General features: G+C 46.6%; 1 protein-coding gene across 1 annotated transcript; it reads left to right on the top strand.

The window, feature by feature from the left end:
- Nucleotides 1-14,702: 14,702 nt before the first annotated feature.
- On the top strand, nucleotides 14,703-95,760 carry LOC138503229 (mucin-2-like). Its single transcript, XM_069622815.1, has 4 exons — nucleotides 14,703-14,836; nucleotides 59,020-59,099; nucleotides 62,117-62,878; nucleotides 87,986-95,760. The coding sequence occupies exons 2-4, from the start codon at nucleotides 59,033-59,035 to the stop codon at nucleotides 93,505-93,507; spliced, it is 6,351 nt and encodes a 2,116-aa protein (XP_069478916.1). The 5' UTR covers nucleotides 14,703-14,836; nucleotides 59,020-59,032; the 3' UTR covers nucleotides 93,508-95,760.
- The last annotated feature ends 48,419 nt before the right edge of the window (nucleotides 95,761-144,179 follow it).

Below are 144,179 nucleotides of genomic sequence, written 5' to 3' on the forward strand. Positions count from 1 at the left end.
ACATTGGTTGTTCATACACTGTTTTCTGTTCCAGCAGCAACAGTTTGTCACTGGCCGGTTGACAGTGCTTTAATGTCTTATGGTTGTTGGTGCTATACAAACTGTTATTAATGCTACATATGGTGATCCATTCTTGTATGAAATGTATATCATATTACAGTGATATTGTAACCATATTTTTCTTAGTGTACTGGAACAATACTATGTGATGCCACTTCATATTTTGTTAAGGGGTGAAAGGCTGTGTGCCATCACTTCCCGTGATGTCACTTGGGGGTGGGGATCAAATGACATTGCTTCCTGTTATGTCATCAGGGTTCAAGGATTATGTGATGTCACTTCGACTACTGTTAGGTTTTGACCTGCTACCTGTATGTGTGCTTGGGTCATGACTGGAGTGTTGATGTAGAATGTTTAGACTGGACCTTGCATGAGTGTTCTACTGTGTGTGAGTGTTCCTAGAAAAACAGTTGGGACCTGTATCTTAATGGACTACGGGGCCGGTGGATGTCTCTCCCTGCCTTTGTACTTTACCTAATTACCGTCATGTACTTACCTGTAGACTTAACCCAGTAAAGACTTATAAAACCCACGAACGGCTCCACCTGTATGTTTTGACTCCAAAGCATAAACTAAACAACTACCCCAGGCATTTTGGTGAAATGAAGTCCCTGCACGTAATTCTTGATAATTACTAACTTTGCCAGCCATGACACCCTAGTCCCTCACATCTGTACTGCAGGGCACCACAGCAGCTAATTGGCTTTACCTAGTGACGTGGAGAACGTTGGGAACAGAATGCAGTAGCAGAAGTTGATAAGCATCCTTCACCTTGAGTCTTGTCTTCTCCACTTGTCATAGCAGGCCTCGCTAATGCCAGCTTCTAAGGTTTCGACATGTGCTGTGGGTAATAAGCATGCCAGGAATTGTGAATCTCTGGCAAACCCAAGGCCTCTTATAGGACAGCCAAAAGGCCACCTCCCTGTGTCTGTAGACAGAAACATTTTGAAAGCTCCGGTGTGTAGCTGGGTGAACTGTGTGCTCCACCACAAGTGCACCAATGGGACTTCGCTATCAGTGTCCATCACATACAAACTGTGAATGCCAGATAGGGCCCTAGGAGCAGCAGAGGAAATGATCAGCTTCACAGCGCATTGATGCAGCACCTACAAGGCCCTGCTTGGCTCCTCCACAATGGGTGTCGAGGAAGCGCCTACCGCCTATTGTGTAGGAACCACCACTGCCGTTATTTCTTCCTTGATTAAACAAATTCAAACGGATATTAACAACTTCTGCTTGTGAATGATTGCCTCCTTAGCCTGGGGATTGTGTCATGCTCCTTAACACTGGGCTCTTAATGCCCTTATTAACCTGTTCTCTAGTTCAGTAGACTAGGGCATCCCCTGCAGGGATCAGTTTATAGCCCCATTGTCACAGATTTGAATCCTGACAGGTCCATTCAGCCATTCGTCCTTACAAGGTTGATAAAATGAGTAGAGTGATGATAAAAATCTGTATTCTGTCTAGATCACCAAGATTGGATATATAGAAAAAGCCACCGACCCATCCAACAAGGGTCATTTCAGGCCATTTACAGATTATTAGCGAGTTGGGTAGAGTAACACGTTAAGTGTTTTTCGCCATCTCACTGGAAGCTTGCAACCAGGCTGTGCCCCCGTGACAGCTAGTATTTGGGTGGTCGATTACATCATGAACGTGAGGAACGGGGAAGATATGTTCCTGCTTCTTGAACATGCATGGGGATTGGAGGGTAACTCCTTGGGTGGGTTGCATTCTTCTTCTCTGGAAGCATTGCTAGATGAAGTGTGAAGTCCCTCAGCAGTCAATACCATCACCAATGAAGGCTACCAGATACCTGGAGCCACTGGTCCACTTGAAGTTGGGCCTGCAAATCTGTATCCCTCAGCATGCAGAAAACACCGATGAACGCCCCAGTGGTTATCTCAGCACCATTGGCAATTGGATACTACTTCATTCTCTTAAATAAAGTGCTTATGAGATGTAGCTTTGCATGGTCACATTGGCACGGTCCACCAGCCAGTCCATTATTGGCTTTTTGAGCTGCCTTGGCTTGAAATGTCACTTACACAGACAGAGACGCCATGATTATTTGGAATGTCTGTTGGCCATGTCTCCTAAATTTCATGTTCTCCTCTCTAATCTGCCTTAAGCGTGTCCTTTTTCCTGCTTTATCTTTATAGTAGACTTTAGTCATATCCGCCTCCTTATGTATCCGCCTCCTTCTGCCAAACATGGGTCATTTCCAGGGGATGCTCTCCAGCCTGATCTCCACGCTCTGTCCTTGAACGCATTAAAGGATGTATCCCATTCGGATGTATGGCAGGTGTTGGACACTGCCCAGTGCTAGACTCCCTCTCACTGTGCACCACACACAGGCCCTCATTACGACCCTGGCGGAAATTAACTGACATGACCGCGTTGCGTAAATAGCGTTTCCGCCACTGCACGATGGAGGAAAGTGCGGCTAATTCTGACCCATCGGGCACGAGCATTACGCCATGGCGGAAGTGCAAAGTCCGCGATGGCGGAAATGACCCCAAAACGCCCCTTACCGCCGTCGTACATCGCCCTAGGTGCAATTCCGCCACCCATCTTAGCGGTCACCGTAATGAGCGGTCAGCGCAAAATACGGTCACCGTAAATATACGGAAACGGAAGTAAAAACATGGGGCCGGAACGGGAAACAGCACGCCGTACACCTATAAAATCAGAATCCCAACACAACCATTAAAAATCCGACCCTGAGACACTTCCCAACCTGTTAGCCACCCCAGTTAAAAAAATAAATATGGGAAAAGTTGCTAAAAAAGCGTGCGACCGCAAGCGGCAGGTCCACTTCTCCCACGAGGAACTCACCGTGCTCACAGAGACCCTCCAGGAGAACGCTGCCATCGTCTTCTCGACGCAAATGACCAGGACGGCACTTGCGAACAAGAAGGCCATATGGGCGCTGGTGGCACAGCGGGTAAGTGCGGTGGGGACCGCACCCCGCAACCCACAGCAATGCAGGAAGCGATGGGACGACTTGCGGATACGCGTCCGGAGCATACTTTCAGCCAACCGCAACATTGCCACAGCTACCGGGGGAGGATCTGATTCACCCATCAAGTTGACCCCCTGGGAAGAAATCTGTGCCTCCACCATTGGAATGGAGAGCATAGAGGGAGTCGAGGGATGGAGAAAGGAGTGCAGACATCAGAAGAATCAGGTAGGTGGCCCAAATAAAACTATGCCAAATCCACAATTACCAACCATGTGAAGTACCATGTGTCCCCATAGTGCAATAGAAACACATGTCCAGGAGAACGACCACATACATTGCCATGACAGCGCCCCTTAAAAGTCAGATTAAATAAATAAATATTTAAAAATCCCAAAAACACACTCTACATGTGCAGCATGCACACCCTAACTGCAGACTGCAAAATAACTGCATCCCCAATGCACACAAAAATGAGACCACCTCCAAGGCCCTGACCCAAATCACCCCCAGGTACCACCCCAATGCATGTGATACAATTGCCATTACAATTACCACAGACCCATGAATAACGCTCGCCCTCCTTTACTCCACCACAGGGTCCGATTCCAACGACGAGCTTCAGGACACCCCTACCAGCACACCTGCAAAGAGGGCCAAGACCAACGGCCAAAGACCCTCCACCTCAGCTGCACGGATCAAGACACGGCAGCCGCACAAATCGAGTGGCAGCACACTGGAGGGGACATCAACAGGCAGCCCAGCAGCCAGCATGTCCACAACAGCAGCACCACAGGTCCCCCCAATGGATGCCACAGAAGGCACTGCTTCTGGTGGCAGCAGCACCCTAGGTGACACTGCATTCATGCCAGCATGCTCCGACACAGAAAACGGTGCTGCCGAAGTAGGACACATCCATGACCTGTCTCAATCCCCCTGTTTGTATCATCCCGTACACCATGAGGAAACCACGCAGGGGCACCCACAAGATGACGACTGGCCAACCCCCACAAGGCCTGTTGCAAGGCAACATGAGGCATCCAGCCCCTCTGTGACACCACCGCAAATGGGCATGGCCCAGCAGAGGCAACAGTCCCTCGAGCAGATGATAGTGCAACAGCAGCAAATGGCCACGCTCCTCAAGGAGCATGCTGATGAATGTGGGGGTTCTAAGGCAGCCATTGAAACATCTACTGAGACACTTAGGGCAGAAATGGAGCGAAGTACAGAGACACTAAGGGCACAAATGGAGAGAAGTACCGAGAGCCTGAGGGGACAAATGGAGAGAAGTACCGAGAGCCTGAGGGGACAAATGGAGAGAAGCACCGAGAGCCTGAGGGGGGAACTGCATGCGACGTCCAAAGACGTATGTGGTGAACTTGCCGCTGTGCGCCGTGTGCTCACTGAGCTCTCACAAACCCTTAGGGACATGCATGGACGTGAGCAGGCAGAGACATCATCCGTTGCAAGTTCCGTCCAGGGCAGCCCCCAACGTAGATCTGGGAGGAACCGGCGCTCCACAGGCAGGGGTGCCCCTGATACCCGGAGAGGGGGCTTGCAATAGCGTCTGCCCACTGACAATGAGCGTCATTGGACACTGGTGTTCGGGGGGGGTTGGAGGGTGGAGGGGGTGTGTTGTGCTTCTTTGGGTGGCGGGTCGATTGGGTGTGTAATGTCATTTCACATCTGCAATACAATTCTTCATATTCATCCAATGAGATGTGTGGACATTGATCTCTGTGTACGAGGCCTATCTTGGCGTACAGTCCACATTGTGCATGTTCCAGACACACACAGTGCCACAAGTCCCGTGTCCATGTAACAGCCACCAGGCGTGAGTGCTAGAAGCATGCATCTATGAGATTCTGACGTAATTCACGGGCCTCCTGTGCCTCGCGGCCCCCTTGAGGTGCTGCCACATCCCCACCCTCATCATGACCATCTTCAGGTGCTAGCAGTTCTGCGTCGGGGGGCATGGCCACATTCCTACGTACGCACATGTTGTGTAGCATGACACATGCCATGACCATCTTTGCCACCTTCTCATGGCGGTACAGGAGTGCCCCGCCAGACCTGCTGAGGCAGCAGAAACGAGCCTTCAGTAGGCCGAATGCCTGTTCTATGACCACACGGGTACGTGAGTGGGCATGGTTGTAGTCCTCCTCATGCTGGTCCTGTGGGTTCCGGATTGGTGTAAGGAGCCATCTCTTCAGTGGATACCCGCCATCACCTGTATGTGGACAACAAAGGATGTTTGTGGAATGTCATTGCTACGTACGCATCCCCCCCCTTCCTGCCAGGTCATTCATGCATCACCTACCCCACATACTCATGCATCAAATGAGACTCACCGAGTAGCCAGGATCGGCGCCCTGCGTGTCGCTCCATGTAGCGTGGTATTCTAGAGTTCCGCAAGACCATGGAATCATGTGTTGATCCTGGAAATCGGGCAGAACAATGTGTAAAGATCCTGTTGGAGTCACACACCATTTGTACATTGATAGAATGATATTGTTTCCGATTGCGGTACTGGGCCTCCATGGCATGTGGGACAACCAATTCCACATGGGTGCAGTCGATGGCACCAATGCAACCCGGTATGCCGCCAAGTGCATGGAATCCCACTTTTGTGTTTGTAAGCTCCTGCTCCGAGCGTGGTAAAGTGATGTAGTCGTCTGAGTGCTTCAGGAGGGCATCAAGCACTTGGAATAGTGTCCGTGAGAATAGGGGCTGTGAAATGCCATGCAACTGTCCGACTGTGTGCTGGTAGGTGCCTGTGGCCAGGAAGTGGAGTACAGACACCACCTTCAGTAGGGGTGGGATGGCGGTTGGGCTATCTATCATGCTGACAAGGTCAGCGTGTGTCATGTCGACAATGGCGGTTATGGTGTCCCGGTCCAAACGGTAGAGGGTGTGGATCTGCTCAGCTGTGAGGTTGAACGGATTAGCTCGGAGGCGTGGGATTGCGGGCTGCCTGCGTGGTGGTAGTGGCTGTGCTGGTGGGGCTTGCTGGCCATGCCTTGCCCTCCTCCTCCTCCTCCTCCTCCTGCGTCTCCTCTGTGCGGCCGGTTGTTGTAGTAGTTGGCGTTCGTCTTCTTCTTGAAGTTGGAGTACTTGCAGTGCAATCAGGTCCCCCAGGCCCAACATCGCTAGTCCTGCCGGTAGCATTCTGGAGTGGGTGTGGTTGGGGGAGGGGGTTGGGTGTGCAATTTATGTGTTTTCAGGCTGTATAGCCTTCACCTGTGGTGATTCATTCCACCTGTGTCAGCTGCAATGCCTTTCGTGCGAGCACGTCCCGCACACGACGCTGCAATTCGACGCATGGCATCTTGCATTAGCATTCATGTTCTTAATCCCGATGGCTGTGGAATATTGGTTTATATGTTAATTCTGCTATGGTCCCATTGTTGCACATACTATATTTGCATTCGCGAGCAGACTTGTGAAGGGTCAGTGGAATGTAGTGCTCGATCAACTGTGGACCCTCATGCAGCACTGAACCGACGTTCACCGACGGCGGGGAGTCCCATCAGTGATTGAGGCCAGTTACCATTTTCACACACAGCCGCACTGCATAGATGTATTTGTGAATACAAGCGTTCACAGATGCCTTTTCAACGTGATGTTGCAAATTAGGAATTCGAAGGACAGCGCTTTCAGTTTTCAACTAGCGGCGTGGAGACGCCCACAGGTCTGACTGGAAATGTAACGTTCTATTGTTGAATGTCCTTGGGACAGGGCCCATGACGGGAATGCAATGATTGATATGATGTGAATGGGATGCGCTATAGCGTAGTGGACAATAAGGCAGGACGTTCCCAAATACATGTGACTTCACTACACAAGGAATCCGGGCAGGAGCACAGTGGATTTTGAAGGCTGCATTACGCACAGACTCAATGGAAATTTCGAATGTTATGTGAGTGAATATTCAGGCGTTTTCATAACGGGATGAGGGAATGATGAATGGATGCATGGAAAGATGATTTAATTGGGAGTCTGCCATGTACATGGCTATTTGGAATCTATCCCCTTCCCCTGCGCTATGTGATGCAAGGCTGCCATAGTGGGACCATCGTCTGTCTGCCCTTGTTGAACCCTCCCTGTCTCGACGCGCCGTCAATCAATTGTGTCTATGCACGTTGATGATCCCATCTGATGGATACTGTTCTGACAGGCGCATGCACACAGACACTCGTTTGAAATAGTGTATTCACCTCGATTTGTGTCGTAATGATTCGAAAGTGATTTTTGGGTGCAATTGATCTTTATGAGTGGGCTAGCATGCATATGGTTGTAGGTTTGGTGTGTTGAATGAAGTGAGTAATACATATGAAGTTCGGATGCCCATACTATCATTTTTTTCATTTGGGTGACAGGTATCTCCTCCCCTTCTGCCGCTGCCATCTGTACGCCACTCCTGCAGATGGCTTCTACAGTCGACACCTGCAGCTTCGAGTTAATCAGTGGAGCACCATTACGATCTTATGGGATGATCGCCAATGGCCCACATGCCCTTACGCAGTACTAGTGGCTAGGTGCAGCATACCTAGCTTCCAGCTGGACTAGTGCCTACTTCATGGGACGGCCCTGCGGTCCTAGGCGCTTCCATGTTGCCTTTTTGGACGTTGATGTAGCCCCTGTGTGCCATGAAGGTACAGGGCGTCACACATGGGGAAGCTGGTCATTTATTGCGGATGCAGCCCACAGTAATGCTGATCATTTGTGAGTTTATGTTCAAATGGCTGTATGGGCTTGGTGATTTTGATGTGCATTAAATTTATATTCAGATATTAACCGTGTAGCGTTATTCTTTGCTAGTAATGTGGCATATTCCGATTTGTGGCGCGATGTATTGTGAGGTGTTCTGCATTGGGTTCCGGCTTCTGGGTACAGTTGTGTGGTACGTGCTTATGCTGATGGTTGGTTTGACTACTGGCATGTGTACAGGGCTGGTGCAGTCTCCCTCAGGTTACTGCTTTGAATGTTGATTTACACTGGTGGCAAGCGATGGGGGTCTGTTGTTGTTTTTTGTCATGGAATTTTCAGTTCATTTTGGTGTACTTGCACCTTCAGATGCCTGTGCTGCATCAGTACGGCAATGGTGTGTTGCCAATTGTGGATGGCCACTCACAGGGCACTTGGGGCCCCTGCATGCATTTGTTCGTTGGCATGCATGGGTGACTTGTACATTTCACTGGTTGCATGGTGTGACTGCATTGCGCCTACGAGGAGTTGTGCAATGTGGCCAGGGAGTGGAGTACAGGCACTCAGTAGGGCCATTACGGTTGGTTCGCGATGCCATAGTTCTCGCCATGGCGGAATGGTACTTTCCGCCATGCTTGATGGCGTTAGGTGAATGTCCGCTGGGGTCAGCATTCGCGTACCGTTGCGCCATGGCGGATATTGCGGTTTTGCACGGCGCGCGTGCGCGTACTTGGTGCAGTTAGCGTTGGCGTTCACTACGGTGTCGCTAATCGCATCGTACTTTACGGTGACGGGTCATGATCGCAACGGGCGGTATTCGATGGCGGTATTACATTTCCGCCATCGTTTTTCGTATTCCGCCAGGGTCGTAATGAGGGCCACAGTGTCTTACCATGAACTGCAGAACGCAGGTTGAACACAGCTTGGAGCTCTGACAGAGATTATGCGTGAAGGGTTTAGATAGAAGTGCACACCTATAGTAAGTAAGATTAGTAAAGAGATTCGAGGATTATGTTGTATAAACTTTTAGGTGCGGGGGGGGAAACTGAGGTCATGGCACAAGACCCCGACAATAAACAGTAAACAGAAAGAGGATTCAACTTGGGAACCCTCCCGTCCCCTGCACACTTTCAAATGTTTGGATTAATCCAATACAGTTGTTTAAACTGCGTTATATGCATTGTACATACATTTGTTTCTAACACATATGGTCAGACACAGGAGTGTGAGATAAAAAAATATATATATCTTCATAGTCAAGCTGTATTATTTTCAGCAAGAATTATAGTTCAGACAAAGATCATTTACAGTGCATAGAAACAGTATCAATAGATAAAGCTCAAATTGAAGAAAAATGGAGTCCAAATTGATTAGCGACGCGTTTCGAGGAAGTTCTCCTCTTCTTCATAAGGCCACACTTGGACTCTTAATGTAAAAGGAAAGCATAAATTCAGTAAAGAAAATTTTGTAAGCACAATGCATAGACTGTTCATGTCATATTAAATGTATACAGTTAAAAAAAATAAATGGCATTAATTGTATTTAGAACATTAATCTGTCCCTAAAAAATAGGGAATTGAAACAATGTAACATGTTCTAATATGCATTGTAATTCATGCAACATTATAAGATTAACTAGGTTGCCCCTGCTCGAGAGAGGGGCTGAAGGTCTACTGAAGCATCTCTTCCTGCAAAATTAACTGTATAACGTCCATCATATTGTAATTTAGTAGAGTAATACCTCTAATGGGATCTATCACGTGGATGGTGAAACATAAGCTAAAGAAAATTAAATATGTAGGTAAAAAAACACACAGATAGTTCTTAGGCTATATCAATCTAATATGGAAGAAATACAAAAATCGTTACCTCTGTGAGTAGAAAGTGCCGGAAACAGAGAACCGGACGGAGCGGTGAAAATAGATAGACAGTCTTCGTACATCAGTTAGTTCCTTAAAACATGGCTAATTCCCAAAAAGATACCAGAAATCTAAAGAAAACAAAGCCTGATCAATGCCAAGCTCAATGTTCAAACGTAACAGTCATAGGTGTGAGATAAATAAAATCGAGTAACATACCTAACCAAAATATGGAGGGCGGAAAATAATCAATACAGAGGCCCACATAAGGATGTAGAACTTAAGTATCCCGCCGTCATGGTTGTTACTTAACAATTCAGGTGTGAAAGGTAATCCTCAATTCATTCTGGAGCTACTAAACTTAATCCTCTACAATAGCTATTTTAGACATCAGGACAAATACTTTTTACAAACATCGGGTACCTCGATGGGATCATCGATGGCGCCCGTGTACGCTAATACTTTTATGTTTCAGTTCGAAAGTCAGCATGTACTGGAACACCCCACATGGGCAGCATACATTTTAACCTGGAAGAGGTTTATTGATGACATTTTCTGCATTTGGTGTGGCACACGAGATGACTTGGACCAGTTTTTTGAATACCTCAATTTAGTGCATCCTAGGATTAAATTTACTATTGAGATTGGTAACCCTTATTTACATTTTCTTGACGTTAACTTAAGCATTGTTAACAATAAGATAGCTACGTCTATATACCACAAACCGACTGATGTAAACAATCTGCTTCACTATTCCAGCTTCCACCCGAGGGCGATGCTCCAAAGTCTACCATATAGTCAAATATTACGCCTGAAAAGAATAATTTCTGACCCAGAAATTCTAGATAAGGAATGCACAAATCTTGTTGGTAAATTTCAGAACAGAGGCTATCCACCAGAAATTTTGGAAATTGCCAAAGACAGAGCTTCAGAGATCCCTCGTACAGATTTACTGAAACCTAAATCTGAGGTTAAAGATACCCCACTTTTATACATATCAAAATTCTCAAGACAGAGTTTTCAGATCACAAAAAGTATAAAGAAACATTGGAATATTCTTCATAATGATCAAACTCTATTGGAATTGTTCCCCACACCACCAATGATGTGTTTTAAAAGGGGTAAAAATATAAGAGACAAGCTGGTGAAAGCTGAAAGAGTACCAAAGGAGAAACAACTTTTCCTAGCTACCAAAAAACTAGGCACCTTCCCCTGTTTAGGGTGTATACACTGTAATAACACAATCAAAGGTAATGTAGTGACTCACCCCAGGAATGGTCAAAAAATCAAATTAAGAGACTATTCTACGTGTCTGACATCAGGTGTCATATATATATATGTTGAAGTGCCCTTGTGGCAAAGTGTATGTAGGACAGACCAAAAGACCTGTTAAATCAAGACTGTCTGAACACAAGTCGAACATAAGATGTAATAACCAATACTCACCGGTAGCTCGCCATTTCAACATGCAAAAACATACAATTGCCCAACTAAAATACCAGGTGCTAGAAGTTGTTAAACGACCTACAAGAGGAGGTGACTATCAGTCACTCTTACTACAAAGAGAAGCTTATTGGATTGATAAGTTAAGCTCTTTACAGCCCTGGGGTCTAAATGAAGATTTCACATTGAACTGTTTTCTGTGATTTGAATTTGACAATAAGGAATGATTGATCTTCAACATAAAATTGAGAGTTACATTGCTATTCCTGTGTCTGACTGTGATCTAAGGCACTACTTTGTTGAGACTAGTAGATGGTTGCCATAAAAATAATTGTCTGTAAACACAGTGTAAAAATTGTTCTTATTCTTAATTTTCATTTTTTGTCATTCTGTTATACTTATCACATTTAATTTTGATCTTTTGTAAAATAAATGCATTTACCCCATTGAGATTGTTATATTGCACTATGTTGTCCATGTAATGAGAGAGAGATTTAAGGTTTTTTTTCCCTCTTCCTGCATAATGTGAATCCATGTGATCCACCTATTTTGGACTGAGAGGTTACACATGGTCATTAAATGACCCTAGCCAGATAATCTGAACATTATATTCATTTTTTCCGTGCTATTTTTTTCCCTTTTAAGATCCGAGCGTTTCGTTCGATTCAAGACCCTTTGTCATTGTTAATTTCGACTCTATTTCACATGGTACACTATTTTTCTCAACTTTCCTCTCCCCGTTCTACGATGTGCGGACTAGTATTTGTAATGTCCGATTTACATCGCACAATAGGTTTCTGTACTGTATGAATTTTTTCCTTTTAATTTATTTAGTTACGCACCTTTACGCTTCCCGATTTAAGTTACTTCTTGTCATTGAATGCCTAGAGATCTACACCTCCATTACAATATAACCTCGTTCCAAGATGGCCGACCTTGAGGCCCATTTACTTCTTAGTCCTTCTTCTTCACCTATTACTTCAGTCCTCTATTTATCTCCATGGTCACATGTAGTCTCCATGGTTTGTGAACAACAAGCCACTCGGCTGAACAGACTCTGTTCAGGATTGTCCCCCTATGCTCCAGGTAAGCGTGAATGCATGTGCATTTATCTATCTAGGGACCAGGGAAATAGTTCCTTAGTCTCATGATTCTTTTTTTTCTGTTTTCCTTACACTTTCTTTAGTTGATACTCTAACTGACCTATTACTGCCGGATTCTTCAGCTGTTGACCGGCCACACAATCTTGACATCAGTTGCACATCAGCTTTGAGAATTGTGCCATTTGCACATTCTTACCACGGTAATTCTTTACATTTTTTGCCTTGATTAAACACCATATTATGTTTCCATTACTTCATATCAGATTGCTAGGTATATTATACTAATCAGGACTTCATTCCTGTTCATCTTGGCTATTCGTATGACAGAATTCCCACATACTGAGGCACCTCTGTAGTGACGGCGGGATACTTAAGTTCTACATCCTTATGTGGGCCGCTGTATTGATTATTTTCCGCCCTCCATATTTTGGTTAGGTATGTTACTCGATTTTATTTATCTCACACCTATGACTGTTACGTTTGAACATTGAGCTTGGCATTGATCAGGCTTTGTTTTCTTTAGATTTCTGGTATCTTTTTGGGAATTAGCCATGTTTTAAGGAACTAACTGATGTACGAAGACTGTCTATCTATTTTCACCGCTCCGTCCGGTTCTCTGTTTCCGGCACTTTCTACTCACAGAGGTAACGATTTTTGTATTTCTTCCATATTAGATTGATATAGCCTAAGAACTATCTGTGTGTTTTTTTACCTACATATTTAATTTTCTTTAGCTTATGTTTCACCATCCACGTGATAGATCCCATTAGAGGTATTACTCTACTAAATTACAATATGATGGACGTTATACAGTTAATTTTGCAGGAAGAGATGCTTCAGTAGACCTTCAGCCCCTCTCTCGAGCAGGGGCAACCTAGTTAATCTTATAATGTTGCATGAATTACAATGCATATTAGAACATGTTACATTGTTTCAATTCCCTATTTTTTAGGGACAGATTAATGTTCTAAATACAATTAATGCCATTTATTTTTTTTAACTGTATACATTTAATATGACATGAACAGTCTATGCATTGTGCTTACAAAATTTTCTTTACAGAGATTATGCGTGGCCTAAATGCAATCCCGGTGGAAAGCACCAGGTTCCAGGCTACCCAGAGCAGAGGCTCAAACACAAGCAATCCCAGTTTTCTAAACAGTAGTTGTAAGCAGTTCTGCAGTTTTGGAATTCAGTCGCATAACGACACCCTAGGCTCTTTCACATTATGCTATTCCTCACCCAACACATGCACTGACTACCCCACTCGAGACATAGGCTGCTCTGCAAGCTCTACCTACCCCACCCCTATGCTCTCACTACCCAGTCGCATAAGGACACCCTAGGCTCTTTCACATCATGCTATTCCTCACCTACTCAACACATGCACTGATTACCCCACTCGAGATATAGGTTGCTTTGTTATCTCTGACTACCCCTGTCCTATGCTCTTGCTACCCCTGTTGCATAAGGACACCCTAGGCTCTTTCACATTATGCTATTCCTCACCCAACACATGCACTGACTAGCCCACTCGAGACACAGGCTGCTCTGCAAGCTCTAACTGACCCATCCCTATGCTCTCACTACCCCTGTGGCATAAGGACACCCTAGGCTCTTTCACATTATCTATTCATCACCCACCCAACACATGCACTGACTACCCCACTCGAGACATAGGGTGCTTTGTAAACTCTGACTACCCCAGTCATATGGGCTCACTACTTCTGTCGCATAAGGACACCCTAAGCTCTTCCACATTATGCTATTCCAACCCAACCCATGCACTGACTACCCCACTGGCGACATAGGCTGCTTTGTAAACCCTGGCTACTCCACTCCTATGCTCTCTCTCCCCCTGCCGCATAAGGACACCCTAGGCTCTTTCACATTATACTATTCCTCACCCACCCAACACATGCACTGACTACCCCACTCGAGACACAGGTTGCTTTGTTATCTCTGACTACCCCACTCCTATGCTCGCTCTCCCCCTGCCGCATAAAGACACCCTAGGCTGTTTCACATTATGCTATTCCTCACCCACCCAACACATGCACTGACTACCCCACTCGAGACACAGGTTGCTTTGTTATCTCTGACTACCCCACTCCTATGCTCTCTCTCCCCCTGCCGCATAAAGACACCCTTGGCTCTTTCACATTATGCTATTCCTCCCACAACCTATGCGCTGACTACCCCTTTTGAGACATAGCTGCGCTGCACTCCAGGCTTCCCTTGTCTCTGCGTGTTCTCGCCACCCTACACTAAGCGCTGACTACCCGCTTGAGTGATGGACAACTGCGCCATATGCTTTCCCTAGTCAACCCTGTACATAGAGGCTTTCTTCCATAGTCTATCCCCTCAGGCCTTGTGGTATAGCTAATGGCGAAGGCAGGGATTGGAACATTCCATTGATACCAGCGAGCTCGTCTCTCTATGCCTGCAGGTGCATGAACCTGTTAGACACCCCTAGAAAGGTTGAGTGACCACGCCCCGTGCGTTCGTTCCTCCCTCCACGCCCCAGGAGAAGTGTCATCTTTCCTCCAGTGCGTCTCCATTGGATGTCCAGCGCAGGGGCACCTTCCTGCAGCATGAGTAGCAGGGACACAGTGGAGGAGTTGTTCCTGCTCCAGCCCAGCGCATTAAAGCTGCAGAGGGCGCGTAGAGCAGTGTTCATTCAGACGAAGGAGCGGCCACGGGTAAGAACCAAATGGCAGGTCTTTGGGGCGGAGGGGGGTGCCTTGGGTAGCAAGGAGAACGTGTGCGCGGGGGTTGGGACAGGGGGATTTCACATGCTGTATTACAAGTGTGGGGACTGGATGTGTCGTAGTCAGGCAGGGACACATACAAACTGCAACTGACGGGTTTTGCTTGCATTGCATTTAAATTAGAACAAAAACACGACCTACTCCTGCCATTAGCTTCCCATGCCTGTTATTTACAGAGCAATATTCGATAGAAAAGGAAATTCACTAAGTACGAGCGCAATATGTTAAACTATCAGTATAATGTAGACCTGTTTTGCGCATAGCGACATATTCCAGTATTTACCGAAATGTAGAAAAGATGAGTGAATGGGCAGGGGCACAGCTCAAAGCTTCTGCCAAGGAAGCCACAAAGTCAGGCCAGCGCTTAGAGTCCGTGCAATGTAAATGCCATGTAAATATTGTAAACGACGTCGTCACCACACAACGCAGCAGAGCTCCGTATGCTGTCATCTGGCAATGCACCTGTCACCTGGGCCTGCTCGTGTACCTTTCATGGAGTCCTACACGAGGGAAATCGACAGAGAGTATAGAGAATGGTAAGAGTTAGAGAGGGGGGTGGGACAGAGAGAGCATATAGGGAGAGAGAGAGGGCGTGAAGGAGAGTGAGGTAGAGGGGGACAGAGAGATCACATAGAGAGGGAGTGCGAGAGCATATAGGGAGAGAGAGAGAGGGGGGAGAGAGAGCATATAGGGAGAGAGAGAGAGGAGGAGAGAGAGAGAGGCAGAGAAGAAGAGAGCGGGAGAGGGAGAGAAAGAGAGAATGTAGGGGGAAGAGGGGGGGTAGAGTGGGGGAGAGATAGTGCATATAGTGGTGTGAGTACCTGGGTATATAATAATCAGCGCCTGGCAAACGCGTAATTCTCATACACTAGCCAATGCTGTTGACTTTGCCAATTCTTGTTTCAACAGGGCTTCCTCTACATTTGCAAATCCAGGCCTTTCTTCATCAATGCTTGCCTCATAAATGTCCCTCCAGAAGAGCGGAAACACCTGCTTTGCTTTTTCTCAATGCACAATATTTGTATTTGTTACACAGCATTTTACAGCGTCCCACCTCACTGCAGACATTAATACCAGGCACAGTACTTGTAACCTTCGGCCAACAGCATATTATAAACTATTGCATCCAGTTGAAACTTGGGGCAGTTACAGGCAGGTGGGAAGGAAAAGGAGCAGATGTGTGCTATGGAGGTTACCCTAGAATGGCTTATGTCGTGGTACTAGGCGCACGTCTCATATGATGAAGGATACCAGGTGACAGAGGGTAGGTGAGTGGTGCACCCTGTCTCCGGATGACCCGGAAGCCCAGGCTGCCTTCTTTTATTCAGTGATGTGTTGAAAGTGCGATAGAGGATGGGGATACAGTATGGACCATAACATCCCTTTTCTTTTCCATCAAGCAAAAATCAACTAACTGCTTTCTGAAAAAAGGAAAAATGAAAAATGTTTTGCCTCATGAACAGGTATAGTCTCTGAGTATCACTGACGGTACCGGTGCAGCATACATGGAGTACCTCTCATGATGCCACAGTAACATTTGTGTGGGATTGACCTCCTCTGGGGTTACTACGTCTTCTGGCAGGGACTGTTCTGAAATTGTCTTCGGCTCCTCCTGGTGTGGTGCTTATTCCTCTTTGGTGAAACTCAGACACGCAGCAGGGCATCTCCTATCCTCCGCTGGGTCTGTCGGTTTGTTGAGGAACAGGACGTGATCATCCATACAAAGATGTGATGTTTTTACGTGTCTCTTGTTGCCCATGCGTGCATTGGATTAGAGGCGTTTGTAATGCACCTGCTGATTGTCGAGGACTTGTGGTGAGGTATGGATAACTTTAACACCTCTCTGAACATGATGATGGGCAGTGGAACATCTGTGGACGTGTGTGTGGTGAGTCTGTAGTTCCTCAGAAAACTATAGAGTTTCAGTTGCCTGGGGCGTCCTTGAGCTATGGAAATGCAGAGGGTTTTGTTGAGTGTCCTCATGAACCACTCTGCGTCCCCATTTGCCTGTGGTCAGTGGGCCGTGATGCAGTGGGGGTGGACATGCAGGTCTCCCAGGTATTTTTGAAAGTCTTTTCCAGACTGGGGGAGACCATGCTTGCCAAAATTGTTTTCCATGGATGGTAGTACTGTCTCTGAGGAGGTAGATGATACCATCTCCACCTTGGGATACCTGAAGTAGTTGTCAATAGCCCCCAATAGGTACACCTTCACTTGGACTGTGCAGAAATCGACGCTGATGGACTCCCAGTGAGATTGTTCTCAAGGAGCCGAACAGATGGGGTCTGTTGTCGGGGGGGGATTAGGGGTACCCGATGCTTGGTATGGGAGGCAGGAGGTTTGTTGTTGGGGGGGTAGGGGTACCCGATGCTTGGTATGGGAGGCAGGAGGTTATGACTTTGTCTACTTTCGAGTCTAGCGTTAGCAACCACACTCTGCCTCTGATTTGTGAGTTTTTGCCTACCATGCCTTGGTGCCCTTCGTGGATGAGAGTGACAACCCTGTCTTGGAGGCTATTCAGGTTGATGATTCATGCCCTTCTGAGGAGGAGGCCATCCAACATGTTGGAGAGTTAATGGCGGACTGCAGAATTTCGAGTCAGGAATCTTTGAGCAGCCTTCGTGCAGTTGTAGTTGTGTCGCAGGAATGAGTTCTAATCTCCCAACATCACTTTATTTTTCATGAGATCACAGCATGGGTCTAGGAGGGTGGCTTTTGCAATGTCAAATAGGCTGATAGCCTTAGGTTTCATTGTGTGTACCACCTGGAAGATGTGGTCTTCAGTTTCTATAGACAACAGCACTTCCGCTGCTGTAGCAGCCCATGGATGTCGTGAGAGAAAATCCATGGGGTTGTTTGCCCCGATCTGGTAGGCAATATCAAACTCGTGCTGCTGCAGGTGGAGGAACCTCCGTGCCAGCAGATGAGGCGTAGAATCCATAATGATTGGGATCCGCATCTTGTGGTTCATGTACGTGGTGAATTTTTGACCACACAGATATAAATAGAAATGGTGGCAGCACCAGAGAACTGTAATTGCTTCCTTCTCGATGTGCAAGTACATCTGCTTGGTGGGCGTGAGCACCCTGGATGCAAATGCATGGGTTTAACTTCCTTGGCTGAGGACTTTTTGACTAGCACTGCTCCGAACCCTACTGGGCTTGCATCTACAGAGTTCTGTCTGCAGTTCTGTGTTATAATAAGCCATCATGTTTATAGTGGACAGGGAGTCCTTGATGGCTTGGAATGCTTGTTGGAAATTGTTGTCCTACTGCCACTTTGCAGAGGTTTTGATCAATTCTCTCAAAGATTCCTTGAGTGTGGATAGGTTGTTGATAAAACAGCCACAGCATGTCACCATCCCCATTAAGCTTCTGACTTTGGTGAGCGTCGTAGGGAGCGATGCTGCTTTTATGTCCGCCACTTTGAGAGGGTCTGCTGATACTCCTCTACTGCTGAAAACGCAGCTAAAGGAAGATGGCTCCTCTTTAAGAAACTCACATTTCTCGCTATGTAGACTGAGTCCTGTGTTGTCCAAACAGTTCAAAACCATTGCCATGCGTGAAAGGTGTTCTGCCTTGTCAGCTGCGAATATGAGGATGTCATCCGTGACATTGAGGACTCCGGGGAGACCCTGCAGGACTGTTTGGACTGCATATTGAAAGACCTTGGCTATCGAGGAGATGCCAAAGTTCAGCTGCTTTTACCTATGTAAATAGAGGTGGGACAAAAACTGGTGATGTAGGGGGGGTCCTTGTGGAGTTTTAACTGGTGGTAGCTAGCACTGAGGTCCACTTTAGAGAACACTCGAGGCCCTGTCAGATCCACAATGATTTCTTCAAGTGTGGGAGTGACATGTCGTGCAATGTTGGGGAGACACATGTCGATGCTCACTCGCACCTTCCAAAGCTGTTTTGGCTTGTGGGTTATGACAATGGGGGAGACCCAGGGAGTGGGTCCCATTACTGCTTCAATGATATCTGCTTTCTCCAGTGCTTGTATTTCATTAGCCACTAGGTACCTCATGTGAAGCTGCATCCTTCTGTGCCATAGCGGTATGGGCAGTGGTCAAAGTGAGCGGGAGCGGTCGGGAGCGGTGCTCCTCTTCTTTTTTAAATGACCTTTTACAGCTCCTATACTTTTATTTTAAAAAGAAACCATTCTGGAATGGTTCCGTTTAAAAATAAAAGTGTAGGAAGAAGTTGAAACTTGCCCTTTCAGTGCACTGCAATGCGCGTTCCCTTAAACAGCAGGTGCAAGTGTTTGGTGGTGTGTATTGTGCGTGGGAGGGGACGTGATGATGGGGTTTGTGGGGAGTGGGTGCAAGCCAGCAGGGAACATAGTTCCACTACTTCTTTTCGTACACTTCGACCACTGGGTTTGGGGCTGAACTGATATGTCGATATGGGGCTTCACCAGCCGACCTTTAAAGCATCCAATGGCATGTAAAATGTTAGGGTATTTGGCAATTAGGGCCTGGATCTCAACTGGATATGGTTCAGTTCTTCAGTGGCCTCTCAACTCAGTAGACATTCCAGTCCAGTGTGGATGACAGGGATCTTTGACTCAACATCCCCTCTTGTGAGCTCCATCCGAAAACGCCTGATAACCGGCAGGCCTTTCTTGCTGTCATGGGCGTAGAGGAGAGCGTCTGCGGCTTTTATGGGGCAGATGAGGAGACATCGTCTTCAACATCAAGTGAGGCATGACATTGACCAACGCCGCTTTGTCAATGGTAACCGTGATGGCTTGTGGATCACGCACTGGGGCTGCTTTTTTTTCGCCAGCTGCCGCCTCAGTCTAAGGCTGAGATCATGTTCACTTTGCTGTTGCACTTTGTTGCGAGCTGGGTCGACACAGCTATCGTTGCTGCCTCTTCTTCATCATCTGATTCTGTCAAGGAGTAGTTCTCGGTTTAGTCCACTTGTCAAGCTTTGGCCTATTTCTTCTTCGGCTTGGGCCTCGCCTGTGCGGGGTGGTTCAGTGATGGGGGAGCCGATGAGCAGCACGCTTTGGCATAATGGTCCAGTTGGCCACAACTGCCACAGGTTGTGCCTTGAGCTGCGCAGTCTCTCCTTGCGTGGTGCAGCGCACCTCAACAGCCGCATTCCATTGGATGTGCATGAGCGCTACAGTGTGCGGCTGCTCGACTCTCTAGAGTGCCACCCCTGCTGGTAACGATCCAAAACAGTTGCAATGGTTGATGTGGGAGCAACCTTCAGTTTATTTAGTGTGAGTTCCATTTGTGCAACTCTGGCATGGGAAAGTTCTTGCAGACGCCCATACTCCAGTATTTGCAAAATAAGGATGCCTTTTTCACTGAGGACGATGTGTCTTGACATTTCAGAGGACATGGCATTAATGATTTGTTGACTGACTTTTTTGTTCTCACTGTCGAACTCGCAGGAGAGCACTGAGCGTCGCAGACGTGTGTGGTATGCATCCTACGCCTCTGATTTAGCGTGGCGTGTCATACAGAAGTTGAATGTTTCATAATCAGGCTGTGGCATGAAGTGGTTTGCCAATGCCTGCTTTGCTAAATCGTTGTTATCTGTGGTGCCAATGTTGGCAAGTGGGTTCAAAGTGTGTAGGAAATCATCTCCCACATTGAGTAGAAGATGGGACCACATCGTCTCTGGGGTTATGATATATTTACAGTCCATCATTATTTCGAATTTCTGCACCCTGATAGCCCATGTAGGGCCCACCGAGGAGGGGTCCACGCAGGGTCAATTGGGGTCATCAGTCCCACTCTAGCCCCATGCTGGCATGTTGTGGGGGCTGAACATGGCTCGTAACCTGGCAGGGGTAGCAGCACCAGTGGGCCGGAAGTGGCCTGATGGGCTGTTTCTGTTTGGCGTGGACATGATTTACGGCAGGGCCCTCACTGACCTGTTTGTTTAGGCACTCTGGGCACCAGTGATGAAGGTTTTGGGCTAGGGGGCCGAGGGGAAACACCCGGATAGCATCAAATGGAGATTGGGCCACATGGATTGCTTGCTGCCGGCGCCGTCCGTCATGGAGGGCCGGCACACAGATGCACGGTGACTGAGCGAGGCACGCAGTCTGCGTGCAGGATATCAGCACCCGCCAGTGCTGCTTCTCTGGGATGCACAGTTTGATCCCCTCCTCGTTGCCAGTGTCATGGGGTATTGGGGTAGCTCTAGAACTGCATACGGCATGGCTCTAAGCCCCCTCCTGATTGGTGGAGACCAGGAGACAGAGGGTAGGTGAGTGGTGCATCCTCTCTCAGTATTACCCTAAAGCTCAGCCTGCCACCTCTTATCCTTCACGTGTGCAGTGACACGTTGGAAGTGCCACAGGGGACGGGGATACAGTGAAGAATATAACATTGTACAAGGGGACCTATAATGTGCACATCACACTACAAGGCGATGTAGCGAGGAGAAGCACTGATCATTTTCCTCCTGCTCTTTGGAGACATCATGTGAGCCCAATGAGCACAGGGAGTGAAATGAGAGTGAGGGGACTCAACATCATTTCAATTCGTACACCCTCCAGGCAGTCAGAGGACTCAGCGTACTGAAGCTTAATTCGGGTTACAGCACAGCCTAAGAGGCTGCTACATCAGGTGAAGCGTTACCCCCTGCACACACTCACATGGCTTAGGGCACTGGAACTCCAATGGGGTTACAGCAGAGTTTTTACAGGACACTACATCAGCCAAAGTCTTACTCTCACCAGGCACGCACAGGGCTCAGGGTATTGGAGCTTAGCTGGGGTTACAGCAGTGTTTTTAGAAGATACTACCCCAGCCAAAGTCTTACTCCCATCAGGCACGCACAGGGCTCAGGGTATTGGAGCTTCGCTGGGGTTACAGCAGTGTTTTTAGAAGATACTACCCCAGCCAAAGTCTTACTCCCATCAGGCACGCACAGGGCTCAGGGTATTGAAGCTTAGCTGAGGTTACAGCAGTGTTTTTAGAAGATACTACCCCAGCCAAAGTCTTACTCCCATCAGGCACGCACAGGGCTCAGGGTATTGAAGCTTCGCTGGGATTACAGCAGTGTTTTTAGAAGATACTACCCCAGCCAAAGTCTTACTCCCATCAGGCACGCACAGGGCTCAGGGTATTGGAGCTTAGCTGGGGTTACAGCAGTGTTTTTAGAAGATACTACCCCAGCCAAAGTCTTACTCCCATCAGGCACGCACAGGGCTCAGGGTATTGAAGCTTCGCTGGGATTACAGCAGTGTTTTTAGAAGATACTACCCCAGCCAAAGACTTACTCCCATCAGGCACGCACTGAGCTCAGGGTATTGAAGCTTCGCTGGGATTACAGAAGTGTTTTATGAGGTTGCTACATCAGGCAAAGCCTCAAACCCTTCCCGGCCCTCACGGGGATCAGGGCTTTGGAGCTTCGCTCAGGTTACAGCAGAGTCCTAAGAGGCTGCTACATCAGGTGATGCCTTACTCCCTAAAGGCAATCACAGGGTTTAGGGCGCTGGAGCCTCAGTGTGCTTATAGAAGTGTTTTAAGCTACATGGGGAAAACCAGAAGATGGCTTTCTCAAGTCAATATCGGGGCAGCAACAGTCCCTCGCTGGGTGCAGCCCCTTATAGGTCATATTACAGACTTCACCGCTACCAGGTGTGTTTAGTCTTTCATCTGTGAACCACATGCATTACATTGTTTTGCGCCTCCATTTTTAAAATCAGTTTAATATTTCATCTGTGAACCACCTGTATTTTTTACATCTCTGTACCACTTATCGGATCTAATTCTATTCCTTTCTGGTTTTCATTTATTCCTCTGTGGCTTCTCCTACTAGGCCTCCTGGCGAGTTTAGCTAGAACTGTACGGTGCAGCCCATCCTCCTTCTTTCCTTGTACAAACCTTGGCCGGCTTATGGCTCTCTGCATTTGTCCCATATTCTCTAACTCCTACACTATCACCTATCCCCTCTCTCTCAAGAAGACTGATAGAAAAAAGCACAAAAAAGACATTTTGAGTGCAAATCCTGGACTTCCCATCGCAGACACCTATGTCAGTGCTTCCTCTAGAGAGGTTTTCACTGATATCCTCTTCTCTGTCCCCTCTCTAGATCTATGGAACCCCCATCTCATCTCAACTCTCTCTCCTTCCACATGCTCTATCATTAACAGTGGCACCAAGTGGGAACTCCTCTTGGCTAGCTTCTCATCCTCATGTTGCTTCGTTAATGTGTATCACACTGGCACTATCCAAGTTCAGGGTCCACAACCCAACCTCCTTCTCTTTGACCAAATCCTGCCTTGTCTCATTAACTTCCTGCCCTCTCCTACATCTTCCTCTTCTACTCTCTTTCCCACTCCCCTGACTGGTGTACCATGCCCCTGTACACCACCTCAGAAAACCTTCAAAGGCACAGACTTCCTCTGCCTGGCAAGTCTTAATGCCCGCTCAGCCAGCAAACACTCCACTGACATCTGTCTCCTTCTTTAAGACATTGACCTCGCCATTCTCGCTCTTACCGATACATGGTTCAATGCCAGCTCAGTCACTGCTTTTGACTCCATCTTCCCTGATGGTTTCAAGATCATCTCCAAGCCTCGACTTCACCGGAATGGCAGGTTGGTTGCCTTAATCTTTCCACAATGGGTTCCTGCTTCCATCATATCTATCAAGCTCTACTCTTCCCTTGAAAGCCTGGTTTGCAAATTGGTCATCTCTTCCATCTCCACCCTGACCATTTCTACCATTTACCAACCTCCAGGTGCCACCAGCCTGTTCCTCTCTGAATGGGCTGACTTCTGCTCTTCTTTACTTTCATCCATCTCCGTCCTCCTCCTCCTGGGTGACTTCAACATCCAACTGGACTCCCCAGGCTCGGCATCCATTCTCTTCACTGACCTCTGCACCTCGCTTTCCCTCTCTATTCTCCCTTCTGGGCCAACCCATTCAGCTGGACACGCTCTGGATGCCATTATACACTCTGACCTCGCTTTCTCCCCCCCCCTAGTCACCCCTCTCGCCTGGTCAGACCATTCTCTCCTCTCCTCCCACCTGAGTACTTTTGCCCCCTGAAAACTGCCCCAAAGGTCCCTCCAATGTTGTTTGCAAATATCTGCCCGATCAAACAAGTGTCTGCGGCTGTCTTCACTTTCACCTTCATCCCCCCTGAATACCCACCTCTGACTTTGCCCTCAGCAACCTTCTCCTTTCCATCAGCAATACTCTTGACATTCTTGCTCCAATCATGAGGATCCGATTGAAACCTACCTCTAAGCGTAACATCTGATATGGCACTGAACTTGCAGACCTGACACGTAAGGGCAGGGCAGCAGAAGAATGGAAATGAAAAACCACAGGCTCATCCTATGACAAACTGGCCTTCCACCTGCTCCAAAGGCAATATAGACTCTCCATCTGTGCCAGGAAAAGAGCCTACATACAGGCATGGGTTTCCAGTGCATCCAACAACACCACTAAACTTATCAACGTCTGCAGGGAACTAGTTAACCCCTCCTCAGTTTCCTCCTCCCCTTCTCCCTCCCAGGCTCTCTGCAATGCGCTGACCTCACACTTTGCCTCCAAAACCCAGGACATCCTGACCACCGTTGCTACACACCCTCACTACCCGTCCCACACCCCTTCACCTAAATCCCCCTCCCTTCTTCTTCATCTCCTTCTCCCCTGTCACACCTGAAGAAGTTACCAGAGTTGTCCACTCCATGAAGGCCTCTTCTAAGCAGGTTTCCCCATGCTCATCCGGGACCATCAAGGATAACACTGACTCTCATGCCCCTGCTCTCGCTGATTTTTGCAATCACTCTTTTTTTCACAGGATCTTTGCCATCCTCCATTAAGCACTCCCTTGTGCGCCTGCTCCTGACAAAACCTTCATCAGGCCCTACCTGCCCTGCCAACTACACCCTAGTTCCCTCACCCCCTTCCTTGCAAAACTGCTGGAGAAGTTGGTTTTGCCCCAACTCAACTCACACACCTAACTTGTTGGTGGTCACCATGACCATCAATCTGGATTCTGAGCATCCAGAGGCACGGAAATGGCTCTTCTGAACACCTGTGAAGAACTGCTTGCATCTCTGAACTCATACTCCCCAGCTGGCCTTATGCTTCTCGATCTCCCCTCTGCATTTGACACAGTCAACCATTCCATACTCATACAAAGGCTCCACAAGACCCTTGGTATCTCGAAATGTGCACTGGACTGTGTAACATCCTTCCTTACTGATTGCCCTTACCAAGTCATCCTGAGCCTCCTCTCCTACTTCCCTCTCCACCTGTGGTGTCCCCCAGGGTTCCTTCCTCTCCCCCTGGCTATTTAACATCTATCTTGCTTTGCTTATATGCCTCATCTCCTCCTTCTCTTTCATCTTGTAGTGTTACGCAGACAACACACCGCTCTTTTTCAAACTCTCTGCCAACCCTCTTTCACCCTCCATCATCATAAAACTGAGATCCAATCCCAGTGGGACCCCTGCTCCCTCCTTCTTCTCTTCACTCTGGCCTTCCTCTTCCGACTCTCCCCCTGTGCCCTCTTCTGAAGCAAGAAACCTTGGCATCATCTTCAACTCCGCTCTCTCCTTCCTCCATCACACTCAGGACATTGCCATGAAGTGCCACTTTCAGCTCTTTTTTCTCAAAGGAATTCTCCCTTTTCTCACTTTCCCTCAGAGGCTCACTGTGACCCAAACCCTGGTTCTCTCTGGGCTTGACTATTGCAATAGCCTCCTCCTGAATCTACCATATTCACCTCTGCGTCCCCTCCAGGTGATCCAGAAAAGGGCAGCAAGACTTATGTGCCTTAAGCCCAGGGACTGCATCTCTCCTGCACTGATTAAATTCAAATCCCTCTGCATCATCCACAAGGAGGTCTGGGCCTGGCAACCACACTATCTTCAGCTTTATCTTACTAAATACTCTCCCTCTAGACCACTACACTCCTCTGGCACCAACTCTCTGTGTGTAAAGCTTTTTGCTTAACAGAGGGTAGGTGGTCGTTCGCTTTCCTCTGCTGGCTCCCTCCTGTTGAACAGCCACCTCCTCCCTCTGCGCCTTCAGCAGAATCTTCTTAAATTCAGTAAAGCTCCTTACGACCTTCCTCTTTACCTCCTCCTTCCCTTCTTCTCTCCGCTGCTAATCCCACAGTTGCTGCGATTGGTATCCTGGGCCCTTATGCATCCTTGGGGCCCTGACTTCCTTCACTCAATTGGCCCAGCTTCTGTCTATCCACTAACACCCTCTGCTCTGGAGGCTCACACTTACACCTCTTGCGGCTATAGACCATAAAGGAATCAACATTCCTAGCACTTCATCTGGGCCACACCCATGAGCTCAGACTCCCCAGCACCTACCCCCCTGCCCTCTTCCTTGCTGCACTTGCATATTCTGAATACACACAAGGCATAGTAGGTTTGTCGTTTTTTTGTTTTCCCCCCACTGCTCTTAAATATTATGTTTTTAATGTATTTCCCACCCCTGCTCCCTCTCTTGCCCTGTGGGCACTTTGATACTTTATTTTCTTATTGTATAAGCGCCTAACAAGCAAACCAAAAAATTAAACAAAATAAAAAATACCATTGTACTTGTAATGCCCGATTCAGCCAGATTTTCTGCATCTGCTGCGTTTGATATTCATCAGTGGCAGTCTCTGGTGTTTACCAACATTTCTGCTGTTAAGCGTGCATGTTAAGCTGGTCCTACTCAGAACCCCAGAGATTTTCTCATTGCTCATCCAGCAGAAAAGAAAGTCAGCCAACTGTTGCATACTCCTCTCTGGACCTTTAGGCTTCCCTTCCTCCTTCTAATGCACTAACCCCAGTCTGCACTGTACATGCTGGATATAAACAGGGCCGTCACAAGTGGGGGGGGGGGGGCAAACTCTGCCAGGCCTGGCACTTACTATTCACACGGGGGACTCTGCTGGCTGCTCTCTGCTCCTGCAATGATTTTGTTGTTAGTTTCAAAGCCGTTTGGCTCCACAACAAACAGCAAAATAATGGGAGACCGCAGGACTCAAAAGTGATCTCTGTTGCCTCAGCTGACAACGTAGACATGATGAATGACAAGAGAGGACAGTGTGTTCACATTGCGCATCATGAACACACTGACTGATAGGAGAGGAGTCCTCTCCTGTCAAGCAGCATGTTTAGGTGTCGGAGTGGGAGGGCTGCCTGGTCCTCCCGTGGCTGCGCAGTTGCTTTTGAAGGGTGCATCTAGGTAAGGCAAGTGTTTTTTTTAATGTAATGTGTATATATGTATATTCAAATTAAATGTGTATGTATATGTGTCTGAATGTGTGCGTGCATGTTGGTGTGTATGATTGTGTCAATGCTGTGTGTGGTTTTATATATGCTTGCATGCGAGAAGTGGTGGGCGAATGCATGAGTGAACGTGTTGTAAGTGAGTGTGTGTGCTAGCTCTCATGCCTAAATTTAGCAGGCCTGTGAGCCACTTAACATAGAGGTGTGGGCATGGCATCAGAGGTGCACATAGGCTAACATTTTCTGGGGGGGACTAAATCTCCAAATGTTGGGAGAGGCACTAACTCCAGAGACTTTGTGGGAGGGGCAGGGGAAAACATATTTGTGTGGGGGCATCTAACATCTGTGCACATTCAAATGAGACTATTCTGGTGATGCTTCAATGTTACAAGCAGCTAACTCTCTCCTTCATTTCTGAATCAGCACATGGATTGTTGTGATAATGAGATGGCTCATGTAACCACTTCCCTTCTAAATCACTCCCCTGGCAGGCAAGTGCTAACCCCACATCACAATTTCAATTACCTAAAAATGAATGCATATGAATGCAGGTGCTAACAGTGGAAAGTTTTATGTTTGTAATTGCAGAGCCTTTGCTAACAGCAAAGCCCAGTGAAAGCCCAGGAGCTGATTAATGTCTGTGTCCTGTTCCATCTGGCCATGGCTCTGTCGGTCAGCCCGACAGGGACTGGATGACAGTTTCGAAAGCAGATAGTGAGTGGGGCCAGTGTCGGTCTCCCTACTGAGGGGTGGCATCTGGGCCTTTCAGCTTTTACAGTTGAAATAGGCCCCAAAGCAGCTGCCCCCATGTTGAAAGTCCCATGACACAGAAACCTACCTCTTTTGACTTCATTATTGATTTAAGCAATCCACAGGTGCCTTGGCCTATTTTTCTAATCTGTAAGGCAAGGGGTGTGCCCCCAAACATCAAAAAGAAATGGGTCCCCACCAGCCCTGACACATCTTTAGCCACCCCTGCTCCCACATCCCTCCCAAGTCTCTGAGCCCAACTAGGAAGCTGAATAGCTGTTTCACCTTCCCTTTGGCCACTAGTCATATCTTTCACCCCAATTCAGAGGTTGTTTACTGTCATAATGCTATGCTAATCTTTTGAGAGGTGGGCCATCTAAAAGCTGAGACCAGAAGTCAAGACTTTGGCTTCATCAAAGTGAGCCTATTGATATTGCATGGATAGAATATTGTCCTCCCTGGCCATAGGCTGGCACTGCCCATGCAGCCACATCAAGGCAAGAAAAACCAACATTTCGGGAGGGGTCTAGAGCCCGATCTATTCAATGGTGTTGCACCATAGCATGGCTTTCATTTTTTTTGGGTTATTAGGTGTGCCACCAATAAGCCAAAACTAGTGCTTTAGCGAACTGGTGGAAATTGACTTTTGTTTACTGGGGCATCCCTTGTAGCGCAGTGAAAGGGGCCGGGTCCAGAAACGGGAGGATTACTATGGTGTAGGTCAGGTATTTTAGTCACCCCAATGAACATTCGATTCTTCCCCTCAGAGAATTTATCATTTCATCAAAGTACAACATCTGCCCACCTTTTAAACCTAAAACTGCACCTCTATATTTCAGCACAGTGCAACATTGACAAGGGATTATGCAGGGCTCGTGCTCAGACCCTCAAGTAGTCTTGAGGGGAAGTGTCTCACTTTGAAACCCATCAACCTGTAAATGGTAATAATGGCATATATTGGTGCAGGCTGCAAACACATACATGGGAACAACCAGCATGAATATATTTTTATATTAGCATATGTTGTGTGAAAGGCGGCATGAAATATATTGGAAAATGTTCTTGTGCACAGTTGGTGACTTGCAACTATTGGGTTTTTACATGTGCTTCCATACAAACCAATTGCAGACTGTATGGATATCGACCCAATTTTGCAAAGAAAGTGCTATAAAATGCATAACTTTAACCCAATGTTTCAAACATTTTCTTGGGAGTGAGCATCCCCTCAAGCAACCTTTGTTTGGTTGGGCTCCCTCACTGTGCTCTGTCGATCCTACATAATTGGCAGAAACATTTAAGCTGCTCGAGTTCAGAAATTTACCAACCTCCACTGTACATCATCTATCTGTATGATGTGTGTTTTAATGCACACACAGGCACAGGGTGCTTCTTAATACTGCTGTCATGCACCACATAAGGAAATCTAACTTTGCTGTAGTTGCTTTGCATTTGTAATAAGAAACCATATTTGGGTTCCTCCACAAAAATTCAAGGGATATTTCCTGCGTCTACCATTTGCGGAGGTGCCACAGCTGGCCCAATGCAAAAAATCATAAGGGGACCTAACCGAATGATTTGCCCCAGGCCTCACCACATGCTGGGCCAGCCCTGGATATAAATGCAGCCATTTCCATAAACAGGAAAATGGGGAGTTATGCCAGGGATTAGAGGAAGAAGCTGGGTGCTGAAAGGAACCCTCAAGACTGGAAGCAACAAAGGGTTCAGAGATTCAAGTCAGATAGTGTAGCGTGACACATAAACACACAAGTGGAAAAATATCAATGTACAAAGCTGCAGAAAAATCAAAGCATGGATTTAAAAGCATCAGTCACTTATCTCTCATGGACAGCTGGGATGCTTCGTTATTTGTATTTGTATTGTTTTATATAGCGCCTTAATCCAAGGCACTCTACAAATAACAACCAGTAATACAAAAAGACATGGAACTGTAGATGCAAAACAGTGCACATGAATCAAACCACAAAATTGGCATTTAGAACAATTTGCAAGTAAGAAGGGAGAGGAGTGGAGGGGGTAGGGAAGGATCAAGATGGAGAGATAGTAATACGTGAAGTGAGCAACAAAGGAGAAGGATCACAGTAGAGACGAGAAAAGATAAAGATAAGGAGAGCAGATAGAGGATAAAAGAGGATGGGATGGAATAGATGGAAGGGGAAGGTATCAGGGAGGGAAGTGAAGAAGAAGTTCTTTCAAAAAGGAGCGGAAGGAGGAGTAGGTGGGAGAGGAGCGGATAGAGAGAGGTAGGGAATTCCATTGTAAGGGGGCAAGGAGCTGAAAGGAGCAGAAACGAGAAGATGCACATGGTGGTGGGAGAACAGAAAGTAAGAAGAGATCAGCAGAACGAAGGGCGCGAGAGGGGGTATATAATGAGAGGAGAGAAGAGAGGTAAGGAGGAGCAAGATTATCAAGAGATTTAAAGACAAGACAAAGGAAGTGAAATTTAATCTGGGAGTGGAAAGGAAGCCAAACTAGGTAAGAGAGTGCATTGGAAATGGAGTCATGGGAAGAGAGTAGACAGAGAGTACATATAGCAGAGTGATAAACGGATTTAAAGGGGGCTAGATTGGAAGCGGGAAGACCGAAGAAAAGAGAACAATAGAAAAGGTGAGAGACGATGAGGGAGGAAATTAAGAGCTTGGTAGCATGGAAGGTGAGGGAGGGACAGACATTATGGGTGTTGAAGAGATGAAAGCGACAAGCCTGAGCAGTGAGGAAGATATGATGAGAGAAGGAGAGGGAAGAGTCAAAGTATATGCCTAGATTACAAGCATGGTTGGAGATTGGAAGATTAGAAGGCGGAAAATGGATGGATGGAGGGGGAGATGGAGAGGGCAGGGAGTTGTAAGGAAAGAACAGGACTTCAGTCTTGTCAGAGTTAAGAGAGAGATAGTGAGATGACATCCAGTCTTTAATGGCAGTAAGACATGAAGAGAGGTTGAGATGTAAGTCAGAGGTGAAGGAGGAAAAGGAGAGGAACAGCTTGGTGTCATCGGCGTAGAAATGGTGAGAAATCCCAAAGGAAGAGATAATGGTGGCAAGGAGAGAGGTGTAAAGAGAGAATAAGAAGGGTCCGAGGACAGAGCCTTGCGGGATGCCGTAATTAAGAGGGAAGGTAGTAGAGGTACGTCCTCCCCAAGAGACTGCGAAAGAGCAGTGGGAGAGGTAAGAGGAGAGCTAGTTAAGAACAGAACCTTTGAAGCCAAGAGAGGAAAGCGTTTCGAGGAGTAAGGGGTGATCGACAGTGTCAAAGGCAGCAGAGAGGTCAAGGAGGATGAGGATTGAGGAATTCCTTATGCATTATAGAGCAACTGATTGGCACCAAGGTACCTTTATATAAAAAACTGCAGGCATCTCTGGCAGAAAGAAGACTCAAGCTCTCTAGCAGACCTAAAAATAGGAGACGCCAAAAGAGGGAATGAAAACTCCACCTCTGATGCAAAAGCACGACTCAGGAGACAAACCCAATGGTGGTCCTAAATCGCTTCCGAATTGCTGAAATGATGTAGCAGGTGCTAACCCACCGCCTATGAGTTGAATCTAATTATGATGCTAAAGCAACACCTATGAGCCAAAACTAAGTACCCTAACAATGTGGTGGATCTAAACATGGTGCTTTAGCCCCATCTATGAGACAATTATAATTGGGAAGCTAATTGTGCCACTGAGGCATCACAAATGAGCTGAAACTAATTATTGAATAGAAGAGATGGATACTGACACATGGAGGAGGATAAGGGGACTTAGAAAAGAGCAGGGCACTACTGATTGAGAGAAGGGGACCAGTGGGGCATGGTGGCATACAACACATTATAGAGTAGCAGACTAAGCAGGAGGATATGGCATGGATACCTCAATGAAAAGAGGGTAAATGCACAGTCAAGGTAAATCGATGTACAACACAGGTGACAGAGTAACAGGGGATCCGGGACTGGAGAGGAGCCAGGGATGAAGATGTGGATACCACAGAAAAAAGCCATGTGAAAAAAGCTTCAGAGAGGAGCTGTGTGTAGATCTCCAGAAAGAGAGAGGAGTCATAGGCACCCTGAGAATACTCAGCGGATAGATACCCCGGGAAACATGGGGAAGATAGAACAAAAGAAGAGACACTTTTGACATCCCCAGCGATAGGCGTCTGAAAAGGAAATCTGGATGAAAATAGATATTTGCCACTGGAATAGAGAAGAGATGGGAGCGGTTATACCTCAGGGGATAGAGCGAATTGGGCTCGGTGGGAATGGGATGACTATCCAGGGAAAGAGATGGATTAAGATGACATGCTGTAGTAGAGGTGGCTATAGAGGACTAGAGGGGTAAAGAAGTCCTGGGGTACAAGAGGTAGGTACTGCTGTGAGAGAAATGACCTTGTCGCAAAGAGGACCAGGATTGAACACAAGACCAAGACAACAGCTTCTTCTGGGATACTAATACATGATTTTGATTTTGTGGCATCAGAGGGGACAAATGACTCAGCATAAGTTTAGTGTGCACAGGGTCAATGTGCTTTGGCTGTTAATGCTCCGCACCTGAGGCGTAGAGAACAATTCAAAACTTGAGATGGAGAACTGAAAAGAGTTGGCAAAGAATGAACAGAAGCCTCTTACAACAATATGGCTATGACATGAAGTCCATGTCAATACCCTGGTCTTCAATTTGGGTTTCGAGTTTTCCCACACTGTCGTACCTGCCCTTTGTAGTATTTGTAGCAAAAGCCCCCTGAGGCTGACAGTATGCTGCTTGAGCTATAGTTCAGGTTTTCCTCCAACAATATTAGGTAGAGGTGGTACTTTATCCCCATGGGTCCACCGTAGTCAAGGAGCATACTTGGGCAAGGTTCCCCCACCAGGCTCCTCCCTGAGCTACGCTTCTGGTCCCCATAACTCTTCCAGTCTCACTACACCTGCCATAACTTCCTTTCTCCTCAATGACGTTGCACCATCTCATTCCTCCTTCTGCTCCTGTCCCGGCTCGCTACCTCCTCAAGGCTCACCTCCACAAGGTAACAGTGTTCACTCCCTCCAACCTCCTCAATGAGCCTCTCTCCTTAAAACCTCAAATTTCCTCCAGCAAAACCTCCTCTCAAAATCCCTCCTGCTCATCATCCACCATCAATCCCGTTCCGATAACTCCTACTCACACTCCGCTCACTGTCTGTCTGAGCTGACTGGGATGTAAATGTTCCATTCCCCTCTACGTGGTTGAACCTTGAAGACATGGTTTGCACTTTCAGTTGCAGATAGGGCAAGATCTGTGATTGGATAATAACGTGAGTGGCACCAGAGTGTCATTTGAGCTTAGGGAGATGGCCAGGGTTGTCATTATGATATCTACCATTTTGAAATCCACTGTGACCCTTCACTTGGTGCCCTTTGTTGATCCCATGAAGATTCTATGCCCAGCACCCCGGTTTGGAGTCTTAGAAGAATTTGGTAAGTGTGCTGATGTGCTCACCATTGAGGCCTGAGCAACCTCTGTTCAGAAAGCTCATTCATAGTGGTATTTGTTGCATCTGAACTCAAAGGGGTGCTTGCCTGATGACGATTTGATCTCTGTACAAGAAAGGACACCACCTTTCTGGATACTGGGTAACAGTGATAGTTGTCCCTTTAAGGGGAAACACACTTTACCCTCACTGTGCTTTTCGGTCTGCTTAAGATGAGGGTGAGCTGCTCACTATATATTTGGCTTTGGCTATGATGGTGCCTTGAAGGGTTGGGAATGGTGTCTGGAGGTCTGCTGAATCAGCTGGTACCTGGTCCCTCCCTTAGTTTGCAGACGTAGTGCTAAAATATTGTCCAATGAGCCTCCAACTGAGATGTTCCTGGCCATAACAGACGGCTGCTCCAGATTGTCCAAGCGGCCCACCACTAACCTCCCCACCCCTGTCTGGTCTAGCTCTATGCTCAAACACACTATACACATTCCAACTAAGCCATACACACTCAACAATGAAATAACCCACTCAATAGACAGCAAACAACAGAACCCTACAATCAATAGAAAATATTGACGATGGGTTCACGGGGGATTGGGCTCATGAAAATCACAAGGAATCCATTTTCAATGAAAAAACTAAAAACAATTGGCACCTCAGATGGAGCCCCGAGGTGACATAGCTATCACTCCTTTGTCAGGGGATATATCAGGTTGGCAACAGCCCTTATCCTTTGCTGTGGCCCTTGCTCCTGATGTGGGGGTGATTTGTATAGTATATCATGGACACGTTGTAACAGGAGCCATGGCACCAAGTCAGGCTGTGGGAAAGATGGCAGTCTCCAGGAGACAAGTGAGAGCTTTCTGCACCTTTTTAAACATTGTTTATAGGTTTGTTAATGATCTCCAAGGTGCCACTGGTCATTACTTCAATGTTTTAAAATTGAATATTACATGACACAGCCCAAATCCCATATGCCGAGCACACCACTGCCTTTATTTGGAGTCTGTGCTGGGCCTCTTGGACAGCCTCCCCACCTCCTCTGCAGCATCAGAAAAAGCAGAGAATACTTGCTACCTTCTGTTTAAGGGTCATGGTAGCCGCTGCCCCATCACCCTTCTGTAGAGATAACATAGACCATCAAATAGTCACTTGATCTGGGGCTGGGACGTTTAGCCAAAGTCTTGAAGAAGAGTTGTCGTCTTTCCCTTGCAATGATTAGTGCCATCCTGCCTTGGCAGCATTTCATTTGCTGCCGGAATGCCAGCCAGTTTTGTGGCTAGGAACCACTGAGTGTGATGCAGAGTCATAAGAGCTTTCGAAAACGTACAGCTTAAGATCGTGTCCCCCTAAAAGTCACATGACTTCACTTGCTGCCAGTGCAGAAACAAATTATGGGGTATAGGCCAGCTTATATTGAAAAATCACTTGCCATGTATATTTCAATGAAATTCCTGCTACACCACCTGAAATCCAAATGCCCACATTGACATTGGTAAACATAAAGTGCAATACCCTCACAGCGGCCAGTGCTAGCCTCAGGAACGAACGACTGGCATCATTCAGAGCCTGGAAAACCAGCTTAATTTTAGAAGCATTTGACCTGTTCCAAATCTTACTCATTATACTCTAATTCAGTCTGAAGCAGAGGAATGGTGGGAGTTATGCTTTTTCTGATGCTCGATAACCCATCAGGTATAAAAGACCAACACACCTTAAAGGGACCATTGAGAAGATGCGGAAAACACAGGGACAACGTTTGGACGATTAACAGGTGTACAGTGGGTATTACCCATCGATAGGGGAGCAAATGCAAGAAGGTGAACTCTCAGTGGATACTCTCACAGCCAAATAATCTACTTTTTTATTCAAATTGAACTTTCCACATCACATCAATTCACGATGTAAAATACAATAATACGTTTTTCTAATTTACATATTTGCATAAATACATGAATCTTCAAACTCGTATCTTAAAACATTCCTATGATATAAATTAAAACATCATATCACCAATTCATTATATCAATCATACTCAGTCTAAAACCTATAATTCAGATAACAGCAGTCCGAAATGTTCATTGTTATGCCAACACATGATCTAGTTTTTATAATTAAAATAAAAATTGGTGTTTCACCCTACTAGTCCAGGTTTAATCCTTCTCCAGGCATTAAAATTAGCAATATTCAGTGATGTGAATCCCCCACCAATGCATGTCATCCAGGACAATTCCTCTGTGATACTCCCAACATCATGCACACATTTTCCCAAATAATATTTATTTATTTATTTATTTATTTACTTATTTATTACAGGGCCTACAGTGCCCGGGAGTCCTATGATGAACTACTTAATGTACTATAGAATACACTCATCTAAACAAAACCTTATATTGGAGTGTTGTTAATACAGGACCTAATCATACATACACGTAGGCAATGGCTGCAGCATGCGACATAGAAGTATATTTTTAATCTGGTAACTTTGGATAGTAAAATAATAAATGCTACCTTATCAGAGTTTTTAGTAACGTTAAACATGGAATAAATAGCTAATAATTCAAGACTTACTACATACTTGTGTTAGTACAAACAATACCTATGAAGATCCACAATGCATACAAATCAGAGGCACATACAGGGAGACTAAAGTAAGGAAGAAAGAAACTACATCACCAGAAAATGTCAATAACATTAAAGTTCATCTTCATGCATACAAATGAATTGTGTGTTTGATGCCTGTTTATTGCCCCATGTATGTGCAGCATGAGCTGAGACCAAATGTTAGTAAAGACTTCATTTATATGCAATTTTCCCTCCATTTATGGACCCCCCGCCCCCCCCAAACTGTTTGCGTATGTTTGGCTATCCTAACCTGACTTGTTCCAGTGGAGCTCAGCCTTCAGCTGCACTCCCCTGGGCTTTTGCCCACTTGTTATGGGGAGCTGACACATCCTTCAGACTGTAAGTACTGGGAAACTATGCTTCCCTTAGTCTTAGACTACGTTGCCATTTCTTGGTAACTTTTTAACAGTGCACAATGTATCTTCCATTACCGTGCACAGGGGTCCCTTTTTGTTTTATGGCCCAAGACACCCTCAAAGGACTTTTAGGTGATTGTACGAGTGTGCTTGGGATGAACTGGTGGCAGCAGTTACTTTTCATGTTTTACTTCTTTTTACTGAGTTAAACCGCGTTAACCGTGTTTAACCCAAGACTGTGGCCAGGTCCGAAAATGTCTTAGCCACAAAGCCTTTTGTTCTGTCACATGGCCATTTTTCCCTTTCCTTCACCCAGGTCGAGTAACCCGGATTTTCCTTATTTGAACATGCAGCCTTCACGCGATAACATATCTCTTTCGGAGGCTTCTGCCTGTCACATATGTGTGCCTCGGAAGTGGGCTGGGACTGTCTTGTCCCAATCCACATCACTGGTGCCAGGATGTCTGGAGTGCCTGAATGACTGAGACTACTGTGGGCTGTGATTGGTCCACATCTGGGATGCCTGCAAGGGAGCAGATCTTCGATCACCTTTGTTCTCACCGAACTACAGAAGGAGCCAAGTCTCCTACACGAAGAAATTCACTTGTGAAACTGCCAGAGATGCTTTGGAAGGCTTTGGCACCCTTCACCTTCTGCTATCCCATTGGACCCCTACTTTCTTCTTCAATCAAGAAGGCCTGCCAAGGCTCTTCGCCCCCTTGGAGTAGTGGGAATAACTAGTCTCGGCACCCCCTGCTTAAACCACAAAATGAGCCCCTTTCGGAAGTGTTCCTGGACCATCCGGTGAACTGTCCAGCTCTAACTCAAGGTAATCCACAGCACTGCCGCCATCTCGAGTGCTGCAGAGACTTGGAACATCACTTGCTTGTGGGCCCATGCTTTCTCCTGACAAATCTCATAGGCCTAGCTCCTCTGGGTCCCAAATTAGGAGAGTGTGTAACCCAGCATGCATCCACGATTCCTGTGTCACTACCTGGGGTTGACGGTCACTATAGATCCCCTGCTATTCTGCTTTCCTGTGCCCAGAAGCCAGCTGCACTGGAATTGTATTCATACCTCCTCTGGAAGCTGAGAAAAGGCAACTGTCGCTTCACGGACGGTCGTGGTCCACCGCAGTGCTGAGAGCCAGAGTGTCATGATTTCTGCTTCCAAAAGATCAGGACTTGCCCGACTCCCTTGGAAGCAGACCCATAACCCCGGTTCCGAGTGCCAGCCAGTCCCAATTGGGACCTTTTGGACCCTGTCCTGGCGCCAGTGGCACCAGGCTCATAAAGATGCCCAGTCCCAGCGCTCGAAGCGCCGGGCTCATAATGCTTGGGTGGACTTACCTGCAGCAGACCATGCTGCTTACTTACCTGCCAGTTGAGCCCCTGATCCTCGTCTGTTTGGGACTACTTTTCCTGTTGGGCGGGGCAGGAGCCACTCCATAGGTTCAGAACACTGGAACTCTTCTGGAAAGCAGGAACTCTTTTCTTACCTAGGCGAGGCTGTGGAAGGAGACACCTAAGCACTACAGGAGGCTATTTAAACCACACCCGATGGATGAATCTTGCTTTGCGTTATTCTGCATTCTCTGCAGCAGAACGCTCATCGTGTCTTCTGCTTCTGATCCTGGGCCTAAGGGAACAAAGGCTTACCATCCTAGAATCCAGTCTTCAGCAGCACCTGTAAAGACAAAGAAAGAACAGGTTAGCACTACGGTCTTCAGTGGCAGCGCATCTCTTACCTGGTCCATCGGCTGTCACCAACGCCTCGCGCTGCATTCCGGCATCTGAAAGACAAAGGCTTACCTACTCTTCGCATGCTCCGGAGGTCTTCGCACTGCATTCCGGCATCTGAAAGACAAAAGCTTACCAGCTCTTCGCACTCTCCGGAGGCCTTCGGCGCTGCATCCCGCATCTGAAAGACAAAAGAAGGTGCGTTTAAAGACATTGGGCAACTTTATTACTCACATGCCATTACTCCTTCCCACGCCGAATCCAGTGGGTATTCCAGCACCCTTCAGCTTCTCTAAAGCTCCGAACTTGTACCTGCAAGATAAAAGGGACAGTTAGTGCGCATCGTGAAGCAGGCTCCAAGCGCTTACTTACGTGCTTCCAGGCGCTTCTATTCCTCACACGGGTTCGATCCTCAACTCTCATCAGCCCGCCATCCGCCATCGCCGGAACCCTGCAAAACAAGAGATATCATTACAAAAGACTTTTAAGACATTTGAAGTGCCCAGAACTTACCGTTCGTGCAGTTAACGACGGACAGCAGTCCTCTGAAGTCAAGAGGCCTGCACCCTTATCCAGGGAAGAAACTGGTTACGGCACCCTGCCCCGAGGCAGATGGAGAGCTCGGCGTTCACTTACCTAAGGTGAGGGCGTTAACCTTTGGGGTTCTACAGGAGAAGAGAAAGGGAAGAGGAGAGAGGCACCCAATACCCCAGTTCATTAATCCCATATTTTCTATCTGCAGACATCTTACTCTTCGAGTCAGACATACAGTGCACAGAGGTCCAGCCCCAAGAGCCAACCGTGTGTTACACATCACCTTTGAAGATACGGCATTCACCCAGTCAAGACCGGCGCCTCTGCGGGAATCAGGTGAGCGTTACACAGAGTGACGCAAAACTGCAGGACTCAAACCTACTAGTGACCTCGACTTAACTGGCAAAGTTTGGTCTGGACTATGCCAAGGGTTGTTGAGCACTTACCGGTGGCTCCCTGGCACAAGCAATCACTTTTATGCATGAGTATCCCTTAAACGGATTTGAACTTGGCTGAGTTAGCCTGCGCTCCCTAGCTATTCTCACCCTTTGAACGCTGATTTGCCACCAAGGGCAGGCCCTACTCGAATAGTGGGAACCAATTCTTCATCAGCTCAAGCCCCTTCCTGACTTGCTACAGCCCTTCCAATAAGACCCACTTTTTGTTCATCTGCGCAATCATGCCTTTTTACGCACAACTGTACTGTTGGGCACAAGGCCCCCCTCTTCTGAGGGTTGGACTTGAAAGTTAGGGAATTAACTCCGAAAAATTACCTAATGCTCTTTGGCCCTCATTACGACCCTGGCGGAAAGTAACTGACATGACCGCCATTGCGTAAATAGCGTTTCCGCCATTGCACGATGGAGTAAAGTGCGGCTAATTATGACCCATCGGGCACGAGCATTACGCCATGGCGGAAGTGCAAAGTCCGCGATGGCGGAAATGACCCCAAAACGCCCCTTACCGCCGTCGTACGCCGCCCTAGGTGCAATTCCGCCACCCATCTTAGCGGTCACCGTAATGAGCGGTCAGCGCAAATTACGGTCACCGTAAATATACGGAAACGGAAGTAAAAACATGGGGCCGGAACGGGAAACCGCACGCCGTACACCTATAAAACAGAATCCCCACACAACCATTAAAAATCCGACCCTGAGACACATCCCAACCCGTCAGCCACCCCAGTCAAAAAAATAAATATGGGAAAAGTTGCTAAAAAAGCGTGCGATCGCAAGCGGCAGGTCCACTTCTCCCATGAGGAACTCACCGTGCTCACAGAGACCCTCCAGGACAATGCTGCCGTCGTCTTCTCGACGCAAATGACCAGGACGGCACTTGCGAACAAGAAGGCCATATGGGCCCTGGTGGCACAGCAGGTAAGTGCGGTGGGGACTGCACCCCGCAACCCACAGCAATGCAGAAAGCGATGGGACGACTTTCGGATACGCGTCCGGAGCATACTTTCTGCCAACCGAAACATTGCCACAGCTACCGGGGGAGGATCGGAATCACCCATCAAGTTGACCCCCTGGGAAGAAATCTGTGCCTCCACCATTGGAATGGAGAGCAGAGAGGGAGTCGGAGGGATGGAGAAAGGAGTGCAGACATCCGAAGAATCAGGTAGGTGGCCCAAATAAAACAATGCTAAATCCACAATGTCCAATCATGTGAAGTACCATGTGTCCCCATAGTGCAATAGAAACACATGTCCAGGAGAACGTCCACATACATTGCCATGATAGCGCCCTTTAAAAGTCAGATTAAATACATAAATAAGTAGAAATCCTAAAAATACCCTCCACATGTGCAGCATGCACACCCTAACTGCAGGCTGCAAAACAACTGCATCCTCAATCCACACAAAAATGAGACCACCTCCAAGGCCCTGACCCAAATCACCCTCAGGTACCACCCCAATGCATGTGATACATTGGCATTCCAATTTCCACAGACCCATAAATAACGCTCGCCCTCCTTTACTCCACCACAGGGTCCGATTCAAACGACGAGCTTCAGGACACCCCTACCAGCACACCTGCAAAGAGGGCCAAGACCAACGGCTAAAGACCCTCCACCTCAGCTGCACGGATCAAGACACGGCAGCAGCACAAATCAAGTGGCAGCACACTGGAGGGGACTTCAACAGGCACCCCAGCAGCTAGCATGTCCACAACAGCAGCACCACAGGTCCCCCCAATGGATGCCACAGAAGGCACTGCTTCTGGTGGCAGCAGCACCATAGGTGACACTGCTTACATGCCAGCATGCTCCGACACAGAAAACGGTGCTGTCGACGTAGGACCCATCCATGACCTGTCTCAATCCCCCTGTTTGTTTCATCCCGTACACCATGAGGAAACCACGCAGGGGCACCCACAAGACGACGACTGGCCAACCCCCACAAGGCCTGTGGCAAGGCAACATGAGGTGATCTGCCCCTCTGTGACACCACCGCAAATGGGCATGGCCCAGCAGAGGCAACAGTCCCTCGAGCAGATGATTGTGCAACAGCAACAACTGGCCACGCTCCTCAAGGAGCATGCTGCTGAATGTGGGGGTTCTAAGGCAGCCATTGAAACATCTACTGAGCCACTTAGGGCAGAAATGGAGCGAAGTACCGAGACACTAAGGGCACAAATGGAGGGAAGCACCGAGAGCCTGAGGGGACAAATGGAGAGAAGCACCGAAGGCCTGAGGGGGGAACTGCATGCGACGTCCAAAGACGTATGTGGTGAACTTGCCGCTGTGCGCCGTGTGCTCACTGAGCTCACACAAACCCTTAGGGACATGCATGGACGTGAGCAGGCAGAGACATCATCCGTTGCAAGTTCCGTCCAGGGCAGCCCCCAACGTAGATCTGGGAGGAACCTGCGCTCCACAGGCAGGGGTGCCCCTGATACCCGGAGAGGGGGCTTGCAATAGCGTCTGCCCACTGACAATGAGCATCTTTGGACACTGGTGTTCGGGGGGGAGGTAGGAGGGTGGAGGGGGAGTGTTGGGCTTTTTTGGGTGGCGGGTCGATTGGGTGTGTAATATCATTTCACATTTGCTATACAATTATTCAAAATCATCCAATGAGATGTGGGGACATTGATCTTTGTGTACGAGGCCATTCTTGGCGTACAGTCCACATTGTGCATGTTCCAGACACACACAGTGCCACAAGTCCCGTGTCCATGTAACAGCCACCAGGCGTGAGTGCTAGAAGCATGCATCTATGATATTCTGATGAATTTCACGGGCCTCCTGTGCCTCGCGGACTCCTTGAGGTGCTGCCACATCCCCACCCTCATCATGACCATCTTCACGTGCTTGCAGTTCTGCGTCAGGGGGCATGGGCACATTTCTACGTACGCACATGTTGTGTAGCATGACACATGCCATGACCATCTTTGCAACCTTCTCATGGCGGTACAGGAGTGCCCCGCCAGACCTGCTGAGGCAGCGGAAACGAGCCTTCAGTAGGCCGAATGCCTGTTCTATGACTACACGGGTACGTGAGTGGGCATGGTTGTAGTCCTCCTCTTGCTGGTTCTGTGGGTTCCGGATTGGTGTAAGGAGCCATCTCTTCAGTGGATGCCCGGCATCACCTGTATGTGGACAAGAAAGGATGTTTGTGGAATGACATTGCTACGTACGCATCCCCCCCCCTCCCTGCCAGGTTATTGACGCATCACCTACCCCACATTCTCATGCATTAAATGAGACTCACCGAGTAGCCAGGATCGGTGCCCTGCGTGTCGCTCCATGTAGCGTGGTATTGTAGAGTTCCTCAAGACCATAGAATCATGGGTTGATCCTAGAAATCGGGCACAACAAAGTGTAAAGATCCTGTTGGAGTCACACACCATTTGTACATTGATAGAATGATATTGTTTCCGGTTGCGGTACTGGACCTCCGTGGCATGTGGGACAACCAATTCCACATGGGTGCAGTCGATGGCACCAATGCAACCCGGTATGCCGCCAAGTGCATGGAATCCCACTTTTGTGTTTGTAATCTCCTGCTCCGAGCGTGGTAAAGAGATGTGGTCGTCTGTGTGCTTCAGGAGGGCATCAAGCACTTGGAATAGTGTCCGTGACAATAGTGGCTGTGAAATGCCATGCAACTGTCCGACTGTGTGCTGGTAGGTGCCTGTGGCCAGGAAGTGGAGTACAGACACCACCTTCAGTAGGGGTGGGATGGCGGTTGGGCTATCTATCATGCTGACAAGGTCAGCGTGTGTCATGTTGACAATGGCGGTTATGGTGTCCCGGTCCAAACGGTAGAGGGTGTGGATCTGCTCAGCAGTGAGGTTGAACGGATTAGCTCGGAGGCGTGGGATTGCGGGCTGCCTGCGTGGTGGTAGTGGCTGTGCTGGTGGGCCCTGCTGCCCCTGCCTTGGCCTCCTCCTCCTCCTGCGTCTCCTCTGTGTGGCCGGTTGTTGTAGTTGTTGATGTTCGTCTTCTTCTTGAAGTTGGAGTACTTGCAGTGCTATCAGGTCCCCCAGGCCCAACATCGCTAGTCCTGCCGGTAGCATTTTGGAGTGGGTGTGGTTGTGGGAGGGGGTTGGGTGTGCAATTTATGTGTTTTCAGGCTGTATAGCCTCCACCTGTGGTGATTCATTCCACCTGTGCCAGCTGCAATTACTTTTGTGCGAGCACGTCCCGCACACAACGCTGCAATTTGACGAATGGCATCTTGCAATTACAATCATGTATTTAATCCCGATGGCAGTGAAATGTTGGTTTATCTGTTAATTCTGCTATGGTCCCATTGTTTCACATACTATATTTGCAGTCGCGAGCAAACTTGTGAAGGGTCAGTGGAATGTAGTACTCGATCAACGGTGGACCCTCATGCAGCACTGTGCCGACGTTCACCGACGGGCGGGGAGTCCCATTAGTGATTGAAGCCAGTTACCATTTTCACACACAGCCGCACTACATAGATGTATTAGTGAATTCAAGTGTTCACAGATGCCTTGTGAGGAATTCGAAGGACAGCGCATTTTGGTTTTGAACTGGCGGCGAGGAGACGCCCACAGGTCTGACTGGAAATATAACGTTCTATTGTTGAATGTCCTTGGGACAGGGCCCATGACGAGAATGTAATGATTGATATGAATTGAATGGGATGCGCAATAGCGTAGTGGACGATAAGGCAGGACGTTCCCAAATACATGTTACTTCACTACACTAGAAATCCGGGCAGGAGCACAGTGGATTTTGCAGACTGCATTACGCACAGACTCAATGGAAATTTCAAATGTCATGTGAGTGAATATTCAGCCGTTTTTATACCGGGATGAGGGAATGATGAATGGATGCATGGACAAATGATTTAATAGAGAGTTTGCCATGTACATGGCTTTTTGGAATCTATCCCCTTCCCCTGCGCTATGTGAAGCAAAGCTGCCACAAAGCTGCCATAGTGGGACCATCGTCTATCTGCCCTTGTTGAACCCTCCCTGTCTCGACGCGCCTTCAGACACTTGTGTCTATACACGTAACTAATCCCATCTGATGGATTCAGTTTTAACAGACGCATGCACACAAAACACTCGTTGTAATAGTGTATTCACCTCGATTTATATCGTTATGATTCGCTAGTGCTTTTTGGGTGAAATTAATACTTTTGAGTGGGCTAGCATGCATATGGTTGTAGATTTAGTGTGTTGAATGAAGTGAGTAATACATATGAAGTTCGGATGCCCATACTATTATATTTTGTTTCATTTGGGTGACAGGTATCTCCTCCCCTTTTGCCGCTGCCATCTGTACGCCACTCCTGCAGATGGGTTTTACCGTCGACACCTGCAGCTTCGAGTTAATCAGTGGAGCACCATTACGATCTTATGGGACGATCGCCAATGGGCCACATGCCCTTACGCAGTACTAGTGGCTAGGAGCAACATATCAAGCTTTCAGCTGGACTAGTGCCTACTTCATGGGACGGCCCTGCGGTTCTAGGCGCTTCCATGTTGCCTTTTTGAACGTAAATGTAGCCCCTGTGTACCATGAAGGAACAGGGCGTCACACAAGAAGAAGCTGGTCATTTATTGCGGATGCAGCCCACAGTAATGAAAATTATTTGGGAGTTTATGAGCAAATAGCTGTATGGGCTTGGTGATTTTGATGTGCATTAAATTTATGTTCAGATATTAACCGTGTAGCGTTATTCTTTGCTAGTAATGTAGCATATTCCGATTTGTGGCGCGATGTATTGTGAGATGATCTGCATTGGGTTCCGGCTTCTGAGTAGAGTTGTGTGGTACTGTACTGGCCGCGTTTGCCTACGAAGCCCAGTAAGGTCAGGGATAGGGGCTGCCATTATGACTGTTTTTATGCTGTCATGTTCAGGGGCGGGGGATTAGCTTTTGTGCAACAGATGCCGGTCAGCCAGGTGGATTGGTGGAATGATGGGATTATCAGTAAATGGCTGGTCACAGGTGCCTGTGTTTGCGTGCGTTTCTTGGAGGGTGACTGAGGTCAGGTCCATTGGTGTTGCTTCTGTATTCGTGCCATCTGTGCCCTACAGCTCCCATTGGCCCCTCTTGAGATGAGCCTGGCTGCTCAGTCACTCTGCCAACTTGTGTGGTACATGCTTATGCTGATGGTTGGTTTGTCTACTGGCAAGTGTACAGGGCTAGTGCAGTCTCCCTCTGGATACTGCTTTGAATGTTGATTTACACTGGTGGCAAGCGATGGGGGACTATTGTTGTTTTGTCTCATGGAATATTTCAGTTCATTTTGTTGTACTTGGTCCTTGAAATGCCTGTGCTGCATCAGTATGGCAATGGTGACATGCCATATATGGATTGGCACTCACAAGGCACTTGGAGCCCCTGCATGCATTTGTTCGTTGGCATGCATGGGTGACTTGTACATTTCACTGGTTGCATAGTGTGACTACATTGCGCCTACGGGGAGTTGTGCAATGTGGGCAGGGAGTGGAGTACAGGCACTCAGTAGGGCCATTTACGGTTGGTTCGCGATGCCGTAATTCTCACCATGGCGGAATGGTACTTTCCGCCATGCTTGATGGCGTTAAGTAAATGTCCGCTAGGGTCAGAATTCGCGTACCGTTGCGCCATGGCGGAATTTACGGTTTTGCAAGGCGCGCGTGCGCGTACTTGGTGCAGTTAGCGTTGGCGTTCACTACGGTGTCACTAATGGCATCGTACTTTACGGTGACGGGTCATATTCACAACGGGCGGTATTCGATGGCGGTATTACATTTCCGCCATCGTTTTTCGAATTCCGCCAGGTCGTAATGAGGGCCTTTGTGTTTTAACTTAACCCTCTCTTTGCAGGTTGTTGTTGTATTGTATCACTAAATTGCAATTGTAATGTATATATATTGTATAGTTTAAAGATTTGTGTGATAACTGTTTTCTCAATGCTAAATTTACTTGTGTCTAATTGGTCGGGCCAGCAATAAATGTATAGATATTTTTCATATACATTTTGTGGTTTATTACTGTGTGTGCTCCTTGTAAGCTTCCGATCACTGTCACCCCTCCTACGACTTAGTCTTGACAGCCTGCCAAGCTACCTAGATTGGTCTGGCTTGTCCTTAAGGTTCCCCTGTTTAACTAAACCAAGGGTGGCCTCCTAAAATTCTACCCACCAGGTCAGCACAAAACAAAGGAAATTACTTTAAGAACATACAACAAGGTTAACGTCTAAATATATAGCACTTTTTGAATTTTCATATTCTAACTGTCAGTGAATAAAAACAAGTGGCCTAGATATGTGTTGTCATCAGTGATGTCATCAATGACATTTGTGATGTCATCTTTGATGTCCTGGGTGTTAGTCTTAGCAGTGCACATGTTGGCATGAGTTATGGTTGCTTATCTTACCATAACTGTCAAATTGCTGTTTTTTTCACTTGTAACCATAACATCCCTTTAACACATTTTTCACTGAATTTCATAGGTTGTATTAGTGCAACTTAACCACAACGTTTTTCTGTGTGTATGTTGATCTACTATATAGATGGTCTACATATAAAGCCTCAGTGACTAACAAATAATGCTAAGAAATGGCTGATGCATTTCACAGCCTTTTTCTAGCTTTACATTTTGGATATAGCTCCTCGACAGAGAGAAAGTACCACATCCCTGGGTACCATAGAGTTTCCACACAACCACTTGTTTTTTTTCGATATAAGGTAATCCATACATTCAGTGAGTCATAAGTGAACAAGCAACCAGTGGGTTGCGAAACGTGTAGTTTTTTTCTCACTTTCTTCTGTCTATTATGACACCTTAATTAAAACTGCAATTTTCTACAAGCACCTTAAGAAGCAGCCTCGGAGTGTTTACAATATACAGAGAGCCATTTTGGAGTGCAGGTTCCCAGCACTTCCTTTTGCGTTGTACCTGAGTTTTTCATATATATATATATATATACATATATATATATATATATATGATTCTTAATGTATGGCAGCGAGTGAGAACATGTCTGTTTGTCTCAGGTATATGTGAGAGCTTCCATAGTCTACAAACGCTAAGACTCAGATACATGCACTCATGGAAGTTAGTTTAACCAGGTGACTCTAGTTCCTGTTCCAGTCCCATGCCTCCAATTATTTATTAAATGCTTTCTTAAGCGTAAAGAATTCCTTACTCCATTCTGGGGACCAACCGATCTGATATGATATGATATGGCATTTGTAACGCGCCTATATACAAGGGTTTCAAGTGTTTCAAGGCGCGACGAGGCAGGGAGGGGGGAACAGGGGAAGACAGACAACGATCCTACTAGGCCAGGTGTCATTCAGATCGCGCAAGTGCAGGGGTAGGGGGAAGGGAGAAAGTGCAAGGGGAGGGGAGGGGGGAAGTGCAGTACAAGGTAAGTAGAATAAAATAAATAAGGGCCAGCTGGTGGCAAGTGCAATGTAAGTGCAGACAAGTGCTGGGAAAGGGGGCTGTGGGGATACAGAGACAGTCTCGCAGTGCAGGGGTTGCCAGGGAGGCAGTGCAAGTGGAGAGTGGCTGGGCCCAGGACCGAGGTCGGCGAGAGTGGCCCAGTTTCAGATTCGGTGCAGATTCAGCGAGGAATTAGCAGGGGAGAGGGAGAGAGAAAGCAGAAGCCAAGAGGAAGGTTTTGAGGTGCTTCCGGAACCGTAGATGGTTCTCCTCAAGTTTCAGGGAGGCAGGAAGGCTGTTCCAGAGGGAGGCCCCTGCCGCGGAGAGAGATCTACCCCCAGCTCGTTGCTTCGAGAAGCGGCTGACCCTGAGGGAGTTGGAGACGGATGAGCGAAGGGCTCGGGAAGGAATATATTTAGGAAGAGAGAGTTGAAGGTATTTAGGCCCCAGGCCCCAAAAGGCCTTGTGGACAATGCAGAGGGTTTTGAACTTTATCCTCGCAGCCACTGGGAGCCAGTGTAGAGACTTCAGTCCTGGAGAGATACGGTCCCTGGGCTTGAGGCCAAGGACAAGTCTTGCAGTTCTGTTCTGGATGAGTTGCAGAGGGCGGAGAGTGGAGGCAGGCAGATTAAGATAGAGGCTGTTAAAGTAGTCCAGCTTTGAGAGAACCAGGGCTCGTGAGACAGTGAGCTTCTGGGGGAAGGAGAGGAAGGGAAGAATACCTCTGAGGAGGTGCAGCTGGTAGTGTGACTTCTTAGAGACGTCAGATATATGAGGAGAGAAGGAGAGTGTGGAGTCGAAGATAACCCCAAGGTTTTTTGCTGTGCAGGTAGGAGCAGGAAGAGGGCCAAGAGAGGCCGGCCAGAGAGCTGCAGGGAAGGAGGGAGTGGGTGTGCCGATAAGTAGAATCTCAGTCTTACTGGCATTAAGGCAGAGGTCATTGGCAGCACACCATTCCTGGATAGCAGACAGACAGTCAGAGATGAGGGAAGGAGAGGAGGAGGCCGAGGGTAGCCTGAAAATGAGCTGAGTATCGTCCGCATAGCACTGAAAGTTGGGGCAGAGAGCGGCGATGCGGTGGGCAAGGAGTGCCAGGTACTGGTTGAACAGCCAGGGGGAGAGATTTGATCCCTGGGGGACACCACAGGTTGAGAAAAAGATGTCAGAGAGGAAGGACTCCAGTTGGACCTGGGAGGGTCGATTGGAGAGGAAAGAGGTCAGCCACACCAGAGCCTGACCAGTGATACCCAGGTTATCACGGAGACGGTTGAGCAGGATGGCATGGTTGACAGTGTCAAAGGCAGAAGAAAGATCGAGCAGAATGAGAACACACGGAGTGTTGGAGTCAAGGTTCAAGAGTAGGTCCTCACGGATGTTCAGGAGAGCAGTTTCCGTGCTTCTGGCAGCTCTGAAGCCAGATTGATGGTCATGAAGACTGCCAAAAGATTCAGCATGGAGGTTAAGCTGGGAGATGGCCAGTTTCTCCAGGAGCTTGCCCAGGAAGGGAGTGATGGAGATTGGGTGATAGTTAGCCGGGCAGGAGGGGTCAGAAGAGGGTTTCTTAAGAAGAGGGTGCACAAGGGAGTGCTTAAGGGGGGGTGGGAAGACCCCAGAGGCGAAGGAGTGGTTGCAAAAGTCAGCCAGGGCAGGAGCCAGGGAGCCGATGTGGTCCTTGATATTTTTGGAGGAACAGGGGTGAACCTGTTTAGACGAGACTTTCATAGATCGGACTTGTCTGGAAACCTCGTCAGCAGAAAAAAGGGGAAAGGCAGAGAAGGAGGGAGGAGGGGTGGCTGTAGAAGGGCCAGAGGAAGAGCCAGGAAGAGAGGGAGGGAGGTGATAGGAGGAGAGTGAGGACAGGATGTCCTGAGTTTTAGAGATGAAGTGAGATGCCAGTGCAGTGCAGAGGGCCTGGGAGGGGACAGGAGAGGTAGAGACTGCAGCAGGGTTGGCAAGCTCCTTGCAGATTTTAAAGAGTTTGTCCGAGTTGTTAGATGCCGCAGAGATGCGGGCTTGGATAAGGGTTCTCTTCTTGGAGTGAAGGGAGAGACGGTATTGCCTTTGGAGCAGGCGGCAGGCTAGTTTGTCAGAGGATGAACATGAAGCACGCCATTTCCTCCCTGCCACCCTGCACTTGCGTTTAAGGGTGACGAGCTCCGAGTCATACCAGGAGTTACATTTGGCTTTGGGCTTCAGCGGATTCTCAGGACAGGGCAAGGATATCAAGAGTATCAGATATAGCAGAGTGGAGCATGGAGAGGGCAGTGTCAGGGTGGGAGTCAGCCGAAGGGGGATGTGGGTGCGAAGGTGGCAGCGAAAGCCTCAACAGACACGCGCTTCATGGGTCAGATGACTGAGAAGGTGGGTGGCAGTGATGAGGGTGGCTTTGCCTGTGAGGTAGGGAGGGTGAGGTGGGAGGATAGGAGAAAGTGATCACTCCAGGAGAGAGGAGTGGAGAGAAGGACGGAGAGGGGAAGGTCAGAAGAGATCAGAGCATCAAGAGTGTGCCCTGCAGAATGAGTAGGCCCAGACGGGAGAATAGAGAGTGAGAGAGAGTCGCAGAGGTCACGAAAGAGTCCCGTGAGGGGACAGGAGACATCCAAGTGGATGTTGAAGTCACCAAGAAAGAGGAGTTGAGTGGTTGAGGACAGGAGTGAGGAGGAGAGGTCAGCCCACTCAGAGAGGAAGGAGGAGATTTGACCAGGTGGCCGATAGATAGTAGCCACGGTAAGGGAATGGCAAGGAGAGAGAGAGAGACGGCAGACAAGGCATTCATAAGAGGAGTAGGACTGCGTAGGAGTGACAGTGGCAGGAATCCACTCAGGGAAGATAAGGGCTACACCCCCCCCCCTGCACGGTTGGGCCTGGGCACGGAGAGGACCTTGTAGCCGTCAGGTAGGAGTGTGTCAAAGCTGGTGACAGAGCTGGCCGTGAACCATGTCTCAGGGAGACCGAGGACGTCAAGGTCCAGTTCCTCAAGAAGGTGACAGATATCAGAAGAATGCTTGATTGCAGAGCGAGAGTTAAGAGTGGCAATGTGGAGAAGGTTGCCATCCTTGAAGGACTTCCGGGGAGGGGTACAGATCGGAGGTACGCCCTGTGGAGGTGTAGAAGAAGGGGCAGGAGAGGGGGCAGGGAGGGAGGGTAGAGGCAAGGTAGCCGAGGACAGAGGAGGGGGGACAGCAGGAGAGGAAAGGAAGTTGATGAGGCATGGGAAGCGTCTATCAAAGAGGTGAAGGTTGGCCTGAGGGCCTTGGACCAAGACGGTCCCATTAGCGTAGACATTAATGATGTCCTTCGAGGAGTAGATGGAGGCCAAGAGGACATCCCAACCGGTGCCACCATTAATGGGAGAAGAGGAGAAAGGAGAGAGCACAGAGACCATATGAAGGGTCCATAGGTCAGGCGAAGGCACGAAAAATACCTTTAGGATAATATTCCTAAAATCTTACAGAGCAGTGGCTTGGTGAGCATCATATTACTACCCAGAAGATCCTATAAGGGACAACAGGGCTTCTTTACAGCTTTAATAAATAAATCACCTTGCTTAATTATTAACATGCCAGCCAGGGACGTTAACCCTAATTAGCACTTGGGTTGAGGGAGCCAGACAATCAGATGGCTAGGAGGGCGGGCTTGAACCGCCGGTGTAAGCCCGCGTTCCATGCCTCCTGATGGCCGGCTCCCCCCGCTGCCATCTTCCACCCAGCCTGGTTCCCTTTTATAATTTTTTTTAATTTTGAATCCCCTCTTCCACCCCCAATTTACCTTATTGCGACTGCAGAGGCATTGGCCGCTGCAGCCACACCTTCCTTTCTGTGCAGAATTGCCACCATGGAAAGATAAGAGGGGTTCCGTACGGAGCCCCACCCTCCCTGTCCATGGCGGCCACGTTGGTAAAGGATTTTCCCTTGTACAATGGGACACTGCACACGTCCTGTTGTAGGAAGGAACATCCTTTTTAGCATCCTGGGTTGCTGCTTTGGTAACCCAGGGTACAAATGGCCTTAACACCTAAACCGGTGGGCCGGATCGGGTGTTATCGGCCTGGGACAATCTTAAACGCCCTAGTTCCACTCAAGCCTTTACATCGGGCCCGAGCCGAAAACACCCGATCCCGCCCCCCGGATCAGGTGTTAACACCACATTCTAACATGATCGCCTCCATTGGGACACCCTGAACCAAACCCAGGGCTCTTCACCAGATTTCTGCCTCCAGCACATTCAACCATTTTAAATCTATTAAAAAAACTGGCTTCCAAGCCGTACAGAACTGCTGGTACCACTTACTGTCTATAAGCCAATATTGGCCCTTTTAACGCGTATCCTGAAAAGCCAAGACCAAGAAATTGAAGGCTCAGTGCATACTGTCCAAGCCAAAGAATCAACAGACTATGAGAAGCCGCCAACAGGTTCACTTTCTCTTTATTATGTACAATAGGAAAAACAGGAGTTTGCTTTTAACTCAGTCTGCTGGGAGGGTTCTGGATTAAGAGCAGTTGGGTCAGGTTTCCCTTAGGACAGTGATCCTCTTCCTTCTCTCAACTGAATAGGTCTTCATGTTTGGTGGCACTCACGTACAATATTTCACACCCCAGCCATGCCACACTTACCGTTTTTGTTGGTGTCTGTTGAATGCTGGCTTAATTTGCCTCCCCTGCAGACACCTGCAGCCACTTTCTGGAGCCGACAATGTAGGAGCCGCCCTTGGCCTTGGGGCCCTTAGCAGCAGGGGCTGCCAGGCAGAGGGCTGTCCTGAGAAGGTCAGGTATGACTATCGGTTAGCCAATCGGGGGGTGTGGGCGGGTTGGGAGGTGAGAGGACGGCGCGGGAACCAGTCAGGAGGGGGAGAGGGAATGAGGGTGCATTCGGGCCAGGGAAACATTTTTACATTTGCAAAATAGTCCCAAAACTGTCCCACGGGCCTTTCCACTCACCTGCAAGGTGCAAACAAAGTGGCGAGGAGGCGAGGAGGCGAGGAGGCCGGTGGCTGGGACTTCCTCAGCATTATGGCAGTAGCCAATCAGGGGGGTGTTGACAGGTTGGGAGGCGGGAGGACGCTGCGGGAACCAGTCAGGAGGGGGAGAGGGAACGAGGGTACAGTCGGGGCAGGGAAACATTTTTAAATTTGCAAAACAGGCCCAAAACAGTCCCAGGGGCCTTTCCACTCACCTGCAAGGTGGCAACCAAGTGGCGAGGAGGCCGGTGGCTGGGCCTTCCTCAGCATTCTGGCAGTGGGCAATCAGGGGGGTGTGGCCGGGTTAGGAGGCGGGAGGACGCTGCGGGAACCAGTCGGGAGGGGGAGAGGGGATGAGGGTGCAGTCGGGGCAGGGAAACATTTTTAAATTTGCAAAACGGGCCCAAAACAGTCCCAGGGGCCTTTTTACTCACCTGTAAGGTGGCAACCAAGTTGCGAGGCATGGTGGCTGGGCCTTCCTCAGCATTCTGGCAGTGGCCACTCACCTGCAAGGTGCAAAATGGCATAGAGGAGAAAGAGCTTTGGTTCCTGTTGATGAACAGGAACAACAAACCCTGCATTATAATTTTTAGTGTGATGTGGAAAAAGGTAGCATTGATGCTGAAAGCCCTAGAGGTGCACTGAGTAGAGTGGGATTAGAGGGGCTGGTGTGGGTGACCCTCAGTACTAAACTCGCAAACGTGGAGGAGAGATTGGCTGGCTGGGATCTGGCTGTGGGATTTAATGGGTGGATTGGGTTTAAGCCTGGGCTGGTGAAACTGCATTACAAAGAGGGGGAACTGTTATATTAACAACTGGCTGCTTAACAACTGGCTGCGAGCAGTGGAACTATCCTGTTGAGTACCTGCTAAGGGGATCAAAGGGAAGGGAGTGGGTGGACATAGATTTTTGTTTCAATGCTGTGTTGAAAATCTGTTTTTGGTACCGCTGTATAACACGTTAAATAAAAGAAAGAAAACAATAAAAGAATGTGTCATCTTATATAATGCAATGCCTCACAGAACCCTATAGCACAGCATTGCAGAATAAGGGTACGGGTGCACAAAGTCACTGTCTAACTATACACATATTACAACCAAGAATAAATGCATCAAACCTGTATTCCTGTATTCACAGTAACTCGACCGTAGCGCTCCTACGATAAAATGCTACCCACACAACACTACTCACCTGCCCAAAACCCATGCTTGATTTCAAATTAATTCCAAAGCCCACTTATAAAACATCCCCAAACCCTGAAATTAAAATGACAACATTACTCAACACAACTTGCAAAGAAATCATGATCAACAAATATGTCACTTTAAAGGCAGTCCTTACAAGCAGCAACCATCTGCTCTCAAGTTCACACTCTGAAAGACCATGTGTGCCTTCGTGAAACTAATAAAAGGAATAGCCCACCAGTGCGGTTACAAATCATTAACCTAAACCCCGATATGTCACAACCCCTTCCGTGGTATATTTTATAATCAGCAATTATGCAGATCATTTTGAATATTATGTGCACACCAACAAAACAATTAGCAGAAAGTTGATATACGGATCATTCTACAAAAAACTCCACATATACAAAGTAAACAATACACAGCATATTCAAGAAAATAATGTGGACATTGTCATATTCTTGTGACTCCAATAAAATATAATAACGTAAATCGCACACAATGTATACAGTGATGATTTAACACATGAGGAAATCAAAGGGGGGGAAATATTTTTTAAAGAAAATAATTCATATTATCTATAAAAGGTTGAACTCTTTAAACGTTGGAAATGCCAACATACATCTTTGACTCATCATTACCCTCTAAACTGAACATGAAAATAAAATCGTCATTGTTGGTACTTTAATTTGCTCTCAAATGTTAAACAAAAGGTAAATACATATAACAAAACCAACATTGTTGGAGCCTTAACGCATCCTCACAAATAACAAGTTAGATAAAGGAATATCATCACATATGTGAACCTTTGTATGTGTACATAGAAAACCGACAATATAGGCTAAAAACATTTAAATAAATTGGAATAATAAGCACCTTATATTACTTGACCTCCAAACATATTTCCATAATCACATCTCATCTTTGAATGCCATGAAAGCATTTAACTACCTTATCTGTAAACGTGTTCACCGTACCCTTGGCTGTCTTTGAGATGTGTTTGCCCTAACAAACCAGTGGTTCGATATGGCACACAAAGTGCAGGTGTAGAAGCTTAAACTCATCTTCTAGAATAGATTGAGTCAACGTGCCTTTTATGTTGGGGGGATCGCATTTCGTTATATGCAGATGACTTGCGGCTCTACCTGGGGAACTTGAGGAGGATGGGCCAAAGGGCCATAGTCACAATCCAGGAATTTGGGGATCACTGTGGTCTCAGGATCAACTGGGGTAAGTCTGTTATAGTTGCAGTACCCCATGATCACGGCTGATTGGCCATTCACCTATCTAGGGATTAGGATTCACATAGATGACGGTCACTTCCTCCATAACAATTTAGACCCGGTCCTGTCCAGGTTGCAAAAGTGTGTGAAACACTAGGACACTCTGCCGCTGACAATGGTGGGGTTCTATGTTCATTTATCGACATGCATTTTTTCAATGGTTTTTTTGCTGAATTTATTTTCTCCCAAAAAAACATTGAAAATATGTTTTTTCTTTTTGGGGGTTCCCCTCCAGCGCCCCCCACCCCCCATTAATCAAACACTATTCCAGACCCCCCCTCAACAGGGTCTGGAAATGTACTGCCTAGAGAATGGTTTTAAAATATATTCTAAGAAAACAAGGGTAATGTGCTTCACCCCTAAACAAACCAAGAATATAAAAATGAGGATGATGAAGGTTGAAAATACCCCTTTCTAAAGTGTGCATGATTATCGATACTTGTGCATTTCAGTTAACGGCTCTTGCACAAAGATCCCGTATCAGAACGAGTTGAAATTGAAAATGGCTATGTTGGTCTCCCAGGTCTTTTGTTGAATAAAAAGTTTGGCAGTTACTGTTATGAGCCATTGCTATTTTTTTATAAACGAAAGTTGGTTCCAACTGTGACATATGGGGTAGAAGAGAAAATGTTTAATGTCAACTTGGGACTGGAAGAAATTGGAGGGCCAATTCAGGAGGAGGGCTTTGGGCCTTCCTCGAGGCATCCTGATACAGATCATACAACATGATTTTGGTGTAATTTCCTTATCGGTAATGGTAAAATGGAAGTTTCTGTCATTCTTTAGGGAAATTATTATGGCCCAATGTGACTCCATGCTTCCTGTTTCAACATCTTTATTAAAAGATCGCTCAGGGGACTTGATATTGGTCTGTAAGGAGACCTGCCTAACCTGGTTAAATGAGGCAAATATATCACTTGAAATGCTTACAAGGAGACTGACTACGGCCGAGCAGAACCACTGGAGAGAGGATTGGTGCAGAACAATTCAAGAATGCCATGGATACAAGATCTTTCAGAATTATACTCAGGAATGTAGAGCCCTCCATTGTCTACCAAAATATCTAAGTCGTTTTCCATTGTCGAGAATGAGAAGAGGGTTTTTTAAATTGAGACTGAATCTTTGGCTTACAGGGGAAATAATGGGTGTAAGAGGTAGGGGCCCAATGGAATCCAGGTTGTCTCGGTTCTGCACAAAAGTGGTAAAGAATCTAGGAAATTTGATCACAACCTGCCCAGAGTTGACTTCAAGAAGACAAGCATTTATACACAAGTATTTTGAGAATTCTAAATTGTTGACTGAAGGGAATGTAATGGGGGTGATTTTCAGTGGAGAAAGTACCCCGTTGATTATAGCAACAATTATATTTTTGGAAAATATTGATATATGAAATGGACTAGGGAATAGTGTGTATATACCAAAGTGGTTTTTATTAGCCATTTTATTGGTACTACTTGGTGTTTTTTTGTTTTGAGTAAATACATTTTCTTTTTAATTGATTTATGGATGAAGCTGATGATGATTGTTGCTGTTTTACTTGAATTGATTTTCTTGGTTTCCATTGTGTTGAAAGGTTAATAAATTCAGTTAAATCAATAGAGGGAGAAAAAATAAATATGGATCCTCGACTTCCTTGGTTAATTTTGGTAGTGTGTCTGCAACTAGGTTACATTTTCTATGGAGTTGGTGAGGTTGGTGTGCAACAGAGTGTAACACAATGGGACTATTCCGGGCAAAGGGAACATCAGGTGTTGATGTAAATATAGTTAAAAGCTTCACATACCAGTTTTACCCAATGCGATGCAGGAGCTCATCTTCACCAATCACAATTCATGTTTGCAGCCATAGACCACAATGAGGCATGTCCAATTGCAAAGTCTAAGCTGAATCTAGTGCTGAGCTCACAGTGACCTTTGGAGTGACCCACTACTCAGAAACATGGGTAATTCATCATTTCAAAGGATTTCACCATTTAACAGAAGTAGGAGGGAGTTCAGGGCTTTCTTCAGGTGGCACAAATGTGGCATCCTATCTTAGAAACAGCAATCTTCAAGTAGGTGGCACACAGCAGGCTCAGACACTACAAGCAGAGTTTCTGTTGTCTAGATGTACCCAAGCTTATCCATTACATGGCCATAGAAAAGCCATGTTTTGCCAGCAGCCCTTCTTGTTGTTGCATGTGTGGCAAGTATATATTAAGGAAACCAGTGGGATACCACCAATTGTAGTGCAAGCAGCACCCACATAAGGGCCCGGTTTATGGTGGTTGGACTCCTATGTGTCTTTAGGAAAGCTACTCACTCCATCTTGCGTGACTACGAGAATAGGTTTCGTTGATGGGAGACAGGTCCGGGGACAGGAAGCAGACACACTATTATGTTGATTGAAACTCTCTGGAAGGTACTTCCACAGCAGCTTACGGATAGACTGAAGCAGGTGGACATGATCCAAGCTTGTGTCTAGGGCCAGCTTGGCGTGTTCCTGGCGGGCCTCTTTGCAGAAGATGCATGTGGCAAGATGAGGCAGAGTTCATCAATGATCCCACTGCCTGCTTAACAAGCGGGTAGTGTCCCTGCTCCTACTATGGAGATCCTCAAAGCAGTTTCTATAAATGTGTCACAACGATGATCATCATTTTATGAAGATCGCCACCCTCCACACCAATGTGAAACACTACATGGAAAAAAGAGGAGATCGGGCCAAATGTATTAAAAAACAATAAAGGGATTACAAAACTTTGTGGAACGCCAAGGCCTCTTGGAGCTGAAAGATGGGTAAATGGTATCGCACTAAGCAGGGGCAAGCTGATTGTATAGAAGCAAAGGCTCTGCACAAATAAACAGTCAATGAAAAAGTGGGGTGTTCACTTGTACAGTTTCAGAGATTCAGCCGGGCTTCTCAGGGATACTGTACCTCCTAAAGCAATGGCTCCAAAATGATGTACATACGCAAAAAGAGGGGCAGTGAACATGGTATCCCCAAAGCTCAGGCTATCTTCAATGCTGTAAGGGTATTCTCTTGACACAAATCACACCATCATGATATCAGTGAGGAATGCAATGCACTGACATCTACACTAGTCACAAAAAGTTAAAGGTTTCCTTAGAGTCAGAAAGGGAACTTTATTCCACTTACCCATCCCTCACCTCTTCCTGAAGGGCCTAATCCTGCTCCCTTACCTGAGACCCCTTTCTGCGGGGCCTGGCCACTCTTCCACTTCCTTACATGCTCCTGAGAGCCCTGAGCTCTCTCCCTAACATGCACAGTCTTCCTGCGGGACCTGACCACTCTTCTAATGCCCTAAATGTTCCTGAAAGGCCTGAGCTCTCTCCCTAGCCCAAGTCCCCTTCCTGCAGTGCCCGACCACTCTTCCACTTCCTTATATGCTCCTGAGAGGCCTGAGCTCTCTCCCTAACCTGAGCCTTCTTCCTGTGGGGCCTGACCACTCTTCCACTGTCTCACATGTTCCTGAAAGGCTTGAGCTCTCTCCCTAACCTGAGCCCTCTTCCTGTGGGGCCTGCACACTCTTCCACTGACTCACATGTTCCTCAAAGGCCTGAGCCCTCTCCCTAAACTGAGCCCTATCCCTGTGGGACCTGTCAACACTTCCACCGCCTTACATGTTCCCGAAGGGCATGAGCTCTCTCTCTAACCTGAGCCTTCTTACTGTTGGCCTATCCACTCTTCCGCTGCCTTACATGTTCCTGAAGGGCATGAGCTCTCTCCCTAACCTGAGCCTTCTTCCTGTGGGGCATGACCACTCCTAAACCTTCTTACATGCTCCTGAAAGGCCTGAGCTCTCTCCCTAACCTGAGCCCTTTCCCTGTGGTTCCTGACCACTCTTCCACTTCCTTACATGCTCCTGAAAGGCCTGAGCTCTCTCCCTAACCTGTGTCCCTTTCCTGTGGGGCCTGCCCACTCTTCCACTGCCATACATGTACCTGAAAGTCCTAAGCTCTCCCCCTAACCTGAGCCCTCTTCCTGTGGGGCCTGTCCACTCTCCCACTGCCTTATGTGTTCCTGAAGGGCCTGAGCTCTATCCTCCCACTCCTCTTCTTTTCACGAGGGTCCAAGGACGCCCCCACCACATCTCTCTTAGATAGGTTCTCTTCGATAACCATTAACAATATTCTGTATTTGCTTTGCAGCTTTGAGTCGGAGATGCATATGAAGGCGCTCCTGGGCCTTGTGCTGGTCCTCAATTGTCTTGGAGTGACACATCAACAATGTAAGTACCACCCTCCCTAAGGTACCTATCAAGCCTGTGTCTCCCTTGTGCGGTAGAAATCTGAATTTTGGAAAGTTCTCTTTCACTGTTGTGATACGGTCCCCTGCCTCCATATGGGGGCCTCCAGTGGGGTGACAATAGGGGCGGATGCCTCTCTGTGCTAATGGACGATGGGTCCAGCGGTGGTATGGTGATGACCCCCCTGGTGACCCCCACTCAGTCCCCGATTCAGAGCAAGAGACAGCCACATGGCCCTTTAAGGGAATCAAGGGATGGTGTCCAGCAGTCTTGGTTCCCCTCGCACGGGTGCAGCAATGTAATCAACATGTGGAAAAAAGGGAACCTTAGTTAGGAAGGGTCACTTGCCCGTCAACCAGCAACCCATTATAGAAGGACTCCACTGTGATATTGTTAGGAACAGAAGGTTAAGGGAGTCCACCCAGAGAACAGGGCTATGTAGTGAAAAATATAGAGAGGACCACCCAAGAGAAGGGAATAGCTAGACCCAAGTGCTGCATCAAAACGGGGAGCCATCCTCAGGGGTGAGGCCTATTGGTCCATTCCTACACCAGCTGCCTGAAGAAAATGTTTCCCTAGAGAGTGGTTGGAAGGGATTGGCAGACAGAGAGAGGATGCCCAACGAGAGGTACAGGCCATTCCCCAGCCCCACAGTAAGGCTGTAAGCCATCCCCGGGTAAGGAGTCAACAACCAGTCTCCATTCCAATTAACACACCTGGGTCCACTTTCACCAAAGAGAGGCTGGATGGTGGGGGAAAGTCCTATAAAACCACACAAGTTCAGTCTGGCAGAGGAGGTGTTTGGGGAAGGAGCTAGAGAAAGGCACCTGAGAGAGAGGGAACACACACATTGGCGAGAAGAGTGTGGATCTAAGGAGACACAAGTCCCTTTGGTGAAGGCTGGAAATGAAACCGGGTGAGTCTGAACTCAGAGCAAGACTCAGGAGGCTGGTGGTGCAGTCTAGGAGGGTGGGCAACACTAGAGCCTGGGCTCTAGAAGGGAGACCCTGAACCATGTCAAGAGAAACATCCTACAAAGCTGAAGAAGGTGGTAAGGAGTGGGGGGAGTGGTGGCCAAACAGAATGGAGGTACCCAGAATGGAGGTACAAAGTGGGGTGAGGAAAGTGAGCGAGATCTAGCGTCAGTTGGAGATAACAGTAAAGAGAAGGAGGTTGGAGCCCAGAGTGGTAAGGAATGAGCCCAGAGGGGAGTGGGGAGAAGCTGAGAGGTGTTTGGAAAAGAGAGCGAGTCACTTTGCAGCAAAAATGTTTACGCAGTAAAGGATTTCACATCCCAATTTAACAATTCACTGGTATCCCTCGTGGAATGGGAGGAAGGGGTGACAAGTGACTTCTCCTGAGCAGTAAAAGGGGAGGGGAGATTGGGATCTATAAAATAGGTCACAGATAGATGACAAGAGACATAGTGACCCCGATCCATTTGGAATTGAAAGCATAGTGAAGTAAATTGGGGGCCAGAGGGGCAAAGGAGGGGTCCAGAAGAGTGGGAAAGATAGGAAAGATATAGAACTGATTGCGAGGGGCAATAGGGTCAATAAGGTGGGTGCTGAAGGGCCAAAGAAGTTTAAAGTTGGAATACTGGGTGTGAAACGAGTCAGGGCCGAAGGGGCGAAGAAGGTGAAATAATAATTTTAACTGTAAGGACAGCGAGACCCGAAGGAATGAAGAGGTTGAACTTAAAAGAGTAGCCAGAAAGCGAGAGTTGCATAAAAAGGGTGAAGAAGGTGAAAGGCATCCCAGAAATCCTAAGAACACTGATGACCAGAAGGTTGGTACCCAGAGAGGTGATGGAAGCAAGACAGTGAGTAGAGGTGGAGAAAGATTAACAAGTCGTGAGGCGGCTACAAAGGTAGAACGAATTAAAGGAGAGGGGGATGAGGAGCTGGTACAGGAGCAGACAAAGGAAATAAAAGAGTTCAGAGCCACAGTCCGGCTAGAGAAATTAGAGGAGGACTCGGTAAGGGGTTGGAAGGAGGGAGTGAGGAGTGGAGAACTAGAATTGAAGCAACCTGTTGGTCTGAGGCTCAGGCACGTTGAGATGGGACAGGGTAATCCGAGTAGTTTCTCATCCTTGCATCCTGCTTGCCTTGCCCAGCTCACATTCAAGCATTTGGGTCTTACCACTCTCTTTACAAAAGGCCATGTTTTACTTGCTGTAGGACTTCAAGTACCTCAAAGAGACCCTCCTCGCCGAGAAGCAGACTGCTGGGGTTTTTGAAAGTGTGAATGGAAAGAGGACTGGAAAGACCAAGTCCGCGAGACAGAATGGAGAAAGGGGAGACTTACCTTTAATGCCTGTGCATGTTTATGATCTCCAAGAACCCTGAAGGGGCTAAGAACCCGAAACTGGGAAGTCAGAGCAACCTGCGAGACCATAGATGAAGGGTGTTTGGTACCCAGAAACCTGAAGTTGTACATATAAGAGAAACCCCAGAGTTTGTTAGACCCGAGCGACTTGTCGTGTTTACTTTATCCAAGGGCTCAGTCCATGAAGGGATCCTTGAGACAAGCCCAGAGTGAGTACAAGCCACCCTAGACTTTAAGTGGATATCCAAACTTTAAGTTGGTTTCAACTTTCTATTAGCTTGGACCACTGAACTATTGGGCCATTTCAGTTGTGCTTTGCTCCAGCACCCCTGGCTTTGGCGCATACTTCCAAGATCTCATAATAAAACACTTGGACTTGGTGAGGGGACCCTTATGACCTTCCTGCAACCGTGTGTGAAATTCTCATGCCAGCGTGCAATGAGATGGTGTGGACAATTACGGGGAAATGTGTTTTTACATTTTTTTCCACCACTGCCTCGATCAGAATTGGGTTGTTAGAAGGGCAAATTGACGCACCTGGTGCTGGGGTTATTTTGTTTTGAAAGAACTTGGATAAAATATGATCTGTGTTTCCCCGTACTCTGTATACCCTAGGACGAAGTGGTGGTCAGAATGTAACCTCTCTCGCTCTCTTTCTCTTTCTCCTCCAGATGCATCAAGTAGTTCATTTTGCAACATGATCCGTGCCACATTTACTCCGAAGAAGGAGGGTTATGGAATCTGTGTCTGCCAGCTTGGCTACATGGGCGATGGCTACACGTGCTCCCCCCAGTCCAGCTGTGGTTCTACCAAATGCTGCGGGCCGGGGTTCACCTGGGATGGAAACAAAAGGATGTGCGTCAATGTAAATGAATGTGCAGACCCTACCCTGAACAAGTGTGTCCCCAAAGGTGCCTGCTTAGACTTCAATGGTGGTTACTTGTGCAAACAGGACCGCTCTGCGGCATGCGATTCTGCACCCTGTGGTGCAGACCAGGACTGTGTCCTCGTCAATGGTGTCCCTCAGTGTGCCGACCCGTGTCTCGACTACCAAGAGCTGTCTGGTCCCAGCCGACTTTCGTCAACTGTCTCCAAAGGCAGGTTCCTCTCTGACCGTTATCTTGTTGGATGGTACCGATTCGTTGGCAGCATGGGAGTGCAAATGAAGGAAGGGTGCCTGGGTGGTGGCCTGAAATGTGGCTCGGCAGAGCCCTTCACCCTGCTTGAAGGAAGTCACCCCACCCTGGGAACTGGTATACAGTTGGCACCATTGCTAATGAACAAGGTGCCGTCATCACCCGCCGTTGCCTCATGCCCGAAGGTTGGCTCCATCTTGGTCAAGGCCTGCCCCGCACCCCCCTCCAAATCCAGTCACAATGGATTCTACATCTACAAGTTCAGCGGGTCGATAAACGCTGAGGTGTACTGCACAGGTAAGGAGCCCATGCAGCTAGGTCAGATAACTAACAAGTGGACTCACGCTTTTTACCTACACACATTCCTGGCTTTTTACCCGATATCAATTTGCACGTTGGGACATGTGGGCCATGCATGTAGTGGAAAAAGTGAGATTTGAAAGTGCTAGTACAAGCATGCAATGTGGTGTTGGCCAAAAGATCACTACTTTCATAATGTGTTGAGCCTTACATTGGGCAACTTGGAAGTTCTCAATGGTGGGGACCATCTGTTTGCATTGTTGGGGGCATGAAGAACTAAACAAGATAATGAAATCACTTCACTCAGCCCTTCACCCATCCCACTCAATGAACCCAATGAACTTGAAGGAGGAACCATACAAGGAGGGGTTCATTAAGATATATGCAAGATATACACCACATCCTCAGGAAATCTGGCAACATGCACAGGCACCCTGTGGTACTGGCTTGCTTCAGACGCTTAAGGCGACCCAATCTAGTCGCTGTACTTCAAGTCAGTGGTGCTTTCCTGGGATAAGTAACAAGGGAGGGTTGGCTCCTAATTCATTCTGTTGGACCCCTTCTGGTATTCTTGACGGCAAGTGTGGGTGCCCTTATGTGCAATGCAACTCTTTCATGTGCTTGGGGATGACGCAACCCACAACCATCAAATAAACCATGTACACTTGCATGAGCACCGAGGACATTCATTAGAAAGGGAGTGCATATCAAATATAGGCACTGCAGGTAACCACAGCACACAGAACGGGTAGCTGGCAAGTGCTGCAGCTGACATGTACAAATGAACCTTTGCCAGCCATCAGCCCTCGGGATGGTTCTAGGTTCATTTATGGATGGTCATTTTTTCTGATGTTTATTTTGCTGCTAATTATTTTTTGAAAAATCTCATCGACGTTTTCCTCTTCTTTTTGGGCGGTCCCCCCTCCAACCCTCCCTCACCTATTTATTTAACACTATTCCCTACCACCACTGGTTCCATGTGATTACAACGAAACTGGAAAAACTAAAACTTTTTCACGTCCCTAAAATAACGCCCCACGTTTCCCTAGGTCCATAACCGCACCCAAACCCCTCCCCACCCGTTTTATTCCCTTAGCCCACCCCATATATATTTTAAATAAAAAAATCGATATTTTTCGTGATTTTAGGGTCGTTTAAAAAGATGTTTGTTATTCCAAATTCGTTATTATCACGGTATACCACTCCCACACCCTATATACCCTTGCACACACACCAATATGTTTTTTGATGAGATTTAGAAAAAAAACAAATTTTGGCTAAAAAAAAACCCATCGGAAAAATGAATTATGTCCCTGAACAGCTAGTTGGTCCTCAGTGTTGCAATACTTCTTTTACAAAGCAACTCCGATGGGTCATGCTACAATCCTGCCACGAATTTAAGGTATACTCTGCAAAAGAACTAATGCCAGTTTGAAGGCTAACTATGGGCAGGTGTTCTGTATGGCAGTTGGGTTAACCAAGAGAGCACATGGCCTTTTTTGTACAGTTTTTAATCAACTGCTCTAAACTAAATCCATTATGCGTGCTCAGTGTAGTTGCCTCTCAAAAGGCTTTTCAAAACGGTACATTGATAAATAATATTACCCTTGTTGACACAAAGATCACCTACTGGTAATTTGCCTTGAAATTGACGCTGCTTCTTTTGTCCGAGCTCCTCTGCAATGTTCTCCCATTTGTTTTAATGCATTTCCCACTGTCGAACCACACTGAACTAATTCTTACAATCCTTCTAGAGCGTTTGAGGAGCAAAATCATGTTGAAGCTTCTAAAATGTGATACATTTAAGTTTTTGAGGAATTACTTCACCTGTGATTAGTGGTGGTGTGATGGGGGGGTCACCACATGTGTTTTCTTGCTCCACTTATTTGCCTCCATTGCTTAGTGGAATGACGGTGGGTGCTTCATGATATTTGCTCTACGGTCAACTATTGCCCTGTTGCAACCTTACCATAAAGAAATAGGTTTATGATCATCTGGTGATGGAAGCTGGGGCCACATCATTTAAAAACATCATCATTAAGTGGGGATCCAACCTGCATGCCGTTCCTGAGGCTTTGTCAACATGGAAAGGAGGATGAAAGGAAAAAGGCGCAAAGTGTTCCATCCACATTCTCGCTATGATTCTACGGATAAAACTTTATTTTCCACCTGGAGAAAAGTCACATAACAAAAACTCTAAATGCAAATATCCTTCATGCAAACGTTAAAAACATGAATGTTTGAAAGAGAAAGCTCTAAATCTAAAATTGTTATAACCATTTTATATAGCACTAATAGCAACATTCTCCTCGACTTAGCCATCAACTGTTTGCCCTGTGCCACCTCTCACATTTGCTCTTTCACCCTCCTTTCCCCTCACTATTGGAACTCCCTGCCTGCTTTGATCAAGGACAATCCCGCTAAAATCAGCTTCAAGAATGCCCAAACAACCACCTTTCCTCCCTTGAGGAAGCCCGGATTCTGGCTCCATCGCTGGATAATTGTATACATGTATCTATGTATGTATATATGTATGTGTGTGTGTGTGTGTGTGTGTGTGTGTATGGGATTTGTAAGGAGCTATCATAGATGACAACACTGGAGCTGTGTACACAGAGGATGCACATGGTGGGTACAGGCAGCAAGCTGGGTAGCAGAGGTAGTTGGAGAGGATAAGGGGCCAGGGAGTAGGAGCTTCAGAGGGGGAGAAGTAGGGTTGAGTGGAGAGATTAGCGATTAGTGAGATGTTCTTTCAATAGTAGAGGTTTCAGTTCCTTCCTGAAGCATCGTATGGAGAGGGCAATATCGACCTGCGTTGGTGGCTTGTTCCAGAGACAGGATTGTAGCAGGAAAGGCCTATTTCCTAGTTTTCTATCCATTGGCATTTCTCTGTTTCCAGTCTGGTGAGGTTTTGGCTTCTGGTGGTGCATTAGCCTCTGGATAAAAGGTGGAGCACGAGGATGAGCAAGGCAGTCCACACGATGTGAGAGCTATCTCAGCACAACAGTTCAAAAGGAGGTGAAAGACAGCGCAAACGGAGAAGGTGACATGGAGAGAAGATACTTTGCCTTTCCAATTAAGGCCCGCGAAACCTCCGCAGACAGAAGCATAAGACTGCAGACAACAGCCAGCGTGTGTTGCACCGGGTGTCAGTGTTACACGAAATCCTCCTCTGCTGATTACCAAGTCGGGGAAAGACACTTATCTCTGTGGTACCAACCTTGACTCCAAAGAGAAGGAAAGAGAAGTGGTTCATCACAGCCGGTGAATCAAGGGGAGGGTCAATAAGAAACCGAACTGTGTTGAATGAAAAGTATCAAACAGCTGATTTGAACTCTAAAAGAACTATTGATGAAAAAGGGTTAAAAACAACATCAGAAAAGTCTGGCCCCATGTGGTTGCTCAAGTAGGAACCTCTGGGCCATTACCCAATGACAGAGACTACCATAACCAGAAGGCCTTAGGAAAAGGCGAAAGGGGGTCAAAGTGGTCAAATCCTCTGTACAATCAAAAGACTTTGACCGACAGTTGATTGTGTAGCGAAGGGGAACAAATCCTCCATTGTAAAAGTTTCACACGAACAGTCTGTTGTATATGTTGGCAAGAGTGAACCCGGCAAAGGGATGCTAACAAGAAGGGATGAAGTCTGAAGTCCCATGAACATTGTGTTGACAAGAGTGAACCCGGCAGAGGGATCTCCACAGGGAAACATTTGAAAGGACATTGTGATTAGTGAATGCAAGAAAAACCATTTTGAACCCGAAGGAGGGAGGCTGACAATTGAAAAGGGGTCCAAACCTAAAGGAGGTGGATCCAGGGGGGGAAAGTCATCACCCATAGTTCGTTGCGAAAAGACCTGTTTAATTGATTTGTCTCATACGACTTGTGAGGGGGCTGCGCCCGACAGAGGGGGACCCAGGGGTGAAGCCGTCACCTAGAGCCATACGTGAAACAGAACTTTGTGTTTGTTTGTTGAAAATATAAGGCCCTCGAAGGGAAGAACCTGATAGCTGATGCGGAACGGTTGGCTCGTGCTGGGAAACTCGAGTGTGTGCAGTGATCAGGAGACCCACCTTGTCTCGTGTTCAAAATGTTGGAAGGGAGACCCCTGGCAATCACATTCTGACTTATTATTTGGCAACACTTCTTTCTTTATTGAAACCCTATCCCGCACCCTCTCTGTAATTAGTTGTAAGGATTTGGCCATAGTTTCTTTTTGGTATAGGCTTTTTACTTTGACAATACGCCACAAAGACTGCCTTATTTTTCATTTGATGGTCGAAGCTTGCTCCCATTATAGAAAGATTTAGGTTAGGCGTTTTTCCACCCTGCATTTACAGTTTAACAAAAACACCCTTAAACTGTGATTACTTGTGTCTGTAACTTGTGTCTGTTTGTACTGTTGACACCATGCGTTCCTTACAGGACAGAAAAGACCTGCTCAATCAATCTTCACAGTTCTAATAACCATCTCAATCAACATAAAACACAACACATCTTAGGTAGATTCAACTTCTTACAGAATATATCCACTCTTTATGAATTCCTTCTTCACAATCATCTACAATACAAGGGTTTGCAATTGCACTTTACACTTCTAAAACATGTCTGCCGTTTCATATTGGGAATTCTAAAAAATGTGGTGCTGTCCTGTATTGTCTACAAACCTAACAGTTAGGTCTAACCTGGAACATGCTTAGTGTACTGGTCTCAGTCAAACATGAAATGTAGGCTTCTCTCGGTGTGCCTTTAATGTAAGTCTTGGGACTTCAAACTAACATGCTTGAAATTGCTGCTTCTATCTCTCTACTTAGTATATTATGTAATAAAAAGCGTTCCCTTGTATCTCACTAGGAACTCTAAAAATGCTCCCTTGTATCTCACTAGAAACTCTATAAATGCTCTTTTGCATTCTCACTGGGCACTCTAAAAATACTCCTTTGCATTCTCATGAGGAACTCTCAAAATGCTCCTTTGCATTCTCACGAGGAACTCTCAAAATGCTTTCCTTGAATTGCTTTACTGGCACGTCTTTGAATAATGTCAATTATTAATAGCCCATGTGTGCTTCTAAAAAGATCATTCGAAAGAATGAGTTTTTATTTTGGCTGGCTTAATCATGTCTTCATTTGCTAGCAGCTGGCAGCTTCTCACATCCTCATGCTTTCTGGACCGTTTCTTTCTTCAGATCATCTGAGGTTCTTCTCTCTACTCTCTCTGGCTGTGGGTCAACACCCCATTCTCATTCTTGGGGTGCTCTAAGGCTACTCTCTCAGGCTGATCTTATGTCTCCTTTACACACTGTTTTGGGGCTCATTAAATGTAATCTTCAGTGCCAATTGCTGTGTCTTCCATTATGTCATCTTTTTAAGGGCAAATAAAATGTAGTTGCAAGTGTCACATGCTGAGGTGATATTTCTTCACCAGACACTTGTTGCAGTATCTTGTTTACTTATTGGTCATTTTTATTAGTACAAAAAGTCCCCATTTAATTAAATTACTGCATCAGGCATTTGAGGTTATTGCAGTGTCCTGTCTGCTGTTGGATATCTTATTTGATACAATAAAAATCCCTATATTAATTGGATTCCTGTCCCTCTCCTATCTATCTAGATTATATGTCATATGTTCCATCTTGCTTGGCCTAATTGGTCAAAGAGATTAAACAAGGGACTTTTCCAAACTTGCTATTTCCTGACCTTGCATTAGCAAATTGCAAAAATAACCTTTTAGGCCTTTCATTTACTGAGCATTAAATAAAATGCCTTTTTATTTGCCAGTTAGGCCTTTCTCCCTAATTCACATCTTAATATATGTATCTAACTAATATTCTCAATAAGCAAGCTTTGTCTAATTTGTGTGCATTCAATGCAAAGCTACGTGAGGCCATGTGCTGGCCCTATAGTAATGATATATTTATCTGTGGGGAATGCATAGCTGCTTGAGGCGTTGTGTTGGCATTACAATATGATATATGTTCATGCAGTGAATGCATAAGCTTACTATAGTATTATCTAAATAAACACTATTGTTCTAAACTGGTTCTTGCCAATCTATACGTGAGAGTATGCATACCAGGGGTCACATGTATGCTGTACACAACCCTAATCACCCAATTGGTCACAATGCTGAATGTTGTGGTTTCAAAGCGTATTTCTACCAAACAAAAAGACAATTACATGACGCCGCCCCATTATGCTACTTATTCGCAAACTTGAATAATGTTGCAGCGAAACATTTAGGGCCCGATTACGAGTTTTGATGTATTGCCTGTGGAAATTCTGCTGGTGTGGCCGGTTGGCTGATTAATACGCATTGAGCCAAGTGTGCAGTGTGCAAGCCTGTCGTTCATGCGAGTGGTAAATGCCATACCATGCTGGGCCGGATGTACGTTAATAAGGTGGCTGCCAGCCTGGGAGAATGTGTGAGTGTGCGTGTTTGTGTGTGCAACGTGCATGCATACATCCGGAGGCAGGAAGCTGCAGAGGTCAGCAAATATGCAATGCTAGATTCTCTCAATAAGCCTCCCATTTGCCTTTTCCTGCATTATAGAGTCACGGGGGGGGGGGGGGAATTCCCATGGCTGGTCAAGGACACTTGTCACCTTACACAGGGTAATATCCTCACCTGGTAGTGGACCACATTTGCTGGTTGGAAGCCATATGAATGGCCAATTTGATACCCCCTTCATGTGGCGTGTTAGAGGCCTTATTATTATTTTCTTGCCCGAGAACCATGCCTGCTGAGAATGTTGGCCACTGACACTTGTGCCACAAAGCACACCCCATCGGGCTATCAGGGCCTGACCATTTTGAGGGTCCAGGAATATCAGTCCAAGACAGAACATGATGGAGGAAGTAGTGTGCGCTCTGGCACAGGTGGGACATCAAGTAGAAAGAAAGCTAAGGATGTCATTCTTACCATTTAAAAAAGGCAGGCTCATAGCTTCCCTACCCACAGATTCATTAGAGTCTATTCTGCTCTCAAACTATAATCACCAGGATTGGGGCCTGTTAGCTTGCCTGCCTTTCTATCAGCTGTAACTCCTGCTCTAGCACCACATTGTGTTATTGCGCCGGTTACTTAAAATCTGTGTCAACCGTTAAAGTCCCGACCCCTGCAATGGGCATGCTCATATACCTTTTTCTGCTCAAGTTTCAAGTGTCACTGTGTAGACCTTTCCTCATTCTCCAACTCTTTCTTCTGGTGTTCTATCTCCAGGTCTGGCATCTTCTGCTTGACCCCCACCACCTTTTTCCTTCCTGCACTTTCTAAGATTCGTGGAACGCTATTTCCCTCCAGGTTGCTCCCTGGGCCGCAGCAGCTTGGTGGCGCAACACGAATTAGTAGCCGAGTGCACACGACCCGACACTGCTTCTGTGTCCTCAGTCCACCTGGAGGGATTTGCATAAGGAAAGGTACTTTGTGCCATTCTTGCTGACGTCCCTGCTACTTCCCCATTTGTAATCCTCCTTAGAGGAAAAACTCAAATTCAATGAAGGGGAAGATTCAGACAATGGATCTTTGGGGATAAAGCATCACTTTATCCTCACCCCTAGCCTCTGTTCATTCTCTACTATTAAGGTAATCATAGCCCATACTACAAATATGGAAAGTATAACAAGTATACAAGAGACATAGGGCCTCATTACAACTGTGCTGGTCCGGTAACTACAGTGCCAGTAAACCTACCCACCCCGTTGTTACCGGACTGGCACAGTGCAACACTGCGGGCGGGACGGCAGGGTCAGACCTGCTGGCGGGACGACACCCGTTCGCAGAGTTCTCACGGGAGCACCGGCACCGCTGTTAACGGTGCAGGTGCTCAAGTGTCCCCATTCCCATTGAGTCCTGGGAATGGGGACTAGCAAGATTACCGGCGCCTGACTTGCCGGGCCACCAGGGTTGTTATACCCCGGTGTTACCGGGAAGTCAGGCGCCGGTAATTGTTTTCGGGTCTGGCGGCAACACAACGGTATCACCAGCAGGGTTACCGCCAGACCCGTAATGAGGCCCATAGTCACTTTATTACATTGCAATGCAATACAATAATCCTGCAACACACCCCCTTCTAAACTTAAAGCAGCAACAATCCCCACTGTATAAAGGAGTATTTCTGTAGCTGACCATGAGCTCCATATAAGAATTCCCAATTTGGCTTTGGCAAAAGACACATTACCTAGGAAGAGGCATTCTCCTGCTTCAGGGAGTGAATGCCCGCTTGTCCATCTTAAGTGTGTCTTACCCCTCCCACTTCCTTTGTTCCTGTGAATGAGTCCTTTCCATTTTGGAGGGACCCTTGAGCGCTACATTCTACCTTTTCATGTTGCGTGTCATTAGGGCTTTTCCATCTACACATGTTTGTCCCACCTTTGCTAAGGCCCAGTCTAGAAAAATCAGCACTGTTCATAGTGTCAACAGCTCCATTTGAGATGGCCTCACACTAGCACTTTCCGGCTACTAGCAATTTTAATTTTCACTGTCCATTTTTAAAGCTTAAATGCAACACATGGAACATGGTTTTACGTCCCCTACACCACAGCGGGTAAATTGTTCAGCCTGTTCGACTTCGGAGTGTCCGACTGGGATTTCCTCCTCTTTTAGGCAATGCCAGAGGTGATCTGTGATTTTTGTTTGCTAGTTCAGATAACCCGAAGAGGCCCTTTCTGGCCCCCGGCACTCTCAGCTCTTTTTGCCACATTAAAAAAAATCCCTAAAAATCCATTAGCTCATTGCACAGCCCCCTGTCTGTGAACCCCTCAATCCCCCAAATAAAAGAAAGGATGTAATGGCCATGGAGTCCTTAAAATCCATCCATCCATCCATCCCTCTTCTGAGCAAAACCTCTATCCATCTCGCTGCCCCCCTTCACTGTTCTCCCATTTCTCAACCACTGAGCATCTCCCATCTGTTTCTCCCTACAAATCTCACATCACCTCTGTTTTCACCAGGGCACGATATTGCTTACTGTCATGAAGATGAGTAGGAACAACATGATGCAAGCAGCAGATGTATAGTTAAACAGACATTTATAAGGGATCTTTAGATGTTTGTGCAAAATAATAAGCAAATGTAAAACAAAACTTCAAAAACAGAATGGCTTCTGCTAGGGTTGAACATGCTCAGTCATTAGCTTGCAAAACCCAGGCAGGCCTCTGCGGGAAGACCTGCTGTGTCTTGTGTCTGAGGTCCAGGTGTGCTGGCATGCTAGACAGGCAGGAAGGTAAAGGCTGGGGTTGGTTGGGACTTGTCCCCCAGCATCCACCAGGAGGCTGTCAACCTGAATTAGCTGACTGGCTTCCCTCTACTTCCCTGACACCTCCATGTCCTGACATTGTCACCCACGAGCCCATACCCCTGTCCTTCTCACTGGTTTGCAATATTTCTGTGACCTTCTCTCCTCCCCTTCTTCTCTTTATTCACCTCCTCAATCTTCTGGCAGAAGCTAGTACCACCTTAAGGCTCACCCTGGTACTTTAAGACTCACCTCTTCCAGACTCCAAATTACTCTGTGCTGCTCAGTGCCTCCCACCTCCTGCTCGGATCTCCTTTACTCCTCCTTGGGGAGTCTATCCTTTTCTCCTGAATACCTCCTTCAACAGCCTTCATACTCTCTATTCCTCCAACCTGCTCTTTGCTACCTCCTCCAGCTTCCTCTTTCTCTCTGTAACCTCCTCCTTGGTATCTTCTCTGCCCTCCTCTTTATCTCTTTCTCACACAACCTCCTTAGGGATGTTCTTCCTGACGTATCACCTCTCTTTTCCTCCTTCCTCCATGTTGCTGTTCTCTCCACCTCTCATGACCGCTCTGAAAACCTCCTTTCCATCACCTATTTCTACCTCTCTGCCTCTCTTCCCTTCCTACTATCTTCAACTCTTTTGGTCCACCTCTCTCCATCCCCACTCACTTACTCCACTTTGTTGCATTCTGTCTCCCGAGTCTTCCATCATAGAACTTGGAAGACTCGGGTGATCGAGGAATGTCAGTTTAAGGAGAAGGCAGAACTGTCTCTGGTAACCCTGTATGCCCGCTAATAAAGAATTAAGAAAACTATGTACCGGCTCATCGCAGCCCTTTCAGTGGCGACGAGGACTTGCAGAGCAGGCATGCCTGGGACCAGAAGAGGTGCGGACCAGGAACTGTGCTTCTGCTGTGGCCAGCAGACTTCAAGGTCTGGGAAAGAGCCTAAGAGTGAGCAGCATCCATGCGCTGTCCAGGCCTCCTTGCCCAGCAGGCTAGCCCCACAGCACAGGGCTGAGGGCAGAGATAAGGAGGAGGCACAAGTAAGGACAAATACAATAAGAATGAAAGCCTCATCTCCGCGACACTCACAGATTAGAGGAAAGGACCCACGATCGTCAGTGCAATGTCAGAGGAAACAACAGTTTTCCAGGGCAACCAAGTAAACAGGGCCCCAGCACAACGTCGGAGGAAACAACAGGTTTCGCAGGGCAACTAAAGTAAACAAGGCCCCAACAAAGCAACAAGGATTTAAGGGGACAGCGCTACACACAAGGCAGGAGAAACCATTTGTGTTGCCACGGCAACTAATTAAACAAGGCCCCAAAGCAATACAGTCTGAAAGAGACAAGACAACTAAAGGGAAGGCAACAGCCTGATAAAGTACCGGAGTAAACAAGATCCCAGGAAAGAGAACAAATCTATGTGGATATATATGTGAACATTCATACGTATATAACAGCAGGTTACCACAGCAACTAAGAAACAAGAAATCTTCAAACATAGCAGCTTCCAGCATGGCATCACCGCCACCTTTCTTACCTGAACTGGGCACACCAGCAATCAGGTGGGACAGATGGAAAAGACTGTTCAACACCTAATAGCTGTAGTTTTGCACAATCTGGGAGCAGAGGGGCGAAGTGTCTATGATGGACTCCCGGAAGCAAGGGAAGAAGGCCAAGGAGATGTGGATGAATATACACTAGCGGAACAAAGACTTTTGAGGCAAAGAAAATCATTAAATTTGAACGGCAAAAGTGTTTTGAGAGATTGCAGGAACCAAAAGAACCTGAATTTTTTGTGGTAGCTCTAAGAACTCTACGTCACATCTGTAACTTTGGAACACTAACCAGCTCTCTAAACACGGACCAATTGGTACCCTGCACCAATAATGCCAGAGTACAAGAGAAGCTACTCTCCAAGGATTTACCACTGGAACAAGCAATAGAAGTCACGAGATGGATGCAACAAACCTCTCACTACATGAGAAGCACGAGAAACGAAAGACAGGCTCAAGAATTCTCTGCAATGAAACAGAACAGGAAGGCAAATGAAGGGAAATAAATTAAGTGCTATAAGTGTGGCAGCAACAGACATCTGGTCTCAAATATATTCTGCCCTGCAGGAAATGTAAACTGCATCAAAGGCAAGAGAAGAGGACACTTTGCCCGAGTAAGGCGCATATTGTTAATAGAACCAATTGTGGCAGGAGGAAGATATCCAGAGCAAGAAGAAGTTTCTGCAAACCATTCAGCAACTCAAGTTTAAGACATCCAGGAAGTAAGTGTCTTGTCAGGAAAAGGAAAAGGTCCAACTGATGTTTTCGTAATAATTGGGAGGTGGTGACCATGAGGGTGGACAGCTGTTCTCCTTGGAACACAATGGCCCAAGAGACTTTTAAAGATTGTGTGGAAGGGAGAATGGAGGATCTTCTCAGACATGATTTTAAACCTTACGTTTACTGAATTGTGAGGATTGAATTAAGGGGGAAATTCTCAGCTGTCATCATATATAAAGGCAGAAGCTGTGTGGCAGAAGTGTATGTCACTAAGGAGGGGTCGCCCCTGCTGGGTTGGAAAGAGCAGTATAAACTAGGAATTTGCATCCAGGCCAATGTAACTACACCAATAAATGTGGCTGTAGAAGGGGAAAAGTGGGAGAAGGAATTCCCGAGGTGTTCTCGGAGAGTTTAGGCAAATTAAAAGATTTTGAACATTGCAATAAACTCAAGGAAACAACACTATCTAAGGTATATAAGGTGGGGTCAGTGCCACAACAGTTGAGAGAAAGGCTAAAGGAAGAATTGGAACTATTACTTCAAAAGGCATACTTGAACGAATTGAGAGTTCAGAAATGCTATCTCCGGTTATGATAGTGGCAAAACCCAATGGCAGCATCAGACTTTGTGTAGATTTAAGAGACTTAAATAAGAATAGTTGGGTGGATCGTCACCCTTTGCCTATTATCTGAAAAGCACTTTCAAACTTGAGCAATTCCAAGATATTCTCAGCGATAGATTTGTCTTCTGCGTATCATCAAGTACCTCTCACCAGTGAATGTCAGCATTTGACTGCTATTGTCACAACTGAAGGCTCATTCAAATACTGCTGAATGCCTTTTGGATTGGCTTTGGGAATGGCAGTATTCCAGAGAGTGATGGAAAAGGGGTAAGAAGGAGTGCCTAACCCACGCCCTGATACCTTCGGTTCTTGTGCGTGCTACACATAAAATAAACATACAAACAAACAAACATAATCGTTTTCCAGGATGACATTGTGATCCATGCAGAATCACTGGAGAAACATGAAGATCTGTTAAGGATAGTGTTGAATTGGCTCAAGGAAGCAGGTTTGACAGTACAAAGGAAACAATGTAAAATAGCGATGGAGAGTGTGGACTACCTGGGACACAGTATTTCAGGGAGTGGAATCTGTCCTAAATTGAGTCTTGTGAAAGCCATTGACAAAGCTCCGATCCCCAGTGACAAGGACCAACTACGGTCATTTTTAGGGTTGGTGGCGTATTATCATAAGTTTGTGCTAGATTTTGCACTAATAACCACAGCACTGAGATACTTGCTCAAGAAGGTGGTCAAGTTTAATTGCTCAAAAGAATGCGATGAAGCAATTCAAAGGATAAAAGAAGACATGGTGAAGGCACCGTCGATAGGAAAATGTTGTCCAAGGGATAAGTGTGTCTTGACAGTGGATGCAGGTGTTTTGGGAATGGGAGTGACTCTCACTCAGTATGATGGAAACAAGGAAGAACGGGTGATGGCGTGTGCATCAAGGACACTGAAAGAAGCTTAAAGGAACTACTTGGACATTGAAAGTGAAGTTTTGTCAATGTTCTGGGCAATAACACTTTTGAAATATTTTTTGTGGGGCAGGGAATTCATAGTCAGATCTGATCTCAAGCCATTAGCACAAATGTTTGAATGTGGAAAGTGGGGTGCAGGATCACCAAAATGAGTAGGTGGTACTTAGGGTCACAAGGTTATGGCTTCAAGGTTTGTTACCTTCCTGGGAACCTAAACATGGTTGCTGATTGTTTATCACGTATGCCTGTGGCACTGGGTGAAGAAATTAGTGATGATTGGAAGGAAGAGGTAATTGTTGCCAATGTAGAAAAAGGCAGTGTGGGGCAAATAGAATGGGAGAATTGTGAGAATCTTGATGAGGACATGAACATTATTAGAGATTGGACTGTTTAAGGTGGCCCAATTAAAACATTTTCGATAAGAGATTTGAAGTTTGGTGGGAAGTGAACGAAGAATTGAGTGTCATTTATGGGCGGCTCAAAAAAGGTTTGTGTATTGTCCATACAGAGAAACACAGAATTCAATTAGTGGCGACAGCTCACCAGGGACAGTTAGGGGTGAGAAGTATGAAGAGGAGGCTTAGACAGAGCTTTTCATGGCCTGGAATGGACGCTTTGGTTGAAAGTTATGTTACAAATGGTGCGCCTTGTTGTTTAATTGATAAGACCAAAGTTGTATGTGAACACCCGCAAATTCCCAATTTTGTTCCTGAGCAGCCTTGGAATAAAGTAGCAGTTGATATAATGAGTCCTATTTATGGATTAGGGGAAGGAGTTGTTAGTTTTAGTAGATTTCCACACCAAATGGGTGCAATGCACTGCAGTCAGAGAAGAGCCGGCAAAGGAATTGGTGGTGTTTCTGGAGAGGGTTTTTTTGAGGGAAGGTTTTCCCATGGAAATTGTCACTAACAATGGTGTACAATTTTGGTCGGATTTCATTAAAAGGTGCTTAACAGTTATGCTATTAAGCATACTCGTACAGCATTATATCACCCAAGGGCAAATGGTCTGCTAGAAAGAGTCAATAGATTTATTAATGGAGGGATTTAGTTAGTATTAAGACCAGGTTTGCCATGGAAAGAAGTCCTAAACCACATGATGTGGGGGCTACCTCACCACACCACATTCGGTAACAGAAGTTTCACACTTTGTGTCATTAAAGGGCAGGGAACCATGTACAAATTGTGCCCGGGTGGCTTGGTTTGGCTAATTCAGTGAAGGTGGATAGGGAAGCAATAATGGATTGCATAAAGAAGAGTCAAAGGGAGACCAAGGAAATGTTTGATGTGAAAAAAGGAGTGTAAAGGCAGAATTGGAAGGTGGGAGATTGGGTGATGATTCGGAATCCAAGGTTCACTCATAAATGCATTGAAAGTAAATGTAATCGTCCGAAGAGAATTTCGGCTGTTCAGAATGGTGTGGTGATTGTGAAAGAAGGGGAGGTGTGGTTGATATGTAAGTCACACTTTCTTGTCAACACTTCACATCCCTCAACCCAGTTCCCAACCCACTTCCCGAGAGACTGTGGATTTCCTTGGGCTCTGGCCACCGCCTGGGGGCATATATTTGGGAGAGTTTGACACTGCAGATAATGAGTGTGTATAAGGATTGATGTACCAGGGATTGAGAACCTCGTCACTCTGCACAGCAACGCAGGCCTAACCCACTTCCCGACAGACTGTGGATTTCCTTGGGCTCTGGCCACCGCCTGGGGGCATATATTTGGGAGAGTTTGACACTGCAGATAATGAGTGTGTATAAGGATTGATGTACCAGGGATTGAGAACCCCGTCACTCTGCACAGCAACGCAGGCCTAGCCTTCTTTAGGCTCACCCGCCTTTTTGTATTTCTCATGCACTTTCCACCTGCTGCTGAGTGGACCTCCTAATGTCTTCTCCTTGATGATTGATATCAGGTCGGACCGCCAAGTGGCTGCTAGTCTCTATTGCATTAATAAGGTGTTCCTGTTAACTTCTTGCTCTTGGCTGCCACACAGGGTAACCATTCCTACCAGGATTACCAGAGAAGTACCGTACTCTTAACATGTGAGGGCTTCTTAACGAGGCAGGGGAATATTTTCAAACCTCCTTCTTTTACAAACTTTTCCCTGTTTCCTGACTTGGTCCTTGTTCCCTTTTACCCTTCCTATTCCTCCCCATGCTTTTTCCGCCCTTCTCCCTCCATTTTCTTTAGGCTCATCCAACTTACCAGTTGCACTTGGCATATTTGATAGTGGTACAGCAGTTCAATGCAGCTCATGTTAGCACCCGCAAACTTAAGCAGCAGCAAACAGAGCAGAGATCAGGTGCAGCGTTAGCACCTGGCTCTGCATAGTGACAAAACTGCTAGGGCCCAAAACATTACTAAGAAGACTGATTCTGCATGACCCCACCAACAGTACCCGTTGGCTCAGGGGTTTGAGAGACACCACTGTACATTTGCGTTTGTCTTGGAATCATCTGGCTAGTGATTGCTAAAGTAAATATATATCTTCAGTATGAAATATCTCCATTGTTTTTAGTCAGACTTTGGAAACGCTATATTGATAATGTGCTGTTGATATGACAGGGATGAAGCAATAGCCTTTGTTCAATGGTTGAATGAACAAGACAGGTACCTCAAATTCACCGCTAGTTATAGCGAAAAGGCCATACATTTCTTGGACATGACAATATACTATAGTGAGATGACTAAAATATTATCGGAAGGGGTGTTGCTAGGTCTGGAAAAGCTGTGAGTCTACGCTAATGTCGGGAATGTTTGCGCTCGGTGCTAGCTAGTGTTTTGGTTATAGCTCCGCAGCTTCTATCTGGTACTACAACCAAATGACCCAGGGCAATATCACCCTCTGCCCCCGCCTAGCAACGCCTCTGATTATTGGTTAAACCTTATCAAAAACAAACAGATAAGAACTTCATACTGTAAAATAATACCTTACCTACGAAGCATGTGAGAGACAACATGCCCTTTGGTCAGTTCCACTAAGGAAGCCTACTTGGAAGAGGCTATTGCCTTAAAGAAGAATTTAATCCAATGGGGATACCCTAAGTGGCTTGTAGACACTGCACACAAAATGGGTGCTTAATTGAAGTAGAGATGACATTTTAGAATATATCCATAAGTGAAACAAGTTGGAAAGATTAATCTTTGTGAGTCCATTTTCAGACCTTTTGAATGGCATTAAAAAAGTGATTTAGAAAGACTGCAAGGCGTTTCGACTAAGGATTAGTCTGCTGACCCACCGATTTGTGCCTTCAAGAGGAGTAGAAATTTGAAGAAATTCCTCACCAAAAATGACATGTAAATACAAATGGAGAAAGAAAAGAGTCTCCCCAAACTATGAGGGTTGAATAGGATTGAGAGCCACGCCCCTTGCGGGATTTGCAAGTATTGTGACTCCACACAGAGAAACGTTGAGTGTGACCTGAGTTTAAATACTTTGTGGCATCAACAAGCTTTCACCAACTGCAGTACAGACATCCGTGCCATATGGTGCCCATGTACATTATTGTGCATTGGGAAGACTGAGAGGAAAATCAAATACAGGATCACAGAACACAAAAGCTGCATTAAAAATAAGATCATCACAGCACCACTGGTCAACCATTTTGTGTCTCTAAAACACAATGTTGAAGATTTACGCTGGACTGTAGTTTATACGATGATGAAAGTTAGAGATTCAGCTACTGACAAAGAAAGGCTGCTGAGGAAAGAACAGAAGATGATTTTCCTGACTCAGATTGATAGGAGGGGACAGTTACAGGCTTATCCTGCTCCCCCACAACCCCTTGTGCCCTCGGATACAAATAATAAACAGGAGACCAGAAGTAGAGAGAAATGGCATCTAATGCAAATAGACCAGTGCATGGGAGGGCTGCTCAATGCCCTACTCCCCTACCCCTGAGGCGTGGTGTATCCTTATATACAAATTGAGTAGATAAAACCCTTCTCCACCCATGAAACAGCATGTATAATAACAAAACGTTCCATTGTGGAGAAAAGAGGGAAGGAGTATAGCCACAGTTGCAAAATGCAATCTCTATCAGATCTGCGAGACAGCCTCTGGCCTTGGGGATCTTGCTTCAGTCTTCTTAAGTTACTTCAGCTATCTACTTCTCAGGAGGAGGCCATGTGCCGGCCAGGCTTCCTGAGACGTAGCACTCATTCCACAGCTCTGCGAACTTGCTTGGCACGGTTGTTCAGCTGTAGACCAGTCTCACCACATCAGAGGAGGGTCTGAGGAAACCAAAAAGAAAATACAGTATCAGAGTTGGTAACATGTATATTTTTTCTCTCTTCTCTCTTTTCCTATGATCCAATACAATTGATGTCCAAAGCCTTGCATAGTTGCAATCTCCGACCAGACTACTTAAAGCCCACTTAAATACAACTATTGTGTTGTATACATACTCAATAAGGAAGCAAAATAAAAATAAAAAATAAAAACATTATCAAGCCAAGGTAACTAATTTGTTTCCTAATTCATCCAAAGTCATTCAAAGTCATTCATTCCTGCTTTGCACTGCATACACACTCCCCTCTATCATCACCAGCCATAATCATTGGGTGCAGTTAAAACAACAAATACAGTTGTAATTACATGTCCCTCCTCTTTCTATCTCTGAGCATCCCTCTCACTATAAAATCCAGCACCACATGTTTGTTTGCACTGTCAATTTCAGGTTCTGTCTCAGTTTTCAGTATATAGTCAGTCTCTAGAACCGGCCAGTCCTTAGGCGCATGTGCAGTCAGTGGCAGCAACAACTTTTCTGTGCTTGGCATAGATCTCCCAAATAGCTCCTTGTATGGTGAATACCTGGTCGCTGACCAATCTCTCACTCATCAGCAATTGAGGCCAAATGGCAGACAGTCTTCTCACTGTGTGCCTTTCACATCCATCTGCTTGAAAAGCTCCTTCTTTAGCTCCTGTTTCTGCTTCTTCTTCCAACAAGTCACACAATTTTACATATGCTCCTGCCAGTCTTCTTTGGCCATGGGCCACCAGGCCATCTAGGACAGGTGCCAATACTGATTGTCTTGTGCTTTCTCTGCATTGATATATTGCATTATTTGTTCATTGTCCCCTTGCAGGTCGGCCAGGAGATGCTCACATTTCCCTTGATCCTCCGTCTTGCCCTTCTGTAGGATGATCATCATCACTTCCATCTGTGGGCCCACCACCACATGCCACTCCTGATCTTCTATGCATGCCATTGGCTGCGTCTGTAGGTCATTTTCAGGTGTCATGGGCCACTCTCGCTCAGATGGGATTATCGTCGTTATAGCCAACACCTGACCACCTTCTTTATCTGTGGGCCTGTCAATGTCCTTTTCTGGCAACATGCCCTCAAAACGTCCTGTTTGGTTTTGACAGTCCCTGACATTCATTCATGTTGTTCATCTGACACTACCACTTCCACTGGCATTTTGTTCACTGCCCCGTATAACGTGCACACTGCATCACCCTCCTTTTTCGAAATCCAGTTTATTTCTTGCTCTACAGTCTGGGTTTGTCTTCCCCCATGCTCCTCTGGAACCCGTATGTGTGTCTCAGAATGTGGGTGATGCTCTTAGTAGTGGCCGTCACCACAGCCATTGGGACTACCTGTAACCTGCATCTCTCTCCCTGCAGGCACCTATTTGCTAAATCTGTCATTGCACCACTTTTTTTTCCTGAATGTCGTCTTCCGACCCTCTGGTGCACACAGTTGCCTTCCCCAGTACCCAGCCAGCCTGTGTCTCCTCCCCTTCCTCTTCCTTGTCTGCCCCTTTCTCGGAAATACATAGAGCCACCCCCACAGTGTTCTGCGTCACCCAACCTGATCTGCACCACCGTTGATGCTAGCACCTTACAATCTTGCCCCTCTGTGTGTTCTCCGTCCACCCACTCCTTGCATTCCCTCACCGGCACTGCTTTGCTCACTGTCAGCCACACATCATCAGCTGCATTCGGCTGACCTTAACTTATCCTCCACATCCACCTTCCTTCCACCACCCTTATTATATTGTCTGGCAACAGCCACCATATTGTGGGCCTCACTTCCTCAGTTGTATCCCTCCTAAAGGTTTGTCTAAGCATGTCTGCAAAATATGAGGGCTTGGATCCCTCCCTATCTTCATCACCGTTGTGATATCTTGGGGCTTCTCTTGTGGTTCACCACAATCTCCCTCATCCCTTCACTGTGGTACCCTTTGTAACTGCTGTTCCTTTCGTATTGACTGGGGGATCACCTCCCAATTATCCACCATGCTCCTCAACCTCTCCAGCACTGCCCTCAACCCTGATTTACATGACATGTCTGCCCCCTCAGTGGACCGGCGTCTGCCATATTGTAACTGCTATCGGCCCTAGAGCAAGTTAACTAAGGCTTTCCACCTCACACTCTTACCGTGTGCCCTCTACAGCATCAACCCTACATGAGTATCACCACGACTGGCACTCTGACTGTATCACAGGTGCCGAAGAATGCTTTGACCCGATTGCAGTCATGTAGTCGCCCTCTCAAACCTGTAATACTGTAGTACTCTGAGGCACTGTCTCTGTATGAATCCTAGAGTCCCTGAAGACTCCAGAGTCCCCTAGTCAAGCATGCAACAGGTACAGTGAAAACACTCTTTTACCTTACCTGTCATATACCCCAATCACGCATGTCAGGAAGGGGAGCTCGCGGGTATCAGCTCCAATATATTACAGGCTCGTCCTGCTCCGCCATGACCCCTCACGCACTCAGACGCAAATAATACACAGAAGTCTAGAGAAATGGCATGTAATGCAAATAGACCAGTGCGTGGGAGGGCTGTTCACTGTTCCACTCCCCACCCCCCAGAGTATTGGCTTATCCTTATATACAAATGGAGTGGCTAAAGCATTCTCCACCTATGAAACAGCATGTATAATAACAAAAAGGTCCATTCTGGAGAAAGGGGGGAAGCAGTATAGCTACAGTTGCAAAATGCTATCTCTGTCATATCTGTGAGGCAGCTTCTGGTCTTGGGGATCTTGCTTCAGCCGTCTTTAGTCACTTCAGCTATCTACTTCTCAGGAGGGGGCCATGCGCCGACCAGGCTTCCTGAGGCATAGCACGCATTCCACAGCTCAGCGACCTTGCTTGGCACGGTTGTTCAGCTGTAGCCCAGTCTCACCGCATCCGAAGAGCTTCTGAGGAAACCAAAAAGAAAATGCAACATCGGAGTTGGCAACAGAGACTAAATGAAAATATTGAGTGGTTGAAGGTAAAATGTTGAAATTGTACTGTGAAAAGAAAGGAAAGGCTATCTTATACAATTAGGGTAATGTAAAACAGATTGGGAGACTCCATTTCTGTCTTATTTGAAATCCCCCCTTCTCAGCTAAGCTGATAGAACATCTTTCACTGTAATTTAAATAATGCAAACCATATGTTTTGTAAGTTGCTTGTAAAATGTGCACGTATTGGAAAAGCTCGAGTTACAAAATAGCAGAGCTGACTTGGTCGCATTTTGTAACTCCAGCTTTTACAAATGTGCCTTTTTGTCCCCCGCTTTGCATTTAATGTATGCGGGTGACACTCCTGCATCTCCCACAGCCCATAATGCTGAACCAGTGGAGTGGGGGACACCCCCACAAACACTGCTCCCCTAATTCAGCATTATGGGCTACCTTTTTTTTTTTACCAAGCCGAATGCACACTAAAAGCTCAGTCAGCTTTTTGTTTACGAGCTTTTGTTGCGATACCAAAATATCGTCAGGACGAGAATCACCAGTTACCACTGGTGGCTAGCATTGCAATGAAGCCCTTTGGTGGCGTAAAGGTTTGAAGAGCAGAAAGGGCAAGGAGGGGCAGTGAGTTGAAGAAGAGTTTGAGGTGAAAGTGAGAGGAACTGGGATGTGGCATTGAGTTAGAAATCAGGGGAGACAGGTTATGAGCATTGTGATAGGTCCTGTGAGTTAGTTAGGAATGAGGGAATGACCGTGAGAGGTACCAAGAAGTGACATAGAGTACATGACAGTGAGGTAGCAATTGGGTAGATTCAGTAAGCAGAATTAGTAGGTAGCAGGAGTTAGAAATCAGGATGGGGCAGTGGTGTGAAAGAATGTGGGAAATTACAGATAGTTAGAAATGACAGAGTTAAAGTTAGGGGAATCTGTACATGGCTGTGATAAAGATGTCGCAGTGAATTGAGAATCTTTAGCATGGCTGTGTGAGGAATCAGGTTGTTTCAGTGAATCAGACTTTTGAGCACAGTGAGGGGACTACAGACATGAAATCCTGGGAGTTACCAAGGGAGAAACAAGGGCCTGCAGTGAGTTGGAAAATGGGGTGGGAGATTACTGGGAATCTGGACCTGACAGTGCACTCAGAATCATGGATGTGACAGTGAGAGAAATTAGATAGGGCAGTGAGTTAGAAGCTGGTATTTTCGAATGTTGTCCAGATCCTCCTCTCTCTCTCTCTCTCTCTCTCTCTCTCTCTCTCTGTCTCTCTGTCTCTCTCTCTCTCTCGTTCTCAATTTCTCTCTCTCTCTCTCTCTCTCTCTCACTCTCTCTCTCTCCTTCTCTCTCTAATCATGAGCTGAAGTGTTGTTGGTGGTGAGGGAAAGGCAGAGAGGATCTACCAGTAGTGGCAGAGCCAGAAAGGGTGTCCAGGAAGAGCGTGACTGCCTTGCTAGGGCCTCTCCTCCCACTGGGTGGTGTTAGACCAGAGAACTTTTTGGGATCGATGTAAATGCAGGAGGACTGTCACTATAGAGGAGTTGTCGAGGTCCTCCTGTTTAAGCATGAGACAGACACTGTTAAAATGGAAGGGGTAGCTGCTATTGGTTAGATAATGTGTGAGGCCTATGCTCTTACTGAAGCAGATGAGGTGTTAGGCCTAGAAGAGAGAGAAAGGAGAGAATAGGGGGTTGGTCCTCTGTTTCAAAGATTAGACTCCCCGAATGTCAGCCCAAACCACATGTTCAGGGGAGCCATACCAACCTGAATCCCCCCCGACTGTAGAAGAGTTCATAGGCAGCAATCACAGGGAGGAGTCGGGACAAACTCAGGAGGGGATTAATACCACAGGGCCTTACATCTTAAAATACAACAGGCTAATCTACAGACTTAATAACATTGTACGGGAAGAGGGTTGGCACCAGTCAAATATAGAAAAGCACTTCAAGAACTCGCCCATTCACACCTCTTGGCAGGTAATTCAGGAGTAGCCAACACACAAACACACTTTCTCAGCCAATTGTTCTGGCAAGAGGTATACAGAGAGATTGTGCATTATTGCTTTCTATGTCCAATATACAAGAATTCTTCCAGGATGGATGTTAGCAAGACACAATTGTTACCCCTTCCTATGATCGATATCCCCGTCTCAGGCATTGAGATGGATGCCATGGGAATTTTGAGTCCCTCAAAGCCAAGGATCAAATACATTTTAGTCATCATGGATTATGCCACCCAATTCCCAAAGGCAAAACACTGGCCTTAGGAACAAGATGATTCTCTGCAAAATGAGATGTATTCCCTGTCTCATGCTTAGGAGCTGGAGAAGTCTAACATTAATTGTGATATAAATGAGCAAGAAAAAGAAAAATAAAATAAATTCTCCATGCAATCCAAAAAGGTTAAAAACATTTTGATACAAAATGCCAAATAAATTTCCTAACAAGATACTTACAGAACAAGATACTCGCTTCATGCCCTGAGCCATGGCCGACCTTAGGAACAACCTAAAATTTGAGACCCTATGTACCATCATTTATCAAACCCAGACCAATGAGCTGGTTCAACAATTGAATAAACTTCTGAAAATCTTTCTTTGGAAATTGTACAGAAATAAAACATGCTAATACCGTGGACCTTATTTGCTGACTGAACCATGCCACAGGCCTCTACTGGATATTTGTCCTTTGTGCTTGTGTATTGGAGGACAACCAGATATTTGTTGGACATAGCAAAGAAAAAAAGAAGCAGCAGACGACTAAAAACCAGTCCAGAGAAATAGAAGAGGCCACATGATTAGCTGGTCAAATTGATAACATTTGCAGAGGGCAACCTTGTGTGGATCTTGCTTCCACCCTTCGCAAACAAACTGATGCATAAGTGTCATGGCCACTACAAGGTGATACAGGTCACTAGTGACCACAATTAAAATATCCAGTAGAATGACTGGAGAACATGTACCCACATCTATCAAATTCATTGGCTGTGGCCTGGAAGAAGTCAGAGGATACAGTACTTATAGCAAACTACTAGCCGATGAAAAATAATTGCTGCAGTGTAAACTAGAAAATTTAACAACCCAGCAAAGCAAAGATGTGGAACACTTTCTACAAAAGTTCAATAACATTTTTGTTGGCACCCTAGGGTGGATCTGTTCACAGGATTGAAACAATGCCAGGGAAGCTATCTGCCTAAAACTGTATCAACTACTGAAGGCCCAAATAAAAGTGGGAGAAGCCAAAGTAAAAAGGATGATGGACATTGGGGTCATCTCATCACTGAGACACTGGTCATGCCCAATTGAACTAACACCTGATGGGACCTACAGAGTCTTTACTGACTTCTTTAAGGTGAATGCAATCTTGTGTTTTGAGGCCTATCCCATGCTGCTCTTTTTCAACCAATTGAGTAGTTAAGACTTGCTAATTTCATATCCACCATTGACTTAATAAAATGTTACTGGTAAATTCCCTTGGTAGTGGAGGATCAGGAAAAAACATCCTTCATGTCCACACCAGGACTCTACGAATTCAAAATATTTCCATTCTTGTTGTGCTTAATACCTGCCACCTTCACAAGGGTTATGCCCAAAATCCAACAGCCCCAACAACATTTTACTGCCACCTACATAGACAACATTGTTATCTATAGCCAGAATGGAAAGAACATATGAGTCATCTTTACGCTGTGACCAAATCCCTCAGTGATATTGAGTTCACTGCAAATCCTGCCACATGTCATCTTGCATTGTACTCAGTCCAGGTGCTGGGATTCTAAGTGGAAAGAGGAAAGGTGCAAGCCAAGAGTGACAAAGTCGACAACATCCAACATATTACTGTCCCCAAAACCCAGAAGGAGCTCAGAGCCTCATTAGAAACTATTGCTGATTCATTACAGATTTCTCTATTGTTGCCTGACAGCTCACCGACAAGCTCAAGCGATCCAGACACACCTATAAGTATGGCAAAGGCCTTGAAGAAGACCTCCCTATTTCAACCACCCTTCCTCAACATGCCCGACTTAAATGATGCTTTTTTTACTAATGATGGACACCTCTTGCACAGGCATAGGAGTGATCCTCTCAAAAAAACAGAACGAGCTGTATCAACCAACACTGTCAATAGGAAGTTGTAGTTCAGAGAGAACTGCTATGCCATTGTATACTGGACTGCTTGCCACATATCATCAACGAAAAAAGGATCAGGAAGATTTACAAAGGGTATCTGAATGAGCGCATCTTTGATGCATTTGGTCTCTGTGAACTGAGCTCCCAGGAACTGCGTGGTTGCTGGGGACCAGTCATACAGCACGCACCTGACACTTACGTATAGGAGCGGGTTGGTCAGCATATCATTGCGCCACTGCCCAGCTACTCCAGAAGTGCTTAAGTCACCTTTGAGAATAAGGTGACCTGCACATTTCTAAAAGTAGCGCAAAGTAAATAATTGCATTCTCTGCACTCCTTTCATTTGAGCCCTCCGACTCGAGTGCTAGTGTTACTTCAGTGAGAGAGTGTGTGGTGTAAAATAAGCTTGTCTGTTATGCTGTTCGTTTGCCATTAGTATATTTAAAGTCTGATTGGAGGAGTGCTATATTGTATTGCTAGTAATGATAAGGAGATTGTTTGCATTATTAAAATTAATGACCTAAAAACATGTATTCACATTTCAATCCCTCCAACGCGTGTTCATCTTTCTATCAACAAGAGAAAGATGCTCAAGGGCTGGTGATCTGAAATATTAACTATCAAACCTTGAGTTTTTTCATCTGTAGTCATTCTGTACAAATGTAAACTTTAGACCTTTCATTAATATTTAGTTTTGTTTATTCTGACTTTGTGTTTGCCTTCTAGATCCAAGCAGGACTTCACTTAATCCTTTACCTACTACACCTGCGCCAACCACAACACCAGTGCCAACGACGACAACAACAACAACAACAGAGCCAACAACTACAACACCAATAAAAACAACACTATCAGCGCCATTGACCATTGCAACAACACAAGTGGCAACAACAATCACATCAATTTCATCAACAACTACAACAACAAGGCCAATGACAACCACAGCAAAACTGCTACCAATGACCTCAACAAAACCAGTGCCAACAACAATCACATTGTCAACAACCACAACAACAATGGCACCAGTGGCAGCAGCAACATCACAAGTGCCCCCAACAACCACAATACCATTACCCCCTAAAACACCTACAACACCAGTGTCAACAACAACAACTCCACTAAGAACTGCATCCATCGCAACAACCATAACAACACCTGTCCCAATATCAACCACACAACCATCATCATCTACAACATTAGTGCCAGAAACAACCACAACACCAGTGCTAACAACAAAAAGCACATCAGCACCAATGCCAACAACAAACGCAAAAGAACCAGTGCCAATACTGACCATAACAACACGTATGCTACTGACAACTACAACAACAATGCAAACAACACCAGTGCCAACAACCACAATACCAGTACCAACAACACCAAGCACTACATTGGCACCAATGCCAACAATAAACACAAAATCACTTGCACCAACACCAGTACTAATAACTAGTACAACACCAATTCCAACAGAAACCACAACATTTCTAGTAGTAGCAGAAATAACTACACAAACAGCAGTAAAAACCACACCAATACCAAAACTGACCACATTAACACCAATACAAACAACCATGACACAACCACCAACAACCCCAACATCAATAGTGTCTACAATAGACAAACCAACCTCACCACCAATAACACAAATACCAATACGACCAACACCCGTACCAACAACAACCACAATGACACCAGTACCTACAGAAATCACAAACCCAGGGGTAACAACAACCTCAATAACACAATCACCAGCAACTGAATTGACACCACAATCTGAGCTCATCAGTACAGCAGCACCACCACTTGCACTTACCACTGAAGCAACATCATCAGATACATCTGCACATGAAAACATGATAGAAGAGTCAGCCATATCAATGGTCAACCAACAGGAAAATAATGGCAAACTCCAAACAAGAGAACAGGAAGTTTCAACACTGCGGACCACCATAGATCCTTTGTCTGCTGATAATATTGAAACTTCCAGGGAAGGATTTTCGGAAGGTTACGGTGAAGGTTCTGTGGCCATTATCCTCTTTTCAATGGCAACAACAACCACAAAGCCAGTGTCAACAGCAACCATTAAAGAAACATCATTAGATACATCTGCACATGAACACATGACAGAAGAGCCAGCCATATCAATGGCCAATCAACAAGAAAATAATGGTGAACCTAAAACAAGAGGAGAGGAAGTTCCTACACTGTGGCCGACCATGGAACCTATGTCTGCCAATAATACTGAAAGTTCTGAGGAAGGAATTTGGGAAGGTTCTGGTGAAGTTTCCGAGGCCATTTCTCTCTTTCCAATGTCAACAACATCCATAAAGCCAGTGTCAACATCAACCATTAAAGCAACATCATCAGATACATCATCACATGAACACATGACAGAAGAGCCAGCCATATCAATGGTCAATCATCAAGAAAATAATGGCAAACCCGAAACAAGAGAAGAGGAAGTTCCTACACTGCGGCCGACCATTGAACCTACGTCTGTCAATAATACTGAAGGTTCTTTGGAAGGTTCTGGTGAGGATTCTGGGGCCATTTCTCTTTTGCCAATGTCAACAGCATCCATAAAGCCAGTGTCAACATCAACCATTAAAGCAACATCATCAGATACATCTGCAAGTGAACCCATGACAGAAGAGCCAGCCATATCAATGGTCAATCAACAAGAAAATAATGGCGAACCTAAAACAAGAGGAGAGGAAGTTTCAACACTGCGGGCGACCATGGAAACTATGTTTGCCCATAATACTGAAAGTTCTGGGGAAGGATTTTTGGAAGGTTCCGGTGAAGAATCTGGGGCCATTTCTCTTTTGCCAATGCCAACAACAACCACAATGCCAGTGTCAACATCACCCACTAAAGCAACATCATCAGATACATCTTCACGTGAACACATGACAGAAGAGCCAGCCATATCAATGGTCAATCAACAAGAAAATAATGGCGAACCTAAAACAAGAGGAGAGGAAGTTTCAACACTGCGGGCGACCATGGAACCTATGTCTGCCCATAATACTGAAAGTTCTGGGGAAGGATTTTTGGAAGGTTCCGGTGAAGAATCTGGGGCCATTTCTCTTTTGCCAATGCCAACAACAACCACAATGCCAGTGTCAACATCACCCACTAAAGCAACATCATCAGATACATCTTCACGTGAACACATGACAGAAGAGCCAGCCATATCAATGGTCAATCAACAAGAAAATAATGGTGAACCTAAAACAAGAGGAGAGGAAGTTCCTACACTGTGGCCGACCATGGAACCTATGTCTGCCAATAATACTGAAAGTTCTGAGGAAGGAATTTGGGAAGGTTCTGGTGAAGTTTCCGAGGCCATTTCCCTCTTTCCAATGTCAACAACATCCATAAAGCCAGTGTCAACATCAACCATTAAAGCAACATCATCAGATACATCATCACATGAACACATGACAGAAGAGCCAGCCATATCAATGGTCAATCATCAAGAAAATAATGGCAAACCCGAAACAAGAGAAGAGGAAGTGCCTACACTGCAGCCGACCATTGAACCTATGTCTGTCAATAATACTGAAGGTTCTTTGGAAGGTTCTGGTGAGGATTCTGGGGCCATTTCTCTTTTGCCAATGTCAACAGCATCCATAAAGCCAGTGTCAACATCAACCATTAAAGCAACATCATCAGATACATCTGCAAGTGAACCCATGACAGAAGAGCCAGCCATATCAATGGTCAATCAACAAGAAAATAATGGCAAACCCGAAACAAGAGAAGAGGAAGTTTCAACACTGGGGGCGACCATGGAACCTATGTCTGCCCATAATACTGAAAGTTCTGGGGAAGGATTTTTGGAAGGTTCCGGTGAAGAATCTGGGGCCATTTCTCTTTTTCCAATGCCAACAACAACCACAATGCCAGTGTCAACATCACCCACTAAAGCAACATCATCAGATACATCTTCACGTGAACACATGACAGAAGAGCCAGCCATATCAATGGTCAATCAACAAGAAAATAATGGCGAACCTAAAACAAGAGGAGAGGAAGTTTCAACACTGCGGGCGACCATGGAACCTATGTCTGCCCATAATACTGAAAGTTCTGGGGAAGGATTTTTGGAAGGTTCCGGTGAAGAATCTGGGGCCATTTCTCTTTTGCCAATGCCAACAACAACCACAATGCCAGTGTCAACATCACCCACTAAAGCAACATCATCAGATACATCTTCACGTGAACACATGACAGAAGAGCCAGCCATATCAATGGTCAATCAACAAGAAAATAATGGTGAACCTAAAACAAGAGGAGAGGAAGTTCCTACACTGTGGCCGACCATGGAACCTATGTCTGCCAATAATACTGAAAGTTCTGAGGAAGGAATTTGGGAAGGTTCTGGTGAAGTTTCCGAGGCCATTTCCCTCTTTCCACTGTCAACAACATCCATAAAGCCAGTGTCAACATCAACCATTAAAGCAACATCATCAGATACATCATCACATGAACACATGACAGAAGAGCCAGCCATATCAATGGTCAATCATCAAGAAAATAATGGCAAACCCGAAACAAGAGAAGAGGAAGTTCCTACACTGCGGCCGACCATTGAACCTATGTCTGTCAATAATACTGAAGGTTCTTTGGAAGGTTCTGGTGAGGATTCTGGGGCCATTTCTCTTTTGCCAATGTCAACAGCATCCATAAAGCCAGTGTCAACATCAACCATTAAAGCAACATCATCAGATACATCTGCAAGTGAACCCATGACAGAAGAGCCAGCCATATCAATGGTCAATCAACAAGAAAATAATGGCAAACCCGAAACAAGAGAAGAGGAAGTTTCAACACTGGGGGCGACCATGGAACCTATGTCTGCCCATAATACTGAAAGTTCTGGGGAAGGATTTTTGGAAGGTTCCGGTGAAGAATCTGGGGCCATTTCTCTTTTGCCAATGCCAACAACAACCACAATGCCAGTGTCAACATCACCCACTAAAGCAACATCATCAGATACATCTTCACGTGAACACATGACAGAAGAGCCAGCCATATCAATGGTCAATCAACAAGAAAATAATGGCGAACCTAAAACAAGAGGAGAGGAAGTTTCAAAACTGCGGGCGACCATGGAACCTATGTCTGCCCATAATACTGAAAGTTCTGAGGAAGGAATTTGGGAAGGTTCTGGTGAAGTTTATGGGGCCATTTCTCTCTTTCCAATGTCAACAGCATCCATAAAGCCAGTGTCAACATCAACCATTAAAGCAACATCATCAGATACATCTGCAAGTGAACACATGACAGAAGAGCCAGCCATATCAATGGTCAATCAACAAGAAAATAATGGCAAACCCGAAACAAGAGAAGAGGAAGTTTCTACACTGCGGAACACCATAGAACCTATGTCTGCCAATAATACTGAAGGTTCTTTGGAAGGTTCTGGTGAAGATTCCGGGGCCATTTCTCTTTTGCCAATGTCAACAGCATCCATAAAGCCAGTGTCAACATCAACCATTAAAGCAACATCATCAGATACATCTGCAAGTGAACCCATGACAGAAGAGCCAGCCATATCAATGGTCAATCAACAAGAAAATAATGGCGAACCTAAAACAAGAGAAGAGGAAGTTTCAACACTGCGGACCACCATAGAACCTATGTCTGCCAATAACACTGACGGTTCTGAGGAAGGACTTTTGGAAGGTTCTGGTGATGTTTCTGGGGCCATTTCTCTCTTTCCAATGTCAACAGCATCCATAAAGCCAGTGTCAACATCAACCATTAAAGCAACATCATCAGATACATCTGCAGGTGAACACATGACAGAAGAGCCAGCCATATCAATGGTCAATCAACAAGAAAATAATGGCAAACCCGAAACAAGAGAAGAGGAAGTTTCTGCACTGCGGTCCACCATTGCACCTATGACTGCCACTGATGCTGACAATTCTTTGGAAGCTTCTGGTGAAGATTCCGGGGCCATTTCTCTTTTGCCAATGCCAACAACAACCACAATGCAAGTTTCAACATCACCCACTAAAGCAACATCATCAGATACATCTGCAAGTGAACCCATGACAGAAGAGCCAGCCATATCAATGGTCAATCAACAAGAAAATAATGGCAAACCCAAAACAAGAGAAGAGGAAGTTCCAACACTGCAGACCACCATAGACCCTCTGTCTGCCAATAATACTGAAAGTTCTGGGGAAGGATTTTTGGAAGGCTCTGGTGAAGTTTCTTTCGATTCTTAAAACCTTGAGCTGCCAAGAGTGCCCAGCTCCTGGCACCCGGAGGGGTGGGTGCATCCTGCATCTGTGCATCCACATCAAGCAGGGAAATTCTGTCTGAAATTGTAAAAATCGTCATCCACTATTAATTGTTTCTCAGATTGTTGCCAGTGAATATGGATCCAGGACTCTTTATCGATCTGCATGTTCCCAACGTGCAGCATCCCAATTTTGCCTATTTTCTTTTCTTAATAGAGGTCTCCTATAAACCCATGCACACATAATTTCCCCTTATATCTTTCCCCTGCATTCTACCATACACTAACCTTGCCTTCCAGCACCCCCTGCTTTTTGGGGCACAATCAAATTTTGGAAACAAATGCACAATGCACATTTCGGAATCAGAATCACCCCCATTCTCCTACTATTCAGAACAGGACTCAAGTCCCACCTCTTCAAGGAGTCTTTCCTCCTCAACACCTAGGCCATCACATCGCCCCTGCACCACCTGACTCACTAGACGCCGCCGGCCCCTCTCTTCCCTCCGTCCAATACAGTTGCACCCCTCCGCTGTCCACTTCTGTATCCTACTCCCCCCCCCCGCTGTATATCTGTTCTGTTGTTACCACTGAAAAGCACTCTGTTATGCATCTGTAATGTTGTACTCCTGTGTGAAGTGCTCCGTTATGTATCTGGGTTAGAGTATACCTCTGTAAAGCGCTTCGGTTCTACTTGAAGCTAGGTCTGTGCTCAATAAATAAGCATCATTGGCTCTTCTAATTACATTGCATAATGGGTATTGACTATCATACACCAGCTATTTCTATCAACATGCACAGATGTTCACAAGTGTTGTTGGGCTGGTGCAAAATGTGAAAACATTCCTTCACTGATACAGGGTGCCTCCACCTTTTTTACTGTAATGTTAAGCCCTACACTACACAAGCCTCTGGGAACCCGCATTTCACGGCATTCAATGCTGTGTGTATTTCGGCGTAATTAACTAATCTGCATGCAAGTGGAAACACACAGCACAGGCATGTAAATTGCAGTACATAGTCCTATCAGTCTCCCTGGCCTCCATCTTGTAAATTACAAAAGGTGGGAAGTTGGGGTTGTCATAAAGAGAGGACGATGATTACAGTGTAACTGTGAGCAGAGAGAGAGCGAGAGAAACAGATAGAGAAGAAAAGACAAAGGGTGTGGGTGCTCCAGGGAAAGGCAGAGAGAGAGACAAAGACAGCAAGAGACAGAGAGCGAGAGACCGAGAAGGTGAAAAGGAGATAAAGGGAGGCAGAGAAACCACATTTAAAGAAAGGCAGAGGACCAATGAGACAGATGCAGACAGAGATGGAGAGGGACAATCGAAGCAGGTAGGCAAGGCGTACCATCACATCAAAACCTGCAGCACGAGGGGAGGCGGCTGAAGCAAAACATTAAAATGTGACGGAAAGCGGTAGAGGGTCATGAGTGCAACCTCATGACATGAAGTGGGATTCAAGAGGGCCACGATTACAACATCCCAACATAACACAGGAGGAAGGACGCTAAGGAGTAAACTAGCACATTATGAAACATAAGGGTAGGGGTTCAGGAGTAAAACAGTAGACCACAAAGCAAAGGGATGAGGCTAAGGAGGAAAACAGCACAATGTTAAACATAAGGGAAGAGATCAAGAATGAAAATAGTAGACTACAAAGCAGAGGGGGTAAAACAGCACAATATGAAACATAGGGGAAGGGATTCAGGATTAAAACAGTAGACTACAAAGCAGATGGAAGAGGCTCAGGAGTAAAACAGAACAATACGAAACGTAGGAAGAGATTGAGGATTAAAACGCTAGACTACAAAGCAGAGGAAAGAGGCTTGGGTGTAAAGCGAGGTGTCTTAGTAGCAAAGTATTTAATCAACACCAGCATGGCGCCTACTTGACTTAACTTGACCTCACCCTTATAACTGCCGGTCACACAATAGCTATATCGCCTACCAAAGAATGCTTACGGGTTGCCTCCAATCAATTTCCACCAATTAACTAACACCTTATGGTCTCACCAGCAATTTCAATAGAGAAGACCCCAGCGAGAAGCATTCCTGTGCTGGCAACAGCTTTTCTTTGCAAGAGCTGTCCATCTCCATAGGACATCGTGATGATTCACTGGGTAGGGCCAAGCCTTCCACTTTGCGAACGAACTGCAAATGTAGGCCTTGGACAAGAGACGATTGTGGATTTCTAACCGTGGATATCAAGGCAAATATTAAATAAATATTTCATGACAATATCCTTCTCTTTATTTAGTGGTATCTGCATGCTTTTCTCTTCGCATACATGGGAGTTCTATACAGATACCAGAATGCTGGAAACTCTGTATTTTAAACAGAAAAAGTGTTTGCCACTATTCAGCTACACTGCATCATTACATATCATTCCTGAGTAGCATTAGCATGGGTCAACTCAAGGTTCACTCGTTATGCAGAAAGCATAGTATGCATAGGTACTCTATCTTTACAGTGAGCTTGTCTCTGAGTATTATAGGGTATTATTTATATACTTCTAGTGTATTTATTTACATGCTTCTAAACCTCATTTTACAACACTAGAAAATGAAGAAAAACAAATGTCACAACGCGCAACAGAATCATATTCAGAAATACCGCCAAACTCGTTTTCCATTACGGCAAGGCCCGATACATAACTTGGCGCAATGAACGTGCTAAAGAGAACGATTCTCTGCGCCAAATGAGGACGCCCAGGCTCCACCAGTACTCTCAAGTGGGACTGGGCGTCCTCGTAGTGCAGGACAGTGCACCTTCAGGATTATGCCTGCTTTAGTTATAACGGGCGCAATCCTTAAATCTGCCGAGAACACAGGTGTATATGAATACTTTCCTATACACCAAAATAAGCAGCTTCAACGGTGAAGCTGCTTACTATGGTGTATAGGAAAGTGTTCCTATACACCAGTGTAAATTAAAGTGTTCATTCATTTACACCAAAGTAAGCAGCTTCAACGTTGCAGGCCCATATTCTGAACTTGGCGCAGTGAAGGTGCTAAACAGCACAAAAAGAGGAAACTGCACCAAAAGAGGACGCCCAGGCTCCACAAGTATTCTCAAGTGGGCCTGGGCGTCCTCATAGAGCACGACAGTGCACTGTGTGGATTGCGCCTGTTTTTAGTTGTAATGGGCGCAATCCAATCTCCACAGCATTTTTGTAAAATAATGACATATTAGTTATTTTACAAAAATGCTGCTGAGAACACAGGTGTGTATGAACACGTTCCTATACACCAAAGTGAGCAGCTTCAACATTGCAGGATGTTGAAGCTGCTTACTTTGGTGTACAGGAAAGTGTTCATATACACCTGTGCGGTGTTCATGTACACCAAAGCAAGCAGCTTCAAAGTTCCAGAATGCAACGTTGAAGCTGCTTGCTTTGGTGTACATGAAAGTGTTCTTATACTCCTGTTTTGTGTATTTGAACACTTTCATTTAAAGCGAGCAGCTTCTGCTCGCTTTGGTGTAAATAAAAGTGTTCATATACACCCATACGGTGTATCTGAACACTTTCATGTACACCAAAGCAAGCAGCTTCAACGTTGCAGGGTGAAAAAGGTTGCCGCTGCTTGCTTTGGTGTAAATGAAAGTGTTCATATACAACACACGGGTGTATATGAACACTTTAATGTACACCAAACAAGGCTTCTTGTGGTACTCCTCCAGTCTAACGCCACCAAAAGAGTACTGTATATTTGTGCTATTTTAGCGCACATATTAAACTGGATGAGTGCCACAAGAATGCCCTTCCTAAAAGCTAGTTAACAAATGTGGCGGTTGCTAGGTTGGTTTCCAACCCATTCTAGCAACGCCACATGTATTCCGAAAGTGGTGCATTCCTTCTGACTTCGGAAGAATGCGCCACATTCAGAATAGGGCTTAAGTACCAGAAAGGTTGTTAAGCCTTTTAACGTCTTTTTTTGGTACAAACACCTGGATGAGAATAGGGGCCTCGGAAGAATGCACCATTTTCAGAATAGGTCTTAAGTACCGAAAAGGTAATCAGCCCCTCAATTTGACAGATTCAAGTCAGATTATGGGTGGGGTAACAGCAGTGTTAATTCCCCTTTTTGGAGTCATAAGGCTCCATGATTGTTGCCTGCAAAGTGGAGTAGACACCTCCTGTAATATGCTGAAGGCATCACCTCCACTTTTCCATGGCACTCATAATTCCGGCAAAGTCAGACGCTGTCTGCAGCTATGACGTGTGTGCTGTGATTGGCGCTGCTCATGGGTGGCTGGGTGCTGTGAAGCCCTGCGTATGGTGTCTGGTTCCAGGATGGTAGAGAGCTGTGTAGCAGGTGTGGGTTACTGCCTGAGCCTTGCCAAATATACCTTTTGTACAGTGACTGCCTACGTCAAAAACCGCACGAAAGAGGCAAAGAGCTGCTGCCCCCTTGGGGAACTGCCACTCACCTGTTGGACAGTCTGCCACACCACCCCCTTCTCAGACCTACCCCTCAGCTGTGCTTCACTCCCCCTGGATTCTTCCTCTTCTTCTTCTTGTAAGGGTGACTCCAGAAACCCAGAGATGGCGATTTCCATCTAACTAGATGATGTTTGCCAAAATATGCACCAATCAGCCAACCATCACCACTAGATCTCTCCCCACTTCCCAGTCTCCCGCACAAATTGAAGAAGGAACCTACACTGTTTATCCTCCACCCCTCTTTTCCAACAGAACAATTCAGATAACCCCCATACAACCACCCCAATGCCACTCATCCTAACTCTGAGCAATTCCCTCTGCACATGAAACCTCACACATTCCATGATATAATAAGACACCGTCTCCCGGCAACCGAAAGCCTCACATGCCGCTGGGGCAACTCTACCCATCATACACATCCACCCCACCAACCCTGCATGACCCTTCCTGAGGTGATTCAAAATAGGTTCCTCCCTCCGTGCCAACCCTACACCCCCTCAAATGCCCAATCCCGCACCTCCCTACACTCTGCATACAACTGAAACCCCTTCGCACTCATATCCCACCGATCCTGCCAAATATCCTTAATCGTGCCTCGCATCATCACCTGTACCTCAGCCACACTCAATGGGCCTTCCACATCCCCCCTCAGCGTGGTCCCATACGCAGCCCAATCCACTAACTCATTACCCAAGACCCCAGAATGACGGGGGACCCAAGCCAACTCCACCACTATACCCCCCGCAACACACACCTCTAATCGCCTTCTAATTACCCTCCTCGATAGCCAACAATACATTCATCGAATACTCAAACACCACCACTTTAACCATCTGTTTCCCCATAATCTGAAGCACTGCCATATTAACAGCCATCAACTCCGCCATGCAGATGGACACATTGTTAGAAAACCTAGCCACCCAAAACTCCTCATCCATCTAAAAATAGCAGGCCATACCAACACTGTCCCTCTCCCGATCCCTGGAACCATCTGTATATACCTGAGCGCCAACTTTCCCCCCCACATACTGCACTTCCATCCTCTTAATCAGCCCTGATCACCACTCTTCTTTACCACCACCTTCGCCAAATTCAAACAGATAAGTGGATCATGCCGCATCCAAACAGGCACCACCACCCTCATACACAACCCCTCCACCCCCAATCGTTTCACCAACCTGTCCGCATGGAACCCAAAAGTCCCCCCTTTCCTCTCCCAACTCCCACTCTTATTGGCATGCAACCAATTAACCACCAGACACTTCTTCGCAGGATTCCACTCACTGAGGGACTTACATCTCAACCAATACTGGGCACACAGCTCCTCCCTTCTCAAATCCAATGGCAGCATCCCTGCCAACACTTGCACTGCCTCTGTGGGGGATGACCGAATTGTCCCAGTCACAATTCTCATCGCCCTTGCCTGAACACCATACAACACATCCAGCTGAGGCCGACTCTAACTGCTCTGCAGCTGAACACCTAACTCCAGCACACTCCTGACCGACCCCACATACAACATCCTCATACTCCTCTGCCCTCCATCCCACTCCTGACCCGATACTGCCTTCAATGAATTAAGACGTCTTTTACACTTTGCCACCATCCTCTCCACTTGTAATTTTCACAACAGGTGCTCATCCAAGAGCACACCAAGATACCAGAATTCGACGCCCGCACCAACACAGACCCGCTCAATTTAAGACTGACACCACTACGTCGCCTGTTCAACAGCACACACACAGTTTTGGAGGAGGATACCGTAAAACCCCGAGCCTGACACCGCCCTTCCATTACCTCCAAAGCCTCCTGCAACCTTCCTTGAATCTCTCCACCTTACCCCTAACCCAAATCGCTCCACCATCTGCATAGAATCCCACCGGACAACTGCACTCCGGAACCTTCTCAATAAGGCCATCCACGGCTTCAAGAAATAAAATAGAGCTGGCAACACTACCTTGGGGCTTCCCGTTTACCATAAAAATTTCCCAGGAAAACACATCCCCAGCATGCACCCGAAACACCCAATTCCTCAGAAAATCCTTAATCCAAGAAAACATCTTCCCCTTAACACCTTTCTCTCGCAACACAAATAGCACCATATCGGATGCTTTTTCCATATTAACAAAGATCGCCCCCACCATCTCCCGACAAAACAAATCCTCCTCCACGTTTGTCGCCAACACCACCACCGCATCCATCACTGATGTAAATTTACGAAACCCGTGCTGAAACACACTCAGCTGCTTCTCCGACTTCAAAAAGTGCCCCAGGCGGCCCCACACCATTTTTTTCCACCACTGTGCAAAAAACAGAAGTCAAAGCAATAGGCTGATAGGACCCCACAAGCTAGCCGGCTTCCCCAATTTCAGAATCACCCGGAGTTGAATCCTGTTGCTTCCTCAGCACAGCCTGTAACTCACTCAAAGTGAAGGACATATCTATACCTGATGTCCAATTGTCCACAGCTTTCAGCACAACCTGATTAACAGCCACAAACTCAGATATTTTCCATCTGGACACCAGAGAATATTTTTCCGTGCAGTGCACACCAGCAAAATACTTACCCAGTGCCTTCGCTTTACCACCATCATCCACCATATCACAGCCCACATCGGTAATCACCGAAATTCGAAATCCACCTCTCACCTGCCCAGACATATGCTGAAACCTCGCCCACACCTACGACAAACAAGTATCACCAGAGAGAGTACTACAAACATTCCTCCAATACACCCGCTTATGACACCCTCTGCACCAGTGCCCTAGCCTTTTATACACGATAATGTCCGCCACAACTTTAGTACGCATAGCCTTCCGCCTTGTCCTCTTCCTATCCTGAACAGCCACTTTACAAGCTGACGACCACCAGAGGACCTCAGGTTTCAAGAAGAGCTTACCTCGAGCCGGAGCCAGTTATGCCACAACACTCCGAAAGATGCCTACAAAAGCTGCATCCAACTCATCCACAGTGGGCGGCACCCCCACGCCCTGGGCATCACCCAACCCCATCACACCCATCAACCTGATACACCTCTCCCCAAATTTCACCCAATCCAAATTACGGAAGTTACAACCCCTCAGGGCAGGACTTACCGACTTAACCACCCTGACATCTACCTCTATGGATATAGACACTTGATTATTCCCCATGTCCCCATGCGTCCTCAGTTTACACACACACTTAGAAACCAAAGAAGCTGATACTCAGGTCAAATCCAGGCAAGACCCATACCCATATGAACATCGGTCCTACTATGCCCCAGCAAGTTCAATAAAACAAGCATGCACTTATCAACCAGCACCTCAAGACTAACCCCATTAACGTCTATCACAGGACTACTCCACAATGGATTGTGACAGTTAAAATCACCACAAAAAACATATCTGCCGCTCTGCCCCAATGCATGCTGCAATGCCCCCACGTCAAGAAGTCTACACGGATTGTAAAAATTCAAAACAACTATCACATCATCACCCACAAACCACAACCTCACACCAATTATCTCCAACTCCCCTCCAAACTCAAGGACAGAACATTGAATACCAATCTTCATCAAAATGCAAACACCCGCCCACCCACGACCGCCACTGCTTCCTAAACAGCACATACCCCAAAAAGCGGAAATGAATACCCTCTATCAAACACGTCTCCGGAACACACACAACCTCAACATCACCCACCCTCAACAACTCATTTTTGAACTCCTGCCCATTCGCTAACAAACTCCTCGCATTCCATTGCTGCAACCCCTGAACCATCAAAGGGGATGTCACCACCACTCATCAACCTATGAACATCCTTATCTGTGATATTTCCAATCTTTAAATACATCTTTTGCGGCTTTCACCACTGCTTGCAACCTGTTCGATTTTGACTGACACTCAGCCGTCATATTGATAGTTACTATAATAAAACAGTCATTCTGATAGTGACACCCCCACCAATCACCCCCTCAACTCCCAAAGACTGAACCTCCACCACCTCCACCTGCTTCACCACAGCAGCAGGACACCTGCTACCACTCGCACTTCTGCACTGCCGCAGCATAACTTATGTTATGGCTCACCTTCGTACTCACAACCTTACAGGCCTCCACCTGCGCAACAGACTCCCTAAATGAAGCAACATGATCCCCACCACAATAGCAACACATCGGTGTACATACCAAGACTCAATCCTTAATATCCTGGGGACCACAACACTTACCACACCTCCTCTCCTTCCTACAAGATCATGCCATGTAGCCATACTCCTGACACTTATAGCACCGAAGAGGGGCTCGAACATAAGGCTTCACCCTAAAATGCTGAAACCCCAAAAACACGTGCTCTGGCACCTCACATCCCCTAAACCGAATAGCCGCATTCATGGAAATGATGCCCCCATCAGGGCTTTTCCTACCCATCCACCACACCTCCAAAACACCCAACTCCTGCAAGGAACTCACACTATCCTTGTCATGCACACAGAGAGGTAACCATAAATCACCCCCTTACACACTGCACCACCTTTTTCCTACATGGAAACAGGTTTTCTCCCAAGACAACCCAAATCCAACGGCTTGTTCCTAGTCACCTCACCCACAACCTTAACCAACAAATGCCCCCCCACTGATTACCTGGACAGACCCACAGCACCAATCCTTTTCTGAACCCACTCTGACACCACAAAAAGGCTAACTCCATTAAGATCCTGATCGGGCTTTGCCGACTTTATAACCACCTGCCAACCAACTCTGTCTCCATGGGTTCAACTCCAGACTCACACCCACCCACAAACTGCTGTCCACCACCAGAACCCCCACTGCCCTCCACCCTCCGATCCACAGCGGATCTACTACGAAGCAGCACCCCACTGTCATCACCATACAACCCTCCACTTCCTCCCTCCACCATCAACACCGGCTCCCGCCAAACCCTCTACCAGAGACTGCGACCACCACCTGCACCCAATTTCCTTTTCCCATCATCACCCTTGCAACTTTTCTTCCCACTTCTCCACCCTACAGTCCTAAGGGACCACTTCTCAGGTACACCACCACCAACTCCTGCAGACCCAAGGGTACCTGTACTGCCCAATACATCACCCCGCCCAGGAGCATCTTGCCATCTTGCACCACCACCCCTGTACCGCAGCCCGCAGCCCCCTTCTTCAGAGCATGCTCCTGCTCACTCATATCGGCGGGCAAGGACACCCACCACACACGTACCGACAACCAACTGGCATGTCACTTTTAACCTCCCCGTGCCAAACACATGCAGCCCCCGCCAGCAACAAAACATGCTGCCTATTCAAGAAATGGCTGCCACTCCCGCAGCAACAAGTCACGTCCCACAAGCACCTGCCTGCTAGAGCTCAGTCTGGTGTCCTCGAGTAGGAAACCCCCCTGGTTCCTCCATCTCTCGCCAACTCAGGTGGTGCCGGCCATGCACCCCCCCCTACCGGCTTCTGCACCCTGCTTACATCACGTCTGGGGCAGAGCCCTTGTGAAGACTGGCAAAGTCAGACACTTTCTGATGCTGGTGGCAGCTTATCCTGATTCTCACTATGCTGTCTTCTATTTTCTGTTATTCTAGTCTCGATCTTTTTCTTTTACTTACCAGGCTGCGTTCTCTTCTTTGCTGGACTTCTGCCCCTTCATACGCTCATGCCACAACCGACACCAGGGAACCTTGTTCTTTGTACTATTACTGGCTTGTTTATAATCACATGCCTGCTGTTTATTTCTGTTTACCCTGCTTTCCTCCCTCTTTTATGCCTGGTTTTAAACCCTGTTTCCAGACCAATCTCTCTACTTCTCGCAACTATACAAATCTTATCTATCCCCTTCTGGCTGATGTGTGCCATACCTTTAGTGTGACACTCGCTCCCTCAACAATAAGGCCCACTCTCTGCTAGACCTTTTCTTTGGTCTTCATCTTCACTTCCTCTGCCTCACAGAAACGTGTCTGTCTCCTTTCAACACTGCCATTCCTGCTGCGTTTCCGCTCTGCAGTCCCTTTTTCTCCCACGCCCCCCTGGACGTGGTGGAGGTGTTGGAATTCTATCCTCTGTCTCTGCAGCTTTTTCTACTCGTTCTATGGATCCCCCTTCTCATCCTTTGAATACCGCTGTTCATCCTTCTCTTGCTCCTCTCTGTCTTTTATTGTAATATAGCATTCCCTGGATCCACCTTTTGCGATGAAATTGACCTTCTTCTCTCTACTCTCCTTCCCTCTATTACCCCTCTCTTTCTCTTGTGTGACTTTAACCTCCATCTTTCGTCTACCCATGCAACTTTATCGTTCCTTTCTATTTCTGATTCTTATTCACTACTCCAGGTTCCCAATCCACCTTATGTATTTATGTATTTGTTTGTTTGTTTGTTTGTTTGTTTTTATTATTTATAATGCGCAGGGTACCCGGAGGTATCAGGGCGCAGCATTTACAAGAATTTTCGAGGCTTAGTTGCAGTCATAATAAGATACATATAAGTAGGAAAATAAGGTACACCAATGTTATATACAGAGAAGCAGCGAGGTAGATAGGCATTATATACAAGTAGACAGGTGCGCACATGTGCACATGCGCGCATGTGGATAGTGTGTGTGCAAGTGTTGCCCCATTTGTTGTCCTAGTGGGCCTTTATTTGCAGCCATGAAACTACTTTGGACCGGAAGTTTTGGTAAGGCAGGTCCATTCTGCGGTTTGCAGGCAAGGAGTTCCACAACTTGGCCGCTTTTACCGGGAAAATGTTTCCCCCTATGGTGGCAAGTTTGTAGTTGGGAACTGATAAGCAGTCTTTATATGCCGTTATTACATGTCTTAAGGAGGATTGTCTGTGAAATCTGTTAACCAAGTAGGTTGGGGCAGCATTGTTGAGAGCTTTGTGAGTGAGAGATGCCGTTTTTAGGAGGATTTTGTCATTAGTGGAGAGCCAGTTGTTCTGTTGGCTGAATCCTCTTATGTGTTCTCTTCTCGAGATGCTCAAAGCTGCTCTGAGGGCGTTATTCTGGAGGATTTGTATCTTGCTAGTAGTGGCCTTGGATGATCCCAAGTAGAGGGCGTTGCAGTAGTCAAGGCGGGACAATATGAGGGCTCTGGCAAGTGTAAGGCAGCTATTGTCTGAAAGAAATGGTCTGGCTGTGTGGATTAATTTGCATGTGTATGCCGTGGAGGATGCTAGGGAGCTCACTTGTCTTTTAAAGGAGAAATTAGAATCCAGGTAGAATCCCAATGTTTTGACCTCCTGTCCGACTGTGATGTTATTCCCATCAATCATGAAGGAGTTGTATGCCGGGCACAGTTTCTTTAGGCTGGAGGTGGTGCCTAGGATGATAAGCTCTGTTTTATCATCATTCAGGCATAGTCCATGAGTGGCCATCCATGCCTGGATGATGATGTATACCCTATTTAGCAAGGCCAAATCCTTTTCATAATCTCCAGAAAGTGGAAGAAGGATCTGGGTATCATCTGCATAGTTAGTGTAGGTGATACCGAGATGATCCAGATCATCGAAAAGGGCCTTGGTAAATATATTATACAGAGTAGGGGAGACACAGGATCCCTGTGGTACACCACAAGTGACAGGTATGGGGTCTGCTGCAGCAGTGGGAGAGAAGACCCTCATAGTTCTGCGATTGAGGAATGATCCAGGTTATAGCTTCAGTGGAGAAGTGTGCTTATGAGTGGAGGTGTGAGCATAGGACGGAGTGATCGACCAGGTCGAAAGCAGCAGATAGGTCGAGGAGTAGGAGTAGGGCAGTTTGTCCGTTGTCTCTGAGTGTGTCGATCTGCGCTTTTAGGTCACTGAGTGCGGTTTCAGTCCCATGTTGAGGGCGGAACCCTGATTGTCTGGATCCTAGTAGGTGATGGTCTTCCAGGTGCTTCTGTATTTGTACATATGCAACCTTGTCCAGGATTTTCAGCAAGAAAGGGACGGTTGTTATGGGTCGGTAGCTGTTGGGTGTGGCAGGGTCAAGTGTAGGTTTTTTTAGTAGTGGTCGTACCCAAGATTGTTTTAGATTGGTGGGAATAGAGCCGGTGGTGAATGAGGCGTTAATGAGTTTCGTAATGAAGGGGGAGAGTTCGCGGGCAGCATCTTTGATAAGCTGTGCTGGGCATAGATCTCCTTGGCAATTAGATGGTTTCAAGGATAAGATGATTTTTTCAACTTCAAGTGTATTGACTTTGGAGAACTTGAAGCGGGTAATAGCTGTGGACGTAGGTTTGTCTGGGATTTTGGGGGGGAGAGTGACATTGAGGGAGGCTTTTTTGCTAGAGATTTTGCTTTGTAGGGTTGCGATCTTATTCGCTAGGGCACTTTGTATTTCTGAGCACCGGTTTTTATCTTCGGTGCAAATGTCAGGAGGTACTATGGGTGTTTCAATTTTTTTAAGGATAGAGAAGAGTTCTTTCATGTTGGATTGCGCTTGGGATAAGCGCGAGTCAAAAGAGGTTCGTTTAGCCAGGTAGATTTCTTTTTTGTAGAGTGTGGCTAGTTTGGAAAGTTTAAGTTTGTTTGCGACTGATGGGGATTTTTTCCAAGTGGCCTCGCAGTTTCTTTTCTGCTGCCTAAGGTTTTTGAGGAATGGTGTGTACCATTTGTTGAGGTGGGTTTTTGGTTTGCTTGGTCTGAGTTTGAGAGGGGCGATATTCTCCAGTGAGGCGGCCATAATCTTGTTGTATTCTTCGACCAAGGTGTCAGGGTTGAGGTTGTCAGAGAGTGCATTAAGTGTGGGAAGAAGGTTCGGGATGAGTCTTTCAACTGTCATGTTCTTCCTGTTTCTGGTAAGAGCCGGTGGGGCCCTAATGCTAGGAGGAGGAGGAGGTCTGTCAGTAGAAAGCGTGAACGAGACTAGATGGTGGTCGGTCCAGGCTAGGGGTGAGATGTTCGTGATATTCGCTTGGCAGTTATAATCAGCTACCAAGTCGAGTGTTCTGCCTTTTGAGTGAGTAGGTACTGTGCATCTTTGCGAGAAACCTAGTTCTGTGAGAGAGTTGGATATGGTCCTGGCGGTGTGGTCTTCCGGATCATTATAGCCTAAATTGAAGTCTCCCAGGGTGAGAGCTTGAGTGGAGCTTTTAAGGTTACTGGATAGAATAGAGTTAAGGTCTTCATCAAAGGTACCAATGGGGCCTGGTGGGCGGTAAATCAGGTAAATATTGAGTGTTTGGGTATTGGTAAGTGGGACTTTGACTGATAGCGTTTCGCATGAGAGGATGTTGGAGGGAATTGCTAGTCTCATGGTAAAGCTGCACTTATGGATAATGGCGACACCCCCTCCTCTGGAGTTGGGGCGATCTTGTCTCAGGATAGAGTAGTTATCTGGGACCTCTATCATGAGCATGGCACCTGCTGCTGGGTGGAGCCAGGTCTCAGTGATAGCGAGGAAGTCAAGGTCTTCTAAGAGGATTAGGTCTGCTATTTCTGTAGCATGGGTACTAGCGACCTAGCGTTGATCAAGGCTCCCTTGATTTTGGGGCTATCTGTATTTTTAGGAGTAGTGGTATGGCGCTTGTCCTGTGTTGATTTCGGAGTGCTGAGGATGTAGGAGTTGTGAGGTGGTGTTGAGTAGCGGTTTTGGGGTGATTGGGGGGTTTTTGTAGAGAGATTAGGTCTGGGCGGTGGCACTCTGAGGTTTTGTGTAGTGGGCAGTGAGCGGGCAAGGGGTTCATACATTTTGGCTAGTCTAGCTCTGAGGCCTAGGTTCCTGTCTATGGTGACTCTAGGAAGGCTGCTGGGTGACTGTGGTTGTAGGATGTTTGTGTCTAAGTTTGGTTCAGGGATGTTAAGTCTGATTAGGGATGGCGTGTTGGGTAGGTATGGAGCCATCTTGAGCTGTATTGTAGCGTTTAGGAAGATCAGGAAACATGTAAGCAGGTAGGTGGTGAGTGGGCACATATTAAGGAGGTTATACCTATGCATCTAAGTATAAGGGCAAAGTGGCTAATGTACATTTAACAGTGACTTAATTCATGTGTGGCGGTTAGGCTAAGATACAATGAATAGCGACTTCAGATTGTACCCATGCAACTCAATATAATGCAGTTAGGCTAATGTGCGTATGGCAGCATCTAGATTCAAGTTTAGCAGTATAGGCAAGAATGCATTGAATGGTGACCAGATTAAACATAGGTATCTCAATACAAGTGTGCAAAGTGGCTATAGTACATGTGGCAGCATCTAGATTCGAATTTAGCAGTATAGTCAAGAATGCATTGAATGGTGACCAGATTAAACATAGGTATCTCAATACAAGTGTGCAAAGTGGCTATAGTACATGTGGCAGCATCTAGATTCGAATTTAGCAGTATAGCCAAGAATGCATTGAATGGTGACCAGATTAAACATGGGCATCTAAATACAAGTGTGCAGCGTGGCTAAAGTACATTTAGCATTGACTGGATTCAAGTATAACAGCTGGGGTATTGTGCATTGGCTAAGAACTGGGTTGGGAAAGGCAGCGAGGGGGCAGATAGTGGGGGATACACATGTGTGGTTTTACATTAGCCGTGCGGTCTTTAGCATGGTAGAGTTTTGCAGGTGTTGGGCAGGAGCAGGTCAGTAGAGGGGTGCAGGTGGCATTTGACGCCAGGCTATAGCAAATGACAAGTGGTGCCTGAAGCTGATGTAGTTGGAGCCACCGCAGTGACATGAACATCTGCAAAATGCCCACACAATACTGCTCAGTGGGCATTTACAGATTTACAGCAGGTGATGCAGCAGCGTAGGGTACAATATGTCATGTAGCAACGAGGATAATGTGGCCATCGATGGTGAAGGAGTTGCAGACCTGATGGAGCTTTACTAGTCTTGCCGGGCAACCCATGAGGAGAAGCTCTTTCTTCTCATCATTGAGACATTTATTAATGTATGCATTTATAAGAGCGCACCAAGCCTGGGGGCATCTAAGCGCTGGTTATGATCAGACTGGGGGGAAGTGGAGTGGACACTAGGGGGGGTGTGCAGAGGGTCTTAGTTGAGGAAGTAGGTTTTAAGCTTCTTTTTGAAGCTGCCGTAATAGGGTTTGTCACAGAGGTGGCAAGGGAGCTCATTCCAGAGGCTCTTGTGCGGTTGAACCTGGAGGGGAAGAGGCAGTGTTTGTAGTCCATGCGTTGTGGCCTTGTTGTTGTTCGTCTTGAGATTGTAGTTGCCAGGTAGGAGGGGGCGTTGTTTGAAAGGCATCAGTGCATGATGGATAAGATCTTGGACTTGCTCCTGTCCTGGACCTAAAGCAAGTGAGCGGCTTTCCTGGCTATGGATATGTGGTTGCACTTTCTGATGTCAAGTGCTGCTGTGAGTGCATTGTTTTTGATCAATTGGAGTTTGCAAAGATTTTTTACGGAGTTACCGCTAAACAGAGAGTGGCAGTAATCAAGTTTTGAGCAGATTAGAGCTCAAGCAACTTTGGGACATTTTTTTGAGGACAAGAGTGGTCAGATGGCAGTGATGAATTTAGGAGTGTAACCTGATGTGGAGGCAATGTGGTTGGTTTGGCGAGTCATGTTGATGTTGGAATACAGGTAAACGCCAAGGGTTTTGACAGCGGTAGCAACGAGGATAATGTGGCCATCGATGGTGAAGGATTTGCAGACCTGATGGAGCTTTGCTAGTCTTGCTGGGCAGCCCATGAGGAGAAGCTCTGTCTTCTCATCATTGAGACAGAGTGAGCACGTGGCCATCTAGGCTTGGATTGTTTCGTAGAGGCGATTGATCTTGAGGGAGACTTGTTCATGTTTGCCAGAAAGAGAGATGAGGATCTGGGTGTTGTCTACATAGATGGTGTATGAGACACCTAGTGAGTTGAGGTGGTCGTGTAGGGGCTTGGTATACATGTTATATAGTGTTGGGAAGATACAGGAGCCTTGGAGTACTCTGCATGCTGTGGGTGTTGGGTGTGCCAAAGCTTCACCGGCAACGTCTCTAGAGGTCCTTTGTGGGAGGAACGAGGTGACCCATTTAGCTGTGTTTGCCGAGAAATGTGCATGAGGTGGTCACAAGTGTTTTGTGGCTCACTAGGTCAAACACGGCAGAGAGGTCCTTCTCATACATCAGGATCCTCAATTGACCATATCCTTTCCACCATCCCTATCTCTACTTCAGTTACTGCGCTCCTAATCTACAGCTTCATTCTCATTTTCACTCCCTCCTTCTTCTCCCACCTCTCAATCCTCATCTACTTTCCAACGCTGGGACTTTCAGCTCTTTGATATCTCTTCTTTTTCTTCTGTTACTGTCCATACCCTGACTAACTCTCTAGACTTTCTTTACCTATCTGTTGCTTTTACCCAATCCCATAGGTCTTCTCAGCCCTGGATGTCACTGACTTTCCGGTCCACTCGCTGCTTGCTGCGACAGATTGAACAGCGCTGGTGCAGGCCCGGAACATCAACTGATCTGTCCCTTTTATCTCATCTCCACACTACCTACGTAAGACTCTCTGCTTATTTTTGGCAAGCAATAATACTTTTGCTCTCTTCTCATCTCGCTCACTTCTCATCCTCTTTGCCTTTTTCAGAACTTAAAACCATATTCTCTCCCCTCATCCTCTCTATCCCACTTCATATTCCCCCCTTTCCGCACCCAATTGTGCTAACTACATTACTTTCAAAATCTACCTTCTTCTGTCTTCTATTCCCTCTATTCCCTCTTCTTCTTACCCAGAGGCATATAGAGGGGATGTGGGCCTTGCCTGTGCAGGCAAGGCCCACCATAAATCTGTAAATGCTCACTGAGCAGTATTGTGTGGGCATTTTGCAGATGTTCATGTCACTGCGGTGGCTCCAACTACATCAGCTTCAGGCACCACTTGTTAGACAATCCTGGCTACGCCACTGCACTTTTCCCCTAGCTGTTCTACATCTCTTGCTTCAGTGATGTCCGCATTTTACCCTCCCACTATCTCGGATATCTCCTCTGCCTTTGCTAGGGCTCATCCCACCTCCTCCCCTGATGATATGCTTCCTTCCCTTCTAATCATGCCAGTTTATTCACCACTTGGTTCCTTTCTTACTGTCCTCTTCAATATTTCTCTCTCATCCTCCACAGCTCCCTCTCAATTCAAGCATGAATCAATTTTTCCTATCTTGAAAAAACCTACATTTGATCCATCCTTGCCTTCTAGTTACCACCCCATTTCTCTTCTTCCTTTTCTCTCAAAGCTTCTCGAGTGTTTAGTGTATTCCCAAGTCTCCTCCTTTATCAACTGGAACTCTCTTTCATCCACCTTTCCAGTCAGGCTGTAAGCCATGGCACTCCACGGAAACTTCTCTCTTGTCTATCACTAATTCACTTTTCACTTCTCGCCACTTTAAACTTTCCTCTGATCTTATACTTCTTGATCATTCAACTGCGTTTGACACTGTCAACCACACTATTCTTCTTTCTTCTCTTTCTGAACTTGGCTTTCGAGACTCTATTCTCAGCTGGCCATTCTGCCTCTCTCACATGGTGTCCGCAAAGGCTCAATCATTGGCCCTCTTGTTTTCCGTCTATACCTCTTCTCTCCATCATTTCTTCTTTTGGTATCACCTCTAAATGGATGACTTGGAAATCTTTCTTTCTTTCAATTCCTTCACTGACTCTACTCACTCTTCCTTGACTGCCTGTCTTCATACAATTCAGTAACGGATGTCCTCTCACTGTCTCCACCTTAATCCCTCAAAAACAGGAGTGTGATTCTTCCCTGCTCTTTCTATTCCCCCTCCATTACTTCCTTCTTCAGTCTCGTTTCCCCCTTTCTTTCCTTTCCACCTCTTCATCGGCCCATAATCGTGATGTTATTTTTGATTCTTCCCTCTCTTTTTCCACTCAGATCTCTTCTATTTCCCGTTCCTCCCGCTATCAACTGGTGAACATCTGTAAAGCTTGCTGGTTCATTACATTTTCATCAACCAAACTCTTTATTTCCTCTCTAGTTTTTTCTCTACACTATTCTACTGCACCTCTATCCTTGTTGGCCTTCCAGCATCTCACCTAGCTCCTCTTCGTTCTATCTATCCTTCATCTACCCAGGCACTCTGCACTCTTTGCCCCCATGACTCTATTACATCTGCTCTACACTGGGTCTACTTTGAAACTTCTTTACTCTTTCACTTTCTCTGTATTGTCTTCAAGTGTCTCCATGGTCTTGCCCCTTCTTATCTCTCTTTCTTAATCTTTTTCTATTCCCCTGTCAGTTTGCTCTGCATCTAATCCCTTTTTCTCGTAATTGTCCCCTGGTCCCCTGTGCACCTCCCGTGTCCACTCTTTTGCTCAGTTTGCCCCCAAAAATTGGAACTCTCTTCGTCCCATATCTTCTTTTCCCCTTTTTAAGTCTCACCTTAAAACTCATCTTCTCTCTCACTGATCTCTTGGTTTTGGTTCTCTAACATGTTCATTTTTATTGTACCGTTATTTACTCTGTTCAGCGCTCAGGCGTCAAGCACTGAAAACATTTAATAAAATACAAATACAAAATAATTGTTGGTGCTGAAAAGTGGCAATCAAGTAGTGCTAGTGTAATAACCACCACTTTACTGCCATATATGAAGCCCATGGTATCTCGGGTAACAAATAATAAAAGTGCAATTTGCATTGAATTGGAAACATGAGGAGATGTGTGAATGGTGTTGTGATGTGCCTATAACATTCCTAAGTGCAGCAATTTCAGGGAAGAGCAGCGACGGCAAAGCCTTGAACCCAATGAACATCATTATACATGTTTCAACCATGTCTTTCCATCAAAGTGTGAGTGTTTTCATCAGGGCATGAGGCAGCTAGGTTCTTGGTGTGTTCATCGACAAAGGCTGCAGACCATGTATGAACACAGGATACACACACAGATCAAAAAAAGAAATTAGGCGTATGAAATATTAATAAGATATACCTAACAGGCACTCTTGTATGATGAGGTCCATTGGACTTAATGCTTCACACACAAACATCTCACAGCGGGAATGATGGGATGATCAAAGGAATGAGTGAGGTGATTCTCTCCCCTGCCAACTTTACCGTCCCCCAACTTCGACTCTTTTCTCTTACCCTTTGCTGATATAGTCTGTAGCTGCTCTGGAGAGGCCCACGCACAATAATAGCAATCAGTATATGCCCATTTGTAGTTTGCAGGAAGAAGGATTATGTGGGTGAGTAGTGGGTGAGTTTCTACTCTATTTGATTCTACAGTGTCTTATGGCTGTACTGCATTTTAACATTAGGTGATTCTAATTCACTCTTAAAGCTCCACGGGCTACATTTCCCCCAACAGTGGATTGAAAATATTGAACGAGCATGCAATGTGATGTGCAGAGCAGAACAATGGCATTATGCATCCCACAGACAACTGCAGCAACCTCTAAATCACGGTAACACCAACCACCACATGAGCGCTCGGGCTGTACTTGTTTTGGATGGGTATCGGCAACGCCATGAAGTGGGAGAATGGAAGAACAGGCTCCCGCCCTTCCCCTCTCGCGCTTGGCCTAGAGGATCACGGCCCAGACACCCGCCACGAGAGGAGTTTGCCTATCTACTGGACGACCAAATACCCTGGTACAGGAACATACGGATGTGCCCATCTACCTGCCCAGCAGCCCGCCGTGTCCATGCGGACACCTGCGGCACGGACCAACTCGACTAAACCTACACGTCGTTAGAGATGCCATGACGACCTAGCCAACGGTCAGCACACCTGTGCAAATATACACACCGGACACTCCCGCACCAATCTACACGAAGAATATACTCAGTGCTATGACGTAGGCGACAGACATACTCACGGACGTACATCTTTATTATTTTCCACATAGGCTCTCAAAATGCAGAAACGCAAGACGCATCATGAACTTATATAAAAAAGGCTTGCTCACGCTTCTTCTAAGAAGCCATGTACCATAATGGAGAATATAACGGGGACACGATACTGAGGATAAAGCAATATGATACCGTAACCTAAAGCGCCCTGCATCAAACGGTTCCACCTATGCACTAGGCCCAAGTAGGCCGCAGGCAAAAGCTTCCATGAACATTGAATGAGCAAGAACTGGGTTGCTGACCCTGCAAAATGAGCCCGGCGAAGGCACACCGCCAAGGGCACGATGTTGCAATCTCGCACGCTGCAAGCCAACGCCAAGGTCGCACCTGCAAGATAAACCAGGCACACAGTAGGAAAAACAATATTAATTGTGTTGAATTTTGCCTCAAACACGGTCCCACCTCACGTGACAAAGTCAAACCTGACAAGACGCCAAGCCCAGGAGGAAGGAGACGCCTGAATCCCACGTTTCGAGACACAGGCAGATACAATTAAAAGACTCATTGGACATCTGCAGCAGTGGGAGGATTCGACTTCCCAACATATGAATAAATCCTCACATTGTTTACACCTACCCATATTAAAACATTGTTGCAAATGACAGGTGCACCGCGAGCTGGGAACAGCGATAGTCCCAGACTGGGAGGCTCGCGAGCGGACCAATTATAACATGGGGTTCTTATCACTGACGCCATTCACATTGACCAATCCTCAGAGGTCTTCATGTAACAATTTTCATGTATCAAATTGAAGGGACAGCCCAGGTATACCACCTGACTAACCCTCAGCCACTAACACCGTTCCCTATATGTGCGCTATACTAACCCTACCACTCGAGTAACCAATCCAGAGTGGAGATAGGTTTTTTGCTAAACTTTCCAAGTGACGCAAGTAGCGCGTCATACTAAGGTAAAAAGGGCCTGCGAGCCCCACGATTGTGTGTGTGTCAGGACGGACGCATACGCTCCTTGACCCATCCCTGCCGTTTTGTCTAATAAACAGCAGAGTCACCTTGCTTCTTGCGTGTGTCTCATACTCTATCTCTTTTGGGATATACGGGAGGAGTTGGGGCCTCCCTGCCCGGAGGTCTGCGGACGGTCCGGCCGACCCCGGCAGAATTTCCCCCCAACAAGTTGGAGGCACTGCTGAGATCTGTTTAAGATCTGCTTTTTTATTTTTACTTTTTCCAGGTAATCGCGTTGCGAGGAGGCCCGGCGGCGCGGCCCCCTCTGCCGTTGCCCCCTTCTGAGGACTACAGGACCATCGCGGAGCTGCGAGAAGACCGGACAGCGCAATCCGGATATTGGCCCTCGGGAGCCGGTTGAGAAGTATCCCGCCCGCGGTTGGCGAGTGTCCAGACGTGGTCCTGACGAGGGGAGGTGGCGAGCCGCTTGGAGGGGTGCACGCAGTTGAGCGGCCCCGCATCAAGAGAACTTGGTGAGCATGCCACGCACAACAAGCAATGTGAAATTGTGAGGGAGGGGGGAGGAACTAAATACGGGAGGTGGGAGGTGTTGCACAGGTGCGCGGCGAAGGTTTGACAATTTAGTGTTGGCAATGGAATGAATGGTAGCCGAACGAGTGTGAGAGCAGTCGGCTACGTTACGCGAGGGGGGGCGGAGCACGAAAACATCACGTGCTGCCGCTCGTAGACACTGATTGGCCTAGGTCGCGACTACGTGTAAGGGTGTGTGTGTGTGTGTGGTTTCCTATGATTTGGCATTTATTGATCAATGAGTAGATGAGGATCCCTATTGTTCGAGCAAGAAACTCGATAGGTAGATGACGTTTCCCTGTAGGCGGTAGCTAGTTAGTTGCCCAATACGGAAGATAAATGGCTGGTTAAGCCCTCCTGTCGAGGGGCGTATCACACGCGAGGCGACGCAGCGTGCGCAGTCCGATTATATTATTGATTACCTTGTTCCAGGAGTGACAGGAAGACAGCTGTGAGGTTAACAGGGGTAGATTGCAAGTGTATTTTGAACTTAAAGAATATATGAAGAACTTACCAGTAGCTCGAAGAGATCGGTGACGTCACCAGTAGGGCTTTCATAGGATATCCCGAGCACAAGGCATCTTTCTTTCTGAGAGTGGTGGGGAAGAGAACTGTGGTAAGGGAGTGGAAATGGAGATAAACGGTAATGAGTTGATCGGGGAAAGGTGAAACGGGGGACGTGGCTGCGCACGGAGAACGCCGGCCACGGCAAGTGTAGAAGAAGGAGGAGGAGCAAGTGAAAATAGGACGACTGTATAAGAACGTCATAAGGGGTACGCAGCCGCAGGGGGCTACGTGCGCCTCGGCCGCAGGGGGCCGTAAGGGTGTTGTGTAAAGGAAGAAAGACAGAAGAAAATATACAAATGTAAATACTATATTTTTATAATTTTCCTTAGCGGACTATCGCAAGTCCCCAAACTTACGGGGCCAGGTAACGATATAAGGCTGTATATTGTAAACTGCTAGTGAGATAACCGCTACCAAATAGGGGAAGGGTAACAAGTGGAGCGCTACTATGTCATACGGGACAGGATCGGGAGGGTGGGGGAACACCCTCACTACCCCACTACAACACATATGTACAACACTGTCACCCCATAGGGAGAAACTGATTAAGTATAGCATAGAATGGACCCAGGGGACGGACAACAAAATGATAACACCGTGGCCGCCTAATGGTAGCTTCGATCCATATGCCCAACATTCACTACTAAACCATCTGCATAATACATACAAAGGGAAGAAGTTGACAAACCACGTGGAGGTGTTTAACTTATGGAGGATGTTCCAAGGGTCCCGACCAGGACCAAATGGAATGTTCACTGTGGAGGAAATACCGGAAGAAAAAGAGATTAAGGAGGAAGGAGAGGATGGGAAAAAGGGGAGTGAAGACCCAAAGAACACGGGGAACGGACAAGAGGGAGGAGAAAAGAATAATACATCAAATGAAATAAAAAAGGAACCGAGCAACGATATACCCCTAGCAAAGGGAGTGAAAACAGAGGGAGGGGGGTTGTACCCTTTAAGGGAGTTAGGAGAAATAGAAAGAGGTCAGTTAAGGGCGGCTGAGGGGTACTCGAACCCGGCATACAGCCCTCCACCATATGTGGCTCATAGGAAGATGCCAGCAGGGGAGGGGAGGACTGGAGAAGAACAAACTGTGGAAATAGGAAATGATGAGTGGGTAGCTGCACAGATACTATTAAAATTACGAGGTTCATTAACAGGAGAAGAGAAGGAGGTAGTAAAGAAAACAGACGAGGATAATACCAGGGAGAGTGGAATGAGAGGGGAAGAGCTGTTACGGCAAAAGAAAGAGATTTTGGAGGAACGACTAGCAGAATTAAGGGATGAGCAGAAGGAATTGATCAAACAGCTCGAGAGGGAGGAAAGAGAGAGAGCGAGGAAAAGGAAAGAAGGTAAGAACGAATTGGAAAAAATAAGGGAACGAACTGAGGAGCAAAGGAGAGAAGCTGAAAGGGTAAAAGCAGCAGCAGAAAGGGTATCAAGAGCAGTGCTGCGAGAAAAGAAAAGGGAAGAAGAAGAGAAAGAAAAAGAAATGGCAATGTGGAAGAGGAGATTACTATCAGAAACGACTAAGAAATACGAAGAAGAGAGGGTGATAGAGAGCATATTAGAAAGGGAAAGGGTGAAATGGGAAAGGAAGAAAGAGGATGAAAGAATACTGGAACAGATGAGTAGTGAAGTAATGGAGGAATTAAAAAGGAAAAGGGAGGAAAATGGTAGGGAGATGGAGGAGAGAAATGAAGGAGAAAGAGAAGATAGGAGAAGGGAGAGTGAAGTATGGGGGGATGTATATAGAGACACAGAAGTAGCAACAACATCAGGGCAAAGGGGAACAGTTGATAAAGGAGAAAAAGGAGAACTGGACCTAATAGACTTACAAACAGTAACAATAAAGGGGAAAAAGACCGAGTGGGGGGTGCCGTTTATGACTGACTTTTGTAGTGAGGAAGAAGAAGGAGTGGAGAAGGAAGGAAGAAATAGTGAAAGGGAAAGCCTAGATAAACTATACATCACCCGGACCAACACAGACTCACCATGGATCCGTAGGAGAAAGGATGAGCTGGAGAGAAGTGAGGAGGATGAGCAAGGAATAGCGGAAAGACAGACACATGAGGCCGCACCGTCCCCATCACGCCCTCTCCCATCGCACCCTACATGCTCAACCACCTCACGCTCGTTACGCACAATAAAACTTGCGCCCTTCACAGACGAACTGACACCCTATGCATGTCGGCTTAGGGACCTCCCTAGACGCAGGCAGGAAAGGCGAATACACATGCCCACATTAAATACAGGAAATGATGGAAGAAGGGGAAAAGATGGAGAAGAAAGAGTTACGAGCAGGGGAAATACGGATGAAATTGACGATGTAGAAGAAAGGGAAGAAGAGGAAGGGTGTGAGGACTCGATTTTATGGAACACAAAGGGTAAAACGAGACATAACTTAATGCCACTTCTGGAGAGGGGAGGGGTTAGGCCACAGTATGTCCCTTGGAAGCATACAGACAAATAAAATATAAAATGCAGGCACCCATCATTAAGTGGAGGTGCGGGTAAGTGGATAAATGAAATGGAAAAACACACCGCAGGACAGAAACTGGCAGTAGGAGATGTGAAGGGCCTTCTAATATCGATATTAGGGGATGCAGCGGATGACATTTGGAAGAGAGCGGGATTCCCTGGGGTAACAATAACAAACACATCGCATGATGGGGCACCATTCGCAAACTGCAGACATGCACTATGGCAGGCACTGAGGGTACAGTACCCAGACACATCAGACATAGGAGCAATTACCTCCCGCAAGATGCGTGAGAACGAAGATCCTGTTGATTATATCCAGGAAATCCAAGAGAAGTGGCGCATGGAAACTAGAGAACAATGGGACAAAACACCCGCAATATTTTATCATATACTAGTACAAGGGCTCCCAGAAGGGGTTCAGAAACAACTGAAGAAAGTAGTGGGAATGGAAGCAAAAGCATGGCCAGAAATACAACTGACTATAGTGCATCATTGCAGGACATGGCAAGGAAAAATGAAACAAAAGGAAGAGGACAGGAAAACGGAAGAGGCTAAACTAGTACAGAAAAAGCTTACTAAATACACAATGGAAGGGGCACTAATAACTACGCCTACAACAATGACCCAAAGCCCCACACAAGTAGTGGCTGCACAAGATCCCTCCCAAATACCACCTTCACAGACTATAACACAACAGGTGCCGCCACTCCAACCATACACGACCAACATGGGAGGAGGATACCCAATGCCAGGAGCTGGGTATTATAATTTCAACAGGGGGAGAGGAGGAATTATGAGAGGGAGAGGATACGGATATAATACCCAACAGCAGGTGGGAGGACTTAGAAATTCCTACCCCACAGGGCAACCAGTATACCAGGACAACACAGGGAGCTTTCCATGGCAGAGTAGGGAACCACCGGTGTGTTGGAGTTGTGGATTATTAGGGCACATGTCACGCACGTGTAGAGTAAGACCAGGAACACCATCATGGAGTGAACAAGGACAACCAAGGCCCACACAGGAACAGCAGGGCATACAGCAACAGCAGACGTTGCAACAGGGAAATGAACAGCAACAACTAATAACACAACAACAGCCACAGACACATTCACTGCCACAACAACAGGTAGCGATAACACAACAACCCCAAGTACAACAAACACAACTGGGTAGGGTGACGGTCCTGGGACACAACCCTTACACTGGAAATGGTCAATCGTTGTACCCTCAATAGGACAGCCCACAGACGGCCTTGGTGTGTCCCATCCTGTCAGTAACACCTAATAGTGCGGAGGAACCACGCATAGAGGTAACAATAGGTGACAAAAAGTTATCATTCCTTGTTGACACCGGGGCGACCCGGTCTTGCATAAGGGAAGGTAAATTTAAGATGTCAGGCGAAGCCATGAACACCCAAGGATTCTCTGGGGCTAAAGGGTTGGTTCCTTTTACTGATAACATTCCCTTATCTATAGGAGATTATGACCTGTCAGTCCCACTTCTATATTATAGTGCCTCACCAGTAAATATACTGGGGAGAGACATAATGAACAGGTTGAATATGACAATCTCATTTACTGAGGACAGCATAATTTGCTCCACTCCAGGGATTAACGTGCTCACAGCACGACAGATTATGCAAGCATACTGTGGACAAACAGCGATTAGGGCGGAGCCAGTAGATGGCGAGCTCTTCCAGTATGGGACAGACATGGCATTTGCATGGATGCCAGGGATAGAGGGAAAAATGTGGAGGAGGCCAGCAGCCTATCTGTTCAGACCAGAAACACCAGTCAATGAGCCAGAAGGAAAGGTGGTTCCAGTGGACATTGAGAGCATTATAGCAACAGCTGATTACATTGCTGTACATGCCCAAGACAGAGAAGGAAGGGCATGGAGGGCAGTGATAGCACTAGCGGAAGGATGTAGACTCACCCAGGTGTCAGATGAGGAGCTGTTCTCAGAAGAAAAGGAGGAAGGTGAAATGGTGTTTATGATGAGTGTGGAAATATGGCTAAGAGTGGCGTACAAACAAGTAGCACGGAAAATTGCAATGGCACTTGAGGCACCCGCATGCACCCCAGTCCCCTTCTTTAAGGAGGATATGACAAAGGTACCCACATCACTGTGGACTACTAGCCCCTATGACGTGGGGTGCATAAAAAGTATAGGGGGAGTAAGGATAAAATTGAAAAAAGGTGCAATACTCCCCAGAGTGAAACAGTACCCACTATCAAAAGAGGCAGATGAGGGCATATATGAAACCATAACAGCCCTTATAAATAATGGCATATTGGTCCCCTCAGAATCACCATGTAACACGGCTGTATACCCAGTGCGCAAGGCTAAAGGGGGTTCTTGGCGCTTCATACAGGATCTCAGGCCCTTGAACAACATAGTAGAAGCAGAATACCCCATAGCAGCAAACCCGGCCACAATATTGTGTGGCATTCCAGCAGAAGCATCACGATTTACAGTGATCGACCTTAAAAATGCATTCTTCTCAATACCATTGCACCCAGACTCACAAGATCTGACTAGCTTCACTTACAGAAACACAAAGTGGAAACACACCAGATTGCCACAAGGGTATTGTGAATCACCCTCAATTTTCAACAGAGTAATACAGATGGATTTGGGTAACATTGAAGTGGAAAGCACAGTGTTGCAGTATGTCGATGACATAATAATTTGCAGTACAAATGAAAGGACATGCAAAGAGGACTCATTAAAGATGTTGACAATATTGGCTGAGAAAGGTTATAAGGTAGACATGGAAAAGTTACAGTACTGTCAAGAACAGGTACTTTACATTGGTCAGCTCATATCCCAACATGGAAGAAAGATTGCACCACAAAGAGCACAGGCCATTTCAAACACAAACGTGCCACAAACAGTGAGGGAACTGCAGCAGTTCCTGGGTCTATGCAACTACTGTAGAGCATGGGTATTTGATTACAGTTCATACATAGGGCCCCTGCTTGAGGGGTTAAAGGAAGCTAATAAAGGGGAGAAAAAGCTGGAGTGGACAATGGAAATGAAAGAGGCTTTTGATGAGTTGAAAGATGCGATATCAACTGCTCCGGTACTGGCATCCCCAGACTATGAGCGACAATTTTTTATATTTTCACATTGCGACTCAGCAGTAATGAAAGCAGTGTTGGCCCAAAAAACAAGCATGGGCTACAAACCAGTAGCATTTTACAGCGGCCACTTAGATCCTGTGATGCAAGGTCATTTCCCTTGCGAACAAGGTCTCGCCGCAGCTGCTTTTGCGGTAGAGAAAGCATCAGCAATAACCATGGGGTGCCCAACTACACTGTTTGTGGAACATGCACTATTTGCCATATTGAATAAACCTAAGTCCACCCTAACCACGCAAAGGGCATCAGGTTATGAGATCATCTTATCCAGAGCTGAGCTATCAATTGTTAGTTGTAGCACGGTCAACCCTGCAAGGTTCCTAGCAGAAGTAATTGAGGAGGGAGATTATGCCCACGACTGTACGCAAATAACTGACATGTACTCATGTACTAGAAAGGTTGAAGAAAACGCGCTAGAGGGAGGTGAGCTCTTGTTCATTGATGGGTCATCAATTATCGACCAAAGGGATGGTGTAAGGAGGACTGGGGCAGCAGTGGTAAAAATGATGGAGGTACCGGTGTGTGTGGCCATGAAATGTGTACAATTACCACAGCATTACTCCGCTCAAGCAGCGGAATTAGTTGGCGTTGAAGGAAAGCTTTGACAAACGAGTGACCATATACTCCGACAGCGCGTATGTTACATCCACTGTCCACTCAGGGCTGTCAAAATGGAGAAGAAGAGGGTTTAGGAGAGCTGATGGCACTCCAGTGCAACATGCCCTCCTATTGGCTGAACTAATTGAAGCAATAAATGACCCCCAAGAATTAGCTTTAGTGAAATGCACCGCACACACCAATGGTGAAGAACACATCTCAAAAGGGAATGCAGCAGCAGACGCACATGCGAAGTATGCTGCATACTTTGGTGAGATATGGTACCCCCCAGAGTTACAGAAAGGGAGAGAGAGGGGAATGGCTAAGGAGATGTTGATAAGAGAAGGGTACACCCATCTCCCAGCCACACAGATTATGGAGCTACAAGCGGCTGCACCAATGGCCGAAAAAGAACTATGGGTAAAAAGAGGATGCACAATGTCACCAACCGACGCACTATGGCGCCAGGGTGACACTGGAAAGGTTGTAATACCATTGGCACTTTTGAACACCGCCCTGAGCCAACTACATTACCCAGCCCACACAGGCAAGGAAGTAATTGCAGCACGAATTAGGGAAGACTGGTTCTGCCCCGAGTTAAATTCTCATGTGTCAAATTTTATCAGCAATTGTCTCACATGTCAACAGTTTACGGCTGGCCACACTCTGAAGGTGATAAGAGGTACTATACCCCGGCCAGAGGGACCGTTCCGACATCTCCATATTGACTATGTTGATATGATCAACGTATGTCAAGGAAATAGGTATATGATTGTAGTAGTATGCCCATTCTCGAGGTGGATTGAAGCAGGGCCATGTTCACACCCAGATGCATTTAGAGCAGCTAAATTCCTAGTGAGGGAGGTCTTCCCTAGGTGGGGAGTGTGTGAGGTATTAAGGTCAGACAATGGCCCACATTTCGCAAACGAAATGTTCCAGCACATTACATCCTTGCTGAACATCAAGCATAAATTTGCATGTGCATACCACCCACAGGCCAACGGTCTATGTGAATGCCTGAACGGCCTATTAAAGGAGGCAATTGCAAAGATACAGCAAACAACAAAGAAGAGTTGGTTATATTGCCTTCCATTAGCCCTATTTGAGCTAAGGAATAGACCAGGGTCCGACCACCACCTCACCCCTCACGAGGTGGTTACCGGACGTCAAATGCGCCTTCCCCTAACGCCAACATTAAGAGCATTTACTGACCAGGAGAGTACTGCGAGTGTTCTTGGTGATGAAATGTACCAATATGTGTCTTCTTTGATTACTAGTGTAGTGTTTGTGTCTCAACAGCTCGAGCGCATGCAGGGCGGGTCTAACAGCGACCAACAAGAAGACGTGGATAGAGAATTGGAAAAGGAAAGACTGTGCAAAGTTGCTAAAGGTGACCACGTACTACTTCGCAATTTCAACAGAAAGTGGAACAATCCACGATTCACTGGCCCCCATCTGGTAGAGGAGGTATCACCGAGAGCAGTAAAGTTACAGGACAAACGTGCTTGGAACCACCTACACGACGTAAAGATCTACAAACTCCAGACCTGCCCCAGCGCCACCGACAGGGCCACAGGAAGAACAACAACAGCGTCACCAACTGAGGAAGAGACTTCTCCCACAACTAACAGCCTAAGTGTCCCCATACCCTGCCACCCCCCAGATTCCCCAGAGACAACTATTAGAAAAGAAAGGGGTGATCCCCATACCGCCCACCCCATGGTTACACGATCAAAGGGTAAAGAGACTCCCGCCAGCTGAGCCCCAAACCCTCTGCCCATTGACCCCCTACCCACTGTAGTAATAACTGAACTGAAGGACATTGTTTTTGCACATATACACATGTAAACACCTGAATGTTCTCTTTCTTTTCTCTCGCACATGCAGGTAAAGCGTATTATTGTACTGTTAAGAAAGTAGATAACTAACTAATTCACTGCCCAGGAGTAGATGGTACCCTCAGACGATAATTACCTGGAAGAATTGTCACACCAATTTGTATATGAAATAAAACGCCCAACGTACCTGAAAGGAAGGAGGGTACGTGTCTACTACACAGCATTCCTCTTGGCCATAGAACATTCAATGCCCCACCTCCAACCATACTTGCCTGCCCTAAGAGATAGATCGCTTAGATTGGCGTGGGAACAGCTCTTCGCCTGGGCACTGAATGACTACTTGATAGGGAGAGCTTAATAACAATAACTAACCTTAATAACGAGCATATTAAGAATTTTCAGGCGGGCAACTGTAACGTCGCAAGAATAAGCTGCCGGACTGCAGCAAGGTAAGAGCAAAATGCCGGTGAAACTAGCATTTGTAATAAAATTGATAAGGATTTTAATGATCACCGGGTTCTTGGCTGCCTCTGTATGGCAGTACAGCTATGCTATTGATATTATTGCTGTACCCAAACCTAATATACCCCCACCCCCAGCTGCAACAGGTGTTACGTCAGGTGGTACTAGTAAAACCCTACACCAGGAAAATAGAGTTAAACGCAGCACATACTCAGATAATAAAGGCATTGACAACTATGTACAAGATTCAGCACACGTCTCTAACAACATGTGGTACCAACACATGACCAAAATAGGCAAGCAGACAACAGAAGACAGCTGCTACGTTTGCTCATTGATCCCATACACCATGAGCGCTTCTCGAACATTTGTTGCCACGGAGATAGATGGAAAAATAGCACAATGTATAATATACCTGGCACTGTTCCAGACGAAAGGAAGATTTCAAGGGACAGTGGTGCATCTGGTGTGGAAAACACGAGATACATATCCATATGAAAACAACTTCCTTAAGACTTATTTGAGTTACCACAAGAGCAGTCTACATGCTGAAGGATTCAGATACATAACAAGTGGTCCTGAAAAAGGAGGAACAAAGAAGGTAACACTGCAGTACCTACCATGTGATTGGTACGCCGCTGAAGTCCCTGGTAAAAACGGATGTTGGGAAAGACCACTGATGATAATAACAGGGAAGGTGTACATGGACAACAAATGGGACATAGGAGTGGTTAGCAGCAACATGGTAACAAGAGAAAATATTTCAACTATTGATGGACATAACCATAGATGTTGGATGACTTGGATCAAGTACGTACCCATGCTTACGTGGATGGAGAAGGATGAAGACCCAATAACAATATTGCCGCTAACTGCGCCTAAGGTATGCTACCAACATAAAGGAGAGGTGGATGTAGGATACAACACCAACTGTGAAAGCGTGATGGAGTTACCTGAGGGGGGAGCAGGAACAGCAGTAGTAATGGACCATTACTGGGCCTGTGGAGACAAGGCGTATCACACACTGCCCCCTTTGTGGAATGGTGTATGCACTATAGTACACGTTAATGTACCATCACTAGTGGTACCCCAGAAGCATGTGAATATGGCGAATTTCCCCAAGATGGATGAAGGAAACAAAAGGAAGAAGAAATCTGCACAGCCTCGGAAAGGGCCAGAGAACAGACGCAACAGCAACAACACTGTCCTCAACAGAAGGAAAAGACAAGGAGAACCCCTGACAGGAAATTACCTGTGGGGAAGGTCGGAAACAGCACTCACCTCAATTCCGCCGGAACACAGACTATTCAGCAGAGCAGCCATGTTCTTCTCCTCAATAATACATCCTAGACTGCAGGCCTACGCAAACGCGAAATGGCTCCAGATAACTAGGTGGGAACTAATGATGACAATTAACTCTACAGTAAATGGATTCAACGCAATAAAAGAGGAATTGCGAGCAGTACGAATGGTTGCACTACAGAACAGATATCTACTGGACCTCCTCACAGCAATGGAAGGAGGAGTTTGTGCAAAGATAGGACAATCATGCTGCACATTCATTCCTGCTAACGATGCTGACAATGGTACCCTCACGGAAGCTGTGTCACAATTGGCCCAGATGCACTCAAAAATGATGGATGAAAGTAAAGGTGTGAAAAAGGATGAGAGCTGGTTTTCAATATTATGGTCATGGATGCCATCTTGGCTGTCAGATGGACTGAAGATTATAGTTGGATGCACTATTTTGGCTGGAGCTGCACTGATCATAATAAGATTTTGGAAGCCCCGGAAGGCACGCACCACAGACGAGATGATCGAAATGGTTGGTATACACCTCTTGATGCCAACAGATGACGGCCAACACACAGGCACAATAATAAAGGAGAGAGAGAAGTTGCGCAACCAGATCATCACCAACTACCTGGACCCACCATCTGTGAAGCTCGAAAACCCAAGAAACCCAAGGAGCTACATAGGGAAATGGGTATACTGCACTCCTGGAGGAACATGTGAATATATGTATTGGTCATTTGAAGACCATGTTAACCACTATGGACATTTGGGAGGAATAACTAAAATATGGAGAGTAAGAGGAGATAAAGAAAAGGATATGTTTGTGGTCGACAAGTCGACCAGAGGGGGGACTGAAGTGGGAGAATGGAAGAACAGGCTCCCGCCCTTCCCCTCTCGCGCTTGGCCTAGAGGATCACGGCCCAGACACCCGCCACGAGAGGAGTTTACCTATCTACCGGACGACCAAATACCCTGGTACAGGAACATACGGATGTGCCCATCTACCTGCCCAGCAGCCCGCCCTGTCCATGCCGATACCTGCGGCACGGACCAACTCGACTAAACCTACACGTCGTTAGAGATGCCATGACGACCTAGCCAACGGTCAGCACACCTGTGCAAATATACACACCGGACACTCACGCACCAATCTACACGAAGAATATACTCAGTGATATGACGTAGGCGCAGACATACTCACGGACGTACATCTTTATTATTTTCCACATAGGCTCTCAAAATGCAGAAACGCAAGACGCATCATGAACTTATATAAAAAAGGCTTGCTCACGCTTCTTCTAAGAAGCCATGTACCATAATGAAGAATATAACGGGGACACGATACTGAGGATAAAGCAATATGATACCGTAACCTAAAGCGCCCTGCATCAAACGGTTCCACCTATGAACTAGGCCCAAGTAGGCCGCAGGCAAAAGCTTCCATGAACATTGAATGAGCAAGAACTGGGTTGCTGACCCTGCAAAATGAGCCCGGCGAAGGCACACCGCCAAGGGCACGATGTTGCAATCTCGCACGCTGCAAGCCAACGCCAAGGTTGCACCTGCAAGATAAACCAGGCACACAGTAGGAAAAACAATATTAATTGTGTTGAATTTTGCCTCAAACACGGTCCCACCTCACGTGACAAAGTCAAACCTGACAAGACGCCAAGCCCAGGAGGAAGGAGACGCCTGAATCCCACGTTTCGAGACACAGGCAGATACAATTAAAAGACTCATTGGACATCTGCAGCAGTGGGAGTATTCGACTTCCCAACATATGAATAAATCCTCACATTGTTTACACCTACCCATATTAAAACATTGTTGCAAATGACAGGTGCACCGCGAGCTGGGAACAGCGATAGTCCCAGACTGGGAGGCTCGCGAGCGGACCAATTAGAACATGGGGTTCTTATCACTGAAGCCATTCACATTGACCAATCCTCAGAGGTCTTCATGTAACAATTTTCATGTATCAAATTGAAGGGACAGCCCAGGTATACCACCTGACTAACCCTCAGCCACTAACATCGTTCCCTATATGTGCGCTATACTAACCCTACCACTCGAGTAACCAATCCAGAGTGGAGATAGGTTTTTTGCTAAACTTTCCAAGTGACGCAAGTAGCGCGTCATACTAAGGTAAAAAGGGCCTGCGACCCCCACGATTGTGTGTGTGTCAGGACGGACGCGTACGCTCCTTGACCCATCCCTGCCGTTTTGTCTAATAAACAGCAGAGTCACCTTGCTTCTTGCGTGTGTCTCATACTCTATCTCTTTTGGGATATACGGGAGGAGTTGGGGCCCTCCTGCCCGGAGGTCTGCGGACGGTCCGGCCGACCCCGGCAGAATTTCCCCCCGACAGCCATATGGGAAGACCCGAGAGCCAGTATCAGAGGCACGGGTGGACTGGCCTATATGGAGACTTCCCAGTACGTCTCTGCACCCTGGGCCTCTTTTGTGCGGTGACCTATTTTATTTCCACATTTTCTCATAGGGAAAGGGTTGGGTTTGCTGAAAACGTGTAATATGAGGCCACTTTGAGGACGATTTCCAGGGCCTTCTTTGGTTCCCAGTCCCCCCTTGATCAGAGGCATAGTTTGTTCCACACTGGTCACCTCACCCTAGCCTCCGCATAATTTACCTGCAGCAACAAGCTCGCAGTGCTACCCTGGAGAGCGACTCGGGCCACCTTCCACACACAAGTCGCAATCCACAGCCAAGGTAACATGCATCCAGACACCTGGCTGCAGTCTATCAGGCAGCTGAGTTGTACAGCAAATGCACCTTCGAATAAAGTGCCCTTTGTGCCCCCTTAACTAACTAGACTGGTGGGGTGGGCATTCCCCTGAGTTTGGTCCACCCCCGTCCTCTGCCTCCGGAATCCCCTGGAACTTCCCCCTTGGTTTCCCCCAGCACTTACCTTGTCCTTTCTTCCTTCTTCCCCTCCCCCTCTTCATTTTTATGCCCCCTCCCCTGACCAGCATCTATCTCCCTCCACCACTCCCCATGCACTTCTTGTTTCTGCATTTGCATGATCCGAATGTCACAAGGCCTATTAGGACTGTTACGGTTGTTTATCTCCCCTGTTATCCCCCCCACCCGTTTTGTCTAGTGGTGCCTGAAAACACATTTTTTCTGTATAGCGTGCCATATAAATAATAAATACATAAATAGGTACATAAATCATAGCAATGGCAGCTGTGAGTTATACAAAATTCTTTGGCTGTGGCATTGATTTAAGGGGTAGAACCATTGAGCTACATTAAAAGCTGTGAAATTCACTATTGGGTAAATAGGTGAGAACATTGCCAGTAAGAAAGTCGAACGGTTACAGACGGTTCATATGAAGAGAGGAGCAAGGAAACCACATGTTCATTTAGGCTGCTGGAACCAAACCTCTGGCAAATGTGTGTATGTGAAGCAAAAGCGGCAATGCTCGTCCGAGCAGGTGTACATGGGAGACTCTGAAGCACTGGTACAGAGGAGCGCAAGAGCAAAGGACACTGGGTTGGTCAAAATGTTCCATGGTGCTCTCGCCTTCTTGATTTATTAAGTTGAGCCAACTTCTTGTATCACTCACAGGGGTGCACTGGCTTACAGGGAACCCTGCTCTGCATCAGGTGCCTCTTTTGAGGCTACCTATTTTATCTCCACATTTTCCTATGGGGAAATGGTTGGGATTGCTCACATTGCATAGTATGGGGAGACTTTGAAAAACATTTCCAGGGTCTCTTCTGGTTCCCAGTCCACCCCTGATGACGCAGCGCCCTGATGACACATTGTCTCATCATAATCTCACAACCACCCACCCATGAGGACTTCCACGCACATGCAGGCAGTCACTACACGCCTAAAATCTCCATAACGTGGCTACATTTCTGATATCTCCTCCGCCTCAATTGTTAACAGACCATGGTGGTCATTACAAGTTTGGTCGTATCCCGCCGGTAAATTTCAATGGGATACCACCAAACTGTATTACTGTTAACAGCATTTAGTCTGGCAGTATTACCGCTGGATTACAAGTGTTGGCAACGGTTGCAAATCTCAATTGCGTGGATTCGCATTGGACTCAATGGGGGAATGTGCCGGTGATATCAGTGATTTTATTTTGGTAAACGGAATTACTGGCACGTTATTACTACACCAGCAAAGTCATAATGATCCCCAACCCTTTCACTGTGAATGTGTGTGTCATAAAAATTCCTTAGCCCTTCACAGTTTCAAAATCTTAGCCCAAGCTGGTGGCAAACTATGCTTTTTCTTGAAATCGTGAATATTTGGAACATACAAGTCGTGTTTTAGGGTTTCATTATGAAGTAGTCCACGTTCTTATTTTGATCCATACTTGCGGCTTCCGTTATACTCTGCTGCTAATCACGGGGGTTCTGTCGGGAGAATATCCAGTTATAAGAAGTGCACATACAATGCTGGGATTAAGCAATTACACCTGCAGCTCTGGGCTGGATTTGTTGCTAAGGGCCCAATGTATAGGACCTATCGAAGTGAGGGCCCTAAACTCAGTCCTCATAGCCATTACCGGTGGAAGGAGCATGCATTCGGGGGCGTTATTGATGTTAGCACCACAGGGCTAAACCACAAGCTGCTAATATCATTATTTTAATGATAAACGGCGTCCCGAGATGTGCGTTTGGATCGCAGTGGAGACAATTATGAAAAATGAAAGACGGGATTTGTGTGGAGTCCATCTTCCAATTCCATGAGGTGGTAAGAGACAGAGCCAAAGAATGGGGTGCAGCAAACGAGCAGAGGCAGGCTGGTGAAGGTAAGTGAGGGTGTTGGGGATTAGGGACGGAGCGAGTGGGGTCTGAAACATGTGGGAGGAGGTGGTGGGGATGGGCACCGGAGACTGGGGAGGAAGGTGTGACCACAGCGGGGAACGCAGGTTTGTTTTTCAGGTATCTTCTTCCTGGGTGCTAATTAGGTATGAAACATATTTTGATACCCAAAAATAAAAAAACATATTTTATATTCTGTGTTCCATGTATGATTTTGATATTGTCCATCGCTAGAGGGAACATCATGACCTAAATTATCTGCTGGTGCTAAATAAAGATTGGAGTAAACATAGACGGTCTCTGTCGTAGTTTTTGGAGATTTATTGGATTATAATCACAAATAAAAGTACAATAGACATCAGTATGGCGGCTTGCTGCCATCCCCATCAAAAGGAGGATTTTTCCTTTAGTCCTAAGTTTATGTTATGCACCATTTTGAAATCTACGTAGGTTTATTTATTTATTTCTTTATTTATTTATGTATTGTGAATTTGTTAGGCGCTTTTACAGTGATTCAATTCTGTTTCAAAGCACCAACAGGGCAACAGGGAGTGAACATGGGATTGAAAAACAATGAATACAGTTATGTTATGTTATGTTACTTTGCATTTATATAGCGCCTTATGCACTATTGGTAAGATCTCATGGCGCTGGTAGGTTGAACGCCCTCGGGAACCGAAGTTCAGGTAAGTAGAGAGAATAGAGAGAGACAAAAGGTGCATGTGAGCACCGGATATGTGTGCAGCTGGTGTGGCATTCGTGTGATAGCTGCTTCTTAGCGGTAGGTGTAGAGGTTGAGAGATCAAGAGTATGTGTTTGTTCTGACAGGTTGTTAGCCAGACCAATTTTGGCTGCGTTAGGCCTGAGGAGAACGCCTGGCTGGAGGGTGTAAAACCAGCAGTGTTTAGTTAGGGTGATGGGGAGTATGAGGCAATGATGGTATGAGAACAGCTATACCGAATGGTGTCATAGTATTGCTGTGTTCTATTTGAGTGGTGGTGTAAAGAAGAGAGTAAGCGTGGAGATATGAATATGGTGGTTTACTTTGGGTGCTTGAGATCGAGCCCCCTCCAATATTTCCATGTACTCCATCCATTCCATGCATTACGACCGTTTCAAGTACTCAAAGCCGTTCCTTTCAATGCTCTTTCAAACGTTCCATGCCCTCCAATCTGTTCCATGCCCTCCAATCCGTTCCATGCCCTCCAATCTGTTCCATGCACTCCAATCCGTTCCATGCACTCCAATATGTTCCATGCAATCGCATCTGTTCCATGCAATCGCATCCATTCCATGCACTTCAACCCCTTTTATCCACTCCAAGCATTTTAAGCACTGCTGCTTTCATTCGTTCTACCCACGTTATCATTTGTACATGCATCATCCATCCACATACGTCATCTTCACATGTTCCAACCATTTAACTGGTTCCACCCATTTCGCACGTTCCATCCACTTCACCGGTTCCACCCACTTCACCAGTTCCAAACACATCACCCGTTCATCCACCAACTTCATCCGTTCCACCAACTTCAACCGTTCTACCATTTCACCCATTCTACATCAGTGCATCCGTTCCATCTTCCATCCACATATTTCACCCGTTCCATCCACATATTTCACCCGTTCCATTCACATACTTCACCCGTTCCATCCACATACCTCACCCGTTCCATCCACATACTTCACCCTTTCCGTCACATACTTCACCCTTTCCGTAACATACTTCACCCGTTCCACCCAGTTCATCCGTTCCACCCAGTTCATCCGTTCCTCTCACATACTTCACCCAATCCAACCTCATAATTATACTTCCTGCGTTCCAACCACGTTTTTCATTTGATCCATCCACATCACACGTTCCATCCACATACTTCAATCGTTCTATTCAGTATATTTGACCCATTTTGTCCACATACTCCACATCACACGTTCCATCCATATACTTCAATCGTTCTACTCTGTATATTTGACCCATTTTGTCCACATACTCCACCCGTTTCTTCCTCATACTTTACCCCTCTCGTCCATATACATCACCCGTTCTTCCAGATCCATCCTCTGTTCATATCACCCACTTCACCCGTGTCTTCGCCTTACTACACCCGTTCCTTCAAACCACTTCATCCGTTCCGTCCAACCACTTCACCCGTTCCCTCCAACCACTTCACCTGTTCCCTCCAACCACTTCACCCCTTCCCTCCACACATCCATACATTACCAGTTTGCTCCACACTCGACACCCGCTCCGCACTCTACACCCGCTTCGCACTCTACACCAGCTCCTCGCTCAGCATTCTACACCCGCTTCGCACTCTACACCTGCTCCTCACTCTACACCCGCTCTGCACCCGCACCATGCTGTCATGACCCTTGCCCCTGGCCCTCACTGGCAAGTCAGCCTTACAGTTAGGGCCAGGTCAAAGGCCTTAAAACCTCGTCCATGACTCCCCTGGAGTCAGTCCTGGGACATTTGGCGCCAGGCTCATAACCATCATGAAGACCAACATTAGAATGGGACTATTTACTTGGGACTATTTAACTTGGGGGTGTTCAGCCAACATGGAGGCACAGACATAGCTCAGTTACAAGGAACTGAGATATGCGGTCTAGTCGTTTGGGTGTGGCAGGCCTGGGACTACTTTACCTGGACTACTTTGGGTGTGGCAGGCCTGGGACTATTTTACCTGGACTACTTTACCTGAGACTATTTAAACCGCACCCAAACAGCAGAACATGCTTTGCGTTATTTTGCTATGGGCAGCGTAACGCTCACCGTGTCCAGTTCTTTGATGCCAGCTTACCTGAAACCAAGGACCTGCAGAGAAATAAAGAACACTACGAAATTTACCTGGAACAGTATCCTGTCTTTAATCCATCGCCGACTTCAGTTCCACTCACCTGAAGGTACGAACTCCATCTTCCGGCACCACATGCATCCTGGAATACCATAAACTGGAAAGAGGAGAAAGAAAGACAGCATTAGTAAGCGATTACTCACGTTTTCTCCCTAATGAAGAAAGCCACACAATTCTTACCTGGGTAGTCATCTCCTGGTCAGTATCATTGCTGGAACATTACGGCGCTCGTCGAGGAACATCGCAACCTCCAAGGAGAGATAAAGTGGAAGATAAAGACAAACTTACTATGCCGTGTGAGTATTTAGAACGTGCAAGTGCAGTGAGAAGAGGGGAAGTGGGGGGCTAAGTGCTGGAATGTCTGTGCTCGTGGGTGAGCAGCAGATGAAGTGCAGAGGAGAACTGTTAGCCATCTATGCGTGTGCCAAGTTGGAACCGGTTGGCAAGTGCAGTGAGGTGAAGTCCTGCTGGGCTCAACTCACTCTTCTTGTACATGTGTGAGCACCCATTTGTCTTAGTATCTACTTGATCACTGCGCATTGGGAAATTGCACATTTTAAAAGATCGAATAGCAAAATCGTGTTGTGCAGTGACCACGTAGATCACTTTCCGCAATACCGCATCCCCCTACCACCCTGCCATTTACTTTTTTTGGCAGCACACACAGTAGTGCGCCGCGGACACTCCTATACACCCGTGGCGTCAGTTCCCTCCCACTAACGTGGGTCTGAGCTGACGCTGCAGGGTTTGTTTTCTTTTTTTGTTTTTTGTGTGTGTCTTTTTTGTCCCCCGCTTCCAATGGCATGGAAGCGAGGGACACCCCTGCAACGCCTGAAGCCCATTATGCTGCTCCCCATGTTCTGCATTATGGGCCTCGATTTTGTTTTACAAGCCAAATGCGCAGTAATTGAGCATTCAGCTTTTTTTACAGTATTCTGGGGAACACCTGTGTCTTCCATACCCTCAAGATTCTAGTGACTGCCTTTCGGCTCACTTGTCCACTTGAGCCTGAAAATGCCTACAGAAGCAAGGCAGACTCAAGTCCATGTAACCGATATTTAGCACTACGCATCTACAAGGAATCCACAATATTCTTCAAGATGTGGTATCCTAAATACTGCTCCCCCTTAACCACTGGATGTCATAGCAGCTATTAGCCGGCTCTGGACCTTTTAATGGTCACCGGTGCAGGACCAGAAGATGTTGAGCAATCTCGGGGCCAAGGAGCAGGAGTTCCTCAGGAGGGCCTATAACCCACCCGTATACAGGCTGGCCTTTTGCAGCACTCTGCTTGGGTTGGAGCAGCCCAACTGCCTTTCGTACCTAGTTATCTCCTAATTGTTTAACCAGGCAAGCTTTTTAGTGATGTGCAGTCCCCTCTCCGAGTTCTTTTGCAATTTAGCCGAACCCATAAAAGACACTGATGGAGCCATCTACTAAAATGGCTTGCATGCCATGGGTGTGGTAACTATGCACAGTCAATCCACAAAAACGTGAAGCATTCCTAAGTCAGAGTGTGATGGCAGCCTGACTGCAACCTTCTGCGTTACAGGGGCTGTTTTAACTTGAGCCGAAATAAGCGTGCTTCCAGGGTGTGGCTGCAAAGGGCTGTAGCGCAGCGTGGATACAAGACAAACATGTTCTCTATATACATTCTGTAAGGGAAATCCAGTTGAACGAGACAGGTAATCAGTGATGGGCGTGATTTCGCTAGCAAACAAGGCACCAGATGCTAAAGAAGGAGGCCGGGGCTGCAATGAGAGGGGGAAAGCATGGCTCTCTTACCCTGGGTTTCATCTCTTTCTCTTAGTCAATGAGGGCTTTGTCCCTAATGTCTTAAATACTAACAGCAAAGCTAGTGGGAAACCAATGTGGCCATCAGCATGTGATGATAGGTGCCTAATTTGAGGGGCAAAAGGAAAGAACATGGAGGGTTCCTCTGGAGAAGACACTTTTCGGAAAGGATTAGAACTACGGATCCTCTTCAATGAAAAAGCCCAGAAAGACATCCATTGATGATCCAACAAAAATCATGATTCACCTTGGTCAATGAGTGGAGAGATCAAGCAGCATGTTATGTATATGGTATCACCCACAGTGCAGAGATCCATCAGCATGGGATGTATACGGTATCACCCACAGTAGAGAGATCCAGCAGCATGATATGTATACGGTATCACCCAGAGTGGAGACATCCAGCAGCATGGTATTTACATGGTATCAACCACAGTAGAGAGATCCAGCAGCATGATATGTATACAGCATCACCCACAGTGGAGACATCCAGCAGCATGGTATGTACATGGTATCACCCACAGTGGAGAGATCCAGCAGCATGGTATGTATACGGTATCACCCACAGTGGAGATATCCAGCAGCATGGTATGTCTACGGAATCACCCAAAGTGGAGAGATCCAGCGGCATGGGATGTAAACAGTATCACCCAAAGTATCACCCATAGTGGAGGGATCCAGCAGCACAGGATGTATACGGTGTCACCAAGAGTGGAGAGATCCAGCAGCATGGGATGTAAACAGTTTCACCCACAGTGGACAGATCCAGTAGCATGGGATGTAAACAGTTTCACCGAATGTGGAGAGATCCAGCAGCATGGGATGGATACGGTATCACCCAAAGTGGAGAGATCCAGTAGCATGGGATGTATACGGTATCACCCACAGTGGAGATATCCAGCAGCATGGTATGTCTACGGAATCACCCAAAGTGGAGAGATCCAGCGGCATGGGATGTAAACAGTATCACCCATAGTGGAGGGATCCAGCAGCACAGGATGTATACGGTGTCACCAAGAGTGGAGACATCCAGCAGCATGGTATGTACATGGTATCACCCACAGTGGACAGATCCAGTAGCATGGGATGTAAACAGTTTCACCGAATGTGGAGAGATCCAGCAGCATGGGATGGATACGGTATCACCCACAGTGGAGAGATCCAGCCGGTGTACAGTATCACCCACACCGCCGAGATCCAGCAGCATGGGATGTATATAGTATCACTCATAGTGGGGAGATCCAGCAGCATGGGGTGCATATGGTATAACCCACAGCGTAGATATCCAGCAGAAAAGGGTGTATATGGTATCATCCATAGTAGAGAGATCCAGCAATGGGATGTGTACAGTATCACCCTCAGTGGAGATATCCAGCAGCATGGGATGTATACGGTATCACCCAAAGTGGAGAGATCCAGCATGCATACAGTATAACCCACAGTGGAGAGATCCAGAAGCATGGGATGTGTATGGTATCATGCACAGTGGAGAGATTCAGCAGCATGGGATGCACACGGTACGCATCCGCCTGAATGAACACAAGTCATGCATTCGCAATAAGAACATCAACTCAGCAGTAGCTAAACACTTCAATGAAAAGAAGCACAATATCTCTCAGATCAAATTTCAGGTATTAGAAGTCATTGTAAATACCGGCATGGACACTAAGAAGAAGAGACAACAAAGAGAATCCTTTTGGATTGATAGACTGGAATCATTGTCACCTCGAGGAATGAACAATGAGTTCGATCTTAACTGTTTTCTATAATTGTATCTGTTTTTACAACACATTGAACTTACCTGTGTTTTAGACATGTCACTCTTGAGAATGTAAACACCTGGGAACACAGTATCCACCCATTATTATAAACCACACACAAAAACATAATTTGACCCCTGACTACCTCATGTAACGCACAGCACTATATTTTATTTACTTCACCAATCAGAACAGAGGGCATTGTGGTTCTATTAGGATCATTTGTGCAATCCAACGTGTTTATGCAATCGAGTTACCATACACCAGCATTAACACTGCTTTTAATTGCCCACTCTAGTATGGCTACTTCATGCACCCGCCATCCGCCATTTTGAGATTTACATCACCATGACAACATTACACATATACACGCAGACGCAAGCAGAGCCTTCTTGCTACCCGCAGTCGGAGGTTACTTCGCTCGAGCGAGCTACACACTCACAAGGTAAGCGCTCTGCTTTCACACAGACAGGCACGTATTAGAAGCAACCACGAGTGATCGTGACTAAATGCAGCATACTATTTCATTTTGCAGCGTTCTGAGAAGGAACGTTTGAACGGCATGTACTGAAGCCACCCGTTTCAGGTCAGTGATAACATGAAAATGTCCTGCCTTATCCCCCAGAATACTTGACCAGAAGACACTTAGTAATAGATCTAATGTAAACCTTGACGGAAGTGCAATTTGAATGTCGGATGATAATAGTCTTTTAAAGAACGCATTAATGCAATGTAATGTTTACAAATCACTGACAATGTTCTCTTCTCTTCTCTCTTCTCTCTGTCTACATGTACGTGTTTGTCAATTGTGGGTACCCTGTTCTCCTGAATGCATATATATTTGATGTTTTTCAAAATATTCTAACAGAAAGATTTTTTTGTATGCTCGTGTACATTTAACCTGGCTCTGAGGAAGGAATGTTACCATTCCGAAATGCATTAGCCCTAGGTTATTTTTCTTTGCCATTGTATCAGCACAAAACGAATTGGTGAAGTTTAACCATTCGTTAACTAAATGAGAAATCGAATTGAATTGCAATTTGCAGAATAAAAGCACTTTGAAGCAACTTTATCAAAGATGGCTTTACTGTCATTTATATTCTAAAAACAAATGTTCTAACCCTATTGGGGGAATTTAGGTGTGCAGCCCACACCAAAGGCTAATAATCCTAGGTCCTTTCTCTTTCAGCACATAACGAGTGTCCCACACGGTGACACAGTATAATGGGCTGCACCCTTTGAAGTAAAATCTAAAAGCATACTTAACAGATATTAATCTATTCAAAATCAAAAGAAACAAGCTGTGCACCCTCTCCCATTCTTCAATTCATGCACACGGTATCACCCACAATGGAGAGATCCAGCAGAATGGGATTTCTATGGTATCGCCCACAGTGGAGAGATCCAGCAGCATGAGATGTGTATGGTATCACTCAAAGTGGAGAAATCCAGCAGCATGGAATCTGTACAGTATCACCTACAGTGGAGAGATCCAGCAGCATGGGATGTACACAATATCACCCACAGCGGAGAGATCCAGTAGCATGGGATGTATACAGTATCACCAAAAGTGGAGCGATCCAGCAGCACAGGATGTATACAGTATCACCCACAGTGGAGAGATCTTGCAGCATGGGATGTATGCCATATCACCCAAAGTGGAGAGATCCAGCAGCATGGGATGTATACGGTATCACCCACAGTGGAGAGATCCAGCAGCATGGGATGTATACGGTATCACCCACAGTGGAGAGATCCAGCAGCATGGGATGTAAACAGTATCACCTACAGTGTAGAGACCCAGCAGAACGGGATGTGTGTAGTTTCACACAAAGTGCATGCATGTCTAGTGCTGCTCACATTTATTTTGCTTGCGATTTTGCTCAAATCTTTTACCACAGAATGCAGAGGGAGATCCCAAGCAGTCTCCAAATACCTCTCTTCACCCCACAACACGCCCCCACCAATACTGCCTAACGCCAACCCAATCTACACTGCGGTGCTAAAATTTGAGCAAAAAAACCTAAAACCACAAAATAAATGTGAGCAGTTTTTGCTCAAGGAGTAGACTTGACTACCCAATGCCTCATACCAGAGGTTATACTGTTCACTGTCGATTTCCCATGGACAAGGCAGGAGCCAGTCCTACATATATTTGGCACACCTTGGAATGTTAAATGCTGGCAGGATCCAATTGTGGTAAATTCAAGTTTTCTCTGAGCTTGACCAACATCAGTGGGCCCAAAAATCTTCTCTTAAAATCCTTCAATAGGAAACCTCTTTAGTGGGACACTCTTGGAATGGCGAAAAAGTAGTGGTCACACAGGAGCCATGTCTCACTCAACTTCCCTTTATTCTTTCCTCTTCTTGACTGCCCCTTTCCTTCAGTTGCCTCTCCCCTTCCTCCCGCTTCCTGCTCCCTCCCACTGTCCTGTGTCTTCTCTTTTCCTTAAAGGGGCTCTGCCATCATTCCCTCGCAACAACCCCCCCCCCACTTAACATGATACTTCCTGGGCTACATTTGCTCAATCTTTTCTGCCTCTTCCACTGCTAGGCCCGCGTCGCTCACCGCTCCTCTCCACAGACTGCCGTCGGCTTTGCTGGACTCTCCCCACCTTCCGCGCTGCTGGGCACTGCTCGCCCGTCGTTCTGGCTAGCTGGATCTTGCCACTGGCTGGGCGCATCAGCCTCTTCTTGTCCTTGCAGGTTGCTGTTTACTTAGGGTCAGTTGCTCGCCGCACCTCCCATGCGGCGTCTCGCTGGGCTGGAGTCCTCTGTCTTCTGTTGGGGTTTGGCGCCTGGTAGTCACGCAGCTCCTCAGCGCTGGGCCAACTTCCCTTTATTCTTTCCTCTTCTTGATTGCCCCTTTCCTTCCCCTGCCCCTCCCCTTCCTCCCGCTTCCCGCTCCTTCCCACTGTCCTGTGTCTTCTCTTTTCCTTAAAGGGGCTCTGCCGTTATCCCCTCACAACAGGCAGTTATTTTAGGAAACTAGAACATGCTGGATTTTCGATATTGCTTGTTCTTTCCAATGGTGTGTTCATGTAGCTACCTATACCTCCATAAGTGGGCCTCCAATGCCATTGTGATATGGTCTTTGACTTCAGTCAACGTCATTTATGAGGAAAAACCACCCATCTTTCCCTCTATTGACGTCCTGGATTCCATGATAGCCCCCATTATGTATGTGAGTTAAGGGGGATCCGCAGACAGTTCATAGGTCATTCCTGGGTCGAAATCGTCTATTGATCCGTCTTGTGTTGGGAGCCAACCCTTTTTAGCATATCTTTCACCATGGCGACGGGGTGGGTGGGGACCAATTTATAGACCCCTCTAATTCCACTGGGCTTCTTGTAATGCTAGGTACCCCACCCATTGGGGGTTCTGCCACAGGATCCTCAAGGTGCCGCTATCCAGAATCAGGAAGGGGTCCAGGGTCTGCATCCTCTGAAGCCACCAAGCACAGGCCTCTTATTTTGTAGAAGTACCACACACTGTTTACAGGGAGAATCTGAGGCCATGCGAGGTTGCAAGACAGATCTGCAGAGCACACAGAATGAGCCACCCCCGCTCCTGATCTCCGGATCGGAGACGATCAGTGCTGCTTCAGGATATAGAGATATAGAGACCCGGCCAGACCCACAAGGCCATCCGGTCTGGCCCAGGCAACCAAGATGGCAGAATCATGCCCACCACCGCTCTCGGCCTACGGTTTGGTCTGTCACAGTTGCAGATGTCCGGATCTACTACACTGTTACAAGTCGGACGGCCAGCATACGCAACAGGAAATCTTTAACCACAATCCCAGCAATGATAGAAAAAGGACTCTCCAGCATCAAATGATAAATTACCAGAATAATTCAGGGTGCAGCGAAGCGGCCAAATCTCACGTCCACATCCTACGGCTGCTCCACAGTGACCCCCACCCTCAGGGATTCTTGGCTCTTCCCAGCCTTCCTCCCAGGTGTCACCTGAAGACTCGTTTATTATCCACTAGCTTTAGGATACGTGCACTGACTGGTGTCACCCACTTAATCCCTCATCTCTTCTGCTTCTCCCAGCAAAATCAAGCAACCATGACTCTCCTTCAGGCTTCTCGCTGAGATTCTTCCTGCTCCTCCTCACATGTGTCACCTGATGGCATATGCCTCACCCACTTGCTACATGACATGGACACTGACTGTTGTGTCACTGGCCACCTACCTGAATGGCTACGGCCCCCCATAGCAAAATCAGGTGAGTGTGACTCTCCCACAAGCCACTCTCAGGGATTCCTGACGCCTCCTGCTCCTCCTCCCAGGGGTCACCAGATGGCATGTGTCTCGTCCACTCACTTCAAGCATAGGACACTGGCCGATGTTTCACCCGCCGCCTCCAAGAATCTCTGCTGCTGCCTCCCAGCAAATTTAGACATGCCTTTCTATACCACAAGCTGCACTCAGGGATTTCTGGCTCTTCCCGATCCTTCTCCCATGTGTGACACAATCCACTCCCTCCAATAGACAAGCCATGACTGGTGTGTCACCTGCCGTGATCACAAACCTCTGCTACTGCCTCCCACCAAAATCATCTGAGCATGCCTTTCCCACTAGCGCTCCTCATGGATTTCCAGGTTCTCTTACTCCTCCCTCCAGGAGCTGCACAATGGTACATTTCTCAGGCACTCACTACAAGAGACAGGCACTGACTGGTGTGTCACATATTCCCAAAACTCTGGTGTTGGCACTTGTTTTGTTCACCCACTCAAAATCATTGAATGTGTCACACATCGCTTCACTGCCATAACCAGACCTAAATCTCACTCTGAGTGGATCCTAGTCACTCACTACCTCTTTCTAGCCTTCGTAATATAACTTCTCTAAATGCACTCCAGTTTATTAAGCATTTCCTAAATATTATAAGCCTGCCTCCAGAAATTACCCCTACTTCACTGAATACTCCCTGAGACTTAATGGGAGTTTCAGCCACACGTTCCCCTTTACACCATGTGGATGAACTCCAGGCATTCATCCTTGACAAATCGCCAAAAATGTAGGTACTTTGGGTGTATTGCAGGAAAGTTCGTCCAGGAGTAGTGGGGAGGTATCAGTGCTTGAACAGGGCTGAAAGAAGTAAAAAAGACATTGGGTAACACCACCAATAAGACTGAAGAAGGTGGACAGGGATTCAGCAAAGGGTAACAATAAGTCAGGATCATCTCCCAGGCACCCTAGGGTAGTGCCCCTGGATTTTTTGTAGTCAGTTTGTTTGTCTGCATTAAGTATGTAATAAAGGGATTGGATCTCCGCAGTCAAAGGTGGTGTCACATATTGGGACCAGAAAGTAATCTCCCAATGCACTGCTTCAATGATGCATTCAACATTTTCAAAGAAAGCTCTGGGTCTTCTCCAGCGAAAAACCTTTGAATAGTCTATCAAGTGTCTGTGAACCATTTTACTCAGCAGGTTCTCCAGGGTGGCTGGTTCCTAAGAGCCAATGGAGAACCCAGAACCACTGAAAGTTGTGTCTACCAACTTCTCCTTAATCAGTTGGTTTGCCCCCAAGAATATGTTGAGTCTGGACTTTGTAGCTTAATGGGTTGCTGCTTTCTCTCACCCCTCCCTGGGGCCCGGCCTCTGGGTTTCTTTGAAAAAACCTGGAATAGTCTAAGCGGGTAATACTGAATTTGACTATTCTAGATGCTTCTTCCTGGTCAGAGGAAGTCCTTGTCATAAGCCTAGAATGCTCTTGATCATGATCAGAGGTCTGAGCCTCCCAGGCATCATTGTGGGAGGTGAAATCACCACACTAGCTACGGACCTGGGTTCCTATTGAGAATGGAGATGTCTCAGTTGCTAGGAAGGGGGAGGGGTTACGTGGAAATGGAAGGGCACTGTCCCAAAACTACTGAGAAGGCATATTTCAGTATAACATAGGGCCTCATTACACGGATGGCGGTAGGGATTTACCGTTACCGGTAATGGAATACCGGTAACGTTAAATCCCCATGCGGATCACGACCCGGCACACCGCTATTAGCGGCATCGCAAATTACGGTGCCACTAATAGCGGGCAGGCCGTGTGCGAGCGACCCTCCATCCCGTAAATTACGCCATGCCGCTGTTAGCACAGCATCACAAGGCCAGTGAACATGCTAATAGCGGCATGGTAAATCCACCCAAACCCCTTACTGCCATGGTGCTAATACCGGCATCGCGGACCACCCGTTAAGAGGAATGAGCAGTGTTCCCACCTGCCACAGGTGGACACAATCAGCACAGGTGGAGGCAATGGAGACTGTGGCAGCTCAAAAGGAGCACACCACACCCCTTCCCACACCCCTTCCCACACATAGATGGTTCCAATACTGGCAGCATTACATGGCCTGGGGGACCTCATTGCAGCGCAGCTGCTACTACAACAGGCAGCACAAAGGAGACGCAGGAGGAGGAGGAGGAGGAGGGCAAGACAGGCACAGCAAGCACCACAACGGCACCTATTCATACCACAGAGGCACCCACCAATCCCCAGGATCAGAGCCAGTCCATTCAACCTAACCCCTGAGCAGATACACACCCTGTACCGTCTGGACAGGGTTACCATCACCAGCATCGTGGACATGATCCACGACGACATTGTGAGCCTCATAGACATCAGAACTGCCATCCCCCCGCTACTGAAGGTGGTGAGTGTGCTCCACTTTCTGGCCACAGGCACCTACCAGCATACAGTGGGACACATGCATGGCATCTCACAACCAGTATTCTCACGCACGCTGAACCAGGTACTCGATGCACTCCTGAAGCATGCACCTGAACACATATCCATGCCACGGACTGCCCAGGAGATTGCAAACACAAAAGTTGGCTTCTATTCACTGGCAGGCATCCCAAGTTGCATTGGGGCCATCGACTGTACACATGTGGAATTGGTGGTCCCACATCACAATGAAGTAGTGTACCGAAACAGGAAGCAATTCCACTCTATCAATGTCCAAATGGTATGTGACGCCAACAAGATAATCACACATTGCTGTGCCAGATTTCCAGGATCAACACATGATTCCATGGTCCTGCGGAACTCAACTATCCCACGCTACATGGAGCGACACCCCGGAAAACGTTTGTGGCTACTCGGTGAGTAGCAGGGCAAGCACATGGCAACGTGATTGGGGGGGGGGGAGAAACATACTGCAACTGGGAGTGATTGGGGGGGGAGAGATACATACTGCAACTGGGAGTGATTGGGGGGGAGAGATACATACTGCAACTGGGAGTGATTGGGGGGGAGATACCTACTGCAACTGGGAGTGATTGGGGGGGAGAGATACATACTGCAACTGGGAGTGATGGGGGGGG

The sequence above is a fragment of the Ambystoma mexicanum genome, chromosome 11 (assembly GCF_040938575.1).
Source record: "Ambystoma mexicanum isolate Mex_15411 chromosome 11, UKY_AmexF1_1, whole genome shotgun sequence".
NCBI classification, from domain to species: Eukaryota; Metazoa; Chordata; class Amphibia; order Caudata; family Ambystomatidae; genus Ambystoma; species Ambystoma mexicanum.

Bases quoted from the DNA above. Each gene is read 5' to 3' on its own strand.
- LOC138503229 (XM_069622815.1), top strand. From the start codon at position 59,033: ATGCATATGAAGGCGCTCCTGGGCCTTGTGCTGGTCCTCAATTGTCTT. The intron at 59,100-62,116 runs GTAAGTACCACC...TTTCTCCTCCAG, and splicing joins TGGAGTGACACATCAACAAT to ATGCATCAAGTAGTTCATTT. The intron at 62,879-87,985 runs GTAAGGAGCCCA...TTTGCCTTCTAG, and splicing joins CGCTGAGGTGTACTGCACAG to ATCCAAGCAGGACTTCACTT.